This window comes from Tauraco erythrolophus, chromosome 2 (genome assembly GCF_009769465.1).
Source record: "Tauraco erythrolophus isolate bTauEry1 chromosome 2, bTauEry1.pri, whole genome shotgun sequence".
NCBI lineage: Eukaryota > Metazoa > Chordata > Aves > Musophagiformes > Musophagidae > Tauraco > Tauraco erythrolophus.
In genome coordinates, this window is record NC_141466.1 from 74,992,729 (window position 1) to 75,103,845 (window position 111,117).

General features: G+C 40.1%; 2 protein-coding genes across 12 annotated transcripts; one reads left to right on the forward strand and one right to left on the reverse strand.

Annotated features, from left to right (window-relative positions):
- Positions 1-12,737: 12,737 nt before the first annotated feature.
- LOC104380562 (coiled-coil domain-containing protein 170) lies at positions 12,738-79,991 on the reverse strand. Of its 2 annotated transcripts, XM_086631479.1 has the most exons (15): positions 79,924-79,991; positions 78,863-78,968; positions 78,106-78,347; positions 76,460-76,625; positions 75,336-75,476; positions 50,814-50,945; positions 47,971-48,227; positions 43,410-43,554; positions 41,482-41,667; positions 30,013-30,330; positions 23,148-23,348; positions 21,181-21,354; positions 19,726-19,968; positions 18,610-18,846; positions 12,738-12,938 (listed from the first exon to the last, which is right to left on the reverse strand). In XM_086631479.1, the coding sequence occupies exons 1-15, from the start codon at positions 79,971-79,973 to the stop codon at positions 12,738-12,740; spliced, it is 2,799 nt and encodes a 932-aa protein (XP_086487605.1). In that variant the 5' UTR covers positions 79,974-79,991. The 2 variants fall into 2 exon arrangements, with proteins under 2 accessions (XP_086487605.1, XP_086487606.1); XM_086631480.1 differs by lacking the exons at positions 75,336-75,476; positions 76,460-76,625; positions 78,106-78,347; positions 78,863-78,968; positions 79,924-79,991 and adding an exon at positions 58,341-58,430.
- A 31-nt stretch (positions 79,992-80,022) lies between these two features.
- RMND1 (required for meiotic nuclear division 1 homolog) lies at positions 80,023-103,406 on the forward strand. Of its 10 annotated transcripts, none has more exons than XM_086631483.1 (12): positions 80,023-80,042; positions 83,236-83,750; positions 89,323-89,431; positions 92,369-92,444; positions 92,806-92,845; positions 96,369-96,469; positions 97,697-97,803; positions 100,071-100,135; positions 100,855-100,931; positions 102,080-102,200; positions 102,963-103,079; positions 103,333-103,406. In XM_086631483.1, the coding sequence occupies exons 2-12, from the start codon at positions 83,250-83,252 to the stop codon at positions 103,363-103,365; spliced, it is 1,347 nt and encodes a 448-aa protein (XP_086487609.1). In that variant the 5' UTR covers positions 80,023-80,042; positions 83,236-83,249; the 3' UTR covers positions 103,366-103,406. The 10 variants fall into 10 exon arrangements, 9 of the variants coding, with proteins under 9 accessions (XP_086487609.1, XP_086487607.1, XP_086487611.1 ...); XR_015223014.1 differs by lacking the exons at positions 80,023-80,042; positions 103,333-103,406 and adding exons at positions 80,150-80,184; positions 102,379-102,534 and having other exon boundaries at positions 102,963-103,000; XM_086631481.1 differs by lacking the exon at positions 80,023-80,042 and adding an exon at positions 80,150-80,184.
- The last annotated feature ends 7,711 nt before the right edge of the window (positions 103,407-111,117 follow it).

Consider the following 111,117-nt stretch of genomic DNA (forward strand, 5'->3'; position numbering starts at 1 on the left):
TGCTCCAGCCCTTGGATCATCTTCGTGGCCCTCCTCTGGACCTGCTCCAACAGCTCCATGTCCTTCGTGTGTTGGGGACTCCAGAGCTGAATGCAGTATTCCAGGTGAGGTCTCACAAGAGCAGAGTAGAGGGACAGAATCACCTCCCTCGACCTGCTGGCCACGCTTCTTTGGATGCAGCCCAGGATACAGTTGGCTTTCTGGGCTACCAGCGCACATTGCCGGCTCATGTTGAGCTTCTCATCCACCAGCACTCCCAAGTCCTTTTCCTCAGGGCTGCTCTCAATCCATTCTCCGCCTAGCCTGTACTTGTGCTTGGGATTGTCCCGACCCACGTGCAGGACCTTGCACTTGGCCTTGTTGAACTTCATAAGGTTCTCACAGGCCCACCTCTCCAGCCTGTCCAGGTCCCTCTGGATGGTATCCCTTCCCTCCAGCGTGTCCACAACACCACACAACTTGGTGTCATCTGCAAACTTGCTGAGGGTGCACTCAATCCCACTATCCATGTCGCCAACAAAGATGTTAAATAGCACTGGCCCCAGTACTGACCCCTGAGGAACACCACTCATCACTGGCCTCCACTTGGACATTGAACTGTTGGCCACAACTCTTTGAGTGTAACCATCCAGCCAGTTCCTTATCCACCGAGTGATCCATCCATCAAAACCACATCTTTCCAGTTTAGAGACGAGGATGTCATGTGGGACAGTATCAAATGCTTTGGAAAAGTCCAGGTAGACGATGTCAGTTGCTCTTCCCCTATCCATCAATGCTGTAACCTCATCATAGAAGGCCACCAAATTAGTCAGGCAGGATTTGCCCTTAGTGAAGCCATGTTGGCTGTCACCAATCACCTCCTTGTTTTCTATGTGCCTTAGCATAGTCGCCAGGAGGATCTGCTCCATGATCTTGCTGGGCACAGAGGTGAGACTGACGGGCCTGTAGTTCCCTGGGTCTTCTTTTTTCCCCTTTTTAAAGATGGCGGCTATGTTTCCCCTTTTCCAGTCATTGGCAACTTCACCAGATTGCCACGACTTCTGAAATATGATGGATAGTGACTTAGCAACTTCATCTGCCAGTTCCCTGAGGACCAGCGGATGCACCTCATCAGGTCCCATGGACTTGTCCACCTTCAGGTTCTTTAGATGGTCTCGAACCTGGTCTTCTCCTGCAGTGAGCGGTTCTTCATTCTCACAGTCCCTTCCTTTGCCTTCTGTGACTTGGGCTGTGCATCTGGAGCTCTTGTCAGTGAAGACTGAGGCAAAGAAGTCATTGAGAACCTCGGCCTTCTCCATATCCCGGGTAGCCAGGTCCCCCGTTTCCTTCCGGAGAGGGCCTACATTTTCCCTAGATCTCTTTTCATCACTGACATATCTATAGAAGTTTTTCTTGTTGCCCTTGATGTCCCTGGCCAGATTTAACTCTATCAGGGCTTTAGCTTTGCTAACCTGATCTCTGGTTGCTCAGACAATTGTTCTGTATTCTTCCCAGGCTACCTGTCCTTGCTTCCACCCTCTGTAGGCCTTCTTTTTGTTCGTTTTTGTTGGTTTTTTTTTATTATTATTATTCCTTAAGAGCACAATTCCAGCTTCCCAAAGCACAAGAGGAAATGGCAGAGGCTTGGGCAGTTGCACCATTTCTGCAATTTTTCACTCTTATTTTTATAAAAATAGGAATGTCATCCTGAGAAGGCTTTTTCAATTTAATATTGAATAACAAGATCACTAACCTATGCCTAGCTGAGAAACAGTGGAGTGGTAAAACCAAAGGCAGTGTTAACTTCTGGCTACAACTTTAACATAAGCATAATCTTATTTGTGAAAAATTAATTTAAAGTGTACTGTGCCCAGAAATTTATTCTCCAAGGCACCCAATTTGCCACTGAATGTATGTGGTCATCTATAAGAGACTTCTCAGAACAGCTTAAGCAAGGATTCTTTTAACATTAAAAGACTGCAATTTTGGGGATGTGAAAATTACAATCCATCTTAGAAATAAATGTCATTACAGTTTATTGTAAGCTAAAAAGCAAAAGTAGAAGCAAATAACATGGAATAGTATTTCCAAATTTTTCTAAAGAAGAAATTCAACAAATTATGGAGAGCCTTTTATGTAACCAAATATAAAATCATAATATTCTAATGTCATAATATCATAATGCTTCATCTATGAAAATTTTAAAGAACTTTCTAAAGGTGAGTGGGCAACTGTAATTACCTTCCTTTTAAATAGAGAATAAAAACTTCAGTGCTTAATTTTTCCTGAACTGCTCCAGTTCCATAGAGCAGAAAGGAACTTTCTCCTATTATTAAGAAATACATTTTTCTCTGGGAGAAAAATAGCTTGCAAATGTATTTTAAGGGTTTAACTATAACAGAGGTAAAGGTCAAAATATGTAAAAAAAAAAACTCTTACACATTCTAAAATGTAAAATCATTCTGATTCACAGAGTTTTAAAGAATCTGATTTATAAAGTGCTCAGTCATAAGACATGTTTGTAACTAAAGAGCTGGCAAACTTGCAGGATTTGGGATGGCATAGGGGAAATATCCAGTTACTAGAGCACTAGGATTTGTGAAATGGGACAATAAACTATTTGACATTCAAGAATTTTTCCTTTTCAAAACAGTAGTGCAAACAGTAATTTTATGCTGTATGAACCACATCATTGATGCTGTTAAGGATGTGTGGCAATCACCAGTAATTTCTTCTTATTGTAACAAGCACTAATTTATTAAATTTGCTAGTTTGTTTTGTTAAGTAGTCGTTGTGATGGTATGATTATGATTATCTTTCATTGAATACACACGAAAAAGACTTTTAAAATCCTGTTTCATTTAGAAACTGTAAAAAAAAATTCTTTGTAATATGGAGGAGACACAGGATTCTCAGCTGCTGTGCAAAGCTGCGCTTCCTCCGATCTTCTGGGTTTAATAATGTACTGAATGGAGATCATTCGGTGAAGTGTTTCATCCAGCCAAAGCTAGGTGAATTCACCAAGATACCAGCTGCAAGTCAAAAGCAACATCTTTATGCTTTTGCTTCTCCCACAACTGGAATGGGAGGGGTCAGGATTGCCTCCAGTAGGAAAAGCAACTTTTCTTCATAATTCCATCTAATGGAAAAGGCAATCTTCTGCATATTTTGCAGTTTTCCAAATAGATTAATCAGTATTTCAGCTGTGTCCTTGGGAGACTCATCTCCTGCAAGAGCCACGCAGTGGAGAGCAGGCAGGGACCCGAAGCATTGCTGGGGAGAGTCAAACCACAGCACTTTGCTACCACAAGGTGAAATGGCAGCTTAGTCACCAGTTGAGTCTTAGTGGGTGAAATTGGCTGGATGGTCGCACTCAAAGAGATGCAGTCAACGGCTCAATGTCCAAGTGGAGACCAGAGATGAGTGGTGTTCCTCAGGAGTCGGTATTGAGGCTGGTGCTCTTTAACATCGTTGTCAATGACATGGACAGTGGGATTGAGTGCACCCTCAGAAAGTTGGCTGACCACATCAAGCTGGGTCGTCAACATGCTGGAGGGAAGGGACACCATCCAGAGGGACCTGGACAGGCTTGAGGGGTGGGCCCGTGCAAACCTCATGAAGTGCAACAATGCCAAGTACAAGGTCCTGCACATAGGTCAGAGCAATCCCAAGCACAAGTACAGGCTGGACAGAGAATGGATTGAGAGCAGCCCTGAGGAGAAGGACTTGGAGGTGTTGGTCGAGAAGCTCAACCTGAGTCAGCAATGTGCACTGGCAGCCCAGAAAGCCAACCGTATCCTGGGCTGCATCCAAAGAAGCGTGGCCAGCAGGTCAAGGGAAGTGATTCTGCCCCTCTACTCTGCTCTTGTGAGACTCCATCTGGAATACTGTGTTCAGCTCTGGGGCCCCCAACACAAGAAGGACATGGAGCTGCTGGAGCGGGTCCAGAGGAGGGCCATGAAGATGATCCAAGGGCTGGAGCACCTCTGCTATGAAGACAGGCTGAGAGAGTTGGGGCTGTTCAGCCTGGAGAAGATTAGGCTCCATGGTGATCTTATTGCAGCCTTCCAGTACCTAAAGGGGGCCGACAGGAAAGCTGGAGAGGGACTTTTTACAAGGGTATATAGTGATGGGACTAGGGGTAATGGCTTCAAACTGAAAGAGGGCAGATTTAAATTAGATCTAAGGAAGAAATTTTTCACGCAGAGAGTGGTGAGGCACTGGAACAGGGTGCCCAGAGAAGTTGTAGATGCCCCATCCCTGGAAGTATTCAAGGCCAGGTTGAATGAAGCTTTGAGCAACCCTATTTATTGGAAGGTATCTCTGCCCATGGCAGGGTGGTTGGAAGTAGATGACCTTCCAGGTCTCTTCCAGCCCGAACTGTTCTATGATTCTATAAAGGCTTCTGTCCATGGCAGTGAGAAGGATTTCCTGTTGATTTCTCACTTTCTCAAAATGAAACAGCAGTTGCCATCATAGTAAGCAAGAACCTGGAAAAGGCTAGGTGAGAGAACTAGAATTATTTCTGTCTTAGGAATTCGTATGTTTGAAAAACTTGTATTTCAAACCAACTTTTTCTTCATACACTCCTCCAGCCCCCATTCTGACACTATTGCTGAAGTCTGCCAGAAGCAGGAAGCGGATTATTTTAATTTTGGTTGTATTTGTTTTTCAAACTCAATTTGTGTCTCTGAAGATTTTCAGAGGATATTGACCCTCATAACTCCAACTGGTCTAACAGCCATTCTGAGTTCTCTGCAGCTCCAAAAAACAGGTATTAAAGCTCTTCCCATATGCAGAATGCATGTACATGAACACAGTGGAAGAACTTCACAAAGACTGCATGTCCAGTCTCCTGGTGGTGTGAAATGCTGGGAGTAGTGCTGGTCATGCAAATAGATTTGACTCAAGACAGTCCCTGTGATAAGTGGAGAGGGAAGCAAACAGTGCTTGCCAAATAGTAGTTCAGTGGCATGCACTATTGCTAGAAGGCACTTGTAGCGACTGCAGCAATGAACGCAAAGCAAGAGAGTCCCTGCACAACAAAACACTCTTTGGTATACTTTTTTCCACCCTATGTCACCTTCCTTCCTCCCCCTCTTCCTCCTTCATTTAGACATGTGAGTGCTGATTTTCCTATACCATTCCTGGGTTTTCCCCTTACTGCAGCCAACAGTCTCAGCCTCAGACTCCCTCCCTCGGCTTCCCCCTTCCCTTCATCCTGGTCTATGACTAGGAAGCTCTGAACTGCTCCCATCCTCACCATTACCCGCTGCTCGCTTCCCAAGCTTCAGCTCTCCTGGACGCTCATTCACACATCCCTACCCAGCTACTCACATCTCCAATTTTTTTCCCTCGCAGCCCACCTTTCCTTTATCTCTCCCATGAAACTTCCTTTCCCTTCCCTCCTCTGTAAAACGTGCCTTTTTTTTAGCTCCTTCCCCTTGCGTCTTTGAGCCGGACCACCACTCCTCCCACTCCCCCTTGTTTCTAATGAAAAGAGCACTGGGAGCAAGAGAGATGTGTAACCTTTGCTCCAGCCCAAAGAAGCCAGGAACACTCCTTATAAAGAAGGTCAATTTTTACCCTAGCCTGAATCACTACAAATTGCCAGATTTTTATTTATGGATACAGGCAAATTATGGGTTTTCCATTAGTCTTGTTCTTAGGAAGGACTGAACCATTTTGGCTTGAATTTTTAAATTAATAAATTCTGACAGCTGGCATGGAAGACTTCTTCTGTAAATAAAAGCAAAAAGCATCATATTGCATCACAGGCAATGATACTAATGCTACAGACACATATATAAATTGAACTCCCAAAACAGTCAAGAATTTCCTAGGAAAACCACAGAAGGAACATTTTTGGAGAAATACAACCTCTTCTTTGACTTTCAGGCCAGAGAGCCACTATGAAGAACTCTAATAGAAGTGGTTGAAAACACACTGCTTAAGAACAAAAAAGCTGTTGTAAAAAATTGTTATCCTAACTGGAGGGATTTTGGATCTCTGTCACTTGCCAGCACAGGCATTGCCATTCATACATCTTCATAAGACTGAAAGGAAGCTTATCTACCTTGATTTGAAAACCAGCTGGGTAGCAGTCCTCAGGCACTTTGTCAGCCCTTCCTCCTGCTCTAGCTTCCCGTTTTCCCTCTACATCACAGGCACGTTTCCAAGGGCATCTAGCTCCTCTGTTTTCTATCCTGAAGCTCATCCACAAGTCAAGAGACGTTTATAAAGCTTTGCAGTTAAGATTTACCACCAGAGAATAAGTCTGCACAACTCCGAAACCATGACAATAATTTCTGTTTAAGTCATTAGTCTAAATCCATCTCTGTTTACTGATTGCTTTTTCAAATACTTATGCTTTTATGACTCTTATGCTCTCCATGGCCTACTGTACTGAATTGTTGAGATGAATAGTTGCTAAAAGCAAAAAGGGGAAGTCATCTTGAAGCATATTTTTAGCCACTTGAATCAATCCATTTTATCTCCATGACTTTGTGAGATGCATCTCAAATACTCTCTGTACCCACTTCCTTCCACAAGCTCTCAGGCAGCTAAATGTCATCAATACATGCTCAGATTTGGATCCCTAAATGTTACGTGAGCTACACTACTCCATTCATGCTGCACACTCCCCAGTGCTGTTGTCTATCTTCTATTCAATCATTCTCAATCCATAGGCAGACAGACCTAGCAAGTGGCGTCACACACTGATGTGGCACCATAGAAGTATTATCCTAAAAGTCCGTAATACCAAACAATATCAAAATGATTAGACATTGATATTATTGTGATAATCTCGGCACTAGTCCAGCGCTTTTCCACACAGCCTCATCTCCTTAGAGAAAGCTCTAAGGGACTTTTATGCCATAACCTGCAGGATTCCTCCATCTACATTGGTGGCCATAGTACTTCTGCTATAAAAATGGTGGCAGTCTCCTTCACAAACATCTGCACTTGCACCTGTCTGTTTACTGCCACTGTTTTACCCTCGTATTATTCCTTCTTTTTCTTACAGCTCCACCTCCCCTACCATGAACAAGCAGGACATACCTGTCTCCTTGTGGTCACACACCTGATCCAGGTTTGCTATTTCAGATGAATCCTTTAGGTTGACCAAAACGCTTCTACTTCCTCCCCACACAAGAGCATACTTACTGCTCCCACTCCAGCAACTCCAGAAAACCATCTGAAAGGGGTATGAAGCATCTTCAAGTGTCTGCAGCAGTGTAGAAGACTTTGTAGTCTTCCATCACAAAGGGAACTGTACCTTGGAGCCTGCTGGACTCCATGCAATGCTGCAAAGGTCCATTCACAGCCTGGCTAGAGGTGAGGTGAACAGCGCAGGAGGAGGTTGCCAGGGCTGAGGGACAGAAAGTGGCAGCAGAGCAAGAGCATGGACATATTTCTCCGGCGGCCTGACACAACCCCACTGACACTGAGGCTCCCTGCAGGGGACAGGCTTGAAACCTCGCTGGGTGAAGAATGGGGCTGTCCACAGAGATTTCACTGCAGATAAGTGATATATGAAAGACCAAGGAAAGAAAGATATTGTTGATGACAGCAAATTTAACAGAGCATGTGAAGACTAAGAAACAAAAAACAAAAAATGGCTTCAAAGAAAGGTTGGAGAGTTGTTTGCCAGTACTATATTCCTACTTGTCCTTTGAGATGCCTGTTGAGTTAATTGTGAGTCTCTGACCACCCCTAAGGGCAACAAGCCAGGCAGAGTGGCTACCCATATCAATTTAAACTGGTCCTTTATAATTTATACTGCATACTTCTGCGCTGTTACTACAGAATGAAGGATACATAGTCAAAATGCTTCGAAATGTTTGTGTTACTGCTTCTTACTTCTTCACCGTGCCAGCTTGAGGCCCAGAGGAGCCTGGCCACCAGTCAAAGCATGGGTTACAGACTGCAGATGCTGCCAGTTGGGACCAGAGGTGACCCTTCGACCTGCCCAGATTTACAGCCCCGTTCGCATGGCTCTCCCTAACACCCCGCCGCAGCCCGCAGAGCCGCTGCGGTCGGGCTCTGCCTCTCGGTGCAACAACATGACCAGAAGGGGAAAGGGCTGAGTCAGCTTTGTCAGCACGTTGCTGCCTTCACAGCAATGCTAGGGAAGGTCTCCCGGTCACCCATAGCTGCCACCACATATTTGTCTTGTAATCAGAGCTCCCAGTACACGGCCCGACTGGCGGTACAGCATCCCAGCTCGTGGGGTCACGGCTGCAGAGGGAACTTGACGGCCGATGGGGAGACGGAGGGCACAGCAGCGGGAGCACCCCCGGCCTCGGCAGCCCTTGGCAGTGGGCTCTGCTGCCCGCACAGCCCAGGCAGAGGTTGGCTACACCACCTGGCAGGGACGATCATCCCTAGAAGGCAATGTCCTGATTTTGGAAGGGGCAACAAAGCTTATTCATTTGGAATTAGTTCAAGTCTCTCAACCAGAGCCCTAAAGAGCATTTTTCACAACTAAGGAGTGATAACAGAATTATTCTGTATATCAGGGTTCTTTTTTCAGATTAAATTGCATTCAGTGGCCTATTTAAAAAATAACATTAATAGTAAATTGAATGCTTGGTTTACAACCAAGCATACATCTTCCCCACCCAGCACACCAACACTCAATTTCAAAAAAAAAACCCAAAAAAAACCAAATAGTTTTTCTATAAAAACACCTGTGTATATATACATATCCAGGGGCCTAATCCTATTCAGCTCCCATCTTGGTTAGAGTTATCTTGACTTAGAAAACATATGTCGACTGTTGAATTTATCGCTTTCTGAAAAGTTCTCTTCTCTGTCTTACGGCTCATTAGCTGACACTAAAACTGACAGAAAAGTCACCTATTTTGTTCAAGCAAATTGTCTTGTTTTGTAGATCTTTTATTTCTGACTCAGTTATTCCTGAATAATTATGAGTACAGTCTAATAAACTCATCTTCCTTTTTCCAGGAAAAAAAGCATTGCTATAGAGGATTCTTATTTATTTTGACAGAAGAGCAAAACAATCTGAAAACTTTCAGTTGAAAAGGATTATGTTTGAACATCCTTTCAAATTTCTATTCTGGCAATCTATTATTTTTCCTATGTTCCACATAGTTAACTAATTTTGTTTTCTGTGCTTCAGTAATATCAGAGATCCTTTTTCTCTAAATTCATAAAGAATTTAACTTCATTTTGTTCTATTCCTCCCTCTTTTCTCTTTCACAGTCCAGAGAAATGGTCAGCAACTGTAATCTTAAAAAATACTTCTACTTCATATGAAAAAGTTTGGGAGAATATATGATCCAGTAGTCTTTTTGTCTAGAAATGTGCCTGATTTTCCACCAGCTTTTTTTCGTTTAAAATCTATTATGACATGGGTCATCCATACTTCCCCTTCTCTGCACCATCATAATGGGCAAAATAATCCGGTAACTGAACAGCCCTAGGACAATGTAGATGATGCACGCACCATCCACAGAAAGAAAATGTGGAAAAGCAAGTCAACTGGTTTATATACAGTAGTAATAAAGTCTAGAGGTAACATACGTGGAAGAGTAATTTAATTTGATCTATCTTTATGGTTCCTAATTCTAATTCAGCAAAGCATTTAAATTCTTTTGCACTTAATTTCTTTGAGGAATCATGGTTCAACTGTTTCAAAGAATGTATCATCAACCTCGTCCCTGGAGGTGTTCAAGGCCAGGCTGGATGAGGCTTTAAGCAACCTGGTCTAGTGGAGGATGTCCCTGCCCATGGCAGGGGGGTTGGAACTAGATGATCTTTAAGGTCCCTTCCAGCCCAAACTATTCTATAATGCTATGAACAAAACGCTATATAGACAAAAATTCAGTTGCATGTAATTTATAACATTCATTTTTCTATTTGCATTGTGATTTTATTAGTACAATGTTTGTAGAATGTAAATTATTTCATTTCAATATCTACAACCGCAACATTTTAATTTGTTGAGTTTTGCTTTTAACACTGCCGATCTGAAATAATGAAGTTGTCTTCATTGGAGTTGGTTCAGTTATGTGGAGAAAAAAAATCTAGCCCTGTAACTGTACCATTCTGTGATTTCACAAACACTACTTTTTTTTTAATAAGTATTCTTTTGATAAATGAATAATCCCTTACCACAATAAAAGAGTAATTACGAACATATAGCGAACTCTTAATCCCATACCTTATATTAATAAGAACTAACCTAGTAAAAATAATCTACTGCAAGAGGGGTGTCTGCTGACACAGCCTTAATATGCACTTTCAGGTTTCTATCAGATCTATGTTGTGTTGAATATATCTTAGTTTAAAAAAGAAGAAAACATTTGAAACAAATGTTGAAAATATTCATAAGCCTGTTCTATTTTTTTTTTCCAAAAGGAAGACTAAATTCAACGCTGTATGAAACAAATCTTAAAAACAGATGGTAAGTCAGTTTAAACTTTGTTCAGAGGTTAATTAAATTACATGGATCAAAAATCACCTGAACTTTGTTCATGTCAAATTACTTCTTTACTTTTTTTTTTCGTTTGTTTGTTGGCATTTGCTTTGGCTAAATGAACAAAGGTGTCAGTACTCTTCCAAAAGTAAAGCAAATATAGGGAATATTAATAGTCAGCTAAGAGGTCATATTCCTTGATGAACATTAGTATTGATAATTCAAAAAATACAGATCTACTGTGGGGAAAAAAAAAAAAAAGAGGCATTAGAGAACTCTTATTCTACTTTCTGTTGGCTTAACACGCAAGATAGTAATCAAGCTTCATTACCAACTTCATGTGCCTTCTCTGACATAATTCAAAGAACTTTGTTGGTGGCTTCTGTGGGGTTCAGTTGGTCATGGGGTGGCGTGATGCAGGACTGCTGAGCATGGCAGGAGATTTTAAGTCTCCTGACAGACATTAGGAAATATCTCACAACCACAAAATATGGCTAAATATGCATACTTGCTTTATGATTGGCACTCTCAGAGACTATTTCTTAAAGTTACGAATGCATTATCCAGGCTGAGTGGACCTAATTTTGTTATGCAGTGTATTTAACTTGCAAAATATGGTAAAATACGCTTTGTATAATATTCATTAATGCGGATGAAAGAAACAGGTTTTGTTATTTAGTAATAACTCTAGCAGAAGAGAAGTGCCTATAGAACCAGCAAAACACAAGCTGAAACTATTTGTATTCTCTCACAAAGAATTAGAAAATTATTACACCTTTTTCCTACCCTCTAAATTCCCAATCAACATATCATGCCTAAAAATATTTACATTTCATTGTTTTATTTTACTTTGAAGTTGTGCTTCCCTAAGTTTTAGTCTTAACTTAATATTAACTTTTTGCTTTATTCCATTTATTAAACTTTACCTGAAAAACAATGTTACATTAGAAAACAACAAAGGAAATTGAATTTAATGCAGGTAGCCACAGGAGCATAAGAACATACAATTTACCATATCTCCTCAAATGACTGATTTTGCAAAAGCTTGAGTGTTTGGGTTTTTTTTACTAACAAGTCACTGATAAATTATTTTTCAGAGGCAAGTAAAATAAAAGAAACCTACAATGCTTTGAGTCCCTAGCCAGATCCCAAAATTACCACATTTACTTGAAAAAGTCTCATTTTTCTCAAAATAGCGTGCTCAGTTTTAGTGAGTTATCATTTGCTGAGATACTGTAGAAAGTCCACAATGGTCAGGCATAAATACGTAAATCTTTACTGTTCTGGATGGGAAGAGACAATTAAAAAACACAGAATCATGTCTGATTAATTTTCTATTAAAACAGATTTATTGTTCAGATTTCTTTAAAAAAAATCATGAAGTTCAACAACACTCAGAAAGAGTGATAGACAAGCAGATTTTAGGCTTCAGAGGTGATTCTGGACACCTCATCGTTGCTTTTCTGAAAATAAGGCCTTCAGTAATTCAATGATTTTCTGTAGTAAGCATTTTAAAATATAATATATGCGAGATAAGCATTTTAAAATAACTTTTTATTAACTCAGAAGAACTGTCACTTATTTGGCCTATGGATTAATTGCCCAAGTAATACAGCAGCTAGAAGAAAAATTTTCAAGGCACCATGACAAAGGGCAACAGGCAATTTTACCAAATATATCTATGCCAAGCTCATGACTGGACCATGTGAAAGAGCCTTTGCTGAAAAAGTGTTACTTTTTTTTTGGCACAAGAGCAGACTAAGGAAAACAACAGAAGAAAATAATCCCTTGTTCCAAAATTGTGATAGTCCTCTCTCTAACTTCCAGCTAACTGTCTCGAAGCTAAAGTCCTTATGTGTAAAAATGCAGAGCTCCTGTTTTGCAAGAGGAAAAGCAGCAGGACAACCCTCAGTTTATTTCATCCTTGTCACCCAGAGGTAAAGCACAAGGAATGTCACTGATGCTGACATTCGTTAGCAAGTACTTCCAAAACTGTGAACTGACCTCAAGCGGCCCAAGCCTTCAATGCGTCTGCAATGAAACTGGAGGGCTATACATTGTTCACATATTGTCTATCCTTTTCATAACTGAAGTGTTATGTTGCCCTGGGATTTTCTGTTTGCTGTCTCTAGTCTGCTGGCTTTACTCTATCCATTCCTTTCAGTCTCCCTGCTGAAACACTAAAAAATCAGCCCAAGCCAGTATCTGTAGAGGAGGGAACAGAAACAAGTATCTGTTTTCTATGCATGTCTAGCAGGTAGGGAAGCACAAAAGGAAATTTTACTTTGTTCTGTCTCCTTACAAAACGTGTGTTTCAGTGAAGAAACTGTATGTTTCTTTGCGAGTGTTCCTCTGGTGCCCTTGCCACATCGTTGAGGCAGACACAGGGGAAGCAGTGGTGCTGATGAAAGTGAATCAACCCTTCAAGACGTGTAATGATTTCATAGTCGGGAAGAGCCAGGCTGGCAATGTTGAGGCCCAGCATCCGTGAAACCACCTCTCGGAAGTCTGCCAGCTGCAAGAGGAAACAGAAAGGAATTACTAATAAGTTAAATGCCAAGCAAAGGAGGTGCCTGGGAAACATATACGAATATGCAATACATACAAACACAAGCATTTGTATTAGCGGTGCAAAATACAGGAATTTCTGCTGATGCTCAATACAGAGAGCTGAAGACGGAAACAGCCTTTTGGGGCATACCTCGAAGAACAAAGCAAGTAAACAGCTTAGGTGCTTAAGATCTTGAACGCAAAACACAGTTTCAAGTATTATTTAGTACCCTTCATAGGCATTATCTATCTTGCCTGCTGACTCAACAGCAAAAACTGAGGAAAAGATGGGAAGAGGAGTTATACTTAACCTACATGACTGCAAACTACACAAACAACTGGAAACTCTAATGAGGGCATCCCACAGCACAGGCAGAGGTGCTGGTCCTGACCACTGCCTGCCAACACTCTCCTCCAGCACGCACTTTCTTGTGGAGACCACAGCAGAAAGGAAGAAGTTAGAAGAAAGGTGGAGGTTTGGCACATGCTTCAGTCTGACTTTGGCTTGGAATCAGGATGCAGGCAGAATTCAAGGTGCAGTCACTTTTTGTCTGTGTGTAGCTGCTGAAAATATATCATAGGGTATTTGGCAAAGTAATTAAAGAAACTAGCTTTCTCTCTGCAGTTCCAAATGGACAGGCATCCACATGGAATTGTCATTAGACTGAAAACTTAAGATTGGATGAGCATGAATGCTGATTTACTCTTACCAGCTTACAATATGGTTCATTATAAGTCCGACTTCAACACCTCTTCAACGGACAATGCTTTACACAGCCCAAATAACCAATATCTTAGCACCCCTGATCATCAACACAATTAAAAGAGGAAAATGTTCCTATTTTAGGAAATATGCTTGTCTTGCTATCTATTTAAACGTCCAGATCCCCATTCCCAAGCATGACAGAGACTCAAAATGTCACAGAAACATCAAAACCATCAAGAAGCTGGACTCGCAATGTTGTGTGGCAGCACCCTCACTCCACCAATCAAGGTGACAGCTACTGGTAAGGAGGAGATAAATGTACTCCTGAAATCACGTCCAGCCCCAAGAATACTGTGCAGAACTCTAAAGCAGTTAAAACATCTGTGAGGAAGCTGCAAAATCTCTGAAAACAAGGTCTCAGTTCCAAGACTTTGCCAAAGACATTTTGTTTCATCCCAGTACAAACCCTAAGGAACTGCCATTGGTTCAGAAGAACAAACATGGAAACCAAGACAGTATAGGGCAGAAGGATTTGGGAATTCAGTCCCAGCTATCTGTCTTACCAAGGCAGTGCAATGTCTTGGATGAAACATTGAAACAACGTAACACCAAAAGCCCCCAAGTTCCCACGTACTCTTTTCACCATCAAAGTGGAAGGTCACTGAGGTGGGCCTCTGGCAGTGTGCTAGGCAAGTACAATTTAGCAGAAGCTAAAGATTTTTTTAAACATCTGGATCACAGACAAAACGAGCAGGCAGCAGAGCCAGAATTTGTTTCCATACAGACTTTATGTTAAAAGATCAAGGCAGCCCTCTGCAAAGATTCAGTCTTTGGATGAATTAAACCCCCACAAGATGCCTACACAGCGAACCAAACTGATCCCCTGGAAGCACATTAGGGTCTGCACTTTGCACCAAATTCCTGCTCTCATACCTTTGCTGTTGCAAGCTGTTCAACTTAATTACAGCAACTGTGAGTACACCAAATTGGACTACAACCATGTATCAAATGCAAACAAATTAAATTTGATTCACTGACATAGATGATTGACCTGGCAGAATTTTGCCAGAGGGAATAGATATAAATTAAAATGTATACACAATCATCTCATCTTTATTCCTGATGAGAAGAGCAGGAAAATTTGCTCTACTGAATGGACAATAAAAACGTTAAGAATTCAATAATTTTAATCAGCAAATAAACTGGAAAGCACACAAAGCATTTAAAGAAATCCCTTAAGCCATTCCTTCATGTGAATTTTAATTTGAGGATTTTTTCCACTTCAATGGAACATTTAGACAAAACCCAACTTTTCTGACTATTATATTGTGGCATACAAAGTACAGTGCAGACAAAGCTGTAGTTCAGTGAAAATGTAGAAAAAGGGTTGACTACACAGAGAAATTCTCCACATAAACTGATAAAGAGAACCGTGACTCTTGGATGTAAAATGCCCCACCAGGGGACGTCAATCTGAATTTTAAAAACTCCAGACACAAACAATAGATGATACACGCTGGAAGATCTTTAGAATGCTGTCACGTCTCACGTGGAGCAAGACGTGTGTTTATCCTCCTAAGTGGATACAGTACTGCAAGCACATCATGAACAACTTTGTAACATCTTCCACTAACACATATAAGATCTAGGAAAAATAATTTGATGAGAAGTATATTTCAGCTTTAAAAGCAATGCAACAGAGGTATTAACACAATAGTTCTGCTGAAATATGACAAGCTAATAGAAGTACCACCTAACTCTCTGTTTAAGGCTTTCTTCAATAGCAGTTAATATTTCTAAGATAGTCACAATTTGAAATAAAGGAGGGAAATAATAAGACAAACATCACTAAAGACTCTAAACTAAAGGTTTACTACAGCAGTAAGCACTCATGATAAATTTTCTTAACCTCCCATCCAATCAGTAAAATTATCTGAAGTAGAGAGAAAATGAATGAAATTTAGAGCATTAATCCGATATATTAGGAGAGAGGAAACAGGAGTAAAAAACAGACACTACATTTTGTTTTCACCTTGTACCCACAGGAAAGTAGATACGTCTTCTTCCAGTAGAAAGGAAAAAAGAAAAGAGAAAATAAGGGAAAGTAGGCCTGGAAAAAATCCTTATAACAAAATCATCAAAAACTCAACCAAAACATTGATATTTATATTCTTACTCCAAGTACTACTGCAAATAAGGACTTGAGTTAAACTGATATAAAAATAAAACATATTCAGATTTTAATCTGTAGTTGACTGCAGGTGTCACATACTGATATTATCAGTCCCTGTGAACATCCCTTTGTCATCAGTTATCATGCATACCCTTTATCTAGTCTTATTAAAATTAATGTCAGCTCTGTTGATATTTATTTATATTCAGAAATATGCAATAATGATACATTAAGTCAGAAATTCTTCTGTTCACCCCACAGACGGAGGAAATTGAGTATGGATATATGTAAACTTAGACTTAGTCTTGTAAAATTTCAATATATCCAACTAATTCTCCACTATATATCCATTCTAGTAATCTCTGCTTTTTTGACTCTTCACATATATCCTCACCTTTCTATGCTTTTACTCTGCAGTATAATTTAATAAAGCTCTCAACACCATCTTTTTAAATGGTTTTATATGTCTATCCAAGAATATGCACACTTTGCTGTTATTTGCTACAGCCACCAGAGCTGACTGTTAATCCTAACGCAGATTGGCAGCGTCATTACACTCTGCTTACAGGGCTTCTCTTCTAAGAAATTAGATGCTTTGATTCTCTACATTCTCTTAAGAAAAAAAAAAAACAAAAGAATAAAACTCAAAAATGCTGAAGCTAAATTTTCTTAAACTTAATAGGAATTAATAGTCTGAAGAGCAAATAACAACCAGAAGCACTGTGTTATATCCCAATTATGAATTAATTTTAAATTATTTCAATCCCATCTTAATTTCTGATTTCACTTAGGTATGTTCTGCCTTTCTTTATGATCACAAGACAAATCAATGTCTCAACCAGCTGGCAGTAGTTTAATTCTGGCAGCACGGAAAATAGCCACACAATATTACAATGTTATTTAACATTACACATAGCGATACCCATGGAAAGCTGAGCATATCTAAAAAAAAAAAACAAACACGCAAATGCATGTATAGGCAGTCAATTTGGTCACATCAGCAACTCCATCAGGTAACAGCAATTCCAGTTTCTAGTAGTTGTCTTAATGTGCATACACACAAATGACATGACTGTCCTTCTATTCAGATTAAATACATACATGTGTTCAGAGGAGTATTTAACATCTGCATTTGCTACCTTTTACAGAGAGTGAGAGAAGTCTGATCTTGTTTAGCTTCCCTGAGAAGGAAGAACAAGTGAATCCAAAGCAGGTGAAGAACTACACAGGGTTGGGGATAAGGAAGGAATTTTCCTTGAGTTCAAGAGAAGTCAAAAAAAACCCTCACAAGTTAATTAGTGTGAGAGAGTTCGGAATGAATTCTCTGATTTAGCAAAAGGAGCTTTATTTTAAGGACAGATTTTAGCTAAGGAAACTGTTAAGATACAGAAGAGTATGCTATGAATATTACCAGCAATTCTCATATTCTTAAAATACCCTTACTATTAATCAGCACTGCACAAGTACCAGATATTGGTTTCACGAACAGCTTTGATCCCAGTTTAGCAGTATAGTTCCAACTGCAGGTGTTCGAAATGTTCCTGCAATGCAGATGATTGTGGATGCTGGTGAATTGAAATTGTTATTTTTCTTTCACTGACTCAGAAAGCTTAAGAACTAGGGCTGTGCTGTCCTTGAGCATTCTGTGCCCACTTAGCTCACTTTTCCCATGTTCTTCAAATTTGGCCAAAGAACACTGCAACAGTATTTAAGTGGCTTGAAACACCTTGAGTTCAGACAGTAAAAACTCAACATTTTTGTGTTTTTAGCAATTACTTAATGTATGAATCTGCAGAATAATTTCCTGAATTCATACCTTCTTCTGTGTGCAGGATGCTTTGTTTCTTCATGAGACATATGAAGAATTTAAATTTTCCTACCAAATTTCTAGCCTTCATTATAAAACAAAACAGTGCTAAAGCCTTCCAGGAAGAAAGATCCCAAGTCTTTTCTCCATGTGAGCAAAAAAATAATTTTCAAGACTCATTTTTTGAAATAGCATTAAATTTCATCCAGAATCATTTCTAAGGCAAATATATAGCTTAAAAAATTTGACTGGAAAAACTAACAAAGTTCTAAGCAGTTGGAATAAGGAATTTAAAATTATACATTTTTTTACTTTAAAGAAGCATCCCATTGACTTTCAATGATTACGCCATCTATAATGATGCTACAAAACACAATGTGCAGGGCAATTGCATGCATACTTCACATTTTTTTGAAATTAGAATGGAACACATTTACTAACGTGTTTCTCACAAACTCCTTGCACCCTCTCCAAGGTGAGTTATCACGAAAACTTTTCTCACCTAAACTTTAACAAAGTTATACGCCACAAATCGACTCAAAATAGTTACATTCACTATTAAGTCTGGTTTGGTTTGCTTTTTCATTTTCAGATCTTTTCCAACATTCCTTGAGTTTATGGCCTATACATGGGAATATGTAAGTTTTATACCTAAGATATGTGGAAAAACAGACCTTAAAAGATACTAGGATTTTAAAGCAATTTTTGTACTTCTCCAAAAGGTGATATAATATTTTGCAATGAATAAAGAACTCTTGCGTATTTAACTTGAAGAACAGCTTTGCCTCTCAGAATCACAACTGCCACTCTGGCTCACAAGCATGAACTAAAATTTTCTTCTTTAATCATGTCCACAAAAGTTTTCAGCACAGCTGAATAGCTGCTCCATCTATACCACATTCTTATATTCTAAGCGACAGTTAGCACTTGCCAAATACCTATACACCTACCTGTCTCTCTCTTTTTGCTAATTCTGCAAGGGTTGTTTTAAGCACCTTCATCTCACTGGTAACTGCTTCTAACATATTTTTGGTTTTTTCTTTATCTTCAGCAGCTTTACGCTCCTTTAAAAGTAGTTCTGATTTGACAGAGGTAAGTTGTGTCTCAGCCTTTTCTTTCATTCTTTCCAATTTGCCTTGAGACTTACTGAGTTCTTCTATTGTTCTGTTCTGCTCCAAAGTTTTGATCTGCAATAACATCAAGTGATGATAAATTTGTCACACTTCTTCATCTAACATGAACAAATAAAAATATCAGGAGTAATCATGAGTAAGCACTCTAACGTGGTTTCTTATGGGTTCTTGATGAAATTACATGTACCTGTGAACTGAAAAGTTACTAAAGGATACTAGCCAATTTCAACTCAATTAACAAAATATTTTTATTTCAAAGGCAGTTAATTGTCTTCAGATTTTGTGAAAAGAGGTAACTGGACAGACAAAAACCCACAGTGAGAGTTCACTCTGTGCTAGACCCTGGAAAAATAGTATGAAAAAGAGTTGCCAAATGTTTTGTTGGTAAAAATCCTTCAGTTGGAACACACACCTACTTATCTATTTCACTCCATCAGCTGCGAGACACAAACTCACAAAAAAAAAATCAATCTTCCTTTCTTTCAACAGTAGCGAGCTATCAATGATTGCAAACTACTTGTTTTCACCTGAGTTAAAGCAGTTAATTTATTACTGATGCAATGTAGTGAAACACAGGAAAAAATAAAATTTAGCATCTTGTCTGTTTTATGAGAAAAAAAATCCCTTCCCCCCCCACATCTATCAGAATAGATAATATATAAGATTACAGCCACATCAACAGGAAAGAAAGGGATGCATATATAGTATTTTTCTTACCCTAGCCTGAAAATTTACATTGTGCTTTACAGATGCTACTTAATATATCAAGACAAATTGCAAAATACCCAAAACATTGTACTATTATCTTCGCTTTCCTCACCTAGATGGATTTGAGCAGTTCTCCATAAACACATTTGTTGTAAATGAACTCCAGCTGTATGCAACTGCAATAGAAAAATGTATAGAAGCACCAATGGTAACCTTTTAACTCACCTTAAGTTCATTGGTTTCAGACAGCTTGGCTTTGAGATCAGTATTCGTTTCCCTTGCCAGATCAAGCTGCTTCTGTAACCTCTCTGTCATCTTGTGTAACTTTCTGGCAGCGACATTGGCCGCATCCCTCTCCATAGCTAAGGCCGTCCTTACTTGCTTCTCTTCTTCCAGCTGGGTTATTTTCTGCCGCAGAAGGTTCATGTGCAGCTCTTTGCTTTCAAGTTTTTCTTTCTGATTCTTCAACTAGTTTTCCAAACACAAACATATTTGAAAAGAAAGGCAATGGTACTACACAGATTGTTTTGTAGATTTAATCCCCATGTCGCATATTTAACTTGAACTTCTATTCCTCTCTTGAAAACTCTATAAAGCAGTATAAATATATATACACTAACTTGATACCTCTTATATTACCAATTCATTGTGCTTCTTCCTGAATTTGTGCATTACCTTTCACAATGAATCTACATACAGACTGCACAAGTATTTGAACATAAATACTTGTGCATCATTCATAACATCTGAGATTGTCTGAAATATAAGACACTTGTCAGATGCAAGATGTAAGAGACATTCATTAAGGAGACAGTGGTTTCAGTGGTGGTAGTTTAAGATACTTCCATCTATAATCAGTTAATTCAGGCTAGTGTGCAAGATGCAGAATCGACCTACAGAAATAAGAAAGCTTTCATCCATTGCTTCAATACAAATTCCAGCACCTTAGTTTTGTAATTTTGGTGCTCAAGGGCTGCTTGTTTTCAGTTTACCTGAGCTGAGCTGCCAGGCTTTACTCTGAAACAGCTGAGGAGTATTAACATACCATACTCCCTGCTAGAGAGGCAGTTGCTTCCAGAAAAAAATACAGTGGTGGTTTAAACCTTAAACAGACCTAATGCTAAGCTGTACACCATTCTGATAAACCTAAAACCAGAAGATTTCACTCCATCATAACAGGATGATGAAGGGGTGTTTGACCAAATTTGAACAGGTTTGCTCCTAAAGGAGCACAATTCTCATTGGAAATGTTGAAATTCTTGGTGAAGCACGACCAATGTCTGACTACTTTCTAGAGAAGATTGTGTAAGATGCTCCCCTTCCCAGCAGATCCTTTTAGATTTAAATATCAGCAGTAGTTGTTTACAGAAGTATATTACAAATGTGTATTAAAAAGTAGACATATATACATGTATAAACACACATAATTTTATATGTTTATTTAATAAGTTGTGAAAAGTAGTATCACATACTGAACTGACTGGTGGTTTTAGTTGTTTCAGTATGCAGTCTGTTTGTACAGTTTGTGAAAGCTTACTATCTTCTTTATATGTAATAGACATCTTTGAAATTCCTTGTATATACATGAAGCTCCAATTTGCTGTCTCTAGCAAGCCACTATAGAAACAGAGCCACGTTTACCTTTGAAAAAAACAGTAAAGGTATGTCTTTTTTGCCTACCTTCCTTCTTAGGCTATATGCCATAGTCTTGTTTTCCATCACAGCATCACCTTCCAGTTTCACTAACTGCTCTACACGAGCTAGAATCACATCCATATTCATATCAAATCCAACATCTGCTGCTAGGCTATCCAGCTTCATCTTCTCATTAAGTTGCTCCAGAAATTTCAGATACTAAGATAAGATGCGGAAAAGTGGGTAAAAGAATAATAAAATTTCATTTAAAAACAATTTAGATTTAAATTCAAATTTCATTTAAAAGCTTTTTAATTTAAAAGCAATTCCAGCTACACTGGCAAACAACTATACATAGCCAAGTCTACTAACCACAAGAAATAATGTACTGAAAGGGTATGTTTATAGTACACACTCCTCATACAATTGCAGATTCTCCCTTAGTTCTTTTTGAGTCAACATTCATTTTGTTCATAGATCCCTGGACCAAATGTATTTTATCTTCCTAGCAAGACCAAATCGGTTTTTGCTCATCTGCAGTAAGAAGAGCACTAGTTATGTGTGCCTGCTTCTGACTCCAGTTCCCGTCTGTGGCTCTCCTGCTTTACACGACTGTGTATTGGCAAAGAGAAGTTAGAAAAGACAGCTACATCCCAACTAATTGCAAGTGCTGTGATTGCCCACTGCTGTGAGCTCTAAAACAGATAAAACTGGTACCACAGATGCCATGGGTGAGATCTGATGTAGTCTGAGGAGATGCAGGAATGTTAACATGGTTGGTCTTTTGTCCTTTGGAACAGCATATTTAGAGATAACAGTTATTGCTTTACAAATTGCTTTAAAGATTATTTTAATTGGATTTCCATCTAGTTTACTGATGTGAACACATACAGATATGAAATATTTTTTAATCTGTTCTTTCCTTCTTTTTTCCTGCCCTGCTAGCTCTTTAAAAATTGTATTAGTTTCCTGGTCTCAGTGAGCCTCTCTTGCAAAATCCAAAGCTCTCCTTCTCACTAAGAAGTCTGTTCGCCTTTGTTTTCTCTTACTTCAGTTGCAGGACATAATCTTTGCAAAGAAACAACAAAGGAAAAAAAAAAAAAGCACAACAACAAACCAGTGCTATAACTGTTGCTTGAGCTCAAGAAATTAAAACATAGTAAGAATCTCTTTTTGTTTCATGACACTTCTGGTTCAAAAATTTAAAAACAGCAGCAACAGAAGAAAGCACTGAAGTTGTTCATTAAAAGAAAAAAATCACAATAAAAATCTCTTTATTGCAGCAAAATCTAGAGAGAAATGAAGAAACTAGGGCCACATGTTCTTCGCAGAAGAAGCAAAGGGGAAGGAATAGCTCCATTTTCTGGTTTGCTCCCAGTGTGTTGGATGCTTCACTCATAAATGTTATTGTATCATAGACTAATGCAAAACAGACACCACCAAATTGTCAATTCTTTGCAAACTCAACTTTCTAAGCACTGATCTTGGCCTAGTAACATGCTACAGCTTTATCTTTCTTAGCCGTATTGGATGGCTTGTTTAGCTTTCCAGGTACTATGGCATTTTTCAAACTCTTAGTATGCACATGTGTTATAGGCTAACAGTGTGTTCATTCATATAATTAATAAAAAAATCCTAGTAGCCTTGGTGGTCTAGGGATACAAAAGAATCAAGGACTGCAAGGTCTTGAGAGATTGCAGACCAGATGATACATTAAAGAAAGACAGAGATATTGGAGAAAGCTTTAGATCAGAGAATCCTTGAAGGACTTCTGATGTATTTTAATCTGTTTTTTTCATATTAAATGGACTTTAAACTCAAAATCTTAGCTACTTTTTCCAATAAAAATTGTTGGTCAAAGAAAAGATATTACTACTCCCTACATGATGCCTGACTTTGCTAGTCCACATTATTTGCAGTACTGTAATACTCCATCTGATCAATGCAATATAATTAGCTGCATCTCTGTCTTTACTGAATTTTATGCAAAAGAAAATAATGTGTGCAACTACTTTTTCTTTCTCAAGCTTCAAACCATCTTGCATCAGATCTACAGAGAGTAATTCCTCTTCCAAATGTTTCAGTTGATCCTGGAAAGTCTCAGAACAATTTTCTGCTTTCCTGCTCCTCTCCAGAGCTTCTTGGTATAATCTGGTCTGATTTTCCAAAGCTTCAGTCAATTTAGCTATTTGGGTTTCAAGCTGAGACACCATCTAGGGAGCAAGCAAACCAACAAAACACATGGGGTTAGGTGGGTGTGAAAACTTTAGAAAGATATAAAAATGCATCTTCTCATTATCAAAAGAGAGGGTAAAATATCTATCTTTAAAATATATCCATTTTAAAAGACAAAAAGAGAGAAACCTGCTGTAACCACCAGGGGAAAATGGCAAAAGTGGCAACATGTGAGACACCTGAAACTGAACAGCAGAAACCATATTTGAGTGTATAAAATAAAGGGGGATAATATCCATAAAAAATTAATATAAACTAATTTAAACACAAAATTTCCAAAGATGTTAGCAAACCAGAAATATCTAGCAGTCAACTAACATTCTTTAAAACAAGCCAATAAAATCACTACTCTATTGAGGAGCTGAGTGAAAAAAAACAGATAAAAGTGATTTAGAAAACACATACAGCATGTAGGTGAGAATGTAAATATGGTTAACTTAAGTCTCAGAGGAGTTCTTCCCAATTGTTAACTGTTAAAGTGTGTTTAACTAAAAGATTTTACTACAAAACTAATAATAATAATAATAGTAGTAGTTTCTGTAACCTAGCCAAAGCCCAAGGCTAAAAGGATAAAATCTCACACAAAACTAGACTAACAATTCTGAAAACACTTCTAGCTCTACACTGTTAACTTCACAACACCTGCATATATTGTAATTAAGTTGTAAATTACTTATGAATTAAATGCTTGAAAGCATCTGATTACACTACTGCCAAATACTGAAAGACAGTTCTATCCAAAAAGTTGCTTGCTTCCCTCTTTCCATCTCTCTTCCTCTTATTGTCATCCAATTATTTGGCTACGTAATTATGTTGCATTTGTAACTCAGTGTTCAGACACTCATCTCCAAGCAGTCTCTTCATTTTAAGCATTTGTTTGCCTCCTGTTAATAAAACGAACAATAAGAGCACAAAACTCCCATTAATTTTAATGGCACAGAAAGGTTTCCAACTTAGACTGCAATTAAATACAAACAATAGTTTGCACCCAATCCGCCTGAAAAACACTGAGAAATTACTGCTGCACCTACAATGGCAGAAACCACCAAACAATAACAAAACTGCAATTTTATGCTTTCCTGCATCACACATCACTCAGCAGGAAAAAAAGAGCAGCTTTCAGTAACTTGTGCCCACAGAGACACGCTGCTGCTGGAGAACTCGGAGCCCCTTTTTCAGGCTGCAGAGAAGCTCTGAAAACAGCCCAGCCACGTGGGGCTTTTACAGCCTTCAAAGGTTCATAAACACAAGAACATCAGGGATCACACCACAGAAGGTGAGACCACAAGAACACCAAGCTGTCAGTTTATCTTCCAGAGCATCCTGGAGTAACCGTCATCCGTGGTTTAGGGACAATCAACAACTTAGGGATTTCCTAAAACAGAGTTGCACCGTTACTACCCACTCGTGGCTGTATCCAGCGACTTGCAAAGGCTGCATTTTTCGTCCTGCGGTTCTGACCTCCACTATTTCCTGTGCCAAGGACTTATGCAGCTTGATCAGCTGGCCTGCAAAAACAAAAAACACTTCCTGCTTTTTGTTTTAATGTGTCTACCAGATGATTGCAAACGAAGACCTTCTGTTTCTCATGTTACAAGAAGTTGCCCTCACTCATTTCCAGAGGCAGTTCCCACCTCAGGGACAGCAGGGTTCATCCCTGCTGCAACTAAATAATCCTCAGTAAAATCTTACTGAACTTTATTTTTCTCTTTTGCTAAGCTTTTATATTTTCTTGTGCTAAGAAGAGGGCACATACAAGCCCCAGGCCCAGCCCCGCAGCACACCAGAACAGAAAGTGGGCTACACCTATACAGTCAGTAGGGCATTTCCCTCAACAGCCTAAAGGTTGCAGAGACAGGCACATGCTGGAGTTAAGATGAGAGCAAAAAAGCAGTGTGTAGGATGAAGTTACAACATCCTTCAAATCATAGTGGCAATTTTTTTCCTCTTCCCAATAAAACAAATAAATATTGTCATCTTCTTAGTATTAACTTGACAATCAATAAGATATACTGTTCTGGTTTGGTAAGATGTTATCTTAGGCTTCCACTGTTTTATACATACCTGTATAAACACACACACGCACACACGTATGTGTACACCTACTACAATTTTTTTTTTAAATCCTTGCCAGCTGAAAAGCACTACAGCTGCCACATCTCTTATCATGGTACTGACAACTTGTATTTTGCTTTACAGTCACCATTGCAAGCTGAAAAGTCCTTGTCTGTTGAGTTTTTCCTTGCACGGAAGCCTCTAAACAGTCTCATGGCCTTTCCCAGTACTTTTTTAAGCCCTTTTTTTGAATGAGATTATTATAACTGTGTGTGCTACCCAGAATGCAGCAGCCATGGATTTATAGTGGCATAACTATAGTTTTCATTTTCGTCTCAAGTTTTTTCATAATAATTTCTCACATTCTAATTGGTTGAGATTTTCTTGGTCAGCCCTGGTCAGTGCATATATTACTCTGTTTTTATCAATGTTTAATTTCCCAAACTATTTTCCACTTAATTCTTTTGTTTGGAAGGATAAAGTGGATAAATTCCTAAAACTAAATATGCATTTATGACAGTGCCATAAAAATCATTAAGAAACAAGAACAACAGGAGATTTTAATGGGAGCAGTATAATAGTACAGCCTAATCAATTTTGGCACTTAAGACCTTGTATATCAATACCCAGTGACAAAAATTGGTAAAATCAAGACAATCTACAATCAGATCAGTCGTCCCTATTTCAGGTCTGATGGCTATGTAGTCAAGAGGAACCGTCTTGGCCATATGAATTTAACTTGCTACAATAGATCTGTAACAAAACTTATCAAACTGCTGAAGGACCAGAACCCAGAGACTTCATAACCCGGGCTCAGCTCTGTGTGAAGTGAGAATATTTGCTTGCCTCGGACTTCAGGTGCCCATGAACCTCTCCAGTATGTTAGAAATAATAAATGACAAAAACACCCAAGAGCTGTCTAAACATATTCAGATGATATACATCTTACTATAACTGATGAAAAGATCATTAGGACACTGATTCAAAGCAGTTTCTTCATCCTGCAATAGAATACCTATCACTGGATATTGTCAGAGTATATGCTGATTTTTTTTGATTGAAATGACAATTTTTGCTAATGTTAATGCTAAGGGCTAGTAAATAGACTATGACTAACTCAGATGCCCTTCAGATACCAAAATCACTATAATCAGAAGGAATAATCTTCAAGAGCATTTCAGATTTCACAGAAAATCTGACTATAGCAGTTGCATTGAATAATCTTCTCATAGGTCTTTTAAAATTCAAACTTTTCACAGCTCTTTTTGACAGGTGCATGTGCAGAGGTAAGCCAGACTGCTGACTGAGCTAAGATGTAAAGATGAATGTTTTGCCGGTTCATCTAGCGTATATGATCCTACACACGAAACTCCCAGAGGAGCTGCAGTGATGATTTAAAAATTGAAAAAAGAAATAATAAAAAAACCACACACACCTGTTTAGAGAAGGCATCAAAACATCAAAACACTCAAACAGGGAGGGACCTCTTTCTCCCAGATTCTTGCATTGTCTTTTCCTGATCCCACTAATCAAGTTTGCAAAGGCAAGTTTCTTGCAGCAATGTTTTGCTAGAAACAAAACTATCTTTACGCAGGGCAAGACCTAATTGTAATCCTCCTCCTGTTACAAATTACTGTGTTAATTAACACATTTTTGATTTCTTGTAGCAAGGCATTCAGCTTCAGGATCCATACCTAGCTGTCCTGGCATTGCTGCTGCATTGCAACCGCAAACGGGCTGCTTTAAAACAAGCTAGCTTCGGCTCCAGCAACACTACAGGCCCTGGCAAGGAGTTTAATGGTTCACTTTTGTGGGTCTTTTACTTAAGGTTGGACAGTTTACTGAAAGGTATAAGTCTCATCTGAAGGCAATTAACCTTTTCTTGACTGACTGGTAGTAAAGCATCCATATCCTGACACTGATGTTATATCCAAATCCTGGAAAGAAATTCACTCAAAGATGGTAATAGGAATCTGATCAACACATATACACCAAAATGAATATTCCTTACAAATGGTATCTTAGAACATGTTTTTTTTTAATTCTCATTTGTAAAAAGAAAAGCAGTTCACTGTAAAATAACTTTTTGATTATAAAGTCTATGTTCTATTAGAAACAGATTCATAGGTGCATACTATTATCATTTTAGCTTAGTTATTGATAAGCCTCTAATCTTAACTTAGAAACTCTTCCTAGAGCAGATGCCAGCACTGCTTGAGTAACATAGTTCACCTTGGGGCAATGCAAATAATTTTTTCCAAATGAGTCATAGCAGTAAAACATTAAAGCTTCATCACTTAACTCACTTAGCAAATACAATGATCCACAAAACTTCATCATTCAACTGCAATGACCAAATTTACCAATGTTCAATTTAGAGTTAATATTTATGGTTCAGGAAACTGAGCCACAATTTTTTTTTCAGAAAGGACTAGCATTTTTGGGGGCTGTTGCTAGAAGTATGGCAGGCAACTGCTCTATTTGCTAGCAGAGGCAGAATGCTACGCTAGACATACCTGACATGGCTCCCCGTTTATACAAAAATAAACAAAAAAAAAAAGCTGGCGACTGTAAGAGCAGCACCTTAGTTCCAAAGCACAGATTTAGGCAGTGGCAAGACTAGAGATGACACCTGCTCTTAGTAATAAAGACTTCCTTTTAGCACCAATTAGTATTTAATTTTGATAGCAATAATACTGAAAAACAAATCTGTCTCCATCCTCAGACCCTCCTCAAAAAAAAAAAGGGAGTTGTTATAAATTGGCAAGGTCAACAGGTCTCTTGAGGGGTGGGGGTGCAGAGAGAAAGAGAGAGATTAGTGCACAGAACCCAAATAAATTAATTTTAACGCTGCTATGGAAAACTACTTGGTTTCCTGTCTGAACATCAATTTCTTTACTTCTAAAATAAGAATAATCAGAACTATTTAGAATAATAATTAGTTATTGTATATTTTATAGTAGTTCTCTTTAACAGAACATGACTTCCCCAAGCAATGCTGTGACTTGGAGAACCAGTCACATTCCTCTCAAGCAGCTGGAAAATTCTTACCTGCAACAAAATAAGGACCAAGTTTGAACCCTTCCCAATACTACGACTTGGCAAGATGATTAAGTAAGCAACCCAGTATGTAAAGCTAATATTAAGGGATAAAACCAGGAACAATAAGAACTGAAATAAGCAGCACGTGCTATGCATGTGTCATAGCATATCCACAAAGAGACTAACAGCTGCTCAATGTAGTAAGCAAATCAAATGGTCTTAGCCACAACTCAACCTTACAAAAGCAGCAGGTCACCTGAAAGCATTCCCAGGACAAAACCCTTTGTACTCAACAGCTACCAGTCAACTTAAATTTCCCTTTCTCAGTAGTTCTTAAAATAATCAGCATATCAACAGAATGTACTGTACGCCAAAACACCAAATAGTACAAGCACACCGGCACATAAAATTCTCATTAGATTTCAGTTTGAAAGTATTTTGCTTGTGGAAACAATACTCCATGACATACAGCAAAACTGTAAACAGCTTCTATATTAAAAAGTTACTGCCACACATCCACTTCAGCTGATCATTTTCAAATGTTAATAATTTTCACAAAGCTTGTTTTCATTGAAATTTGATATACTGACTCTCAAACTAAGGTATAGAGGAGCTGTCCTGTATTTTTTAATTGAAATGCACAGGGATAGTTTGAAGAGCTATTTCGTATCTTGCGCAGAATACAAAAACATTTGCTAACAAAAAAAAAAACCTATCACATCAGCAGGAGATGCTAGAATCTTAAAATCTGGCAAGGACACAGAACTTGTTTTTCAGTGGCTCAGTGAAAACAGCTTTTGATTTAGTGTGTGACTTTTAATTAAATAATAGTCCTTGCTGACAAAGTAATATACTTCCACGTAAGCAAACGGGAAACTTCAGTGCAGTGTCAGGATACTGACATTGGTCAGGCTGTACTGTGGCTCACCTTCTTCCTGAGCTGTCCCTTCTCTACCTGTACATGCAAACACACCTTTGCAAACACTGCCAGCCAAAATGCCTTGATCCAGAGCATTAGAACACTCAGCTGCCTTCCTATTGTCATTCCCCTGGATGGTGAACAGTTATGATTTCAACAATGTTTAACCGTAAGTGTAAAAATACTTTTTAGGTGCAGATTTTGAGGGAAAGAAGTTGCCTGGGACAATTCATCAACTATCTCTGCTCTGAGAAGCAGGTCAGTCCTTGAAGTCACTATTGTAGCAACAAATACATGTTCCACTAAATCGTAGTGACCACGCAGCCACTTTCTATGTCCGCTAAGTGGCACTGAGGCCAAATTTCAATGTCTTAACTGAGACACCATTCCACACCTTTTCTTGTTAACAGCATCTACTATTAATTTCATTTCTGACCTCTTCCTACTTAATAAAACATAGTTGCTTTTCACCTATTATGTCAAATCAACAGACAACAAAATTAAAGGTTTCCATAACTTCAAAACCTAAGCAGAAGGAACCAACACTCTAACAGATGAATAAAATGGAAAAGGATCCAAAGAGAATAAACATACGCATCTGGTGAGTGCAGTAGTTGCTGACTTACTATGTCTTTACTCTCCTCTTTGCAATTTATTTCTTTGATCCTCTCCAAAACAGCCTTCTCAGAAGGTTTAACTATTGCAGATCCACTGCTGAGCAGAGTTGCGATTTGCTCTTTAAAAGTCAGTAAAGAGCTCTGAGCAGTCCTGGCCTCCTCTCTGCTGCTCTTCAAGTTTGCATCCAGCTCGCTGGAAGATTTCTTCAGATTGTGCAGTTTCCACTCTGAGGCATCCAAAGCTTTCTGGTTAGCAGTCAGTTTATCTTGGAGGTTTGTGATCTCCATCTCCAAACTCTGTCTCTCTATTATAGCGCTGTCAAGATCCTAAAATACATGAAAGATTAAATCAGGCTTTTCAAATTTGTTATAACCCCTCCCCTCCACATGAAAAGCAGGGAATAACTCAGAAGCAGGTACTGCAGATAGAGAAATTAGGACCCATATTGCTCATATGGGCTCAATATCAGTGCTTTGTAGGAGAACTCTCACTGAAATTGATGAAAACCCAAAGCCTGCTCTAATCCCACTATAGACTAACCTCTTGCAGTGGCCTGCAAGAAGTAATACCCGAATAAAATTTGCAGGCAAACAAAAAATATTTTTTTAATTGTAAAACTATTGCTATCTTTTTTTTTTTTTTTCATTCAGGTAATATGACTTAGAAAACAAAGAGTGAACAAGTTGTAACACAAAGACAAGGTACTACACCTTGGAAGGGAAAGCATAGAACAGAATGTAGAATAGAATACTTCCATTGGAAGGGATCTGCAACAATGACCTAGTCCAACTGCCTGACCAATTCAAGGCTGATCGAAAGAATGCAAACAAACTCTTCGAATCTAGCATTAAGAGTACAATTAGAGGTGATCTCTGAGATCAGCTTACCTGAATCTGACAGAAATTCCTGAGATTAGAAATGGGGAGTGAGGGGCCAAACAAAAAAAGATGATGATGTTAAAGCAGCATAAAAGAAGATACAAGTGCTCAAATACCAGTTTCACTTCAAAGAAGAAATCCTTAGATTATTAAACACTCAGAAAAATTTTCAGAGGGAATTACTCTAAGCGATGTCATCTTCTGAAGAAAGCAAAATCGCTATTACCATAAGGTAAAATTTACCTGAGGAATACAAGAAAGTCAATGAAGAGCTGTGTCCTTCCACAGAGCCTGTAACTGCCCTCATCTGCTGCTCGGCTGAGCTGTTGGTGTGGAGAAACACGGCTGGGGAAGGACTAATGGGATGGCGGTTCTATCTAGTATCCTTGTAACTTTATTATTTTAAGAAGTCAGTCCCTTGCATTTCTCAAAGACAATGTAGTCTTTAGTATGCAGACAGGGTACCGTAAGATAAGGCTACTTGCTGAATAGACCATAGGATTTACTGCTCAGGGACATCCGTAGATCTTCAGCATTTTGTCATGGTTCTCATTCGGCCCCTGATACCCACGATCCTTTCCTTCTAAGCCCAGGGCTTTTAAAAGTTATTTTCTCTTTACCTTCTGATAAATGAAGTCTCGGTTTCAAAAGAAGAAAAAACAGCCAGTACCCGTATATCTATGTCAGTTATATATAAAATACAGACTCACAACAGGGCAGACCAGACAGACAGAACTGCGCATCCTTATCCTTGATGCAAAATCAAATGATGATAGGAAAATTAAAGAAAAATAACCCATCTAACCGTAAAGAAAAATCATCTCTCGCTCAGTCAGCTTGTGAACCTCTTTCCTTTCCCCACAATACCAATATTAAGAGTGCTTACACATTCATATGCAATAATAAAATTTGCAGTGATACTAACTAAAAGTATAGCAAACACTAAGTCTTCATTCCTCAGGGTATCATTTGATAGGAATAAATGGGAGAGAATATTACTTCACACAAGACAAAAAATTATGCCAGAGGATGGCATATTTGTAGAGAATGACAGAATTTCTCTGGAAGTTTCAGTTGTTTAGTAGAGGCTCAGTAAGTGGATTGATAAGAACTACGATTGTATACATTGGAGTTAAAAAATTGCTCCTGGAGCAGCTGTGAATATGGTGGCCACTCAAAAGTCTCTCAGGGTCTAAGTGTGCTTGCCATGTAGCACAGTAAGTCATTTGTACTAACGGAACACATGCCAATCAAGTCGTAAATCTGGGAGTATTTATGTAGATCAGCAGTAAGGATGGACAAAAAAGGAGTTTGGGAGGCACTCTTGGAAATAAAATATAAAAATACGATACTAAAAATACTAGAATTTTTAAATAGCTTCAAAAAGGCAAACATGCAAACACATAAATGAAAACAAACCAAAACAAACCCTGTCATTTAGGAAATTATTTGTTACTACCCCTTTCTAAAGTAACTGTAGAACTCTCTTGGAAACAAATGTTGGCATGATTCTTTGCCATTTTTTCTTTTTTACTCTAAACAAGTTCTATTAATAGAAAATTCCCACCTGTGCTCAGAATTACAGTATGATAATTACAGCAAAGAATAAAGAGTGGTTTATTTCAATTACAGTTTTCAGCAGTGTGTATTTGTCTTTTCAGAAAGGCAATGCAAAAGTAGTTTGCCAGTACCAGGGAGCTTACTTAATTACAATCTTGTTTCAAATTGTGAACATCTGCAAACACACACAGTTGAATGAAAAGATCAAGGTATAAAATAAGGAACTGCAATCTGATGTCTGAACGTTAAAAAAAAAAAAAAAAAAAAAAAAACAAACAAACAAACAAACAAAAAAAAAAAAAACCAAACCCCACACCACACCCACCAACCCAAGCAATTTACAGAATGAAAAGCTGTAAAACTCAAAACGTTAAAATTCTGAGCAATCTTCCTTGAAATCTTTCTTGAATGGAGAGCATTTAGACTGGTTAGCTTCAGCAAGGACAGTCTGACTGTTGAACAGTTTCTGGAAATTTAAGGACTGTGACACGTAATGGTGGTATCCCAACTAGAAGCAAACCTCTAAGAGCCTAAGTGATCAATGCAGGCAGACGAAACAATTTCCACTCCCACAAGGCTGAACGGGTGGAACTGCAACAGCTCATGTTTTCTCTTTGGCTCCTCAATGTTTATGGCTAATGTCCCATGGCGCTGAATTATATGAAGGTTTTGGTATGCAGCTTGTAGGGTCGAAAAAACTGCCCAACACTGACACATAATAAATTTTGAATACAAGAATAATTACAAAAATTGATTTTCAAAGACAACAGAATTAGACGTCAAGTGGATTTAGCCAGGGTAGACTGTTTGATGACTGATTGCTAGACACAAGAAATGTAGCAGATGTACAATGGCCATGCTCACCTGCAGATGTAGAAAGCAGCACCAAAGGTTCTTAAAACTATCTGAGACCAGAGCAAAAGGGCTCATATGGCACAGTGCTGTACTTAAAGTTACTCATTCAGGCCGGGACATAGTCTACCCACGCTTACCCGCTGGCACTCTACTAGCATCAGACTAGAGAAGACGTAAGAGTACCCAGACCATTGAACAAGACACAGGCAAGACCTCCTTCGTGAGAAATCGTGTGTTCAAGATTAGAGCAGCTGCGTTCACAAGCTGTAACAAGTGAGGAAAATTAATGTCTTTTAAACAGAGAAAGAAGACTTTTTTATAAGGAACAGCTAAAAGAGTTGCATTGAACACTGCAAAACAAAGTGAGGGAGATATGATCACATTAAAGATGCAGAAAAATGAAAGCGAAGAAACAAGAAGAGATAAAATCTTTTAAGTGATAATGTATATTAATACATATCCTCACTCCAGTGATCTCAATATCTACAATGCATTTTTTTAAAGCTATGATAACTCTTCCTTAATACATTGTATTCTTTCATATTTCTCAAGATTTCAACTAGCATGTCTTAGTACATGTATCAGGTCTGTTGGTCTTTCATTTCATCCAATAATCATTTTTTAAAAACTGGATACTAGTCAAAGTGGTTGCTATTTCTGAGGCGGTTTTAAGTCAGATTACCTACTGTAACTAATAATTGATCTATTTCAACTTTGAAATTCTTTAGAACATCTGAGTGAACACTACCTACTCCAAAGTGATACAGGTGTTCAGACTCAGTTTTCCAGAGCTTTGAATACCTCTTCTACTTCTCCCTTCCTAAAACAAAACTAACAAACAAAAACACCCACAACCAAAACAAAAACAAATAAAAAAAACACACTCAAAAAAACCAGCCAGCATAACTGAAGCAAATTCAGAGAAAACACAACAGGTTCACATCCCAGAAGTGCTGTAACATTTGTGTTACAACCAACATTTGTGGTTGCAAGTAAACACAAATTTAATTGCTCATTTACCTAATCGTACACTGCAAAAATTAAAATCTTTACTTTTACCTAATCCAATACAGTAAAACAGGCTGTGAAAATTGGTTTTCTCTAAATATTTTGCATGTATGACATTACAGAAATATGTCACACTATTAAAAAAGCCACTATTGAGGCTTTGTAGATGAGGTTGTGATAATAATGGTTTTTATCTCCAGCACCAGCTTTCATCTTAACTTTAAAAAAATAAAAAAACAGCAAAGATTCTCTTTTGTACTGAAATTTTTGGCCCTAGGAATGGCTTTGTTCAATTTTAAACTGCTGAGCAAATTTATTTTTAGTTACATGAATTTCTAAAATCTGTGGGCTTCCAATACCAAAAATTATCCAACCACATTTTCTTATTCATTTCCGTGTTGGAATCAAGCCCAGGTGCTTGCAAGTTCAACAACATTTAGTTTCAGAAGCTCTGCAAAAGTCCTCCCACAAAACACCTGCGGAAGAGAGGATGGCATGAAGATTTCCCTTTCCACTGAAGAGCTGTGAAGCTTTAATTACCTTTCAGGAACAAACAGCATTCTTTTCTGTCTTTCACTGCTCCTACGCATGGAGTAGCTCCTAAAACAATTTCTCACTGGAAAGGAAACTGAATCATCATTGGTTGTTCAGATTAAAATGGAGAGGTTTCCCCACAGACCGCACATAGACTACAGCCACCTAATCACACAGTCTGTATTACCCAGAGCCCTGTAGACAAACTACGTGGACATACTCCTCCCGAACTCCATGGAAGTTTTTCATAGAGGTGGTTATCAACTCGGCAAGCCTCTATAGTCCTTCTTTAACTAGTTACTCATCAAAGTTACAACTATATTTAAGTTCTGCTATTAAAATAGATTGTATCGAACATACATACTGCATGCCATTTTTTAAAATGTCAAAATTATTTTCATAGAAACACTGTAAGAGAGATTACTCTTCTGAAAGCTATTTTCATACTTGATTTGCACAAAGCTTTGCACAAAACATATTCTAGGGGAAATCCCAAGCCCACTTAAACTGGTGACAAAAGTTTCACTTACTTCTGTGGAGTCAAGATCCCAGTTTGTGCATAGAACAAGAGAAAAGAAATTCGAAGATGCTTTTAGTAACAGTGAGACTGTTACGCTTACTGTAAAGACACTGGCTTTTCTTCTCAGATTTAAAAAGAGTTAGAACTTTAAAACATAGTAAGTTCAATCTGGAATTTATGGAAACATGAAACCGAAGATCTGCTACAGGAAAAGCAAAAAATTTAGCAGAGAAGTGAAACACAAGTTTTTCACTTCCAATGAGACAAAGAGAAACACAACACTGTAAGAAGGCGGATACAGACTTGAAAGCTGAGAAGACAGCTGAGGCTCTGTCTGGAGATTTCAGACCTTTAACAGCAACAGGTACACAGAGTCAGTGACCAAAACCTCACGTGGATGTTGGTAATATACAGAACTGGAGGAATTACTAATTATTTTTGGTCAAAACTCATTGATATTGACAGGGCCATTTTCTAAAGTGTTTTCATGAGATTTTATGCAAAACATTCATACTGTATCATATAGTTGCAGCATCAGCTGTTAACTTAAAGATGCAACCTTTGCATCAGGAACTCCCAGACTGATAGAAACTCAGAAGATATATGGCCAAAAGTATTTCTGCATTCTTGTCCAGCCACAAGCTACTGGCCACTCTCACAGCTTAGACAACAGTTATTTGGCCTGATGTAGGAGATTCCTACATAATTGCTGTCCTTCACTAGCATCTATCACTCTACAACCCCTGTCACAACCACAAGCCTGTGTCCTTCACTTTATTTCTTGGAGCAGCCATGTGTTAATCGATACCCTTGTTATCCTTCCAGAGGAAACTTTAGGCTTTTGGGCTTTCATCTATTTTGCAGAGCAGAGTATTCACATTAAATAGTTTGAGAGGGTTTTTAGACCAGAGAAAGATATTTGAACTTGCATCATCATTATTAATACTGGCATCTCAATTAGCATCAGGGTTTCAACATATTAAGTCAATTGCACATGCATATAAAAAAAAAAAAGCCAAAAAAAACACATTACATTGACACTAATGATAAGGTATAAAAGAGAATGCAGGTATCTTCCACATTAATTCTTACACCAGTTGCATCTCCATTTACCACTATTATACCACAAAGACTCTAAACTGTCTTGCTCTTATCTCTCGTCTTCTCTGATAATTCAGCCTGGAAATACATGTGACACCTGCTTAGACTTGTCCCTAATATGTATTTTCTTAATGAGATCTTATAAACAAAACAAACAAAAAAAAATCCAGGTTCTGAGAAACTCATTACTTTATTTATGTATTGGGACAAGAAAAAACTAAAATCATTTGGTTATGTCACCTACAATCAAAGTGTTTGGGTATATTCAAAATGTAGGCATGCTTATCAAGTTTACTCAATTTCCTTAAATAATAAGTTTATATTTTAATTAACAATGTTTTCATACAATTGATTTGGATAAATTTATACTGATTAGATGCTACTTAGATAAATTTTATTTATTAATAGCAATCTAATACAAGTCAGTATTGAATACTGAATAGCATTTTCACGGTTAATTTTGCATCACTAGTACATGCAGATATATTTGTATTAATTAAAACTGGTTGATTCTATTTCTTTAAAGACATTGCATGGTGCACATCTTTGCAAAACAGATGTTTAAATTAACATTTCAGAGGGAAACACAAATATTTCCAGGTTGAATCACCAGCGAAGATGTGAAACAGAACAAGCCAGTTTTCTAGTTCTTATGGTTCATCAATGGCAATGCTCTACAAAAGGCAAAGTCATCTGAAAGAAGAATATATGCGTCATCTTCTGTATCTTAAATAAATACCATATAAGAATTTATTAAATACTAGAAAGAAACTTGGTTGGAGCAAATACGACATTTTATAAAGGCCTACAGAGATTCTCAAAGAATGTCATCTTTCTGTAATTATGATTACCATAATCAATAATCACTGTCTGGGCATACAGAAAGAAAGAACAGATATTCTGGTTCTTAGTCTAGAAATCTGGGCAGCATTTTAAAGTTATCTTCCATCAAGGGGAAATTTGATATCCAGCACTGCCAGAATAAAGATATGCATAACATTTACAGAATTCCAGAAGCAAGCTCTTGCAATATTCGGTCAGAAAAGTGAGAAATTCAGAATTCTAACAGAAAGGCAATACATTACAACAGAAGCAGCTTGATGGCTTGCTGTTTTTACTTATATTAGCTTTAAGATTATATTAGTTTCTGTTGTTTGCTGTTTGATATTTTGATGCGGTGAGGCTAAAAGAGGAACAGATACAATTATCATTCACTTGCTAATGCTGCTCAAATGAAAAAAATAAAGAAACAGCTAGCCGCAACAAATCCTGGAGTATTAGATGTTCTTTAGTACATTTGAATTACTGTCCCATATTAATCTTATAACCTGCTAAAACATTGCTTGCACGCAACCAAATATGTTGGGTTTATGTGGTGGGGGTTTGGTAGCGGGGAGGAGCTATCAGGATAGCCCCTGTAAGGAGCAGGCTCCAAGGCAGACCTGCTTCTGGCCAGGGCCGAGCCATCCAGCACCCCTGTGAATAACACATTTAAGAAGGGACAAAGAAACCCACGCCATATAGGACCTGCAGTGAAGAGAGAGGGGGGAGGCAGGGAGACCTGGCCACTGGATGCCCACGCTGGGCCACTGCCATGCAACTGGAGATGGCCGTGGAGGCACCACCTGAAGAGCTCTGAAGTGCTCCGCTCCCGGGGCACCCGCTGGGAGGGTTTCGTCCTGCCAGGACTGCTGAGGTTCATCAGGCCGGTTGTGCCCGGCATGGCTGCAGCAGAGAGAGGGCTGAGACCTGAGAGTAAGGGCCACGCAGACCCCATCAGTGAAGATGGAGTGGGAGGAGGTGTGTCGGAGCTGAGATGCCCCTGCAGCCCCTGGTGAGATGGCAGGTGGATCCCTGCCACCCGTGAAGGAAACAGTGGAGCAGAGATCCACCCACAGCCCGTGGAGGACCCCATGCTGGAGCAGGTGGCTGTGCCCACAGAAGCTGTGACTCTGTGGGAAAAGTCTGCACTGGAGCAGTCTGATGGGTAAGGACTGCTTTCCACAGGGAAGACTCATGTCAGAGAAGTACGTGGAGGGCTGCCTGCCCTCAGAAGAGACCCCACTTTAGAGCAGGGGAAGAGTGTGAGGAGTCCCCTCCCTGAGGCAGAAGGATCAGCAGAAACAGCATGTGACAAACTGACCTGCAATCCTCGTTCCCCATCCCCCTGTGCCACTGTAGGGGAGAAGGTAGAGCCAGGAAGAAGGGAAGGGTTGGGGGGGGAAGGTGTTTGTAAGATCTGGTTTTGTTTCTCATTATCCTCTCTGATGTAACTGACAACAAATCAAATTGAATTTTTTTGACAGGTCAAGTCTATTTTGCCCATGACGATAATTGGTGGGTGATCCCTCCTTCTTCTTGTCTTGACCCTCGAGCCTTTTGTTACATTTTTCTCCTCTCCATTCTACCAGGGGCAGGAGTGAGCAAGAAGCTGCTTGGTGCTTAGTTGCCACCTGGGTCTAAACCAACCTGGCTTTCATTTTCTTCATCAAGATTTTCAGAATCTACAATCTGTTTAATTGATCATTAGACAGCTGCCTTCTCTTGGGACATAAAGAAAGGCACTTGGTCAAGAGAGGGAGTTCAGAGAAGTCCGAAGGAGCAAGAGTGAAGAACTACCTAGCAAGAAAAACTGGCAATGATTCAGAGAGGCAGCAGGGAACAGTGCCATGGCTGAGGCTTGCTGGAGAAGACTGACAGAACAGTGTGATGGCCTCTATACACTCAGGAAGAATTTTGAGAGAAAACTGGGGGAAACGGGCCACTATCTCAATCTGTAATACGGAAGATGGCCAATATGTTTGGACCTGGAAGCTTCAGGCAAACACAAACAAGAGTCACTTGTACTCAGTCTGTACTGGGTAAACTCTGCTTACAGACAATTCCATTAAAGCTCAGAAAACAGTCCGGGAACATGTCACCGTGTGTGTGTCTTCTGGTACAAGAACAGTATGGGTTTCCGCTTTTTGCCTTCACAGGGAATGTGTCATGACGTGCAACTCTGTTCATGTGCTTATTTAAACTGCAAAGTATATGACAAAGCCAAACCAACTTTATACCATTGATGCCCTTCCTGTAACCCAGTAAGGCACCCATCAGGGGAATGGGGATGCCGTACATCCTCCTTTAGATATGTGGATTAAAGCATTTTTGTTTTTTTACTTATTTTTTTCAATAATTTCTTAATATGCTTTTGTGAACACAAAACCTTCTCAACAGATTTACTCAGTATTTGCAAGTTTAAGTAGCTAAACTGAAACAGCACTGGAGGAATCTGCAGTCTCTAGATAAGCCCTGATGACACGCACTTCATTTGAAAGGCAATGCTAATAATTCAGCAAGACATTTCTGTAAAACGGGTTAAAAAAATTACGTATTTGGCATACGCACAATAAGGATAGGAAAATATTTTTCATACAACTAGTTCAACTTTGGAAATGTTTTGGCAGTCAGCGCAAACTTGCAAAACAACTCACAAACGAAGCCCTCATCTTCGTTTAAAACATCTCCTGATTCTGGCTTACTTAGTGGGTAACCTATGCTCTGTCCTTACTCACACTCCTGTGTTTGAAATGAAGTACAAGGACAAAATGTTCTCAAAAAAGGACCTGTTGAAGTTTTTTAGACAGGTTCTCTCTCAGTCCCATTTGAGTCTTAGAAAATTTTATGCAGCTTAGTAAGAAGTATTTTCAGCAGTAAGTAAAATTTATGACCCTTGTGGTACTTCACATTTATCTTCCCTACAACAAATTCTTTCTTCTTCAGAGCACACTGTCAGCTATTTCTCATCTGCTAAGTATTTTGCCTACAACCAAATCAGAACACTTTATCCGTTATAGTGTATGATGGCTGTCTTCTGTTCAGGAAAAAAGTAATGCGAGGAGTCTGGGGAAAATGTTATATTACATTTGAAAACACTTGCACAATGTTGCCTTTATGTTAAAAATTTCTGCAAACTCAGTCGCACACAGCTCAGCTACATATTTGGCAGTCTAAGTTTTTTCTCTTTTTTTCTTAAGTTCTTGTCATCAGCTTTAACCACATTGCTCTAGTACCTGTGGGAAATTTCATTATGGTTTTAGTAAACTGCTCCCTTTCCACAGCTATCACTCAAAGTACAAAGTAGTAAGGAAAACTGCTACAGAAGCTCACTTTGTTCATCCATGCTTTGCAATGTACAAAAACTCTTAATGGTGAGTTCGCCTGGAGCAATTAAATCCTTAAATCACATCCTTTTCCTTTCCAAATCATACCTAGGTGAATTTGGTGAATACTTGACTTAAAACTTAACTTCGATTTCTCATTTCAGCATCATTCCTGCTGCACAGATTTCTTCTATGGATTTCCCACAGCAAAACAGTACTTTCCTGCAAGAGCCATCCTACTGCCTACAACATTTTGGGTATGAGTCAACTGAATATTTACAGTTATGAAATACAAGTTTATAACATAGTGAAACAAGATGATGTAGGGTGTCTGGAAGCCAAGACACTTTACTTCCAGTTCCTTAAGAGAAAAAATAAAATAGTGTCCCATCAATTCCTTTCAATTTCTCATAAGAGTTTTTAAAACAATCGAGTAGAAGAATCCTCAGGAAACTTGCAATATCACACAAATACTATTTAAAAGAGCATTTTTTCATTGTTTCGTGCTTGTGACTCAGATATATTCATTAACTGTATATGTTTACACTGCTTTAAAAAAACATCTGTTTGTTTACCTGTTTGTGCAAGCACAGCAAAGGCTACAAAATACAAAGGAAGTAAAAATACAAATCATCAGAAGACATCAAATCTAAATCAGTCCTATTTTACACAATATTATTGTTTAATCTCCAGATATTCTCAAGCTTTCAAAAAGTTGAGAATAATCTTAGAAAAATGTCCTTTTTAGGAAAGACCCTCATCACCAGAAGTCTTTCAGAAGCATTTTTTCTCATGTAACTCCTATTGAAAACCAATTTGAAATTTCAATAAAACATTTGAAAACTACACAAATATACACGTCATGCAATTATGTACCTTACTAAGTTTTTCCATGTCTTGATAGTAACCTGCTGCTTTTTTCTGCTCTTTGGTCACTTCTGAAACAAGTCTCATGATAGTTTCTCTACTAGCTTTGGCCTCCATCTCATGGACATGGACAGCTTCTTGAAGAGCAGCAATCTGGTCTTTTAGTGTTCGATTTTCTTTACATATTTCAGAGACCTACAGAAATAACGTAAATATTAGTAACTTTTTTAAAGCACTTAATGATGACATGTATTCATCCCAGTACACCTGCTTCTAATCATCCCAATAAAGACATAGTGTTTCTGGTGACTCCTAGGTCAGATTTATACTTACACTCTACTATTCCTTTCTAAAAAGAGTAGAAAAACAATTAACATCAGAACCATATTCCCACTAAAAACCCACACCTTAGTGAAATGTGGTTCACATGTACTCCCACACAGTCTCTATGATCTGATCTACTAAACAGGTGGAGAGCTACTGTCACTGCATACCTGCGTTTGACATGAAGCAGGTCAGAAAGTGAAAAGAGATCATGTAGCTAACTTCATGTGAAAAGCAGACCATCTCAGTTTGGCTTGTTAAGATTTATGCCTCTCACTTGTAATGAGAAACTGAAAACTGCATTTTATGCTTGAAACCCTTTAGGCAAGGGAGATCTGATTTTCATAAGCGTATTCAAGCACAGGGCCAAATACCTGGTGGGCTGCTGTTCTGAGCAGCTGACACCTTGGAAAAAGGAATTGTTTCCAGGAGGATTCTAGGGTTGTTTTGGTAAGTTATGCTATTTCCAAGAACTGGAATAGATGAATGTGGGCACTTCAAAGAGTGCACAAGGTAAAAAATGGACCGTGACTCCTACTGGCAAGACATTTATTAAGACTAATCCAGATCAATTCTGTCTTAAGTAAAACCATAATGTGGAAAAGAAGCTAAATAGACATGCCATGACCCCAAACAGAAAAATGAGTTGCTAAATTTTCGTAATGCAGAGTTTTCAGCACAAATTAGATTTTCCAATTCGATTTATTACTACGTTGTTAAAACAAGATGGCAACATATACTTTTTTTTAAACTCGTTATTTCCTTAACTATAAGCATGTTAAGACAGCTTAATACAAACACCTTTGCCTCTAATGACAACTAGCCAAGTTTTGTTAGAGTATCTGTTACAATTTCAACGTGCTTGTAATAAATTACTATGATATGTACCTAGATAATGTATTAACTCTTATAATAATATTAATATAACAAAACAGAATTTCCCAAAACACCTAGTATGCTCTCAAGTAAAGAAAAATAGGGATAGTAAAGACTAGACAGAACATAAGACAAATGCATAAAATTAGGATAAATTGCCCTCCAGCAGCATCGATAAAAGTTAAAAGAGCATATGAACAACTTTGCTTTCCTAAATGGAAGCTTAGTTTTGGAACTTCAGAAGCATTCTGAAGAGAAATAACAAAGTTTTATGATTAAGTCTCAAAAACACCACACAGTTATTTGCAGTATTTTGTTACAGGGCACAGTTAAGATTGTTTTCAGGTATGTAATTTGAGATGTTTCTACTTAATAGTATGTCAGCTCGAGATAAGTGTTAAGATCTAGTGATACAGTTTACATGTCACCTAATGACTCCCAGTGTTAATATTTTCAGGAAAGCTTTCAACCAAACATCTAATCAGGGCTGTACCTGGGAACTACAAGTTGATAAAATATTTATGCGGATAAGAGCAGACTGAGTTCACTGAGGTCTGTTAGTGTTCAGCACCTTTGAAAATCAGCCCCATATGAAAAACCCAGCTGTCTCAAATGATAGCACTGTCTTCAAATCATTATTTAATACAGATTTTGGTCTTCATCACTTGCTTTATTTCTTTGACAACCAAATATTCTATTAAATAGCTATACAGAAACCTTCGCCTATACATAATCACCTTTGACATTAAATATTCCTGTGGTTTCTCTTTTTCTCTGATGTCTGTGTCCAAGAATCCAGACAGCTCTGTAAGGAGCTCTTCATACTTTCTGCTGATTTTAGAAGCTCGAGTCATGCTTTCTTCACATTCATTCAAATATTTACTAATCAGACAGAAAAAAAAAATACTCACATCAGGATGAATGTTCTCTGAAACAGAATTCTAGACCAAAGACATTATCCCAAGATTATTGCTAGCTTCTGCATATCATAAAATGAATTTTTGAAGCTACATATAATTCTCTGTACCTCTTATTAAATACATCTAACTTTTGTTGTTGCCTTGTGTGTAAACATTTCTTCGTCTTTGCTTTTGATTAGCATTCTAAAGAATCCTATGAATCTACAATCCCAACCTCATTCTCAGCACAAGATTTCAATAAAATACAAGAACCAGGTAACATCAATAAACAATGCCCTCAAGATACTAGAAACAGAGGCTGCAAGCAAAAGCTCAGAAAAAGTAAGGAAGTAGAAAGTGATCAAATTATAGTAAAAATATACTAAAAGCATTTCACATCCCCTCCCTCTACTGAAGGTGATGGCGCTGATCAACAAACTCCAGGGAAATAGAAGCCCCTCTGGACGAATGGAAGTGTAGGACATCTGGGTACCTGCAAAGGGAAGTTTACCAGCAGAAGCAAACAGAGATGGGAGACGCTACTTTGCTGTACATACAGTCTTCCACAGCGTAACACTACCCACGAAGGCAAAGAGAGGAAAAAAAGTACAGACTAGATTCAGGCTAAAGGGATCCATTAAAAAAGAAGATATCAAGGGACTACCACAAAAGCACGAAGAAAAGGCAGCTTTTAGTCATCAATTGAATCACTCTCAAAAGATGTCTATCATGTGGATACATATCTCACATGAAACATCTGTTACCAGCCTTAACAGCAGGTATTGGTTCGTGAATGCTCTGTAAGAATGAACAACCAAATAACAAAGCAGTGAGTTTAACTTAATGGCATAAATGTGGTTACATCACTTCAATCACCAGGAACAAAGACAAGTCCAGCAAAGAAGCATTGCCACAGTCTGCTCAGGTAGCAAACACGTAGATCTAAATCTTGCTCATGATGTTGCAACGCTGAGCATCACTCCTGAAAAACTACCTAGACACAGATTAACAAAAACAGCCAACCAATCAAAGCTCAAAATGACCAGTAGTGTAGTCCAAATACCAACTCTAATATCTCCCAGGTAATATCCACGAGAGAGGTACTCAGTGGTAAAAATACAGTGCAACAGACAAAACTATTGAGCTCCCAGTTGAGAAACAAGGTACTTTCTAAAGCAAGTTCTTCACAAAAATTTGAACACTAGAATAAAACGAGATGCGAGATATCACCAAACAGCTGTCTAGAGCAAATATTTTATTGAAACCCATTTGCTTGTCAGAGCATAGCACTATTCTCACTTTTCAAAGTGGGCATGCTAGTCATTTCTGGACTCATTCTTTTCCATTTCTGATTTCTTCCTCTCTAGGTTGGCAATTGAACAGGCAACAGAGCATTGCTCCATAATCAAAAAGCAGCATGATGGTGCTATAGGAAACACACAGTGAGTACGAACACAGTACGGTGAACAGCTATAAATCACTAAGCAAAAGAGATGGTCCATGAAAAAGTTTAAGATGTTGCCTTAGAGGGGAGATCAGCACAGTTGTTGTCAATGCTGGAGAGTGGAAGAATAACAGAGAGAAATGGAAAACATTAATTACTGCTCTGGACAGGAAAAGGATAGCTCCATGTATTACTGCACAGCGCACACTGTGAGCCAAAAGAGCTCTGCCTTCCGCAGCAGGTGCTGGCCCTCAGAAAACAAGCACCTCACAGCTTCCTCACCTCCAGGCACCTTGCTCTCCTCTATAGCCCCAGCAAAACTAAGCTGTGAGATGGTCACTAAACTGCTGTCCTGAGGTGGCGTATGTCAGAATTGAAAAGGTATGAGGCTCTAGACATGCCCTACATGCATGCCTGTATGTTAGAATATCGTACGAGATTGACCACCAACCCACAAACTGTTCTGTGGCTCTGAAAAAACGAGGCACATCACAAACAGAACCATGCCTGCTTCTAAAAATAAGCAATCTGAAGTACAAAGCACATACTTGACAACTCTACGAATAACCTAATTACCTCCAGTAGGGCCATAAAGGTGTGAGCACCTAGAAAATAGGCAATCAGATACAAAAAAGTAGAACATAGCACTTTCACAGTTTTGCTGGCTCTTCAGAACTAATGAGCAAAGAGAAGGGGAGGAAAAGAAAAAAAAAAAAAAAAGCTTTTCATAGTTCAGTCTCTAAAAATACCTTGGCAATAGACCTGTTGAGTAGAAAAGCACCATTTTCAATAGGAGAGGTGCACGTCTTGGGAACCGATCTCAGAATTCATTAAACATCTTTTACAATATCCCTAGGTATAGAATGTAAATGTGCATTTCATGCCCACTGGCTTGCTCTTCCCTTTTATTAGTGGGTTTCAGTGAAAATCTTTCTCGAATACCTAATTAGGACTAGTCATGTGCCACATACTACTAAAGTGGCCAAAGTAAACAACTAAAGTTCATTAAGTCAATACATTGACTCGTACTATGTGGCATGTATAACTACTAGCTGAGGATGACAAAAAGCTTTGAAAGTGTACACTGTAGATTCATGACCAATTCAACATGTTTGTTCCTTCCAAAAGAGCAGACACACCCTCCATTTGTCCCTTTCCTTTTGCCAGCGCTCCAGCAGCACTCTCCAAGTGCACAGCAAACTGGACCTGAGATTGGTAGAGCTGGAAATTAAGCTTTCTATTTTGCTCACTTCTCTCTAGGAGCAGTTCCCTGGTCCCGATCACCATGCAGCAACACAAACACAACTGCTGACACAAGTGTCATGAGCAAAACAGAGCAGCCAGGACTGCACTGGGAGCAACAGCACAGATTTATGCACATAAAATTGATCATATTACTGTGAGAGTAGGCTAGTAAGATACACAATATTCTGGCAGTTTTCTCCCAATGAGACAGGCAAACAGGGTAAAAGGCTTTTCTTCCTTTTTTTCTTTTTTTTTTTTTTTCCCACAGAAGTAGCACTTTAAAGAATCTTAAAAACCATTATCTCTGAGACTGTGATGTTTTCTATGTTGCTAGGATGCATTATATGCATCTTGGCTTAACTATCTCCTCACTTATATTTGGATCATATCTAAAATCTTTGACAATCAACATCAGCACTCACCAGGCAGGGCTTTTGTCAAATCAACTGGTGAAGAAGTGCACCACAATGGATTTCTCCAGATTTTAAAATAACTTAATTAGCCACTTCTAAGGCACAAAGCCTAGAAGGGCTGTGCAAAATACTGATTTGGGAAATACAGACATCTGGTGCACGCTCACCTTGCTCTTAAGTAGACAATATTGAGAGAGACATGGATATTAGCCTTGTAATGGTGGAAAAAAATCCATTATAAAAGTCTATAAGGTGTCTATTAATACACTATGATCCACATTGATTTTGGAATTTGAGAGTTCAGAATATTTTCACACCAATCAATTTTATTTGTGATCAACATTGCTATCAGTGCCCATCCCACAGACCTGAAATATTAGCAGTTTTGCAGAACTGACAGATCAGCGCTCTGACACACTATGTTAAGAACAGTATAGTTAAGGATACTGTATTTTCACAAAAGTTTTAAACAATCAGTATGCACGTTAACAAAACAAACAAAAAACCCCACACCACATAAAAAAAAACAACCAAACAAAAAAAAACATACACAGCAATGTCCAGAAGAAAGCAGAAGAAAAGTCAGACAAAGCTAACATTACTGAAAGCTGAACAAACATTAATACACTCTCTGCAGGATGCTACTAACTAGGAATTATATCATATTTTCTTCATTGCACTGCTCCCGATGGACAGCTTTACACTAAGGAAGACATTCACTTGACACTGTTTCAGTTCCAGCTGTGGCACAGAAGAGAGGAAAAGAGAGCAAAGTGGTACAGCAGCAGTCACTCACCACTGCTGGCCCAAGCAGCATGTCAAGTGACAGATAAATATCTGCAAAAGACGCCACCTGATAAGGACAGATCAGGGCACCAGGCTGTAGTTGCAGGTACTGCCCATCACAAGCATGCTATTAAAGGCACAAAGTTTGCCTCAGTGCCATAGGTGGAAACACATGAATGAGGAAACCATACGTACTGTTTCTACTGCATTCAGCCAAACAGCTCTCTGTGCTCGTTTTCTGTAAACAATGAGGTTACACCAAGCTGACTCATACGAGATTTTCTCCTCTGAGGAACAAAACTCTCAAAACTCCATTTATGGGCTAACAACTTAAACCAAAATTAAAATTTCAATACTTTCCACACACTTAGGTACAACAGTTGTGCAAGGCATCGTAACAGAGTTCAGATCTGCAATAAAGTCTGTCCACCCAACATAGTTTTCTGCGTTGACAACGACCCCATTCTGTCATCCCAAACAAAAATTGTTTATCATCTCACATGAATCTTACTTAAGTTTGGCATTTTTTTCATGAAGCTCCTCCTTCAGCTCCCAGCTTTCCTTGAATGCCGCCTCAGCTGTCAGCTCAGCCTGGCTTTTAGATGCAGCAAGCACACACACCTCTTCCTCCATCTCCTGAACTCGGGTTTGCAAAGACAGGAGGCGAGAATTCTGTCTAGCATTGTTTTCCTTGTAGGTTTCCGCTTCAGCCTTCAGCTCTCGAAAAGACTCTTCTTTAGAGACCATTCGGGACCTGAATTCAAGAAGCTATAGACAGAAAAGGAGAAAACTCATTTTAAAAAAAGAAGAATTTTGCCCAGGCTGAAATACGTGACTCTATTACTTTTAGTAATGTGACGAGAAAGGCTTTGGAACAAAAGACTGAGTCTTCTATCACTACAAGACTGAGTAGAAGTACAAAATTTTATTTTCATATAACTAGGAAAATGCAGTAGAAGAAAGGGGTTTGTAAAAGCAAAAGCTGCTGTTTTTTAACACAACAAAACTTTTCAGGATAATCTCTTACAGGAAGATAAATTTATTTACAAATTCAGAATTTAAGAAAAGCCCACCTGAAGTTCTGCTGCACAGCCTTAACTCACTTCCCTTATACACCTGCATTACAATACAGTCATTAACACCACTATTCCCTCTTTTTTGCCTGCTTCCTCCCTGCTCCCAATTCTGGTGCACAATTCCACAGACAACCCATAGCTGTCGGGAGTTGTAACAGCAAAGTATGCTGTTTTACAAGAGTGGAGCCTTTTGATGATTTGTTGCGTATTCAGAGGAAAATACATTTTTAGAGAGTTGTGCGGTAGGCAACTTCTCAGTTCATGAAAAGTTATTTTTTGGTCTGATAATCCAATCAAACGTAGCTGGATTTACACAGAAACAGCAAGAGAGCCTTTTAAGGAATGGTGGGAGGAGGGATGTCATCACCAAATGTCAAGGACCTGTTCCAGAGATGATGCTAGAGCTTCCCAACAATTCATGGAGTTCAGTTGTTTTTCTTTACTTTCTCCTCTCTCTTCTAGTTAAAAATATCATTTTCCATTGAACTATTTCTGTTATAAGCTTCTCTAAAAGGCTGAGCTTGAGGCAGACACACTGGACATATAAAATTTCAGTGTGTTTTATTTTGTTAAAAGGAACAAGTAATTTAGAGTGGATTTTTTTGTCACAAGAAGTGTTAACGCATGTTTCAGCTTTCCTGACAATTCCAATCATAAGCAGAAAGATGCAATCCGAAGCATTTATCTTCTACTACATAAAAATAATAGGCAGATAATTAAGCCACATTAACTGCTCTTTATGATGTGTGCTAGCACTTTTTACTTACAGCAAACATTTTAAGACAATAAATATTTAAGACATTAAGCTGCAATTCAGGACGTCAAGAAACTCGCAACTCTGTCAGAGGCTTCCAGTGTGACAAAACCCAAGATACTCAGAGAAATTCCAAGGGGCCGGTGAGCCAACTGCCTTGCAAAAGAGAGGTTCTGCTTCTCCGGCTCCCAGCCATGCACACCTGCCCCCTCCTTTGTACCAGCTCTGGTATTTGTCTGACTTCTCCACAAGCAACATAACCAATGCAGCTGACAGAAAAGAATTCACTTTCTACAGAGGAGGAGGAGGAAAGGGAGACAGCCATGTCACAGAGAAAAAGCTGAGAATTCAGGTAAGAGGATCACCTTCGCAGCAGCAGCATAGTCTCTGATAAGCTTATGCTTCACCCCCAAGCACTGGCTCATCAGACACTTTGGAGCTGATTTAAAGCAGCACTGATTTTGAGAAAAGCAGCTCTGCCTTTTCCCAGGCTTCCTTTCCACACTCCGTCCTCTTCTTTGTGCTAGCAGAAGCACTTACATGTCTATGAGGTGAACTAAGATTGGGAAACTGATCCGGCTGAAGAACAACGCAGAAGGAGAGGTTTTATTTTTCAGTTGCATCAGTTCCCCAACAATACAGTGCACCGTAAAACTACACATGTGTTTGTGCCAACATGAGGGATGGGGCAGTGTGGGGAAGGAAATGAGCAGCTAAAAAAACAATAGGATTGCTTTGCTTGGCAGCTGGACCAAGCTATGGTAGCTTAAAGCATTCACAACCTTAAAATTTCTCTGTGGTTCAACTCCCCATCTGCAAAATGTGATATTTTTTCCTCTGTCCATTGTCTTTGTGGTCAGTTCCAATAGCAGAAAAAGCAAGAACAATCCCATATCTTGAGTTTTACAGAGCACTCGGCAGAACAGAGCTCTGACCTCAGCTGGGTCACAAAGGTCTTTATCAACAAGAGCATGAACAGCTGCTTTCTTGACTATTCCTGCACTTTTGCAAGCACAGTGCTGAAAGAATCTATAAATCAGTCAGTCATCCTGGCAATAAAGCCATCCAGCATTTCCAGTAATAAATTCTTCCTACAAGAACATGGGATTCTGTATGGCTTTTTAAAACTGAAATTTAAAGTACTGATCCTGGATAGCTGTTAAATGTAGGGGAACTCTGAAGTAATTTCAGTATCTGGTCAAATTCAAGTTCAGCTGATGGACACTTATTCCTGTAGTTCTGGCTGGATACTGTAGCAACAATTCATTTTCCTATAATATTATGTGTTCTTGCTCTTTCTCATATTCAGCTATGCACAATTAAGGAAATTTTATTTCATTGACAGACCCTTTTTTAATCTTCAAGTGCCATGCAAGTATATCACAAATTGTACAAAAATTCTAAGACGACAACTGTTACCAGAAACAAGTTCTGAATCAAAAGCAAGCTTTCTATTCCCTGCAGAAAGTCACTGTAAAGAATCCTCAGGCTTGGAGAAGGATTTGAAAGTATTTTTAAATGTACCTCTGACTGGGCACAATCATACTTCACTGAAAGTGCTGCAAGTTCACTTCGAGCGGTTTCAGCTGCAGCTCGATAGTGATTCATCTGCTCTCTAGTGACAGGAATATCCAAAGGAATGTGATCATGAGACTCCTGGGAAGACAGTATGAAAACAAAAGCATTAGACATCGCATTTTTTGAACATTTTTTGTTTCAGTGCTTTTTTGTTTGATTAAGCTGCTCAAGGGCGTTTATTCCAAATATGCTATTCCCAGAGTAACTGACCCTTACTGAAAAAATAGGATAAACAGTCACTTTTCTACAAGTCACCACTTTCGTCTGCAAGTTCAGTCACTGACACCACTGCTAAAGTACATCAGCACACAAGATATCCCCCCTCAGCAATCCTATGGCGTCCCACCATTTTCAGGTCAGGTTATTTCCAACAGTTACTCTGTATTTAGCAACATTCAACAGGTCCCTCCTCGACAAACTTTTCCAGTCATTTCTTCAACCTAAGTAAACTTTAACCCAAAGAGAGTCCTCAGGTGTCTCTTATGCAAGGAGACATATTGGTTTTTAGACCTGAGTTACATTGCACGCTCCCTCATTTTTATTTTGGAAGAAACGGTGGGAAAACAAACAAACAAAAAAAATGGCTATCAATCTCTGTGCCACCCACAATTTTGCAGATTTCTATCATATCTCATCTCCACGGTTTCCCTACCAGGCCAAAGAGCCCATGCCTACTCAGACACTCCTACCTGCTCCTCAAAGTCACTTTTCGGCTTGCCCATTTGTGCTTTGACTTCTAACGTGCCAAGGCTAAAGGTCCTTTTGAACTTCTTCACTTGGACATAACTTCAGCTTTGTGAATGATGCTTGCTCATCCCCAGCAATCACCATACTGTCTTCCTTTCACACTCTTTCAAGTCCTTCTGATAGATGGCAAGCACTGGCTCTGTGCTTCTAGCACAGTCTCCTTTACACCACTTGTACAACTCTTCTAGCTGTGCTTTTTAGACTTTCTACAGTAAGCTTTCTAATTTTCGTGTGGTTCTGCTCTTCTATAGTAAAGCAGAAACATGTTGGATGTCTCGGCCTTTGTTACTTAAATCTTTCAATAGGAAAATTCAGACCTGAGGTCTTGATGAGAGTTTCATCAGACAGAACTTCTTTTTCAATTAGTACTGACTAAATAATGATGAAATTTAACATCTTCAGAACAGAACTGTGTTTAGGTGATGCTGGAAGCACACAAGGTAGAGGACAGAACATGAGATTTTTATTCCATCAGCTCCCACATAGGACTGAAACAAAACTGCAGTCCCAACACATTTAGATATGCATCACAAAATGCACATCTCCCCTAGCTAATGACTGCTGTTGAAACAAGACATTCCCATAGCGACAAACAAGATGTCTTCACTTCATACTCTTCTACATGAGCATTGAAATAAATTACAAGGTCAGTTCTTACCCATTCTAAACAGAAAAAAAAACATTGAACAGCCTTCCAAATAGATGAACGTCTAGTGAAATAAGCCTCTACCAAGAAACGCACACAGAAATCCCTGGGCAATAAAGGCAAAACTACTAGTTTGGACTGTAGCAGAAGGTAAATTACCTTGGATTAGTTTCTATAATATTTTCTACTCTTTTCTTTAATCTTTTTTCAGTGTACTAGTACGCACTGGATTAGATCCATCAAGTTTAATTACCTTCACCTCCCTCAAAGACACTCGGCTGTGCTCTTTCACAAAGGAGTTGCCGCTCTCATCAAGCCAGACTGATACCTGTCGTACAGCTCACGGCCGTGTACAGCAGAGCACACAAGCTCCGAGATAAAAGGGCTGCTAATTTTCTCAACGCTTTATCACCATTCTGAGGGAGTGAGGGAAGGCATGTGCTGTCCATTTGATACTTTGTCTTCCCTTTTGCTTTACCCCATTTGTTTCATGTTGTACACCCATGTGAATTCTTTGATGTAGAGAGGGCTTTTTTGTTCTGTAGTACACCAGGGCTCAAAAACCATGGCTGGAGCTTGCAAACATTAATGCTGTGCATGTTATTTATGTATGTCATTATATTTACATTACTGTATTAATGTATGTTTTCTTTTTCTTCCCTAAACAAACACAACCACTTATGACTCTACAGAAAGAAGGAATACATCTCAAAACTGATGAAATGAAGAAAATTTCAGAGCATAGCTGAAGAAAGAAGCCCCCCTGTTCTGCAGCAATAATCAACATAAGAAAACCCTTTGCAGCTGGAAATTCTGAAATCTACATTTGTCATACAAATCTAGCTTTTAAAATTATGAGTACTTTAAAGATGCAGATACACATCTAGAAGGATTTTAAAGAGGTTGAAATGAAGCCAGGTGCACAAGTCAATGGGAATTACCATTTCACTCATTTACAGTCTTAACGAGATTTACAGAAGCAGGTCTCTGCATACTCCAGTGCCTTAGTAAATACAAAGCTAATCATACATGGTGACACCACTCTAGGAAAGCTGGTATGAGTGTCACATTTCTGGCAGGGAATGGGCATGCTTTAAGTAAACGGTTTTCTATGTTTTGCCAGCAGCCATTCGCAAGTCTGATCATTAATCATACTACAACAATGCAATTAATTTGGCATGACTGTACTGTAGGGGTAAAATTTGTAATGAAGATGTGGTACTGTTGTACCTCTGGAAAAAATCGGATTTGTAATGTTTCATGAGTATTATGTAGTTTATAATGGTTACTGTTAAGAAAATAGAATTAATAAAGTGTTAAAAGAATAAGAGGCAGTAGGCAGGAGAAATCTTACTATTTATCATTCGACCAACTCTAAATATTCTAGGTTTTGGGTGTTTCTCCCATTCACATTATTAACTTTTTTCAATCCCTTTCCACTTACCAAGAAAATTAGGTTTTCATTTCACTTCAAATGCTAAATGGAAGGTAAATGTATATTTATAATACTTAAGAGTAATATCTACTTGGACTTTTGGCTCTATTAGCAATAGGTGTTCTTTAGAAGATCAAAAACATAAGGTCATTGTTGTCATTGTGGGGTTCTTTGTTTTTATTTTTTACCAGATAACTACTTTCACCTCCCTGGAATCCAGCCTGTAGTTGGCAAATTTCACCTGATTCAGAAACAACAGAACTTCAACAACATTCAGTAGTTTTAGACCTCACCATATACTCCGAAACCAGTCAACTGTTCAAGTCAGTCACTCCCATTCTGCTCTTGTCAGCTTTTCTTTTATTTCCAGCTACATTTCTTATTTCAACCCTGGTAAATGCTGCTACCACGACCCTCCCCTTTCCCTATACATATATATATATATATACACACATTTATATATATATATATATATACACACGTATAAAAATCTCTATTGAAAGAGAAAGCCCTCAGAAAGCATTTAAGCACTGACCACTACCCCCAGTGACTCGCCAGTGCATTGCCTCTTGCCCTTAGCAGATGGATGCTACTGAGGGCAGGGATTTCTTCCTCCTGTTTCCAAAGTTCTTAAGCACATTGGGGTTGGCACACCAAAAATAATGACTCATGAACCTTGGTCAACTCTGTTCTTTCCTTTGCTTCTGCAGAAAAAATTTGGGGGAGAGAGGTTGAAAATTCAATAGATTTACAATGTGATGACACATGACATTAATTTTTCACAGACCTGCTTTACTAAAATATGCCATAGGTTACCATCAGCAAAGTAGGGTGTAAAAGCAGAACACTATAGGAAAGCTTCCCTGGTAGCCTACGAGCTTTGAGGGCCTCCACAATATTCAAACCCACATCTAACTAAAACAGGCATCTTAACTTTGGCTTCTCTGAGTTACGTTCACTGGTCCAGCTGCACAGTGGGGTTTTGTGCAGCTATTGCTTCTTTTTGCCACTGCTTTTCATGTACTCTAAGTTTTTATTTCATCTCTCCTTTTATCCTGCATCTCTTCTACACTGATAAATTTAAAAAAAAAAAAAAAAATCTGAGCCATAAGCATGTGGTCTATCTTAACTGAATTACTTTTTTTTTTTCTCCTCAGATGCTAAGGTAACTAGTGGATCCTTTCTACCCACATATTTATACAGGACTTGGTGCACTGGTTGGACTTATTGGGCTACTCAATATTTCCTATAAATCCCAGTGTCATAACAGTTCATACTCAGAAAACAAACAAAATGAGATATCCTGAATCCATAATATTTCTTCTTAAAACAAATTAATACTCATAGATGTATACATGCATAAAAATTGTTCTAATTTCTGAAAATACGATGCAGCAGCAGACTTTATTATTATTATTATTTGCTGCAACTAGAATGAAGATGACATTCAGCACAAAGTACTGGGAAGAATGTGCAGTTGAAAAATTTCCACACATAATTTATCTCCCTAAGAAATCACAAGGAAATGCTAGTCCCCAAACCTGCTATTGGATCCATGGGAGGCTAAGGTGGCCTCCAAAACAGCGGGTATGAAGAGGAATTGGTTTTGTATAGGTTCAACAGCTGGGAAAAGGAGCTTAAAAATTATGTTTTGATTGTAACTATTCCAACTACAGCTAGAAACTTAGTATTAAAAGTTTCTTGCCATCCAGAAGCTAACAAGCTTAATTTTCTGATTTAACAATCAAAACATTCTAGAAAGACCATTTTCAAAACTGTCTTTTATAAACTGATTTAAAAAGAAGATAAAATTCTGCTTCAGGGTGCAGGGAATATTCAATTTTTATTTTATTTTGCAAAATATACTAGGATAAAGACAGACAATTTTTAGAATATCATTTTTTCATTAGATCTGCAGGATAAAAAGCAAATCTTTATATAAATAGCTACAAGTTACATGAAAATCAGGTGCTGGACAGTTTTTAGAGATTCGTTTCTGAATCAAATGGAGGGAAGCCAAGTAGCACTTGGCTACTGCAAATTTTGCTTGATAGCAGCAGCTAGCCAGCCAGCCAGCCAGCAGGCATGTCGTTTCAGAAAAGCCACAGCAGCTACACACACTAATGAGCGTGAGATGGGTAAGCGACTGTTACACAGTAAGTCAGATTTTGTTAACTCATGTGAAAACAGGCTAACAGGAACTGGAATAATTTCAAGAAAACAAAACAAAACAAAACAAACAACTGTTCACAAATTAACCATCTTGTACTGATATTTTGGCCAAGGTTGACTTCTTTCTAGATAATTCTTTGCCCAATGTGCCTATCAGAGATCTCAAAATATTTGCATTGATAACGCTTTATTAACATCAATTTCAAAATTTGTAACATTTCTAAACCATTTCAGTTCTGTCAGTTTCTCTTTCACATTACAAAAATGCCAGAAACATCCAATTACTTTTTATCACTTCCCACTCAGAGAAGCCCTCTTTCCCCTCTCTGATTTCTGCCTGTAACTAGGCCTAACTTATTGCTTGCAGTTTGTGCGTGTGCAGTTCTGAAAAGTTCTTTTTTTGTTGTTGTTATACGCCTGTGGAGTTTTTATGCATTAGGGTACTGTTCCAGAAACACAGAAGACTAGGTAAAGTGTTCCAAACAGCTCAAATAAATTACCAAAGAGATTTTCTGAATTCCTTTCAGAAGGGTACTGCTTAGCCCTACCCTCCTCCCTTTGCAGTAATCACTGGAAGGTATTACTGAAACATATAAATCACCCCCTGGTGGTGTTCATCTACTGAAGACGTCAATTTCAAGCTTGATTAATAGACCCAAATGAAAGTTTTGTGACAATCAAAATTTCAGTCTTACTCTCTACTGTTACAAGCAGAAGTTAAAGCTTTTTCATCTTTCGTTTTCCCCTTTGTTAGGGTGAGGTGATTTTGCATCTAAATGTAATAAATGCATGTAATATGATGAAAGACAGCAGTCATCTCAAGGCAATTACAAAGATACATCACATACTGTAAATATTGCTTAATATGTTTTTTGTTTTACTTCATCCTTTGCTTGTATGACTAAATTAAGGAATCTGAATCTCCCCTGACAATTTTGTCTCACAGCTTCTCCAAAACGAATAACAAAAAGGAGTAGCTGTGTTTAGTCCCAAAATAATAAAAATGGTAATTGCTAAGACAAAATGTAGGAGAAAATGTGACACTCATGCAGGGATTTTTGCAAACCACTTGTTCTACTGGCTTTACTTTATCAGTGCTGAACAGAGTTAAATGACTTTTGTAAGAGAATAGCTTAAATGAGATACTTAAACAGATCATCATGCAACACCAACACTCTTGCAACTTTCCTACAATGCCTACTATACTACAGTCAATGAAAGGCAAATATTTTAGATATATTTAAGCGTGTGGGTATATACGCAATTAAGACTGATTAGTCCTGTAGTTGCAAATTTGCCATTTGCAAGCCACATTTTATAAATACAAAGTTTTTAATGTGCTTCTGAGTCATAAAAGCAACCTTCACAAACTATTTGATTTCAGGGTAGGACACAGGGCAGGTTACTGTCAACTCTAACTAAGCAGTGCAGGCAAAAACTTAGTAATTGGGTCAAAACAAGTTAGATTTAATGTAAAGGCAGCTGATTTTGCCACAATGAACCACCAAAACACCATATTTTTTGTCTCAGAACAATATAGCACAATGACAAAACCGACATTCAATTACTAAGGAGATATTGAGCTGTTCATGCACTAACAAAGTGTTTTCCCTTTGGAATACAAAACTGTTACAACGTTTCTGATCTATCTTTAGTACAAGAGTTTGATCCTTCTAAGCAATATCCTTGAGCATCTCCTTTAAATCGACATCAAAGCCAGTAAACCAGTTTCAAAGGAAGAAGAAATTCTTAGATAACTACGAATTCCTACTCCATGAAAGATACTCCCTTTTGCAACAGTTAATAAAAAAAAAAATAAAAATAAAAAAAAGCCTTTCGTCCTTGAATTTGTAAAGATAAGCTATAACGATCAGCTGAAGTTCACTGAGCTACGGCTGAAGCCCACGTCTACGCCAGGTACAGCTCTGCAGCTGCACAAGGTGTTTTTTAAAAAACGCGGAATTAAACTTAAAATTCAAAAGATAACTTGCAGGAGAGGTTTACAGTCAGCCTCAGTGTCAGTCACCCTCCACAGAAACAGCCGACAGGAAGCCATCGGAGACCGGGGGCGGCGGGGGGGCTCTTTCCAAAATCGGGGCTTTATTTTCTAACAGGGGAACTGCAGAAAAACCCCAAACCAAACCAAAACCCTCCACCCTTTCCGCCTTCCCCTCCGCCCCTCTGTTCCCGCCCAGCTTTGCGCTGTGCCGGGCGGCGGGGCGCGCCAGCCTCGGGGGCTCTCTCGGGGGCTCTCACGGGAGCCCGCGGGCGCCTGGCAGCGGCCCGACCCCGCCGGCGGCAGCGCGCCAGCCCCGGCCTCCGGGGCCGCCCCCCTCCTCCGCGCCCCGGCGGCCTTTCCCCACCCCCGCTCTCCCTCGGGGAAGCGGGGCCGGGGCAGGCCGCAGCCCGCCGGAACCGCCGCCACCCTCGCAGGCGGCCCGCGGGGCCGGGCCGCTCCCCAGCGCCGCGCTACCTCGGCCGCCGCGCTGCGGCCCCTGCCAGCCGGCCGAGGGGCGGCGGCGGCCGCGCGGGGCCCGGCGCTGCCGGCTCCGGCGCCGCTCATGGCGGCCGCCGCGGTGCCGCCGTCTCCATGGCAACGCGACGCGGGCGGCGCGGCCTGCGGCCTCCCCTGCCGGGCAGCGGGGCCGGGGCAGGCCGCAGGGCTTCCAGCGAGGCGGCAGCAATGGAGTCCCCTGGTTAGGGAAGCGGGACACAGTGCTCGGAGCCTGATGGTGGGCAGTCTTTACAAAGGGATGCTCACAGAAACGTTTTTTTTACCCCACTTCAAATAAACGTTGCACGACAAAACTTTATAAACCCGAGAAAATCACCTCAAACTTTTCCTCGAAAAAGTCAAAACAGAGGCAAGCGAAGCAGATGACATTTTAACAACAGCAAGCCCTTACTCAGGCAGTTTCCCCCTCCCAGAGCCTGCAAAACGAGCACCTCCCGCAAGGAGTAGTCTGCCTTGACTAACGCTAAAACACCTCCAGCTGAAAGGGGACCTCCTCCTCCTCGCCTCCCTCCCAAATAAAGTAGATAAACATGGGAAGAGAGGAGCTGCAGCTAGCAATAAGAGAAAAATTAAACCTTCAGGTATATCAGTGCTGCACATAGCTTGCTTTGAAGACCCTGGGAGCTGCTCAATTAGGCGTGCCCCAGTGCCTCCGGGGTTGGTGTGGTCCTGCACCATCTCTGTACTCACTCACAAGTCAAAATGTATCTCACCTTTCCCAAGAACACTGACTTGTTCGTATTTTCTGGGAAAGAAAATGGAAAAACTAGAAATAGTACCAATTTTTTTTTTTTTTTTGTCCTCCTGATGCCATTTCACTGCTGCTGCCCAGGACAGAGAAGACCCCTGCCCAAGCAGTGTGGATCACCACCCAGTTTCAAATGCTACTTTGCTAAAGCACAGAGCTAGACAATGCTGTACCTCGGCTGGAACCTGCCGCTAAACTCATAAAGGGAAGGAGAAAAATCGCTTAGTGTGAGAAAGCAGTGCTGGGAACAGACATGGGGAAACGGAGCCCTGTGTGGGGCTGAGGCCGTGCAGCACAGGCAGCGGGAGCCACCTGCCTCCATCTCGGGGAGCGTCCAGAGAAAGGCACGGTCATTGTCGGTGTATGAGGTGATGACAGGTCCCTGGTGGGACGTTTCCGTTTCATCCTCATGGGCAAAGCAACGCAGGATGGCATAGAGGGTATGAAAATGTATTACGAAAACCGTTGTTCTTGAGGACTGTCTACACAAATGCCCTCACTGTTGCTGCAGTAGAGGAGTGAAACCAGTGGGGCATTTCTGAATCGAAATTATCTAGAATGGACAGAGCAGATGGGGGCGCCCAGAAGGTAACTGCGAGCAGCATTTGCTGCAGGTGACTCCCTGAGCCCAGCGCCTGCTGCCTGGGAGAAGGGACCCTGGCTGTATGGTGACAAACTCTCAGCAGGAGCCAGGTGAGAAAGTAGCCAGAGGAAAAGAGCAGGGAGCTTGGCCAGAGGCGAACTGTGCACCCAGGCTGTCTCCTTATAGCTCAGAGAGAAACGCCGCGGCAATGCCTAGCTCCCAGTTTAATGCCATTCCATTCCATTCCCAAGCCAAAATTTGTTCCAAAGTGATACAAATCTCGAGTAACACAAAGCCTTAATAGCTTTGTGAGGATAGTGTTCCTGATATTTTTTTCCCTCCTCTGAGTCTGTGACTGCTTTATTAAGCGAGGTACCTCAAATACTATGCTGATGGCTAGGGAGCCCAACCAAATTTTTTGTAATTTCAAACGCGGGACTCATGCTACTGGATGAAAGCTGCCACTGCCGCATGGTGCAAAATGCTGATCCAGTGTAAACTCATTCTGTGATTCAAATCTATTAAGTATTTTTGACAGATTGAATTTGTACTGCCGGTCTTGCATAAAACCAGCATAAATCTGGCACAAGTTTTAACGTCCTCTGCAAATTTGGACAAAAATATCATCCTGGATTTGTCCAGCATCTGACTACAGCCTAATCTGTCCCACTACTGGAGCAGCATGCAGATGCAAGATTAAATGATTGTGAAACTTTGTCCTAAGTTTCCTACACGTGTGCTTGAGCGCACTTCCCCATCGCTAGTCCTGCAGTGCCACGGCTGGTTCAAGAGCTATACTTCAGCCACTTCTACAGCCTTGGTGACGGCGAGAGAATGCTCACACAGCTGTGTCTTACCGTAGATCTATACAGTTATTTGGCTTTTTAAAAATGCTGAATCTGCTGAACTGTACCGAGAGTAACAACAAAAGGGGCAAGAAAAAAAGGATGACATTTCATATAGCACTCCGAAAAAGAATGGGGCAGTTTGAGTGGGTGCAATATCCACTCTTCAAGCCATTTGTCTAAGAAAAAGTATCTTACTACAGGATGCTAACACTTTAAAATGCTTTAGGCTTGTTTGCTGAATACTACAGGTAGAATTCTCGAAAGGACTTCGTGTCTCTGTTTCCGTAACAGGGGCAGGAAATAATGGCTTAAGAAGGGTTACTTCAGGATTTTTAGTTAAAAATAATTTTAAGAAGTCATTTTCATGAATGTGATTCTTCATGTTGTGTTATGAAAAAATAGACGGACAGGATGTTCTCAGCCTTTCTGAGCAGATAATGATGCAGAATCTCCTGAATCTATATATGTAATAAAGTCACTCTAATTTTTAAACCAGAAAATAATAATTAAAAAACCACTATAATCTTGCCTTTCCTTGAAAGAGCTCAGTGTTGAGGAAAGATGCTGAAACTGACTGGGGATATGAAACCCTGATTCCAGTAGCCAGTACTCTCCAAAATCAGACCTAATGATTGAGGTAGGTCTGCAGGTTCCTAAATACCTGCTGCTATTTAATTTTCTTTAAGTAAATGAGAATGGAAGTATCAGAATAATTTCAAAGCTAAAAGTCACGTGACAGTGTGGATAGCTTTCCCCTCACCCAATGAAAGAGACATCCTTTGTATCGTGTGCGGGGTGGATGGATGGAGAGCAATTGCTCCGAGTACTCCAACAGTTGCATGTTTCTGGACACTTGAACCAGAGATTCCCTAGCAAGTGACAGAAATTAGCTTAGATTGCATTTCAAAGTGCTTAGTACATCACAGGCTAAAATGACATTCCTGTATCAATATCTGCATTTTGCTAGCAAATCAGTACAGAGAAGAGAAACTTAAGAAAAATGAGAACTTAATACAAAGAAAACTGAAATGAGTAGCATAAAACAAGAGTTCCACTTTAAAAAAAAAAAAAAGGAAAAAAAGAGAAAAAAAAGAGCAGCTTACTGGAGCCTGCAGGAGCACTGCAAGAGTGGTATATATAGATGCACAGACACTATAACAAACCTGATCTAGGAAAGAGGTCCCTAAAACACTGTTTCGTCAAGAAAGAATTCACAAAGTCCTCAGAACCAAACCCATTCTTAAGAATGGAATGATCAACTCAATGGAAGGTGAGCTCTTATTTTTATTATTTGAATTGCTTTTAAATACTTTCATAAATAAAAAAAAAATCAAAAAGCGCTACAAAAAAAGGCATCTTTCAGCATTGTATTTTAACCTGATCTCAAAAGAACCAAGTGCAATCATAGTATTTAAGCATGCAGGCATATACTTCGTTAACAATTTTTTTCTCCCAAATTCGTGACAAATCTCAAGAAAATCTGACAGAGGCAAAGTCAGAATGATGCTTAATTTCCTGCAAATATTGTGAAACACAGACAGCCAAGCACAGAATAAACACTGAGATGCCCTAACTGTATGGAAAGCCTGCAGTACACTTCTGTTTATTATTACAATCTGTACTGAAGTTTGCTTGTAGTTTTTTGTCGGGGCTTGGTGTGGGTTTTTTCAAATGCCTCATCAGGAAGTTAGGGGAACTACCAGGTCTTCAGGTACCCATGGGACAGAATCTAGAGGGAAAAGGAAGTTTTGCCTCGTTAATTCTATTGTTCACAGATCTTGTAATTTAAAAATTACATCATAACAATTGATTAAAAGACTGAATCAAAACATTTAATATTAGTTTTGAAAACAAAATTTCTTTTTTTAATAACACTATAAAAAAAGCTTTGTTATTATATAAGGGGAGACAAGGAGGAGGTGTCGCTCTCTACGTCAGCAACCGGCTGGAGTGCGTGGAGCTTCGCCTGGGGTCGGAGGACGAGCTGACAGAGAGCTTATGGGTCAAGATTAGAGGACGGGGACGGATAGGGGATGTTACGGTAGGGGTCTGTTACAGGCCACCTGGCCAGGAGGACAGAGCAGATGAGGCGCTTTATAGCCAGATAGGAGCAGCCTCGCGGTCACAAGCCCTGGTCCTCATGGGGGACTTCAACCACCCTGACATCTGTTGGAGAGACAATACGGCAGGGCACAGGCAGTCCAGGAGGTTCCTGGAATGCGTGGACGACAACTTCCTCCTGCAGGTGATAGAGGAGCCGACAAGGAGGGGTGCCATGCTTGACCTTGTGCTCACCAACAGGGAGGGACTGGTGGGCGATGTGAAACTTAAGGACAGCCTTGGCTGCAGTGACCACGACACGGTGGAGTTCAAGATCCATGGGGCAGCAAGGAAACCATTCAGCAAGCTCTGTACCTTAGACTTCAAGAAGGCAGACTTCAGCCTCTTCAAGGACCTGATGGGCAAAGTGCCGTGGGAGGCGGCCCTGGAGGGATGAGGGGCCCAGGAAAGTTGGTCCACATTCAAGGAGCACCTCCTCCAAGCTCAGCAGAGGTGCATCCCGACGAAGAACAAGTCGGGCAAAAAGACCAGGAGGCCTGCGTGGATGAGCAAGGAGCTCCTGGACCAACTGAAAATGAAGAGGATAGCCTATAGAGGGTGGAAGCGGAGACAGATAGCCTGGGAGGAATACAGAGAAGCTGTACGAGTGACCAGGGATCAGGTGAGGAAGGCTAAAGCCCTGAAGGAATTGAATTTGGCAAGGGATATAAAAAGCAATAAGAAATGCTTCTATAGGTATGTAGAGGACAAAAGGAAGTCCAAAGAGAATGTAGGCCCCCTCCAGAAGGATACTGGTGCTCTGGTTACCCAGGACATAGAGAAGGCTGAGGTACTCAATGACTTTTTTGCCTCAGTCTTCACTGATAAAGCCTCTTGTCTTACCACCCAAGCTGTGGAAAGAACTAGCAGGGACTGTGAGGAGCAGGTACTTGAAGAGCAGGTTCGGGAACATCTGAGGAACTTGAAGGTGCACAAGTCCATGGGACCTGATGAGATCCATCCGCGGCTCCTGAAGGAACTGGCGGATGAAGTTGCCAAGCCACTGGCCATTGTATTTGAGAAGTCGTGGCGGTCTGGCGAGGTCCCCGATGACTGGAAGAGAAGGAACATAACCCCCATTTTTAAAAAGGGGAACAAGGAGGACCCGGGCAACTACAGGCCGGTCAGCCTCACCTCTGTGCCTGGCAAGGTCATGGAGCAGATTCTCCTGGGAACCATGCTAAGGCACATGGAGAGCAAGGAGGTGGTGGGTGACAGCCAACATGGCTTCACCAAAGGCAGATCGTGCCTGACCAACTTGGTGGCCTTTTATGATGGGGTGACAGCATCGGTGGACAAGGGTCGACCAACGGATGTCATCTACCTGGACTTGTGCAAAGCTTTTGACACTGTCCCGCACAACATTCTTCTCTCTAAACTAGAGAGGCATGGGTTTGATGGATGGACCACTCGGTGGATAAGGAATTGGCTCAATGACCGCACTCAGAGAGTAGTGGTCAACGGCTCGATGTCCAAGTGGAGACCGGTCACGAGTGGCGTCCCTCAGGGGTGGAGCCCGGCCCTCTTCAACATCTTTGTCAGTGACGTGGACAGTGGCATGGAGTGCACCCTCAGCAAGTTCGCCGATGACACCAAGCTGTGTGGTGCCGTCGACACGCTGGAAGGGAGGGAAGCCATCCAGAGGGACCTTGACAGGCTGGAGAGGTGGGCCCGTACCAACCTCATGAAGTTTAACCAGGCCAAGTGCAAGGTCCTACATCTGGGTCGTGGCAATCCCAGGCACAAATACAGACTGGGCGGAGAATGGATCGAGAGCAGCCCTGAGGAGAAGGACTTGGGAGTACTGGTGGACGAGAAGCTCAATATGAGCCGGCAATGTGCTCTTGCGGCCCAGAAGGCCAACCGTGTCCTGGGCTGCATCAAGAGGAGCGTGGCCAGCAGGTCGAGGGAGGTGATTCTCCCCCTCTACTCTGCCCTCGTGAGACCTCACCTGGAGTATTGCGTCCAGTTCTGGAGTCCCCAACATAAGAAGGACATGGACCAGTTGGAGAGGGTCCAGAGGAGGGCCACGAAGATGATAAGAGGGCTGGAGCACCTTTCCTATGAGGACAGGCTGAAAGAGTTGGGGCTGTTCAGCCTGGAGAAGAGGAGGCTCCGGGGTGACCTTATAGCGGTCTTCCAGTACCTCAAGGGGGCCTACAGGAAAGATGGGGAGAGGCTGTTCAGGAGGGCCAGTTGTGATAGGACAAGGGGTAATGGTTTTAAAATAGAGGGAGGTAGATTCAGGTTGGATATTAGGAAAAAATTTTTTACCATGAGAGTTGTAGAACACTGGAACAGGTTGCCCAGAGAGGTGGTGGATGCTCCATCCCTGGAGACGTTCAAGGCCGGGTTGGACGAGGCCCTGAGCAACCTGATCTAGTTGGAGATATCCCTGTTCCTTGCAGGGGTGTTGGACTAGATGACCTTTGAAGGTCCCTTCCAGCCCTAACGATTCTATGATTCTATGATTCTATGATTCTATGATTCTATGATTCTATGATTAGCCTCAAGCCATCAACATCAACAACATATTAAGAAGGTGAAGTGTTTGTGCTTTATCATGCACACAAATTCCAAATGATATTCTGAATGCATATACACCTTTCAGACACTCAATACCTAAACGCAGCTATAGCTGAGGTAGAAAAGAATTGTACACTAGCAGCACTAAAAAGGAAGTTGAAATGTTTTTCTCTGAAAGAGATTTAGGGGAAATCTAGTCCACAGGACTTCATTATCTACAAATTTAGCTAGAATAACTAAAGCAGACACATTTTTACAAATACTTGGCATGGGCACAGCTTGCCAAGGTTCTCATTTGCTTGCCTTCCAAAATCTATCAACTCCAGAAGCACAGTGTGTCCCAACACCAAGCTGTGCTCCTCCTCCACCCCCTCGGATCAATAGTATCACACCCTGTAGTAGAGAAAGTTTTCTTGAGGAGTGCCTTATCCTCAGCTTACCTACTTCAAAAAATAATGAAGAAATCAAGACAGGACTTATTCCCATTTCTTTTTTGTCAGCTGACACAGAAGCCTGGTTCATGACCAGTGACAGATGATTTAATGCAGAGATCCTAACATATGCTTGAAAATACAACTTTAGTTAACAAAAGGAGATCCTGCCTCTCCGGAGGTAATTTCATAACACATTTACAGACTTCAAGGTGGAAAAGGTATTAACGCAATTATATTATCATGAAAAAATAGGCTTATATGGGAAAGCAGAGAGACAACATCACTAAGTAATATGATTAAGATGTGTGTGTGTAAATTGTGAGTGTGTGTAAATTGTGAATGTGTGTAAATTGTGTCTGATACCAGTTACTATTGTGAATCTGATAGTGGACAAGTTTAAGAAGGATTATTTAGTCTGATTAAGTATAGCTGTTCCTCTGCGTAACCAAAATGGAGTCCTTTTTTTCCCTAAAAACATTGAGTTTGTCCTCCTCCCATGTGAATTTGCACAGCTCAGCTGAACTGATGTAGACATCTTCTGAAGTCAGTAAATCTTCTAAATGACATAAGCCAGTTGGTTTTACAACCCTGGACCTCTCCGCTGGGACAAAGTGGGGTGGTGAAAATGCGATATGCGTATGGGGGAACTAATCAGAGTTGGGAAAGAAGTGATTTTAACATAGAGTCTGTTTAAGCATGATTCCCACACACACACCATATTTCAGGTTTGAGCAAATCATTTCCCAGAACCTTTAGGGAAAAATAAATTACTTCTGGAGAGGTTTTCCTGAAGGCCTCCTATGTGACAATAAAACAGTTTAGCCGCTCACGAGCAGATATTAAATATCTTTGGATGACAAACAGCAACTAAACATTTTTATGAAAGCATTACTAGATGCCTTCTTATCTCGTAAGGGCAGAATAACCATGGACTGAAAACAAAAAGTTAATTCTGCAACACAAGGCAAACAGCAATAATGAAAATGCAAGGCTTCATGTTGTGATGGACACTGTACATAAGCTTCCCAAAGAATGTGTTCTGAAGTTTTGGAAATTACAGTTGAACTTTTTAACTTGTAAATTCAAGCATTATATCCAAAATACAAGCTATGTTTTAGTGAAGGAGAAACAAGAGGAGTACTAAGATAATGTCCATGTAAGCAATATTTCGTTAAAATTACTTTATGCACAGACTGACATATCTCTATCTGTCTATGTATGCAGACGCAGGAGAGACAGGACACAGAATAAAACACTTTCCACAGCTGCTTTCCAGATCAGGACATCAGCGAGAAGTAAACAACGTTAAACGAAAGCAAAGGCAAAATATTCCATTAAATGATACTTGCAGCTATCAAAACTCAAGTATGGTAAAAAAAAAAAAAAGTAAGTCAGGAAAGCTCATAAGAAATTATTTTCTTTTAAAATCTAAGAGCTTCTTCTTTGAAAGCTACTGTTGATATATTAGGTCATTTTCAGCTTGGGGAACTTAAACCAGATATAGTCTTTGAAAGTCTAAACTCAATTCATGCTGTTATTTTGGAAATTCCCTGAATGTGGAACTTACGGTTTTTGCACATATATGGAAACTCCCTGATTTGCACGGGGCAACTGGCTCCTGCTAGTGCTCCATCACCATCCAGAAAAGTAGCAACAAAACTTCTAAGGGCCAAATCTGACACCACTGATGCAGTCATAACTGCTTATCCAACACACCCCAAAGCGCAGCACTAATTCAGGATGGCCTCAAATCAAGAACACAACCAACTACAGAGAGACAGGGACACTTTTTGTTCACGTAAAGATACTAGAGTCCTCACAGCAAGTTGTAGGCCCTTCTCTGCTTGGAGGAATTTGGACTTAATTCGTCTCCTGACTCCCTAACCTTAGACCATGGGTACACACACTCCCTGGTTTTAAATAGGGCCGTTATGCAGGTAACACAAGACTCACTGGATGGAAGGAAGAGCAGGTGAAGGGATCCTTCAGCCAGCTTGAGGGAGCACTCCTGGACCTTAACCCTCTTTCCAGAGTGGTTTTGTATTTTACAGACACATATCCTAGACCAAAATAATGATTATGTATGTACATAAGCCATCTAGGACCAGAACCCAATAAATTTCTTGATCTATGACAGCTAAGACGTTTTCTTGGAAAGTGGGAGATAAGAGCTGAGACCTGTTCCAGGCCGTGAATGGCTGTCAAAAGCCAGATCTCAGTTTCCTGAACAATCTTTCTACAAACACCACCACTGAAGGAAAGCATGCATTTACCAGTTTGCAGGTCCTTCTCTGCTGTGCTATTTTAATATACACAGGCATTTCAAAGATGGAGCCTTGCTCTGCTGTTTCAAGGAAGCTCTACATGGTTACCTCCCGCACAGCGTTCTGCGTTTTAACAGGTAAGGGGGCGGAAAGCCTTTCTCTGCAGGTGCCTGAACTTCCGGGGTGAGAGCCCGGAGATGTTCCTGCACCTCATGTCAGCATTAAGCAGCGTTACACTGAATGCACAGGGTTTCTGTGCAGCCATTTCCATACAGGGAATAGGAGGCCTGGATGCCTTCTGTCTCTACTCCATCATCCATTTGCCTAGGTGCCAGGCACCGTGTCTCCGAATTTGGTAACAAATAAGTCCTTCTTTAAAATTAATCCCTGAGCAAAATACTGCGATTGGAGACAAAACTCAGTATGAACTGCACATTGAAAGGTGCAACTAACTGTATCATAGAATCATAGAATCATAGAATGGCATAGGCTGGAAGGGGCCTTAGAGATCATCTAATCCAACCTCCCTGTCATGGGCAGGGACTCCTCTCAACAAGATCAGGCTACTCAAGGCTCCGTCCAACCTGGCCTTGAACACCTCCAGGGAAGGGGCAGCCACAACTTCTCTGGGCAATTTATTCCCAAGTCTCACCACCCTTGTACTGAAGAGTTTCTTCCTAAGATTTAATCTAAATCTTTTCTCCTTCAACTTAAACCCATTTCCCCTTGTCCTATCAGTGGACACTCTTGTGTCCAGCCTTCCTGTAGGTTCCCTTCAGGTATTGGAAGGCAGCTATTAGGTCCCCCCGAAGTCTTCTCTTTTCAAAGCTGAACAATCCCAGCTCCCGCAACCTGTCCTTGTAGCAGAGGTGCCCCAGCCCCTGGATCATCTTTGTGGCCCTCCTCTGAACATGCTTCAACAGATCTATGTCTCTCTTATGGTGGGGACACCAGAACTGGATGCAGTATTCGAGGTGGGGTCTCACAAGAGCAGAGTAAAGGGGGAATATCATCAGGCCCTTTATCAATTACAGTTACTCAGAAAGCACCAGCCTTACCATGATAACATGAGAGTAATCAATTAGTTAACATTAAGAAAGCAAACAAAAAAGCCTATAATATATACTTTGATATTTCTTACCTTAGCCTGCTCAGCTCTTAATCTTTTATTCTTCTTCAAAGACTTGGAAGAAGTAAGTAGAATCCCAAGAAAGAAAACAAATTCCTGTAAGCGTGAAAATTTGTTCACAGAAAGTCTGAAAAACTATGGTTATTTGGCTTATTGAAAAGTTATAAAAACAAAAGCATCATACAACTACTGAATATGTTTATTCATTGTATGTGATCATAATAAGACATTTTATATTTCTTTCCCAGTGGAAATAAAGTCAAATGAGCCAAAAAGAAGAGTAAATAAAACCAAATCTCACAAGGTATCTGCAGAATTCACAACTGTAAAGCTGTGGATTAATTAATCTATACAAATTTATTTAAGTAGCCTTTTTATTTCCAGGGTAATGGTAACAGAAATAGAAATTTATCTGTATCAGCTAGAATAAAAATTCACAGATGTTTTGAAAACCTGTTTTAGGAAAAAAAAAAAAACAATCAAACAAGAAAATATAAACAGCCCACAGTATAGGACTTTTTTTCCCACATGCTTTCTGCCACTGTTACATTGGAAAGAAATAAAAGGACCATTTTAACAGCACATTTTCACAGTTTTATTTTAAAATCCTCAGGTAAGCCTTAAGTGATTTTGAACTTATATTTTTGCATTAAAAAAAAATAATCCTAAACTTTTGTTCTGTAATTTTTGGTAAACAGAAGGCTTGTAAACAAACCGTTTAATGAAAAAAAAAACAAACCAAACTAACAGTTCTGTACAAAATTCTATTTTGGAATTTATATTTTAGACATGATTTATTTTTTTTAGATTGAAAACATTTCATGTGATAATTTGCATGCAATAAGGTGAATATTTTTCCTATGTTGTCTGACAGAGTACAGGAGACAAATGTGCCTCACATGGAACAAGCATTTAAGTAGTTGAACCGTGAATGCAAATACACTACGAACTTTAAAGGAACTATTTCAACAATAGTTACAGTTTATGGGACATCAGGAAGGTGTGTAAAACAAAGTAATTTGGAAATATTTTAGTTAGAGCAAGTGTAACACTAAAATATTTCCATTTTTGCTGAGAACATATGGAGCACCTATCACTTTGGGAAGTGATCCTGATAACAACACCATCGGCTGCATCAACCTTAATAAGTAATTAACAGACACATTTTAAGAAATTCTCCATGCTTTTTAAGGTTTTGAAATTTGAGCAAGAATACTGGTAGAGTAACAAGATCGAAACTTCCCTAATACTGCCCCGTCTTTATGAAGAGGAACATTTCACAATACCCATCTCTTGCATCTATGTCTTTCAGAACTTCATTGGATAAATGAGTTTTATACATTTTTGTGTAAAATCTGTTCTAGAGAAAAAAAAAAAGCTCCAGGAACTAAGACCTGAATTATTTTAAGCTGGCTTTCCAAGCTATTGAAATAGCATAATGATGTTTAACTTTTTCGTAAAATTTTGTGAATTATCAAGTATTCAGACAGATGTGTGTGTTGGCTTTCACTGTGCCTATGACATTACTTTCCCACCTCTTTTTCATCACAAATGAAAATCATTGCTATCACCCAAAAACTGATTTACAAAGCTGCTCAAAAGGTAGAATAAAAAAATAGAAGTCAAAAGACGTTGGTCTGTTGTGGTCTTCATAATTACTGAAAATGGCCTTGTTTTTGCTGTTATTCTTCAAATGGCACAGAAAACTAAAATCTCAAGGATTTGGGTATACAGTTCAGTAGCTCCTGAGTTATGCTGTGCAAGCATTTTGGATAATCAGTTGTGACACAGCTGCACAGAAGCAACTTTCTTGAATACTCAAGAAAAAAAATATGCTACATTATAGCTGTGCTGATTCTGGCTGGGATAGAGTTAAATTTTCTTTGTAGCAGCTAGTATGGGGCTAGGTTTTGGATTTGTGTTGGAAACAGTGTTGATAATGCAGACATGTTTTGGTTCTTGCTGAGCAGTGCTCACACAGAGCCAAGGCCTTTTCTGCTTCTCACCCCACCCCACCAGTGAGTAGGCTGAGGGTGCACAAGAAGCTGGAAAGGAACACAGCTGGGACAGCTGGCCCCAAATGACCAGAGGGATATTCTGTACCATATGATGTCACACTTAACATATAAAGCTGGAGGAAGAAGGAAGCAGGGGACATTCGGAGCAATGGCATTTGCCTTCCCACGTAACCGTTACGCGTGATGGAGCCCTGCTTTCCTGGAGATGGCTGAACACCTGCCTGCCCATGGGAAGTGGTGAACGAATTCCGTTTTGCTTTGCTTGCGTGCGTGGCTTTTGCTTTACCTATTAAACTGTCTTTATCTCAACCCAGGAGTTTTCTCACTTTTACCCTTCTGATTCCCTCCCTGATCCCACTGCGGGGCTGTGTGGGGCTTAGCTGCTGGCTGGAGTTAAACCAAGACAATAGCACATGCTACTGTTGTAACGTATGCTTTATGTTGTATAGCAGTAAATTCCACTCGGATGCAGCAGGCACATGGTGCTGTTTCATGAAACTATATTACATAAGTAGGAAACGCTGAGTATCTATAAAAGAATTTCCTGTTTTCAACTGACCTGTAGCTAACCCAACAGCAGTGCACAGCGCCTCATCAGAATATCTGTCTTCACTACTTCTTTGTGGCATGAGAGAATATAACACTGGCATTACAGCACCTTCTTTTTTTTTTTAATAGAATCAATCCAAATTGTACAAAAATATAGCCAATGAACAAAAAGAAAAGTGTGCTGCATATTCAGTTGTGTCTATAGATAGCACTTTGCAATTACAGCTATAGAAGTCAAGCGACGAAATCTTTGAAAGTTACGACTGTGTGTTCCTCACGTAACTATGCAGTCGCACTCTATATTACCGTATAAACTTCTCTTTGTGACGGGCAAAAGGTGAAAAGCACTCACTTAATAAACAGGAGAACAGAACTAATTTAATTTCTTTTTTTTTTTCAGCATGACATCATGTCTTATATCACCACTCAAACGCCAATGTAAGAATTACGTGTCTTACAGTACTCATGAAATCATCACCCTACTTCCTCACAAACATTAATGCAACAGCCTCCAAAGAGATGATTCGGTAATACTGAGCAAATTCTGTTGCATCTCCTCAGTGACTGAGCATTTTGTAGCATTCTATCTATCATAACTTCAGAACATTAATTTTCACTGATCTGCACTGTGATTCCCAGAAGTAACAGCTTGAAAGCAACCTGGGCACAGAGACAGATTAACGACCAGTGAAAAATGAAACCAAGTTCCTCAGCACGTGTAAAGATTGTGTAAGAGGCAAATCTATTCTTGAAGGGTGGCCTCAGCAGTGAAACAATCCTTTCTCTTCTTGTCCACTACACACTTTTAAACCTTTCCAGCAAGTTAAATCGGCACCTGACAAACAATCTGTCCACAGACACAGCAGATTTCTTCCCCTAGTCATTCTATCTCTCAACAAGGAGGGAAGCTTTCACTGCGTGAATTCCACAACTTCCATCTCTCTGTTCTTGACACTTCAAAGTGCAGTTGAAACAAGTTTGCAGCATTTTCACAGATGAGAAATGCAGGCTTCAGTGCCCAGATTCATCGTATTGTTTATGTTCTGGATCGGAGCAACCAAAGCTGAGCGTCCCCCACCGAGCCCTCTCCAGTCAAAGGGACCTTCAACAGTCTGACCTTCAGCTCTCCTGACTGGCTCTCCAATTTACGCAGGTTAATCAGGTGCCTAGGGATAAGCATGAATTCGACCTTTAGGAATACTAAGCCAGAGATACAAAGGAGTTGAGAACACTGAACCCAGGTCTCCAAAGTAGAATATCACATTGCCTCTTGAAATTCCTAGCATCTTAGTTTTTGAACACTTGACCTTGCAACTTCAAAATATTAGTATACTTTCAGATATAAGAAGAAGAGAAATACAAATAATCAAAGACATCAGCAGTTGGAACATATTTATCCATCTTTATTGTTTGAATAAATACATTTTCAGAGCCTGAAATAGGTACAAAATGCTGCCCCATCTTCCCCCTCCCACTTCTTCAGGCCTGCCAAAGCCTACCCTTGTCTTGGGTTAACCGTTAAGCACAAGTCTTTCTATATCCACTTTCTAGCACACAGACACTCTAATTCCCGTGCCATAGCTCCGCTTCCAGAACGTACTCAAACACAGCCATTCTGTGCCCTCCTTTTCACTGTGTAATACGCATGTAAAATGGAAAAGGAAACTTCTCTACTCCTGTTCCCTATAACACGGCCACCTTGGCTACCACGGGTAAATTCACCTCATTTTAGCAGCTCTAGACAAGAGCGTAACCCAGTCAGACTCTATGGGTAATTTTGCCACCATTTTCTAATAAACCTGTGGTTATCGCTGGCATTATATCGGTCCCCTATCAAAGGGCCTATTTCAAACCATAAAAGTACTTTAAGACTTGAAAGAATCTATTTTTAATTTTTCCTTTATAAATGGGCAATGCATTTCCACTTTCATTTCACTTTGCTCTGAAAAACCACTAAATTATCCCTAAATTTTCCCCAAAATTCTAAGTAATTTGAGAGTAGGGTAGAAGAGAAGAAATGGGCATCTAACAATTCCAATTAGCACAACCTATATAGCATATGCTTCTCTGGCAGGTATTTCTCAGTGCAACTAGGGCTGTATTTCCCCCATAAAAATTACAGCATCATTCTTAAAAAAACAAATACATTTAACAAATAAAAAGAAATGTCACAGTGGAAAGAGGCAGCAGTGCTTGCACCACAAAGACCACTGACAAGCTACATTTCATTCAAATCTGTATTAAATCTAAAATCCAACTAATGTAACTGGTTGGGTGGGTTTGGTTTGTTTGTTTTGGGGTTTTTTGTGTGCTTTTTTTTTTTGGCAAACATTCTTAGATAAACAATATCTTCCATATTCTTGAAACGAGATTGTCCTTTCTCCCACTAATCTTCCTACCAGATGGGACAACCCCTTCCTACAGGCAAACTGGCTAGCAACATCCACTTGTATTTTAAAATTAATATTTAATTTTCAAATTCTAAATTAATGTTTATGAGGCATCACCCAAGAACTCCTCTCTTAGTATACAGCGAACTATACTCAAACATCAAAAGTTCTTTGTCCATAGACAAAAGAACCAAGTAAAAAACAATTTACATAATAAAGTCTTGGTTGAAGTCAACTCCATTTTCAAGTTTTAAAATATGATCCTGCAATGGGTTGCAAATAATCTATCCGGAATTCATTTGTGCATTCTCTAAAATATTAACTTTCATGCAATGCATGGCACGTGGAGCACAAATTATCCTGAAACAAGTAAAGACATGCTAATGTGGGATTGAGGAAATGGTTTCTGAAGCGTATTTTTCACTTGTTAGCCACAAATTCTCATACCCACTGATGATGAAGAAAAAATATTATGGACAACTAAACGTTCATCTTAAACTTCTGCTGAAACTGGACATTAGGAAAACAAAATATACTGAAATGCAGATTGACTTATGTATACAAAGAGAGTTTGTAAACTTTTGCACAATATTAAAGTTTTCTGTGGAACAAAACTAACAAATCACTCAGGAGCAAAAAGTGCAAATAAAAAAGAATTTTTGCTGAAGCCAAGCACAGAACAGAGATAGTCTAAACTCAAGACTGAATCTCTCTTTCAGAATTTAGGAGCCATCTAACTAGAAAGCAGCATCAAACTGAACTACCCCGTATTTTCCACTTCCCATCCATTGAGGTTCAGAAGCCTGAATTTTTTCACCTTGTCCAGGTTTTAGGCCAACCTGAGTGTCAGATTTCAGTGTTCTCAAACTACAGAGAGGCGCGGGATGAAACTTATTCAAGGCTTGATGAAATGGAACAGTATATTCCCATTTTTTATCTCCTGTTAATTTTCTATAGTTTAGATCACCTTTGAAAAGCAGCAAGTCTGACTTCTGTAGTTCGGCATACAAGTCAGGAGCAACTTCAGCCATACTGGAAAAGTCATGTGGCAAAGTCCAAAAAATGTGATCACGGTAAACCCAGACTCCCTTCTTCAAATTGCCCTCCCACTTTATCCCACATCTAGACATCCACATATGATTGGCTGACTGCAGTTGTTTAATAGTCCAGTTAAAATCGTTCTTTGTGGTATCTGACACATACCATGGAATGCTTTTTCCATGAAAATGGACTTCATCAGCTAGCTTTGACGATAACAGGAAGTCAGCCAACACAAGATCACTTACAAGTTCAAATCCCGCGTTATCCAGGATTATGTCAACTCTAACCTTACTTTTTTCTGTATTTCTTTTTTTGGCATTTACAAGAAGTGACCAAAGCTTTTCCATATCGTTCACTACGATGTAAGGTACCATGTTTTCCAGAGATTGTAAAGGACTAGACTTCTGAGAGCTGCCTTCACCAGCTGAAAAAGAAAGGTCACACTTATTGCCCCACAGTGACACCTAGAAGGAGGAAAAAACAAAAACATTTGCTAAATTTCACTGTAGTTACATTCTAAGCTTCATATACACTAAAAATATTGTTTGCTTGGTTTTATTTTAGGGACATGAAGGCTCTCACTCCACGTCTTCCTCCAAACTCTAATAAAATCCAACTTCTTGTACAGAAATCTTAATACAGACAAGACTGTGGAAGAAATCAAACAATGCTCTGTATTTATGCAGGCATCAGAAACGTGCATTAGAAGTGACAAAGATGGAAGACTTAGATCAACATAAATACACTGATCACAAAGCTTAACACACAAATATTCTCCATACTGTAATTCCAGAAAATACTAGTGGGAACACATAAAAAGGAGTAATAAAAGCAGGTTTATTTTTTTATTACATCCAGCCAAGTAAGAACTTTTATTTTAAGTACACGCTAATGAGGTCTTTATAAAGATACATCAAATACTTGGTGTGCATTGTTGCCAGCTAATGGACTTATTTGTAATCCTATGATACTTTGTATTCTACCCAAAGGCATTATTTTCCAAGAACAATGCAGTTATAAAGCTTTTAAACCACTTCTGGCCCAGACTGACTTCTAACTTTTTTTCAAAGAAGTCTAAAAATTCTTAGAATGTCAATAAAATGAACTGTCCTAAAATTTTACAGTTAAATAGCAAAACGGCCATCTGGAACTTGACTTAAAATGTTTTGGAGATACTGGTTTTGAGGGAAAATAAGCTTGGTTTTCAAATACAAAATGAAGACTAGCAGTGTAATGAAAATGTCACCTTTAATACAAGCAGCCAAAATTTAAACATTTCCAAGGTAGCAACAATACAATATGGCTGTCAGGATTTCATTGCATGTTTACAAACACTAAAGTCATATATTAATTTCCACGAGAAGTTCAGATTCTTTATAACCTCAAGTTTTTGTTTGTTACCTAGGAGAGAGATTTTAAATTCATAAGTTAAGCACTACTGGTTTACCTGCAACAGCTTAAAAAGTTCCTCCTGAAGTTGCTTTTCATCTAGATCCTTGATGTTTTTAAGAAGTTCCTGAAAGTAAGTGCATAAGGCAATAATAGCCTCTTGGGATTCAAAGAAATTTTGAGCCTTTCCTTCCTTAAATACATCAAAGTTGTCAATAGGTGGGCTAAAAAGAGAAGGAAAACAAATATATGAACATACTTACTACGTTTTTCATGACAGCACAGGAAACACATCTGAAGACGCAAGCTCAAAGCTCAGCTTCTTTAGGCCCGTTAGATTTTCCACTTCTAATTTGTCATACTAAATTTTTTACACATCTCAATAACAGTCTGATATCATCTCTCACTGAAACACACAGCATACAAGATATCTTTATATTTCTAGCAATATATTATGAAAGCAAACACGTGTTCAGTCACAACAATTCTGAGAACTGCACATAAAGTGACAATTTTGAACTCCAGTCTTCATACACGGAGAATTAAAACTGTAACATACAAGTGAACTAATGTGGTGAATTGGCTTCAGCACACACTTCCCACATCGAAGTCTCTTGCACTGATGTAAAGTTATTCTTATGAAAGTTTTTAACTAAGACTTTAGAAGATTAACATGACAAAGCTGACAAAATAATTCAGTTCTTGTAATATAAGCAAGATAGACTCATCTATTATGAGAGATATATTTGCAGGTACACTCTTTGACAAATTATTGAAGCGTATCCAAGTATACACTTAAAAGCAGCCAAGCAATAGAGATGAAGAAACTTAAAACTTACTAATGAAAAGTGAAATTTTAGGTGCAATCCAGGAGTTCCATCTCATATTTGAAGTTTTTGCTGCAACAGTTCAAATTACACAACATACCAGTGGGAAAGGAGTCCCCGTTACTCTGTTTGCTTCTCTAGTACTAAGGGCAAATCCAGCACGCACGGAGCTTTCAGTTATTTTTTTGGCAGCGGCGGGAACTTACTGCTCATTCCTACCCCATTACATTGTACTGGCACTTCTCCACAGCACCAGCACAACAAGTTTTTCTTGCCAAGTTATTTTTAACCAAGATCAGCTCCCAAGGTCTGATGCAACATACAGTCTGCAAACACTGCAGCAACTAAGAAGATAGTGTAGAACAAACAACAGGGACTGCTTAAGCTGGGTCTACTGCTGTAAGAAACAGTTTTAAACAGTAACTTCAGATTTCAAGCAGCAAAACAAGTTAGAATGTCCAACAGACTAATGGCTCTTACATTCTGTGTTTTAGGCTAATAAACGCCTTTTAAAAGATAATTCTAGACTAACAAGCCTTTTAGAAATACTAAATAATTTTCAGATCTCAATGCACATTAGTTTGCAGGAAGGTCAAACTACACAGTCAAGTCTGAGAGTTTGCGTGTAGACCAAGTCACAGAAACTGCAACATAAAAAAAAATCCAGTAAGCTTCAAATTCTGCTGCATGGAAGAAGAAAAAGTATTCATTTCAAATCTGAAAATTAGATTATTAGTGAGACGAGGGGAAAGGAGTATGGCAAAGGCTTAAGATTTTCCTTTATCTTTCTGTCATCAGCTGTCTTCCTTTCTCCTAAAATAAAAATAAGAAAGAATACTGTTTTGCAGAGTAATATACCAAGCTAGTAAGTACTTACTTCTGTGCTAATGCTGCATGAATTCTTCGATACATGTAACACTCTACATACAACCAAGGGGACTGAAACCAGCTTGGTTCTCCGTTTCCATTTGATGAATTTCGTTGGTGGTCTAGGTATTGGTTCCACAACGCAGCATCAGGCAGCTCATCTTCTAAAGGGGTCATTGGTTTGTCTGTTTGCAGTTCATTCCGCAGTTTGGAAAGGAAAGATATAGCCCTCTTCTCTGCTTCAACACCCTTCTGAAATAAGCGGAGAGCAAAAGTTCCTATTCTGAATATTTATTCCTGTAGAGATGCGCATTATTTTTTCATGAAAGAAATAAGTTTTAGATTGACAAATTAGAGCTTCATTCGACCAAACCTATTGTGGTGAATGAAGCTCATTTTACACCTAACATCTTAAAATGAATCACTCGTGGGACTCCTTTTTAGATTAGACCTTTTGCTTATCAGAGGGAAACAGAATATTGAAACATTGCCATCTTCAGAAGATGCTACAGTCTATTAAACATTGCATTGACACGAAAACCTGAGAAACCGAAGCAGTTGCAGAACAGCTAAATCAGAAAAGGTAAGTTATGAAATTAATGAAAAATAGATAAAAGAAAGAGATAAAGAAAAAAAAAAAACACAAAAAAAGATTCAGACAAGTAATGACTGTGGTAAAAAAACCTGTAAAAATAAGGCAGAGAAAGTGTCTCAAAGGTTACAGGGGAAAAAAAAAAATCTCAGGCAAAAAGAGACCTTACTCTTACCTCACCATGTTCTTCAAAGAACTCATTTTTATGCCGATGCAGAGTATCAATAACTCTTGTGAGAATCTGGGGCAGTCTGTCCTTAATTGTAATGTATGCATAGGATCTAAGAAGGAAAAGATCCAAATTTTATTACTGAAAGGAAATTATGAAACATCTTGTATTTTTTTTAAATAAATGCAAGGTCTTAAAATTAAGTTTATATGCCTTTAAAGTAGTGGATATCAGTTAAAAAAAAATCCAACAATCGCAAAATGGTCTGGTTCTTAGGTCTACTATTGAAGAAAAAGATGAACTGCAGTCTTTTCAGGGAAGAAAATGCTAAGTGACTGGCCCTGCCGAAAGAGCAAAGATTGTAGTTAATTCTAGGCTAAAACGCATTCTCCGATTCCTTAATTACCCAGATGTAAAGTCAAGGAAATTTAAAATTAAGAGTATAGAGAATTAAGTGTACCCCCTTACACTAACCTTTACGACAAAGCCCAAACTACTTCCTCTCCACTACATACTTGATTTACATTCTCCCTAAACGCTACTTATTTTTGAGAAGACAATAAGCAAAACACGACCAACCCTGCAGAGAGCTTAAAGAATCACTTTTATTTAACGATTTCTACCCCATCAGTCAGAGCTCCGGTCTGATGGACTCAAAACTGAACGGTTACCCAACACTGAACCCGAAGAAACGCAGAGACGTAACTCGCACCCTCCCAGGAGCTATTCCAGCCCGTAACAGGCAGGGACAGCCGCAGCGGCAGGCGTAGGCCAGGCGAGGAACGCCGGCCCGCCCCTGCGGCTGCGGCGGGCGGCGCGGAGCGGCAGCACCGCGCCCACAGCGCCGCCTGCCGCCCACCTGCCGAGCGAGCCCCTCCACGGCGCGACGCAGGAGCGGACCGAGAGCCGGCCCCCGGCCCCGCCCCTGCCGCTAGGCCGGAGGCCCTGACCGAGGGGCCCGACGCCCGAAAGCAGCCGCTCCCCGGCCGGGGCACGCCAGCCGGCCCCTCGGCTCCCTCCTGCCCCCCCTCCACAGCCGGTAACGAGCGCGCCGCGCCGTGACAGACCCCTTAAACCTGCCCGAGAGGGAGACCGGTAGCGCCGCTACCGCCGCCATCTTGCTCTGCCCCCGCGCGCGCCGTGGGCCCACCCCCCGGAAGCGGGGCGAGGCGGCCGGACGTTATTGGTGAGTCAGCCTCACCCGCCGCGCGGCGCGGCGCGGCGACGGGCGGGCGGGGCCTGGCGGCCCTCGCGCCCTGGCGGAGCGCGGCGGGCGGTGGGCGGGGCCGCGGCTCGCGCGGCGGAGAGCGGCGCGCCCCCTCCCCCAGGTCAGTGCTGGCGCGCGGCGGAACCGCCCGGCCCCTCCCGCGGCGGCGGGCGGGCGCCGCAGGGGGGGAGGGGAGGGACGACAGCGCGGCCGCCCTTGGCGGCTCCCCGCCGCCGGCCGGAGCGGCGACGGGAGCTGGTGCTGGCGGAGGGGGCTGTGTAGCCCCTGCTGCGACCCCCCGGAGGTGGCCGGGGGCGGCGGCGCGGACGCCTGCGGGCTGGGCCCGCCGAGTACGTGGGGGAGCCGGGGCGGCCTCGCCCGCCCTTCTCGCCGCCTCTGATCCTGCCGCGAGTGGGAGGGCCCCGCGTCCCGTCCCCCCTCCCCACGGGCACGGCCGTAGGCCGAGCGAGGGAAGGCAGTTTCAGGGGTGAGAAAGGGCCCGGCCTGCGGGAAGGAGGGGGGCGATTTCCTGCCGCATCCTTTCCCCCGCCTCCGGACTGCCCCTGCCGGAGCAGGAAGGCTGCCGGGCCGCTCCCCTGCCTCCCCCTCGTACTCAGGTACTGCGGTGCCGCAGGCTGCCCGCCGGGCGCTCCTCGGCGGTGGCGCAGCTGCGGCGAGAGCCGCCCGTTACGGAACGGGAAGTGGTGGGGAGGGGGGTGGGGGGGTGGAACGGGACACACCGGGCCCCCCGCGCGGGCGGGCTCGGCCTTGCGCTGCCGCCTCTCCGCGCCCGCCAGGGGCGCCCGCGAGCCGCACGCGGCCGCGGGGCGGTGCCCGGGCGCCTCGACAGCCGCCTCGGGCGGGGGCGGCGCTGGCTTCGCGCTTCCTGCGGAGGCGGGGCGCCCTCGTCTCCCGATTGGCTCTTCGGCGGCCTGCTGCCCGCCCCCCCCCCCGGCAGGCAGCCAATGGGAGCGGGGTCGCTCCCCTCCGCCCGCGCATACCGGAGGGGGCGCTCCCGGGGGTGGGTGGGGTCGGGTTGCTGTTGTTCCCCTCAGGGGAGAGGAGGAGGGGCAGGTGGAGGCCGAGGCCCGCGCCCGCTGGCGCTGGGAAAGGGCGGAGTGTGCCGGCAGCGAGGCCGCCGGAGAGCCGTGCCCTGCTGGCGGGGCCCCAGGAACAGACGGCCCGCGACGGCGGCGGATGAGGCCCGGGCGTCTCGCCGCTGTGGGGCCCTCGGAGGCTGGGCAGGGCAGGACTGGGCTGTTCGCCGGCAGAGCGGGCCCGATTTATCGTGTATCTTGCTGGCTTTGCCGCAGTAGGCTTGGACTCCCGGCTGGAAAGGCAACGGCCATAGATAAAGTGTGTTTTGTGTTAAAAGTGCCACTGGAAAATAAAGCGCAGAGTTGTTTCAGCTGCTCGGAGGTGGCACCTGCTGTCTTGTGGTAGCTCTTTATCCCATTTATTTCTTGGATTTCTCGACTCTGCACTTCTTGGCTAGGTGCCTCTGCTGCTACAAATCTGGTGTCAAGGCTCCTCGATGAAAGTTAGTCTAAATAGTCACTTCTTCCTTGAAACTTGCTGTAAGCCTATATAGTTGAAAAATCACCCCTGGGATTGTGACGATTCGACATGAGGTTTTGTTGGCTAGGAAAGTATGGATTTACCTGGCGTTTGTGAGTCTCTTTCCACCTGTTAGCTCATGCTGCCGGGGACTTCTCCCATTGTCCTGGGTCTTGACCACTTTGGGTTGCAGTTGCTGAGTTTTTCAGCTCTCTTGATTATCCAGAGGTAACGGGCCTTTGGAAAGGTAAACATGCCTTGTCCTGGTCAGAGTCTTGTGGGTTGCTTTTTAAATACAGGACAAGTTTGAAATGAAAATGATAATTAGTTTATTCTAATAAGTTTGCAAATAACAGGCTTACAAGTTGGGCAAAAACCTACAGTGAAGACCATATAAAATTATGCCCAATATCAATTGCTTATTCTGTGGTAGCCTAAAGGTGGTTTATGTTGTTGGGTTTTTTTTGTAGAATAGCATGCCTCTGTCACTAGAATTAGCGTACTTGCCTTCCATTAAGTTATGTCAGGGTAAGGTTTGGTCTTGTTTTTTTTCAATTTGTGCATGTATTGTGATATTATGTAAGTATTCTTGTCAGGATGGAGGGCTTGTTCCAGTTGGCACACAATGATTTATTCTCACAAGAATATGCTTGTTTGAACTATTATGTTAAATGCATGGGTGGTATTGAAGATCCTTCTTTACATGATTCTTGAAAAATATTCTGAAACTTGCAATTTTTTCAAACTATACAAGTGAACAACTTTTTTTGTTGTTAATAACTTGCTGCAGATGGATTCTTTGTCTTGAGGGAAATGGGGGCAGGGACTTGACCCTGCGATTTTTCAGCAAGTGAAACACACCCGTTGAAGTATTCAGTCTACTGTCTGTGAATACCTTTAAAGTTTATTTGATTAGCTCATAAAACATAGTGTAAATACAATAAGCTTGCTCTTCCTCTGGAATAACAGAGTAAGGACACTGTCGCGTTTCCGTCAGCACAGGCAGATCTGTGAGCTGGCGCTGTGATCCCTGTTGCCCCAGTATGTACTAGCAGGATCAAAACCGTAAGCTGATTGACTCGGCTCTCGCTCCGTTTGTGACAGGCAAACGGAGCCGGATCCGTGCTCAGTTGTTTGCGATGCAGCAGTTTCAGCTGCTGCTGGTCAGTGTGTGGATTCCATAGGTGACATTCTCTTAAAAGCACATAGCAGTTTAATTGTTGCTTTTATTATGTATAAAATAAAGACTCGCGGAGCTTGGTGTCCTCTTTAAGGTGTTTGCTTGCTCATAAGTAGTTTTGTCAGTGGGGTTACTGAGAGGGTAGACTGCTATGCAGAGTGAGCAACAGAGGGAAAATATGCCTCATTACGTGTTGACATAGCAACCAATGCTTTTTCACTATGTGTTGCAAGCACAGCTCAATGTTGTGTTTTGGTCTTAATTAGAGTATTTCCATAGCATTGAAAAAAAGCAGTTTAATCCCACCAACGTTTCTGTGCTTAGGAGTGGTAACACATGCAAAAGGAGTATGGCTCACCTTTTAGATAGAGGGAAAATAGTATTATTTCTTTCTAAAGGGTTGATGCATGATTCTGTTGTTTGTTTTAAATACAGTTCTGAGGGAAGCAATGAGACTGAAACTTCTGCACCTTCAGACCAGATCTTTCCACGCTTTAACAACAATATGCCGATGCCAAAGCTTTAGTAAAACTGGACATCCACTATTAAAGCCGTATAATGAAGTTGACAGAACAGCTCACAGAACAGCAAAGTCTTGGAATTTGTATGCTCTGGAAACTGCTTTGCCCTTTTTGACAAATCAATACATGCAAGTCAAGAATTGGCAATTGCTCCAAGGAAATTTATCGGCTTTGGGAAAAAACATTTATTATCAGAGTGGGGAGGTATTTTTTCCATCCTGGAAATGTTTTGGTGTGGCGATGACGGAAAACTACAAGCTCAATACAGAGCGTATGAAAAATCTTAGGAACATACCATCAAGATTTTACTCGGTTGTATCAGCTGGGAAAATTATTCCAAAACCCAGTAACCAGACAATAAAGAGGCCACCAAAGGCACCAAGGACCAAGCAGCCATCCAGAACCAACCAGCCACCGTCAGACGTGGAGGTAAAGTATAAAATTTACAGTTCATATAACATATGGGGAACTTCATCAGTTTAATTTAGATTCAGATTTGAGGGTTAATTAATATTTTAATGAAATTAACATGTATGTTTGATGAGGAAGGTTTCATTATTTACCCTGGTGTTGGAACTCTGCAAACAGAAACAAACTGGATAGAAACTAGCATGTCTGGTATTTTGAAGATAAAATGGAGATTTCCTAGCAATGTGTAAATGCTTATCTTCCCTCCACTTTTGTTTATTAAAGCAGAAAGACGAAATCCATTAAAAAGAACTTTAACCAGTGCTCTCAAATCATGTTTAATATTGAGAAACAAAGTCTAGCCTTCACTATAATTTAACTTTCCCTAGGTATCTGTGGTGGGTTGATCCTGGCTAGGTGCCAGGTGCCCACCAAAGCCTCTTTTATCACTTCCTCTCCTCAGCTGGGCAGGGGAGAGGAAATACAACGAAAGGCTCATGGGTCAAGACAAGGACAGGGAGGGATCACTCAGCAATTATGGTCACAGGCAAAACAGACTTGACTTGGGGAAATTCATTTAGTTTATTGTCAATCAAATCAGAGTATGGTAATGAGAAATAAAGCCAAATCTTTAAACACCTTTCCACCACCCCTTCCTTCTTCCCGGGCTTAACTTCACTCCTGATTTTCTGTACTTCCTCCCCTCAACAGCACAGCGGGATGGGGAATGGGGGTTGCAGTCAGTTCATCACACGTTGTTTCTGCCGCACCTTCCTCCTCAGAGAGAGGACTCCAGCATGGGTCTCTTCCATGAGGTCACAAGTCCTGCCAGCGAATGTGCTCCAGCATGGGCTCCTCTCTCCATGGGTCCACAGGTCCTTCCAGGAGCCGGCTCTAGCACAGGCTTCCTACAGGGTCACAGCCTCCTTTGGGTGTCCACCTGCTCTGGCATGAGGTCTTCCAAGGGCTGCAGGTGGATCTCTGCTGCACCGTTGTCCCTCTGCAGCCCATGGAGCTTAGACTGCCTCACCATGGTCTTTACCATGGGCTGCAGGGGAATTTCAGCTCTGGCACCTGAAGCACCTTCTCCCCCTTCTTCTGCACAGACCTTGGTGTCTGCAGAGTTGTTTGTCTTACATATTCTCACTCTCTCTCTGGCTGCAAGTGCTGTGTGCACAGCAACTTTTTCCCCTTCCTAAATATGTTATCACAGAGGTGTTACCACTGTCACTGATGGCCATGGCCAGCAGCAGGTTCATCTTGGAGCCAGCTGGCATTGACTCTATTGGACACGAGGGAAGCTGCTAGCAGCTTCTCACAGAAGCCACCCCTGTAGCCCCCCGCTACAAAAACCTTGTGACACAACCCAGTACAGTATCCTTATTTGTCCAATTCTAAGCAGTTTTAAGGCTTCACTCAAACAGAAATCAAGATGAAAGTAAATAGTGTAACGTTTATATTAAGTTTCAGATGGGAAACTGGGGGGCAGACATAGCCTGTGTTACTCGAGGAAGATTATTCCATGCCTAGAAATAGCACCTTGATCTCCAGGTTCATAGGTCTGCAGACTAACTGCAGCAACAAACTGTTTTGGATAAAATGAGATATGATTAAGTGGAACAGTGCATACTTGTAGCTGTTTCTCCTTAAGGTAGTTCTCTGCAAGCCTCAATAGTAGCCAAGGCAGACTTTAAGCATACTTGACCATAAGATCTCCAAGGAAAATCCTGGTATTGGAAGCGTTAGTGTTCTCCTCAAGCTACAGCAACAACTGAATTCCATAGTATTGTTAATAAAATAATATTACAGATAAGACTGAAACAAGCATTGTGCTTTCAGAAATAGCTTCCACATTGCAAAATATATCTGTTACATGGTCTACTGAATGTGAGCACAGAAACTGAAGTTTTAATGCTTGCCTTCTTGTCATCTAAGCTTCTATTTAATATTTTATATGATGAGCAGGAGTATGCTTTAATGTAACATAAAGACTCCATTATTGACAATTTAGTTCCCACTTGAATTTTCCCATCACTTTGAAGAAAATAAAGTGAAGAATATTAGTTCTGAAACACGATGTAATGTTTCAAGCTTGTTATTCATGCTACGACATTACGTTCAGAGATTGCTTCTTTTTTGTTGTTGGGTGAAATGAAGTGATGATTTTTTCACATTCTTGAGGCTTTTAAATGGCAGCATAGAATGCAAAGAGTTTCTTTGACGTTTTCATATGTATGTATGCAAGTAATATGCACTGCTGTTTTTCCTTTGTTCTATTGTGAAGAAATGGAGAAAATCATACCTGATATACTGACAGAATAATGTACTTTCTAAGGAAGCTTCCATCCACATGGCAAAATGCTGTGCCAGAAATCGTATAAACTCCGACCTAACAGGAACATTTGCCATTTTTTAATAAACGCTGTGTAGTTTTGTCAGATACATAGCCCCATCTATACGGGTATGGACAGGCCGTCACCTTGACTGCAGGCTGACAGTATTGTGCAATAAGCAGTTTTTTTTACCTGTTTGTGTATTTCGTTATAGATATGTAATATAGAGAAATAACTTAAAGATGTGGCTGGTTTCTGCAGGATAACTAATAGGAGTAGAGAAATGGAGACTCTGTGAGGTTTTTTACAACGTGCCATCAGTTTTCTCTAAATCCTCATGTCACGAAAAAGCGGATCTTGCCTTCATGTGCCTATGTAAAGGTCACCAAGAACCCTCCAGTAACACAGGCCCCATTGCCAGGGCAGTTACCGTGGGGCAGGCTGCTGCGTCTTCTCCTTCCCTGTCTGCCCCTGGAGACGCTAGCTCTGGGCCCACTCCTAAGGTTCTCAGTTACATGAACCTGGAGGATCTCTGGTGTTTTCTGTCTAGAAGGGTCTGGCAGTTGACACACTTCTTTTGCAGAACAGTCTGTGAATGGTGAATGAGTGAGGTCCTTCCCACCCCTCCCCTGCACTAGTCTTCATGTGTTGTTTACAGGCAGAGTGCTGAGCACCAGCAGTGATAAATGGTTGCAAGACCAGTTTTTCAGGATAGATGGAGGAGTTACTTGAAAGCAGTTAACTGGTTTAGTCAGTCCATCAGTGAGTAGTACCACTATTCAGTTTAGTTAATCTCATAAAGTTTGATGGCATGAAAAGCCTCTGAACTAATTTTTAATGCTGTAGTCATGTAGTCTAGAAAAAGCCTGAAAATGAGATAAAGATGTAGCATTTAGTATCCTTAAGATAAAGACTGATTCCTATGGTGATGTGAGGATTTCAGGTCATCCTACAGGATTTCTTTCTTAAAAAAAAAATTGTATACTTAAAGTGGAAGGGATGGGCTAAGGAGAATTGTGGTTCCATGAGTCCCTGCAGTTGTTGGGGGCGTGATGATATGGAAAATGGGTTGTTGAGGTACTTAGGATGGCTACTTGGACAGCTGTTGTGGTGCTTTTGATAGAATCTCAATGAAGCCCCAGCTGTAGGCAGAAAGGAGGAAAGGGGTAAGTAACTGGAGTTTCTTTCTAGCACCAGTAAGGATCTTGAATACTGTTTTTTTTTAAATTTGCAGGTGAAAGTGACATAGCAGAAAGCATGGGATTAAGGTTGACCAGCCAGTTAACACGTTTATTTTAGGATTAGCCGAATCATTCATTAGAGTATAGACTTTTTGGCTGTATCTCCACCAACTATCATGGGAGCTTAGACATCTAGAGAGCCTGTGGACACCTATGTTTTAGGTGTCTTAGTCTCAAATTACACCCAATCCAAATGTTCCCCATCAAACAAGGTTTTATTGAAAATGTAGGTGAAACGGTGCCTTGCGAAAAAACAAGCTAGTGCATATCCAAAATGCTGTTTCAGGCATGTAGTCTTAGCAGCAAACTTCTGGTTCTAACTAAATGTAAAGTCCTTAATTTCCTTAATTGAAATTAAAATTGCAGCAGTAAGTTAGGAAGTCTGTCCTGTAGTGCATCTGCCTTGAAATGAACAATAACACAAGTAATAAGCTGTGGGAAGCATAGAGCAGGATAGAGATTTTCAGAGTATATACTAGCTAGAAAATAAGTTTGCTCCCTTAGCTCTTGCCGGAAGAGTTTCATGGCAGAGCATGAGTACTTCTAATAACCAGAGCTTTCTGGAAAAATCTGAAGTACATGATTTGCATTGGCAGTTTAGAGATTGAGAATGGATTTGTACAGATGCAGTTGTGATAATGCAACTTTTCAAAGGTACTGCAGCAAGAGAACAGAAAACACAATTCTATTCCACTGTTATCTCAGCCTTGTAGCAGAGTCATGGAAATACGCCTACAAAATTGCTCACTGAATATTGTAATTACTTTTAAAGTTTATTTTCTGTTGGTGATCACTGAATTAAGATGATGTGTAAGCAAAGCTTTGTAAATGATAACAGAGTGTTAATGTTAAAAAAGAAAAGATTTAAAGAGTGGCCAGACCCCCCAAGGAGTAGAACACCTTTTTAAGCCATGCTGTTCAATAGTATATGAGTGCTACAAGAATACAATTTGGATTTTAAGTTGAAGCGTATTGTGGGTATAAATGCTTGCAGATGAGTACAGTTCTTTTGTTCATTTGTTGTTAGTTACATCCCCATTTGTATTAGTTACAAAAAGCTGGGAAGTGACTGATCCACAATGAGACACATTGCTTTCTGGATAGCTTCCACTACATTGTACTGAAAAACATTATCATGGGACATACATGGTATCAGAACAAAGAAATTCACTTAAAATGAGTAGTAGAATTTGTAAATCAGTTTATTGTGACTTGTTTGATTAATCAAGAAAACTTTTTTACACAGATGACTTTCTGTTTTCTGTGCCATGCATGAGTCAGTCTCGTTGCAAGTCAGTATCATTTTTCCAACCATTTGTTTCAATGTGGCATTTTAGTTATTTATGATTGTGGAATATTGAGACAAACTGGCTGTTGTATGCTGTTCGACTGTGGTGTCAGTTGAGACCATGTTGTTAGTGCAGGATTCAGCTCAGGCGGGACACTGTGGACCTGCAGCACTGACAACTGGCCGGGAAGATCTGTGACTTTCTGTGCTACAGTGGCTTGTACCCTGGGGGTTAACTGGGTAGTGAGCTTTGTGCTTGGAAGAACATGCTGTTTGCAGTTGGAGCTTCTGTTTGATAAGCAGGCTAGGATTTAAAATACAGATTTTTAAAGCTGGTATTGGGGGTGTCTTGCTTTTGATTTCAGTGGTCAGCCAAGTATGTCATGAGCTGTAGGGTGAGAGAGCAGTAACAAGTGTAGCTCTACTGTTAAAACATTTGATTGGCATTCAGGGAAGAAGGGTTCACTTTATGGCTCTATCACAAAGTTTTTTGGTGTGACTTACTCATGTCACCTGGTTGGATCTCAGTCTGTCATTTCCTTTCCTGCTTAACAGAGAGCAAGTAATCTCATGAGTACTTGTATACCAGGTGGACAGCATGACAATGATATCATAGAAAAGAGCGAATAAATGAAAAATACTACTCTCATGATAAATTTGAGGCAAACAATTGTCTTATTAACATCTTGCTTCAGCCTTTCCCTAACTCAAATCTTTATTCTTTGGCACAGAATTTGATGCAGTGCACAGCCTTTGCAACAGCAGATGAATATCATCTTGGTAATCTGTGTCATGACCTGACTTCACATGGATATGTTGAAATAACAAGTTTGCCTAGAGGTAGATTTTTGAAACATATTAAAAGCAATGTTATACCTTGGGAAATGAAATATGGGTGAGGTATATAATTTTTATAACTCATGTATTCTTATTCTGGTAATACCCTGGAATATATCACACTGCCTATAAAAATACTGCTTTGCTTAAAAATTTCATTTGCTTAAAAAACCCACATCTAAACCTTTCAGAATAGCAATATAACCAGCACTTCCTGTTACCCTATGATAATTTTTCCCATACACTAAAAGTATTGAAAAATTAGATGCATGCAGGAAAAATAAATTTGGACAATTTTTGACACAAATAATTTCTACAGAAATTTGCTAACTGAAAAAATTCTGGAAGTTTTCTTTATTTTAATCAACCTCTCAGTAGTGTGGTGCCGTAGTGCTTCAGCTGTCAAAACAATTTTTGTGTAATCTTTTTGTACATTTAAAAAAAATTTTTGTAATTTGAAGTGTTGCATCTTCTTTCCAGCTGACATTTCTATTAATGTAAATCACTGAGAGGTGGAGAGGAAGGCATGCAAGAGATCTTGCTGACTAAGTGAAATGAAAAAGATATACACATAAATGCTTAGTGCTAGTAAAGTGGATGCAGTTGACAGGTTTTTTTATTGGGCCAAATATATCCTAGCAATTGTTGAATGCTTCACTTAGCTAGGCTTCAGCAAAAGAATTGGTTCTGGTTTCCATACGAAGTATCTCTGGAGACTTGGGAAAGTATGGCTTGGAAATAGCTGAAATATACCACAAGAGAAAAACAAACGGAGCTTTCTATAGCTGAAGGAACCTTATGCCCTAGAACAGCTGTGATTTTCATATGTTGGCAGTAGAATTTATTTTTTTTTTCTTTGAATGGACAGATTATATGAAGCTAAGAGAATGACAGATACTCCTTACGAGCATTTCGGTAGAGGTTATCAAATATCTGGCTGCCTCTCTCAATCACTTAATCCAAGTGCAATAATACTCCAGTGGGTGACTCTTAAATGCAAGATTTTCTAATTATCATCTTGCTCAAAAATATCAACATGGAAAGAGAAGGTGCTGTAGAGTATAGGCTTCATGTTCCTTTGTATTAAAACCAACACTGGTTTCACGGATTCGGGATAGAAACTCTGTACAATCCCCAGCATGACTGTGAATTATTGTAAGGCAAATGTTGCTGTTGCTGATATTTTACCCTGGAAGTGTGGGTTTTGCCAGTTCTTTCATTTCTTTGTGGTGTGTTTTTTGACTCCTCACAATAGATACTCTGTTTATCAAAAGTTTGGAGGAAGTAATGATGAAAGGATGTTGGATTGTGCCAGCAGATCTGATGTTTTGTGGTGGTTGGCTTGTGCATGTGGCAGTGGTTGGTTACCAGCTCAGACATTGGATCTTGGAAAACTGAAAAATATTATCACATGGAAATCTATATCAGCAATTATTGTGTAGATTTGTTGCTTCGTAGTGTTCTTCCTAAGCATTATTCTTAATTTTGACCTCTTTAAAAACATTTTAGAGGCAGATCCTGTACCTCCACTTACAACGGACCAAATTCTTTTCAGTTGTGTGTGTTTTGGCTGGAGTGAATATAAATAAAGATAAGGGTGATATTTGAAAAGGCAAACGAGAAAACACAGACAAATATTTCTTCCATGGGGAACTCAGACTTCACACCCAAAACTTGCTGTAGTGATTAATCAAACCACGTGTTTCTGAACTGGAATAGCAAGTGAAAGAAAAAAAGACTTCATACAGACCAACTGTGTGGCCTCAGTTCAGGTGTTGGCAAAAGCATGTCCAGTCTCTTAGTCATCTCTCTCTGATGCCTTAGTCTTCCTGGCCTCTATGGCTTGAGCAGTAAAGCAGAGAGTGGAATTCATACACAGGCTGAATTTGATGCCTTTTCGCTGGACTTGTGATCTTTCTGCAAAGGGGTTGAATTTTTTAAGGCTTAGGTGTTAGGCCCTGCAAATTCCTCTTTGTGGAGTCTCACCTTATAATGGAAGTAGGGGCTGTTGCTCGTGTAGTGCTACTAGTTCTGCAGCAAAATAAGTCATGCTGGAAAGTAACCTTTTTTTTTTGTCAAAACCACTTCAGGACTTAAAAAACTTTCTCTACTTTAGGGAGTAGTACAGTGGAGCAGACCTCTAGAGAAAAAAAACAAAACCCTGTTTTGAGAACCCAGCATCCACGTTTTGTAAGTTTTGGGGCATTCTACCTACACTAAGTTAAGTCTGGTCCTTTGTAACAAATGCCCATTAGTGGTTGGAGTACCGCAGGTGCATTTTTGTAGCTCCTCTTTCAGTTTAGTTTAATGCAAAAAAAAAATCCAGTTTGTGTACTCTGACACTGTTCTCCAGGGCACATCAAAAGTGTGGTAAATGAGGATGGCTGGGAGATTTGTTTCAAAACCGTGTTTCTGATCTGAAGGAGAATGCAGATACACCCTCTCCTGTCTTGCCGGTGTGCTCGTTCAAGTTTCTGACTGTCAAAGCAAAGTCAGCAAAATTTGAGTGCGGATGAGTCCCTTATTATATAGAACAGAGAAAGACCTTCTGGGCAAGCAGATTTGAATGGTAATTTCTCTGCAACTGGGGGCAAACTTCCGTAGTTCCTTCACGTTGCATATTCTGTTCCTGGTTATTTTCTATGCCCTGCATCAGTTTTTGCTGAGAGTCTTTTGTCCTTCAAAACTGTTACATTTCATTAACTAAAGATTCCAGGGCGGTTCAAGATAGCGGCTGAGTCTGTCTAGAGTATGACACTTCAGAGAAGCAGTGTAGTTTGATTTTGTAGTTGTTTCCTGGCAAGCATTTCCATCAAAAAAATATAATATGGGGCTGTCTGATATGTTAGCATGTAACTGTTAAACTGGAATTATATGCTAATAGCTGTCATGTTTAGAAGTTTGAATAGTTCTTCAGTTTTTTCATTTATTTCAAAATAGATGCTGCAAATGTTTTGGTGATTGGTACTGAGAAATGTGCAAAAGAAGATGATCCTGGCATGATTTTTTTCTTCAGGTAAGTTACAAATCATGCCCAAAATATTCTTTTATTAATAGCAGTGGTGTGAAAGAAGCTGTGCAGCTTGCTAGGTCATTGCATCATGTTACTTCATGAAACTCAAGTAATAACTGTCCAATCAGAACGATTGAAAGAAAAAAATTCAGAATTATTTAGATGGTTAAAAGACAATTTAGATTCTCATGTTTTTTCATTAAATTATGGTTAAAAAAAAGCAATTATTTTGTAGTTTTTGTGAAAATAGTATTAAGTTTCTTGATTTCACAATGACAAAAATTGCCACTGTACAATATGAGTATTGCATTGAAATACATTTAAAACAGTATAATTACACCTCAGTTCTTCCTTGAATTCACAGGGAAGGGGCTGTTGTGTTTTGGAATGTGGAAGAGAAAAGTGTAAGTAAAGCAAAACCATTTGTTAAAATGTCATAAGCGGGTGTTTTGTCAGTCTCACAAAGCCCAGCATGCTTGGGCTTTGTTTGGGAGCTTGGATCTCTCCATGAGGGAAAAGGAGTGATTCTTGTCCTAATGAGTGCAGGTGGTTGCCTGCTGCTGCTCTCAAGTGTGTGGGTTGCTGATATATCACCTTTTAAACTTGACTTTCAGCACAAAATGAGCAAATACATGTGTGACATACAAGGTGGATAACATTTTCTACTTAAGGGCAAAAATCTGAAACTTTAATCTAGTGAGACTGACAAAAAGAGAATTCTTGCAGCTCTGCATCCTGAAGAAGTAGATCAGAAAAATCAACCTGTGAATGGTTGTTTGAAAGGCACTAATGTAACAGAAGATGTGTTAGAATTAAAGGCTAATTCCAGAACCATGTAAATCAAAACTATTGAAAACTTACATTTGGATAACTTTGAAAGAGACAAAATTTGTAAGCAACTTTTTAATACTGTGTTGTGTTTCTACCAATTAGCAGTTTTCCTGAAGGAAGATGTTTATTGGTTGGTATAATTGTTAAAATGTGTTGATAGTGAAGTGACATAGCCCTTACAATAATTTGGTGCTCTTTGCTGACCAAGAGGGGTATGCCACAGGCACATCTCTTTTTACGAATATATTTATAGTTACTTTGATTTTTTTTTTAATATATTGATTTTTGATACTGTGATAAAATAAAATTGGATTCTAGATACAAAGAGAAAAGTATAGATCTTATCTGTAGGCAGAGTATGTGAAATTAAATGGTGTATTAAATAGATGATACTGAGATATACAGAAATTCACAGGAGGATTTTCATTAAGGTAAATGAAAATACAGAGCAGCTGTTTCCAGACGGGAACAATTTCTGGATTGAAGTTCACTTTTTGTGTTATGGACCTGAAATGTTCCTTATTTCCTGTCTGTTCGGGAGCAGTTCAGTGTATCAGCTGGCCTACAAAAAGATACTAGTTCTCCGTTCAGACTTTGCCTGTAGCACACTCAGGATGCTGTGACTGTAACTACACTACTGATTCACGGGTAGTACTGAAGATTAGCTGACTAATTCCTGTTGATTTTTATGAGTTGGGCACCTCTACTCACTGTAGTACTCTGAAAAATCTTGTTTTGTTGTACATGCTTAAGTTTTGAAAACTTGATACCGCGTTTTTCTTGTCAGTACTAGTAACTTTAGTTGGTCCCTTGCTAGCTTTATTTATAAAAGAAGAGGAAAACTGCCTCTTTCTGCTTATTGAAATCATAGTCAAAGTTTTAACTTCCAAACAACTTGCTCAAACAGAGGAGGTGTTTTTATGCGACATTTTAATGACCTGAAACAAACAAAACAATAGACCAAACTTGTCCGTAGAACAGAAACTGAAACTAATTCAGTAAAACAGAACGTAGAGAATCACTGTGAACGGACAAAATTGCTTTTTTAAAAGTGGTCCAGAATGACTGGAGAAGAAAAACTGTTTTAAACTAACAGACACTTAACAGAAGAAGTAATAACTACAGACTGATCATGAATAGAAGTTTAAAATATAAAATACCGTTCTCAAATACTTCAGTAGGGAGGTTGTGCAACAGCTTCCTCACCAAAAATAGCAAGGGCAAAAGGCAAAACTAGATTTGAGGTGGAGTTTCCCCGGTTTTTTTTAAAAGGAAATTGTGTGACGTGATTGCCTGTAATAGAAAGAGTTTGCATTTAGTGAATCCAGAACATCTCTTCCCATTAAATGTGCTGTGTCACAGGTAGTCCCTTCTGTAAAATCAGGCGGGGCCTGGAAGAAACATCAGTCAGTGGAAGCCTTTGTATTACTCTGAACAGGTGAAAGAAAGCTGCCACTGAAATACAATTTCTCATTATCCAGAGAAGAACATTGGAAGTATGCATATTGCGAGACATAGGAATTTCACAGACTCTGTTACAGTCTGTAAAGCTTTGTTAAATCTTGCTCTGTGCTGGCCTTGGGAAGCCTGAGCTGGTTGTAGTTCTGGAAGGGACTGTTAGTCTATTAACAGCATAATTATTATAATTATTCTTGTATTAGTAATGACTTCACAGAGCCAACTAGAGCACCTGGATCCAAGTGAACACGCTCTTGGAGTCTGGCATGCTGCATTATGGATTGGCTATAAACTCTGGCATTGTTTTAGTGGGGTTCGCATTGCTGAACTGCCCCCGGACAGAGCGTAGCTGGTTGGCCGAGCTGACCGGCCTAACAGCAGACACTTCCTTGCTCAGAAGAATAAAACAATTTTTCATACCCTGTTTTACCACAATTCTTGGAATATATGGCAGGTACTAGTCATGCTAATATTAAATTCAGGATTATAAAACAAGCAGTTGCAGCTGTAGGGTTGGGGTTTTTTTAGTGAAAAATGTTATCGTGTGTTACATAGACAGTATCACCTAAATTCTTGAAAGCCATGAAGAAAGCTAGCACTGCAAAGAAAATCCCTCTTGCGGGTGATCCAACAGATAATTTTTTTTAGAGTACTTAATCTGGAGAATATGCTTCATGAACAATTGACTAGCATACAGCTTTGCACTAAAGACTATTACTTAGTATTTTGAAGAGTGTTTTAAGTATGGCTTAGTGGAAGATTCACCTCTTTAAAGAATTTAAAAATGTATTGTGGGGTTTTTTTTGTTTGTTTTGTTGTGTTTTTTTTTAATTGGCTGTTGTGTAGCTAAATGCCCTTCAAAAACCTGTAGGTGACTGCTTTTTTTAGGTCAGAATTTGTTGTAATTGCGGAATGATTTTTATGAGGGGAGCCTTGTAGCACGTAGAAAGGAACAAGGATGAGGGATCCTAAGTCAGATGTCAGACGAGAAGGTTTTGTGAGAGAAAAGCATTCTTTCTTCCTGCATCAGGTTTTAGTGTGCTTGAGAATAAAATGACAGTGAGATTACTTCTGCAAGTAAAATTGCACATTTAACTGTTTACAGGGTTGAATGTGGGCAGCTGGAACCATTTTTACAGATTGCTGTAGTTGTAAGGGATTTCTGCAATATAACTCAATCTCTGGTAGCCGAAACAAAACCGTTGATTTTAGCAGCAAACTGGTAGTTTTGGCAGAAACAGCCACCTGATGTACCTGTCCTAGTGATTCATTCCAACACTCAGACATCTGCCAAAATCTTGTACAGCTTATTGTTATAGTACTGAGTACGTCCATGTTGTCTTTACCGCTGCTGTAGTTAATCCTCACCTGGTTTTGTATATGTAGACATTAAAGGACATTTTCGTCCTCACAGATACCTTGCAGTTGTTCATAGCTACAAGTTCTTCCGTGCAGCTGTAGATAACTTCAGAAGTAAACTGTGTTAATAATCACTTTATTACTTAGCATACTTCTTCATTGTTATTTAAATAACTTAAGCATGAAAGTTGCATTCATCAACCTATCATATGCTAGATCTTAGTGGAGTGATATCATACTGCATGGTAACTGTTCCTAAGTGTGCAATTGTCTTCTCAGATGAAGAATGTTATGCAAATGCTGGAACAGCATGAAATTCAGCCATATGAAGTTGCACTAGTCCACTGGGAGAATGAAGAGCTGAACTACAGAATAGGAGAGTAAGTATCTTCAGGCACTCTTGATAATGCAATCAAAAGCAGCTAGTAAAAATATACTTCTCCTTACTGTTTTTAAAATGAATAAAATAAAGAAAGGAGGAAACAGTAAATCTAAATTGACAAAGTTTGCTGAACTGCTAAACTTGCAAGTAATGGCCTTTGTGACTTGGTTATGCACTAGATTTTGTAAATTATGAAGCTCCATGCCTACACAACTGGTTCAGAACCTGTTCTTCAGCAATCCCAAACAGAAACTATGTACCTCACAGAAAAAAATAAATATGCGTTATTGAGACAAATCTGGTTTTAAAGAGGATTTTCTGCATAAGCTTTCCTTAGTGCCCTCTAGGTTCATATATAAAGCTGTATGTAATTCTGCACATACTTCACTTTCTGGGAAAGTTGTAACTGGAATGCTGTGGAACGATAAACTTGGCAAGTTGTTAAATAATGTTTTTTCATCATGGGGAGCAAATGATCTCTACAGAAGTATTTCTCAATGTAAATGATTATAAAAATTATCTGTAATTTTCCAACAGCACCAAAAAACAACTCCTAGACAGGACGCTATAACACTAGGAGCTGAGGTAATGAGGTTGAGCTTATTTAAGGTAACTTGATAAGAGGGCAGGTTTTTGTTTCTATTTTTTCCTGGCCATTGGAAAACTGCATGTACTATCCAGTTGTGTAATTTGTGATTCCTGTCCTATTCCATTGCGTTTATGCAAGTTTCATAGTGAGATTGACACACTATAGTGAACAACTGTCATGCCTCCTTTTCTTTGCTGCTGGCCCCCTGTGCCATAGAGGTTTCAGGGAAAGTAACATCATAGCAGGGAGGGAGTGATGTTGATAGAAGTGAGGGAAGAAAAGGAAAACAGAAACAGATAATACAGGAGACAGAGAGTAGGAGAGAGGCTGGCATTCTGCATTACCTGTGTATATATAGTAATGCTGCAGTTACCATCGTAGCTTGCTGCAGTTTCATTTAGACCTAGAAAATTTGGTCATAATATTAATCTTAGACCAAGGAACTAACTCTCAGTGATCTGTTTTGGTTATTGTCAGGTTGAACATGGGTAAAATGCAAGGATGGTGATGATACCCAGATAAATACGGCATGCTTTATATAAATAACCAACCTTTCTGGTGTTTTTTCACTTGTTCTTTGAATGTGCCTTTGCTAGTGGCTTAATCAGTGAAGATGCTTCAATACTGTTTTAACAGAGGCCAGTCAAAGCTTCATAAAGGAGAAATCTTGTTAAATTCTGAGCTGGATAGTGATGAAGTTGTTCTGCAGAAATTTGCCTTTTCAAATGCCCTGTGTCTTTCTGGTAAGTTAATATTGTTTGTATTACCAGCCTATGCTACAGATTTTGTGCAATGTCATTGTAAGTGGGGTTTGTACAGTGACAGGTTGGAGAAGGCTCGGTGTCTGGTTTAGGCAAACTGTGTAAAGATTGATTGTGCTTCAGTGGGAGGATTAGTTTTCAAAGTTTTTACCTTGTTTTCTGTAAATTGGAATTACCTTATTCAAGGTAAATCAACAAAGCATATTAAGAAACATACTTTACAAAAGATACACGTTCTACTGAGCATCCTTCTTCCCACCCTTGGGAACTATTCTAGGATAGCATTGAGTGTAGAGTCCAGTATTAGAAACCTGTCAGTAATCTTAGGTAATTCACCCTGACATCATTTCCTCTAATAGAAAAAGCTAGATGCCAGCTAAAGAAGTGATTCCCAGCTGGGGAGGTGTACCAGTATCAGAGCTGTGGACCAGAGTCACAGATAAAAGTTTTCCAGGCTTATTAGCCATGGCTGTGTGCCATAGACTGCTGTCTGGAGACAGCAGGAGACACTGGGAAGAAGTCAGGCTCAGCAGCAGTGCTGCTGCTTGAGGAAACAGACATCTCTGCTGCTTCAGACCTCAAATGTAGGAAGTGGGAGTAGAAGCGAGCAGCAGTAAGGCCATTCTCATAAAGACCTTTAAAGGAAATCTGGTCTGTCTACCCCTACTGCTTTTAGGGTAAATTACAGCATTCCTGTGGTATCTGGGGAAACGTACCTTTAAACAGAGGGGACATCAAGAAACAGAATGCATGTTTTTGAAGTGATACAGCATTTGATCAAGGAGTACAGCATAGCTAAACGGTTCCTGACTGCTGAAGGAAGAGCTATTGAGAAAAAAAGCGTTTAGTTCTCTGTAGTTTTCCTATTCATAAAGCCGCTGCATGGAAGAGTGGTGCCACATATAATGGAGAAAGGGATTTATTCCCAGGAGATAATTGGTATCAGTTTATGTTAGAGTGAGACATGCACATCATAAAGGAAAACAGTTCAATAATGTTCAATAAAAATAAAGGATGCAAGTCTAGTCCAAGTCAAATTTATGACACAGCAGAAACCAACCTCTGTCAAATAATTGGTGATGCCTATTGGCTTTTTTTTGAGGGGCTAAATTAAATGTCATTTAAGTTACTGACTTGGATTAGGCCTCTGTATTCAAAAGATGAGTGGGAAAAAATGCTCGGCATTGGATTTACTGTCGGTATCCTGACTAGACGATACTATCGATTACTACCATGAAAGAGTTCATTTTGACAATTAAGTCTTCCCTGATTATTTTTTCTGAGTGAATAGGGTTAATTTTTGATGTGTTACTACTTCATTCTCGTCTGGGAATCTGCAGGCTAAAGAACAAAGGCCTGAGTTGTATCATCTTCCTGTAGAAACATCTTTCCAGGCTCAAGCTGAGGCATAGCAGAATTTATAGAATCATAGAATCATAGAATGGTTAGGGTTGGAAGGGACCTCAAAGATCATCTAGTTCCAACCCCCCTGCCATGGGCAGGGAAACCCTCCACTACACCAGGTTGCCCAAAGCCTCGTCCAACCTGGCCTTGAACACTGCCAGGGATGGGGCATCCACAACTTCTCTGGGCAACCTGTTCCACTGAAGTTGTGGATGCCCCATCCCTGGCAGTGTTGCCATTGCCTGTGCTGAACAGCTTCCATAGAAGAGAATTTTTATCTTCAGTGAACACTATATTCACCCAGAAACAAAATGGGAATATTGCTTAAGTTTGAATTTAGCTTCACCAAGTACAGGTTGTGTGTCTAAACAAGCCAACTCTCTATGGTTTGAGCATGCTGCATCAAATACTGGACAAACAGAGAATGAGAGTTCTGCAGGACACAAGAAATGCAGTGGAGACTCTTGAGTGGCTGCACATGAAGTCAGCCTGACTCCAGCACGCTTCATCATCTCCAGCCTTCTTGGAATATAGTTTGCAAAGGCTTCATAAATACGTTACAGCACTTAAACACACAACTTTGGAGCTGAAGTAAAAGCTCTCCCGGATCTGAACGAGCTGAGCTCAGGGTGGTTCTGCGTGCAGAGCTGTGTCAGTGCCCAACCCGGATTTGTCCGTAGATGCATGAAGAATGGTTGTATAATACTAATGGTAACAAAGGGCTGCAAATGTTTGTATGTATTAACACGTGTTGAAGCAGCATGCTGGCAGATTTTTAAAGTTACTATTACTGGAAAGCATATATACTTCTAACAGCATTCTACTTTGTCATCTCTGTGTCGTAGTGAAGCTGGCTATTTGGGAATCATTATTGGATAACTTTGTGGAATCTATCCAGTCAATTCCAGAGGTGAGGTCTTGTTTGTACCTCTCCCCTCCCTTTCTCCTGTGCTTTGTAACAGATCAGTCCAGATCCAGCTGAGGATATGAAATGTTGCATGTGTATCCTTAACAGGACAAGCAGCATTTAGAAACCTGGCCAGACACAGTGAGTGGTAGCTTGGCCTGAAAGTAATGTGCTATACATATTGAATATAATGAAGAGTTTGAGAGAATTACATAAACTGGTTTTTCATGAGACTTAATTAAGTACAAAGTCCATATCATGTCACATATAAAATGAGACTTGAGTGGTTCAAAAGAGAAATCATCTTTTTTTTTATTTTTACTTTATGAAAGAAATAAGTGGCAATACATTCTCATAAGGAAAAAGTCTAAGACTAAATAGTGGCAAGGTAAAAGAACACCATCTTGACTTAAAAATAACAATAGTAGGAAGAAAAAACAAATGACCTCTTGTTCAGGAAATCATTCACAGAAAAGGCTCCAGGATTTTGTATTGATACTGGTGGCATACTCAGTGATTTATTGAAATGCCTGGATGAACAGCTACATGGCAATACTCTTACAAAGCTAGGTAAGCAAGGCACTTGGCAAACAAAACTCAAAATGTTATTATGATATGCATTCAGATTTTAACTGATACACATACTTCAGGCAGTAGAACTCCAGACTTAACTCCTAGTATGTGCTACTTGATTTAGCAGTGAAAAACTTGTTACTTTGCAGATCCTGAAGTCACGAAGGAAGGTGAAACTGTCTCACGCAGATGTAATGCAGAAAATTGGAGAACTCTTCGCATTAAGGTAACTTTTTTTGGTTACACACAAGACATTGTATTACATGGAACTTAAAAATGAAGTTATGCATGATACAAAAAACAGAATATATACTAAACACAGCGGTAGGGCAGGGAGGAATTCCTTCATCCTTCTTTTGGCTGGAGACTGTGTGCACTGTTACGTTAGTCAGGGGACCCACTGGCTCACTGTCTCACTCACCGCTGGCGTCTCAACCGTAGACAGGCATTAAGCAGCATATTGTAAATGGCCAAATTCCACATCTTTTTTCCTGCCTGGGTCTAGCAACGTATGTCTTGTAACCAGTAATTATAGTAAATACTAGAGTATGCAAAGGATACCAGGAGGCAGCACAGGGGCAGGTAGAACTGTTAACTATGGTCTAGAGTTAGTAAAACTTTTCTGTGTGTTCTGTTCTTCCCTTGACTTACTCAGAAACCACTGCTACATTGTAAGAATTTATTGGATTTTTTTTCCCTCTCAAGTGAAACTTGGCCATTGGAAATACAAAGCATTACTCTTTTACAAAAAAAAACTCAAAATGAGTGAAGACAGAGGTAAATTTAAAAAGCAATTCCAATTTTAAACATTGGATTTTCTGTCTCTACTTGAAGGACTGTTCAGTAATGAACAATGATGATGTGTGTCGAAAGATTTATGTGAGCAGTAGGTTGAGGGTGGGAGATTTTAGCTCTTAGCCTTTATAATGTTGAGACAATAGCCTGGTTCTGAAAGGTGTGCTATGCTCACATATCCAGCATGCAGTACCCATCACAATTAAAAAGTTCTGAGATGGGAATAAGCTGTTACAGAACTCCCCAGTAACTTTAATTTGAGCTACTAGCATAGTCAAGGACTTCTCTGCAGATATTAAAAGTTAAGGAAGGTGACAAGTTGAGGAGGCAATGCTGCCATAAGGAAAAAGTAATTTATGCTCTAAACTGTTATACAGTACAGTGTTTTCAGAAAAGTTTCAGGAGATGTGACCAATTTTAAAAAATCACTACAATTGTATTTTTATTATAAAAGGAGATTCTTTTCATGTTTTACCTAAAATTGCAGGAAAATTTTGTTTCTTTTAACTGCTATGTAAATATTTGTTCCTATATTTACCAAAAGGAAGTTTGAACTACTGTAGTCCCCATTCTTTTTAGACACCGTATAAATCTGAGTTCAGACCTGCTAATAACACCTGACTTCTACTGGGATAGAGAGAAACTGGAAGAGCTTTATGACAAGACTTGCCAGTTTCTCAATATTAATCGCAGAGTTAAGGTAGGTGTTGTACTGTTACGAGAATTTTCCATACTTAGATCAGCTGTCTTTGGCTCAGCAGGGTTACAAACTGCTCCATGAATGTGTTTTAATCGTAGAAACTGAGTAAAGAATAATAGGATCCTATACACTATCCCCTTTTCCATGCGTTCATAACCCACTCACATCTTTTACCCAGTTCAGGTTAACCACCCTGCCTCATCTGAATGGACTGAATTAGGCTTTTAAGTAGTTGTAAGAAGAGGGGATTTATTTCTTGTTCTGAAATGCATGCAAGAAAACAAGTTAAAAAACTGAGACGTGAAGCAGCCTTCTTACTGACATGATGATTCAGGTCAGTTCATTGCAGGGTGACATAATGCTTACTGCTGAACCAGAACAAGCAGCATGAAAACCACCTCTTCTGGTGGTATTAAGGATTTAGTTCCTTTAGAGGCATTTCCATAAGCTACATCATCTTTTGCTTGTGCTTGTGTTCATGAGTAGATAACACCCAGAAGCAGTTTAATACCTGCAGATGCATATCTAAATTTCTATTATTTTTGTGAACTTATTGAAATAACAGGCTCCTTTGCCTTGAAAACTTCTGTTGCTTGTGCATGTTGCCTTACAGGACTTTCTGTTCTGTTCTTTCACAAAAGAGTTTTATAGCACCTTTCTAGTTCTGTTCAGTGAGCCTTTCTGTGGATTGTGTTCCTTTATTTAATGATCTCATTCAACTTACGGAATCCCGATTTGCCATGTATTTGGAATCTCCTGCAGGTAATGAATGAAAAGCTTCAGCACTGCATGGATCTGACAGACCTAATGCGAAATCACCTGAATGAAAAGCACACTCTGCGCCTCGAGTGGATGATAGTAATACTCATCACCATAGAGGTTGGTGGTTGGTTTTTTTCCACTGCCACACTGAAAATGTAATAACAAGCGCAATTCGTATATATAATTTGAGAATCAAGATTATTTTATTAATGTAATGTACTGGACAAGGGGATTAGTCTTTAGCTCTTTGCAAGTAACTTTTGACTTGCAGCTATGGTTATTTTTTAGATTATCTTGTTTACAGTGTAAGCTGTTTTAAGGATTATTAAATCAAATACAAATTCTTATCAATGTGTTTGCTATTCCACAGGTTCTGTTTGAACTTGCAAGGGTAGTTTTCTGATGACAGAAGAAACTCAGAAGAAAACTGACAAAACCATAAACACTGTGGAAAATAGTGGAATTGTCTCTTAATAAATATGTACATCTTCTACTCAAATAAAAAAAAAAAATAATTGGTCTGTGAACGTTATTTCCAACTGCTGTACTAGTGATGTTAGAGAGGTCTTCATCTATGGATGTGCTAGTGTAAAGCTGAGATAATAATGATGCATTTGTAAGGAAAGTTTTCTAGTGAGTAGGCCCGGCTGTGTGCAGGACTGGTGCAGGGAGAGATTTAGCTTTGTCTCTTTTAATAAGCAAGGACAGGACGGATCCCTTCTGTGCTGACTATTAATTTGGTGAAATTTCCTTGACAGTTAAAAAGATGCTGAGTACTTAGCTACTTGGTGCCTTTCTGACTGATGATGAAATTTTCCCTCAGTTTTCCCAGCTCCTTCTTGGATAGTTGTGACACTGTCTAAAACTTAGAAACAGCACTACTATTTGTTCTATGATTCTTCTGGTTCTCCTTAAGTTACCTGGCATGATTTTAATATACCTGGCAGGTATATTTCATGTTACCTTCTACCCCTTTGCAAAAAGGTATTTACATACTTGTATAGGAATACATTTATTTATAAGGTATTTATGTGAAAGAGGAACTAGCTGAACTTTATCTGAGGTCACAGGAAGCTGTAGCAGAATGAGAAACTAAAGTAAGGTTCACAACATTTCTCTATTCCTAGACTGTCCACCTTATCCTATTACCCGATTCTTACCAGTACAAGTTGCAAGGAGTGAATTAGCATTGGGTGAGATGTCTTAATTGTCCTCTAAGGTCAAAGTTTTTTGGTTCGTTTTGTTTTGGTTTTTTTTAATCTATTCCTAGTCTGCAGGTCTGTAGATTGTCATCTCCAGAATGTTATCACTGACTCTTACCAGAGGATGAGGTGATTTTTTTTCCTCAGCAACTTCTCCTTCTAAACATGTTTTCAGGAACTACTATACAACTGCTATTTTATCACCTTTTTCAAAATCAGGTTACTCCAGTGGATTGACTCAGGAACATAACCTAAGGATTTTGTTAAAAGCTCTTGAAGCAGCATTAACAAGCCACAATGACTAAACTTAGGCTAGAAGTGCACTTGCATTTGCAGTAGCTTATGGTTCTCTCTTCACCCTAAACCAGTATTTCCGAGTGTGATACTGGACTCCTGTTGAATACATCAAACACATACAGGGGGAGGAGAATAGAATCAGGCAGAGCGAGGGAAAACATCTGCTACAAACCCATCCTTTTCCCATAAATTATGTTATTAGTGCCACAGGAACCTAAGGAGCAGTTCCTCTTAAGAGTAGGCTGTCTCCTCAGAACAGGTCATACCTGGGAGGTGTTGACTCTGGAACAGCTCAGCTCCCACTGCTCTGAACTGCTGAGAAGGTCTGAACCATCAGCCCTGCTCACAGAAGCGAATCGGTCAGCAGAAGGGCTTAGTGACAAAGTCTAGTACGTGGTGGAACAGCTCCTCAGCACCCATCTCCTGACTGACTTACCCAGGGTTATTATAGAAATGGTACGTTAAAACCTTTATGCAGCAAGCACCACTCAGTTCCAGTAACAGGCAATTAGGTTACACTTTAATTGTAATTTTTCTAGCAAAGACTTTTCACCCCTTCAGACAAATAGTGGGTTTTTTTCCCCTCATTTGAGTGTAATGCTTATGCTCAAAAACCTAAGTTCCCATTCCTCTCGCATGTAATGTTTCAGTATTTCAGCTGAATTGCCAAAACATAAATTTGCAGACTGAGTGCATCTGTCAGGAAAAGTGGTTTTAACCAAGTCATTTGAGTACTCTTAGATGCTCCTTAAAAGCACAAAGTACCTAGGCTTGATTATCTCAAGTGTTCGGTCTTGGGACTGTATTTGAGTTACCAAGCCAAACCTCTCCAAACAAGAGAAGCACGGGTACTTTTGTGACTTTATATCACTTCATATCTGCACAGATAATCATCGCTGGAAAAAAATAAAATGACACTCTTCCTCCCGCAAGCCCCCAACCCCATGCGCTGCCTTGAATGGCTGTTCACAGTTTTGTGGCTTAGTTAGGCCTGAACTGCACAACAACTTTGTATCTGTCTTTTTCACAATGTGCCCAGTGGCAGCTGCATCCAAGTACGGGGGGGGGGGGGGGGGGGGGGGGGTGTTGTTATAACAACTGTACAACCTCTTACAAAGTGACAACGTTCTGACTCTCTTAACACACCGGGAACTAAGACTAAGCCAAGAACCCAACTTGAGTGCTCACAGCACAACACGCACAGGGAGCAGGGCCCTCCTGCAACCGGACAGTACTTGGAAACTCTCCCTGCCTGCAACCTTTGTTTCTGCTTCAACCTGGAGATCCCGTGGGGGCCATGGGTGCGTGTATGCATGGCCTGACCAGGAAGAAGTTTTGTGGCAGAGGCAAGATGAGACTCCAGTTCCAGACGCAACACAAAACTGCCTCAGCTGTGAGAACACACCCGGCCTTTCATCTGCCTCGTCCACCACACAGTCTAACTGGAAAGAACCATCTTCACCACACAGTTGCACAGTTCGAGTGTTCACCAAAACGGGTCTATTCTAACCAGTAAGGCTTCCCTGGGAGAAAAAAATAAAGATGCAATAGCAATAAATACAGAACATACAAGGAAGAGCAGAGAGGAATCCTGGTATATCCAGAACTCTAAAATTTTAACCTTTTTAACAACATTAAAACTGAAAGGCAAAATTCTGTTCATGTGACACCTGGTTAGACCATCCTTTATGAGGATCCCAGCTGTGCAGACTGCTTCTATCTGCTTTTTTCCATCAGATGAGGTAAAGGATAACTTATAAATGATTTTATTTGGCAGATCTGCTAGAAAGTTGTCGTAAGACCAGCTATTTGCAAAACAGCGAAGAATGCTGAGAGTGGGGACTCCTGACTTCCAGTCCCACTTTTGTGGGGTAACAGCTTTACTGACTGCAGAGTCAGTCTCTGTTCTCAGTTAGAGTGTTCAGCACATCAGCCCTTCCAGCTGGATGAGCAACTGCACATGGTGATGCCTCCTTAGATCTCTCTGCAAAAATAACTTACCTTCAGTCCAGCCAGCACATATGAGCTTCTATGAGAAGGATAACATTCTCTATATGAGTCTCTCCTTCCTCATCTTACCGTAGTCCTACGAATGGAACAAACTTTAGCTCAAAGTTTCCTAAGGGGTGAAAAAAGCCAGATACTTTGTCCCCATCTAAACAAGTTTATTCACTGATAGCTAAGTAACAAAGTTGTCTTGTACAGGAAGGTACCAGGCACGAGACAAGACACAGATAATAATGGTTGTCGTGAACCTTTTCCAATTTATGGACACTTCACAAGTAGACCAGTTTAGAAACTGCAAAAGGCACTGGTGTACCAAGTTTGCCAGTTGACTCCTCTCAGTCACTTTCCCTACACCATCAAGATACTGTCCAAGGAAAGTCTACAGGCTGGAAACTACCGATCTGCGATGTACTACCTTCCTTCACCAGATGGCATTTAACATCTGCCAAGAGTCTCATTATCCTTGTTTATGATACTAGCACGACAACTACCAAAAAAGAAATGCAGAGTCTGAGGTACTCAGATATAGCAAGTGATATGCACAGGGTTTAAAAGCCAAAACCACTGCCCAAAACACTTGTCGTCTTAACCATCTGTCTTAACTATGTAGGAGGGGGAAAAACTGTCTTGAAATGTATACAGCTCCAGCTGAGAAAAAGATTTTTAACAGACTGTAATTCTTTACAGTCAGCAGGAAAGCAAAGATCTTTGTTAGCCTTAGAAAATTATTTTGCTGTAGCTATACACTGTATGAGGTAGCCTGTTTCTCCTGATGCCCCACGTGCCTGCCAGTGACATACTTCTTGACTTCACCTGTGTACTCTGTATTACACATAAAACTCAGGTGGCTAAATCCCAGAAAACTACGCAATTTCAACAGTTTGGGGTCCTCCAAAGTTTTTGACAGAGTAAGAGCTGGACAGACTTAGTCAAACTGGGGAAACAGAACAAAAAATCCTCCCTCCTCGCACACGTATCATGACAACTACCACCATTTCTCATTCTTTAAATAACTTTATTAAACAAACTTACAACAAGAACAAGCATTTTTCTCCTTCACACTACTCTGAGCTGTTGAAGGCATCGCAGCAACGGCTACTATCACCATTTCTCTCTGCTAGTGCTCAGTGATTTGCCCGTTTATATCCGTCTTCAAGCTCCAGCCATTCAAGAAATACATTTTCCAAACTGGTGAAAAATGACTACTAAACGATGGTAATCACCATTTACTATTTCCCCCCAAATACTTTTTAACACTTTCCTAACTAAGCTTGAGTCAATGATGACAAATTCCCAAGTATCTCATAAGTTTAAAGTCACCGTTCAGATGGTGACTTTAGCAACGTGAACCCAGCATCAACGCTATTCATCACTTGGAGCATTCTGCTTTACCGAATACCTCGGATGCATGTGCTTTAAACATGCACTCACTACAGTTGCAGTTTGAATCCTTTTTTCTAAAGAAAATAAAACATGCAAGTACATAACTTACTGTAACTTTATAGTCATGCTCCACTAAAAATGTCACTCCAGCCAAGAATGCATAGTCACATTTGAACTTTTCCAGTTAAAAGCGGGCAGGGGCCATGTAACAGGCTAATCTAGGACTAAAGCAAAGCCAGAAAGTAGACGGCTAATCTACACTGCGGAAGCTGTGTCAGTTCAGTTACACCAACAACTCCTGATGGAGCTGAGACTCCTAACAAAAATTCTATCCATATCATTTCCTTAGGTGACAGACATTGTACTAGCAAAAGGTTTATATATTTTTTTTTTCCCCCTGGTCTAAATTGCAGCTATTCACTAGCTGTTGATAAAGCTTTGTTCACTAGGTGTAGAAACAATTCCTAGTTAACATATTGATACCAGAAAAACAGCTTAGCCTACAGAATGACAAAGAGCTATTTCTTCATTTTTTCACCTTCTATGGCATACACAAAAGTGGCTTACACACCATAGTACTCCTTCACCTCCAGGACAGCCAGACCGACTCACAACTAAAACGTGAAAGCTCACATCTGCTTGACCACTCACCTGTCACGCATGTACCCCAAGAGCCTCCCCACGCCAAAGAAGCCAAGGCGAGAAAAAGCAGAGCCGTTCCACAACGGCCACCGTACCCAGGGTACGTCAGGGTTTTTCATGAGGATCACTTTTATGTCCTTCGTGCTTCCAGCACTGTGTGAAAGACAAGTGAGATTTGGACCGAGTGCGTGAAAAATTCTAACAGGGAGGAGGGTATCCCTGTATGAAAAGGTTGGAGACTTTGTGAGGTGCGATATTTACTCATCTAGCGAGAAGCTGCTGCAGCTGTCGTGGTTCCCACCGAGCCTTCTCACCAACATAAATCAGAAGTGGAAGTGTTAGAAATGGCAGCTGTGCTAATAAAATGGATTTACAGCGTCGATATAAACTCATGTTTTACTACAGTAGTACCAGTGCGGAAGCGGTGCGCCACACATTCAGGGAAGGGTTCCTGCTCCCCACGGCTTCGGCAGAGCCAGCAGCAGTCCTGCGGGAGCCGGTCAGCAGTACCACAGAGAGCAAAAAGCTCTTCAGAACAGGGACTCTGCTCTCTGATTTTTCAAAAACGCTGAGAAGTTCAAAGACTCACTGAAAATCTTAGCAGTTTGAGCCTGATTAACATCACTAGAGCTGTTAAGGTTTTGACTATAATGATAAAAATCTCCTATTCCATTCCAGATTTCAATGGAACACCACCAAAAAGACACGCTAACAGGACTTGGGTCTGTCTGGATCAAGTTCCTTCCACTGCTCAAGTGAATTTTACTCAGATTAGCATACACCTTCATCATCCTATTAACACTTAAATCATCAGCAGTATGCTCATTTACAATGCAAAATATGATCTTACCAGACAAAATTCTGCCTTTAATCTGAGTACGTGCAGACCAAAGCAAAACCAAAAACCTAGGGACTGATCCTATCATCAACAGCAACATAACTAAGAGTGCTCTCAGGTGTGTAGCAGCATCTGAATCAGTCTGAACAGTCCTTTCAAGAAGTCAGAAAACTAGGAAAGGACACTTAAAGTACCTCAAGAAACTAGGGAAAAAAAAAAGAAAACAGCATATAAAAACTAAAACAATAATACAAGCTAACGAGACAAGGATAAATTTTAATTACAATTTCAGTTGCATAGATTGTAACTATGTTAAAACAAAACAAAACAAAAAAACCTCGAAAGATGAGATGGAAGTAAAATTTTAGATTCACATCTTCAGCCAGGTATCCAAAATGCAACAGATGAACTGCTTATCGCTCCCTGTGACATTGATGACATGTCTCAGGTGTAAGTGTCAAAGGTGTGAAGTTCAGCTGCATTAAACTCAACACAGAAACCTTTCTACAGATTTCAACGGACCTTGAATCAGATGAGATACTTCTAAATTAAGAACTGCATTATTGCTGGATTAAAGTATTGCGGTCTAAACAAAAGTGCTTTAAAGCTAAATTATGAGCTATTAATAAAAAAAAACATAACTAAGTTAATTTTTCTCAAGTTTCAGAGATAGCACAGAGGAGAATCCCACAGGAATGCCGACACAGAAGTACTCAAATGTAATATAGAAGAGAAAAAACAGGCCACAAAGCCTGACAGATATCTGCCAGAAACACATCAGTTTTCCTAAGTAGCTCACTCAATTTAATTAAAAATTCTATCACTTTCACCATCTTCCACGAGAATGAGACAAATCACCCCCTACTAAGCGACTTAAGTTCAAACATCCATCTACTCTCTCTACTTTGTTTGCAGAACTGAAACGCAAGTGAAATGTACAGATTAAAAAAAAATTTGCAAGTGGACTGGTTAAATACACTCAATAAACGTTTGCCATGCGCTCACACAGCAGAACTCAGCTGTTAAAAACAGTGAAGTATCCTTGTTGTTCAGCACATCACAGGTAGTCGATGCAGGTCCCAAAGATGCAGTTCTGTTCAGCTACTTTACTCAAAATACTGCAACAGCAGCAAACAGACTATCAGCTTTCAGCCTCACTAAAATCAAAATTAAGTTGTTGGGTTTTGAGGTTGTTGGGTTTTTTTAGGACTTAACTAGTTAGTTTTCAAGTGCAACTTAACATAGATAAATAAATTAATAAACAGGCTCAAGCTGTGTCTACAACACTTCCATTAACTTCAGTGGGAGACAGCAGAGTCAGACTCAGGTAAGACTGGTCTAGTAGTTGATCAATTTAGATCCTGTAAAAATAACAATAGCCTGGGACGACTGCAATCATCTGTTGATCTACAAACCAGACAAGATACAAGATGACTCCTCCCTCTCTCAGCACACTTGCTGTCAAGACACCAAATTAAAAGAGTTAGGACCTTTTTTCCTTAGCACATCTTATTTAACGTGTGGAAACATCATCCTAGCTACAGCTAGCCCCCTACAAGCTTGCTTAGATAAGTACCTTAGAAAAGGCAATCAGAATCCGGACCTAAACGATAGCAGGAGCAGGTCCCTGAGGCAAGAGGTGCAAAGGAACCGTCTTTAACTACTGCTGGCCAAATACCTTCCTATGAGGTTTTCAACAACAAAGTTTCTCTCCGAAAATGGTTTTGTCTGTGCTGCTGCTCCAGTTAGCAGATGTCACCATACAACAAGGTGCAGATCCAGACTG

Bases quoted from the DNA above. Each gene is read 5' to 3' on its own strand.
- LOC104380562 (XM_086631479.1), bottom strand. From the start codon at position 79,973: ATGGCGGCGGTAGCGGCGCTACCGGTCTCCCTCTCGGGCAGGTTTAAG. The intron at 78,348-78,862 runs GTAAGAGTAAGG...CGCTTATTTCAG, and splicing joins TCTTTGAAGAACATGGTGAG to AAGGGTGTTGAAGCAGAGAA. The intron at 75,477-76,459 runs GTAAACCAGTAG...TCCTCCTTCTAG, and splicing joins AACTTTTTAAGCTGTTGCAG to GTGTCACTGTGGGGCAATAA.
- RMND1 (XM_086631483.1), top strand. From the start codon at position 83,250: ATGAGACTGAAACTTCTGCACCTTCAGACCAGATCTTTCCACGCTTTA. The intron at 97,804-100,070 runs GTAAGTTAATAT...TCTGTGTCGTAG, and splicing joins AAATGCCCTGTGTCTTTCTG to TGAAGCTGGCTATTTGGGAA. The intron at 100,932-102,079 runs GTAACTTTTTTT...CATTCTTTTTAG, and splicing joins GGAGAACTCTTCGCATTAAG to ACACCGTATAAATCTGAGTT.